The following is a 122450-nucleotide window of genomic DNA, read 5'->3' on the forward strand; positions in this document are numbered from 1 at the left end:
TAGTAATGAGCGAGGGCTGGAGGGGGAGAATGGAGATAAACATGCACAAGTTAGGTGGAAATAAAAAGAGGTAAATAGAAATGAAAAAGCTGCAAAGTGAAAGAATTAATGGACTTCACTCGATTGGTTTAAAGCAGCAATTTACCAGAGAGAGAGAGAGTTAGAGAGAGAGAGAGAGAGAGAGAGAGAGAGAGAGAGAGAGAGAGAAAGTGAGTGGTTGCACTCGTTTTGTGTTTTGAGTGCAGGTTTTATTCAGCAGAGCTCCAAACACGGCTATGAAGATTAATTAAGGAGAAGCAGCATCAAGCAGGCACTTAAGAGCACACTGATGTGCTCTCAGCTCTCAATGGCTGCCTGCGCTCTACAGGTGTGTGTGTGTGTGTGTGTGTGTGTGTGTGTGTGTGTGTAGGAAATACCATTAAGCGCTTCATAAGAGGCGTTTTTCCTTAATGACAAAAAGGTGAGGAAATGTTTAAAGAGGCAGGCTACTAGGATTTTATTTCACTTTATAAATACATTCATGAATACTGTGTACAATAGAAAACTACTCTAAAGATTAAAACCTCTATCTTTGTCCCTCAGACCTTCAATTAAGGTGGAATTACTTCTGGAAAATGTATTTTAGATGCATCAACAGCTAAATCACAGAGGACAGGTCTGGTGATTTGTTTTATTGTCAACATCCTGTTTACGCTTTTATAAACGTTTATTATTATAATTGTTATATACTCCTGTTTCAGTGAAAAACAGACGTTTTATTAAGATTCGTGTTTTATGTAGAGACTGAATAACACATTATCTTTGTTTCATACAGTTGGCTAAAATACCTGGACACACTTCTTCTTTTTTGTGCAATAACTTCATCCACCACTTAATAATTTAATTTAATTTAATTTAATTAAATTTAACTGATAATTGCCGCTAATGTCATTTATCCACTGTACAAAAACACAATGCCACATACAGTCCTATATATTTTATCTCTGTTTATTTATATCCATTCTCTATACAGTCCTCTAAACTTAACCTTATTTTTACTTTACTTGTATTCTTATCTCTACTTTATATATATATATATTCAGAGTTTATCATTTATTGTTTACTTTCTATATTTATTTAGATAAGTTTTGTAAGCTGCTGGAAATCCAATTTCCTTGCGGGAGTCATCCCAAAGGGATCAATAAGTCTAAGTCTTTCTCTAAGTCTAAAAATGCCGGCCTTCATACTTTAAATGTTGAAAGACTGTTGAAAATGTTAAAAGGGCCGTGTCATGGTGTGGCTTATTTCACATATTCTCTATTCTCCATGTATGGCCGTGTGCAGGTTTGATGAAGGTACGTATTCAGACTGGTTCATGTGCATCTAGAAGGAGTGTGTTGTGAACGGGACCCACCCTGCTCCTTGCTGAAGTCCGGCTCCGTCATGGTGCTGGGCATCAGCAGCTCGCCGACGGCCGCCTGGATGGACACGCTGAACCGGTCCTCCTTGGTGCTGAGGGAGCCAACGCATCTATTACAGGGTATTACTTATGAATGTGTTCGTCTTCTAATCAAAACCCTTCTCTGACTCGTTACTGTGTAAATGAAACACGATGAATGCCGTGTGTGTGAATGAGAATCATGAGGATTGGCCCCAGTACAACTCTATGAGACTACATATCTGACCCCATGTGACCTTTGCTGCTTTCAGAGATGCATGAAAAGTGTGAAGGGACTGATTACAATAAATGCACAAAGGCAAATCTATGACCAATGACTACATTCATTCATGCTAAACTTAATAAATAGATTTTTGGAAGTTATGAACCGATTTAGAATCTTAGAAAATAAGAATTCTTACATATTAATCATTTTTTTTGCTTATAATCCAAATTGCAGAGTGAACATCATTTTTGAAATGCAATTCATATCTGGTTTTGTATCCCAAAACTGCATCAAAGTAATGAAATACACCATCCGTTAATGAAAGCTTAGCCTTAGAAACCAGCAGAATCCTCTGATAAAGGAAATTCTAAATACGGGAAGTTCTCCTGAATCTCTGGTATGAATCCGTTCACGCCGTTCCTCCCTTCCGCTCTGTAATAACTCAACGTATCGTGTTTGTTCTGTGCACTTATTAAATGCTTCTCTTCAGATTGCCTTTGCTCTGTGAATGGCATTTTGGGGCGCCAGATTGATTCCCCCCCTTCCCCTCAATCCCAAACAGATTTTCTGATCAGGTGATCGATCAGCTGAGCGGCGGTTGCCGATGGCATTCAGCAGCAGGGCTGATTTGAGCCGGTGCTGATTACTGGAGGAATAATTGTTATCCCAGTGAACCTCCAGATCAATGGTGGCTGATGTCTCACCCGGAGCGCCGCCACAGAGAATTACCAAAGAGCAAATGGAGAGAGGAAGAGGAGGAGAGGATGCAAACGTTACAGAAGAAGAGACGTGTGTGTGTGTGTGTGTGTGGGGGGGGGATGTGGATGTGGCAGAAAAAGATGTACACCTGAACCCCTGATATGGATGGATGTCAGCTTGTCTTACCACAGCTGGAAGTTGGCTGCTTGCGTGGAGTCGCTGAAGTCGATCCCCATGGAAACCGTCGCCGAGGCCTCGGGCTCCAGCCGCTCTGACGACGGGAAACGAGGGAAAGATGCAAGGAGAAAAAAAAAGGAAGAGTGAGTGACAAGGGCAAGGTGTGCAAAGTGGGGAAGGATGGAGCAAAGGGAGGTGGAGGAGGAGGGAGGGAGGGAGGGCAGCAGCAGAGTGGAACAGACAGGCATCCACACCACTTGTGTTTTCTACTTCACAAAGCAAGGCCACCGTGTGTGAGAAATCTATCGTTCAATCTAACCCCCTCCACTACACCTCCAGCTACACACACACACACACACACACACACACACACACACACACACACACACACACACACACACACACACACACACACACACACACACACACACACACACACACACACACACACACACACACACACACACACACACACACACACACACACACACACACACACAGAGGATATTTCCAAAACAACAGGCTTGTCAAAGAGAGCATCGAGAGAGAGACGAGGTGAGGGAGGAAGACAGAGGGGGGCGAGATGCGAGCAAGACAAGGGGAGTTAAGTAAAGCCAAAAAAAAAATGCTGAAGAGGGAGTCTGGACAGCTGAATGGAAGGAGGAGGAGGAGGAGGAGGTGGGGGAGGAGGAGGAGGTTAAGGATGAGAGGAACACAGACAGACAGAAACATCCTCCATCCTCCCCAGTGTTCCTCTGTTCTACTGTATAACTCCATCCAGACGGAGGAGAGGCTCCGGAGGAAAGCCTCAGAAACAGAGCCATCACCTCCAGGCTTCACCGCCTCCCTCCTCCACGCTGGTACAACACACAAGACTAACCCTTCTACAAGAACATCTGGAGACAAATGTTAGAGAATTAACAAATTAATCCGAACCCGTGGAGTTGGAGACGTTGGAGGGGATAGAAGAGTATGGAAGGTCAAAGTTACAGCAGGAAGTCAGCCTGTCAAACTGTAAAACTACTGTACTACTGTTTACAAAATAAATATACAATCCATGTAGATAGAGATCATCTCCAAGTATAATGTGATTATTAGCGATCAGAATGGCAACACAACGAAATAAAAGCCGTGCTCTAAACACTAAACTGTCCTCATTAATCTACTTGGTGTTTTAATACATTTAAACTGCAGGTTTAAAGCGATGCACCTTTGATACCGTGCTATACATCTAAACACAACGTTGTGTAATATCTCGTACACAAAGCTGCGTGTGTTTCCAAACCAGCCTCCTCCAGCCAGCCGCCGGGCCCAATCGATCCAAATTACCCCACTGTTTGGCTGCTTGAGTTCCTTCGATGCCCAATCGATCGCCTGCAATCGACGGTTTTAACGTGCTCCGGCGCACACACCAGCCGTGTGTGTGTGTGTGTGTGAGAGAGAGAGAGAGAGAAAGGGAAAATCTTGGGGGACTCACTGTTCTCGGTGTTATATTATAATGTGAGCGTTGCAATCATACGACGGTGTGACAAGAAATATGGAGATGGCTGCGTGTTTGTTCACCTGATCGATACTAATGAACAGGGATTAGCTGAAGTCATATTGGCTGTTTTCTGTTGGGGGGGGGGTTATCTGCCGGGCTGAAAATGAACGTTTAATATCGGTCTGAGAAAACAATCATAGTGTAGGTGGAGCTGTGGAAAATTCCAGAAAGCTATCATGAATGGAGAGGCAACTAAATATTCCACATATATTATATTCCAATAAATGTGTTAAAAAAACAACAATTATGACATCATTATTGTACAAATACTGGAGTTACTGGTCCCCCAACAGACTGGCAGCATCGAAGGCCAGTAGCATTCTGACTAAATGGAAGCAACACATTAATACTGCATTAATAAACATACATGGTTTTTACAGAAACCATAGAAACCATTTTGACTTGAGGAACTTGAAGTGAGAGTTCAAGGGATCCCTGTGAAAATGGCTAAAATAGACTGTGTGGTCCTCACCGATGGTGTTGAAGCAGTGGATGTTGAGGCCGGCCGGGCTCCGGTCCCCGACGTGGATCTCCTCCAGGCCGTGGTCCGAGGTGTTGGTCAGCGTGAGCTGCACCGCCACCATGCTGGGCTGGTACAGACACGGCTGCCGGGGGAAATGGTACTTGGCCGACAAACCTTTCCCAGTCATGTGATGAAGGAGCTCGTAAGTTTTCACGGGGCCGAAAGACGGAGTGGTGACCTGGAGGAGACGGGAACCGTTTCATTACCACCAAATATTATCACATATATAAACAGGATTATTCAAACATGGGGAAACCCACTAACATAGAGGGTTGGACTTCTTTCTCTTTGCCAGAGAGATTTAAAACCATCAGCAAGGTAAAAACACTGTATAAAAGCTTTTTTCTTTTCACATCTAACTCAGAGAATTATGGTTTTATTATCGTTGGTGGTTCAGATTATTTAAAAAGGTTTTATTTTATTTTACTGGAGTGTATTTGGATGATCAGAGAGTTCAAATGTTGCCTTTGAGAAGAGCATATGATTTGTACATTTTGTATGTTAATCAATTCTTATTTTAGTCTGTTGTTGTCCAGCCTTGTTTTTAGGTTTGGTCTGTTTTTTTTTGTTTATTGTTTCAGTTCTACAACTGGTTTTATTGCAGTTATTGTTTTGTAAGATGACCTTGAATTTGCTGAAAGGCGCCTATACAAATAAAATGCATAATAATTAGTACATTATAATCACAGTTTATTTTATTTATGATCTATTTACTCGCTGGAGAATCAGAATCAGATTTATAAGTGTGGGATGATTGGTAAATAAAGACGGAAGAGCTGAACAGGAATGTGCAAAAAAGTAATTTATAAAAATAAAACATTGTTAAAAGTTATCCAAGTAAAATACCGATCACCGTCAGAGTTGGAGCAGATAAATACCAAAGACTCCTGCAGAGCCATTTCAATTAATTCTGCTCATCTTTTCCCACTGAGGACAAAAACGGTGGAAAAAGTGCTTTAGTGTGATTTTTGTACAGAAGTTTTGTGCAAACAAACATTTGTGGCAACAATGCCAAACGTCTCTATAATCAGAGAAATAAGCAGCGTTGTGTATTCATCTCTTTAGGCGAAACAAACAGCCCAAGAGGAGGAGGAGGAGGATAAACAGAACATTAGCCAGAAGCCTCCACATCAACAGAGTTTCCAAGGACGCCTCGTACATTACGGAGCTAACGCATCCACACAAGAGGATTAATACAAGGACCCCCACGTATTCATGCATATTCTCCTCGTCCAATCAGCAGGCAGCATGCAGCACTCTCCCAGCAACCCTTCCTTCATTAGCTCTGTGGGGTAAAGACGAGGCCCCATTTAAGGAACGTCCCCAATCAGCCCGGTTAGATGGAGACGGGGCTGGATGCTCGGCCCGACCACGCAAATAAAAACAGCCTCTAATGAATAGAAACACAAGTGCCTGCACATTTTAAAAAGGGAGGCTTTTACCTTTTCAGAGGCAGGAAATTGCATTACCGCTGACAGACGTGAGGAAGAAAGGAGCCTCCATTTGGATGGCGGTGGTGTTTTCCCCTCCTACTTAAAATTAACATCTCGTTACTCAGAGGAACATTTGTTCACACGTTGAGTTTCTTCCACTCGACGGCGGCGGCGGCTGTCAGCCTGCCGTCAGAGGAGGTCGGCCCACGCAGCTCACAACACACCTGTCATACAGGAATAACCTTCACCTCCACAACACGAGGAGGAAAGTCAAGACGACTTTGAGTGACGCTCATTAGTTCAAAACGAACAAAAGCCGCTTCACACCTCCGGAACACTTAGCACCTGAACGTATTCATACGCCGACACCGAGGCGACGCCGGGCGCAAACCAAGAGTTCAGGCGACTGGAAAACGGATATTTAATGCCTTAAAGTGATAAAAACAAATAAGAATCTGTGACGAAGAGGGCAAAAGTATGTAGTTCTATGGGGAGAGAGAGAATAAACAGTGGTACGAAAACAGATCCTGTAAATAACAGACTTTAACAATTAACCAAGGTGTGTGAACTAATGAGGCTAATTGAACATGACTAATGATATGATGTGATGATGTCATGTTTGGTGTGTATTTACACCATGAAAACACGAGTTAACTCATTCTTTGATTCAATATTTAAGGATTCATGAAATCAGAAACACTTTGTAAAGTTCCTGTATGGCTGAAGAATACATATATATATATATATATATATATATATATATATATATATATATATATATATATATATATATATATATATATATATATATATATATATATATATATATATATATATATATTTATATATATATTTATATATATATATATATATGAAAGTTAAATATGATATAATTACCTTCTCCTTTAATATTAATCTGGGGAAATGCAAAGAAAATATATTTTTTAAATAGATATCGCCTTTTAATAGAACTTAACAAATACACTATTTATGAGTGACCGGCTAAACCAGTGTGTATCGAGACTGGGACAAACCAGAACTTTGAGGTGGGGCCGAGACCTAGACAGAGACCAAGACAGAGACCTAGACAGAGACCAAGACAGAGACCTAGACAGAGACTGAGACAAGACAGAGACCCAGACCAAGACAGAGACGGAGACAAGTGCAGACCAAAGACTGTCGACATGGAAAGTAACAGCAGAGCATCTTAATGAAAGGAGAGATCATAAAATATTGCTTGCATTCAAAAAGTAGCCTCTAAACAGACATTGTGGTTTTATTATAACACAAGTAAACTGGTTTACTGAATTTTCTTATTTGAACAATCTTGCCCACACACTAAGTAAAACTCTAAAATCAGGAGCTCGTGGGTCATTTTCAAGTCAGTTTTCACCTGGTTATAGTCCGACATATTTGTTGAATTCAGACACTTGTTGTGTTGTGAGGAGAAGCTCAGCTCCGTCTGTTCTCTCCTGCATGAAGTCAGTAACCACACGATATCTTCTCTTGACTACTACAGTTGAAATAACACGTCTCCAGAATGTGTACGTAGATGTCCAGTCACCAGGTTACGCATGTAAACACCTGTGAAAGCAGGTACTTATAGTCAGGTGTACTACGTCATAAACTGGCGTATCAACCCCTTTTCAAAGGACAGCCTGCCCGAGTCACATTAGAAACCCTCCCATCTCTCTCTCTCGGGCCCCGCCCACCCAAGCGCCCGTAACAGAGGTCAAACAAACATTTGTTGCCGTGCCGTAACGCCCGCCAGCTCGCGCCCTCACAGGCGCCCGTCACGCCCCCCACCTCTAAATTTATCGGGCCACTTTTGGATGTGTCAGAGCAGTCGCCGTCGATAAAGCCGGCTATAATGTTTGCCGCCCCATCACAACAGAGATTTACCTCCCTGACAGACGCATCCCGCTTCAAGGTCCCGTCTGTCGCCCGGCGGCGGCGGCGCAGGAGCAGCGGCGACAGGACGGACGGGGACGGGGGGGCGGAGGCGTCAAACCGCTTATTATCACCAATTTGACACAGTGGACAGTTATAGCCTGACACGACACCTTCACTTCTCCCATCCAGCCGTCGCCCCCCCTCCCCGTCACACGGCCCCATCACACCTCAAGTGTAAATAAGAGAAGAAGAAGGATGTAACCTTGACTTCTCCGTCAGTCTCCTGGTTCTCCTCCTTCCTCCGCCTCGGACAGGAAGGGAGGGAGGTGACAATGAGGGAGGAAGTTGATTGAGAGGCTCTATTATGCATCAACTTAAAGGAAGCTCCCGTGATGGATGACACAAGACACCAGTCACCTTCAAGAGGGCCCGGACGCCACGCTCCCAGCATCCTCTCTGGCAAATGACCTGAAAATCCCGCTGACATATTCAAAAAAAAAAAAAAAAAAGGGCCGAACCAGAGCCGGGGAGCATAAGAGGGGCCAATTTAAAACAGAAAAGAGATGTATGGGCAGATATAGAAAATCCATTTTAGGTTGTTTCAGCCTTCCGACGCCAGCGACAGGATTTCATTACGCTCGACAAGAGTTGTGAGGATTAAGGTAAGGGACATGTGTTTGACTTTAGAGCCCCTAATTGTTCCCTCAGTCAGGAGATGACAATTAATTGAGGGGCGTCACAAAGACCTTGACCACAAATTGGATTAAATAAATGTTACTGCGGCCGTCTGAAACTACTTTAACGTAACAAGAAAGTCTCGATACAGAGGGTACTTCATTTACGCCAATTTGTCTGTAAATTAGGGGGTTTTATTAAATGATTAATTTTGAATTTTTTCCCCATTAAAGCAAAGATTAGCAATAATAGAGGATTGTTATTCAGAAACGGTATTTGTCCTTCGTTTAGCTTTTGCAAGTTATTGTTAACAAACTGCCAACTGTTTCTTTGTATTAGTGAGATGTTTAATCTAACTAAAGCTGCAGCTGTTGATTATTATTGTTTGGTCAATAAAATAGGGCCATCACAATATCACAACATACAAGATCTGAAAATATATGTATATACATGTTTGCCTCTAATTGTGAAATCTCATACCTCGATCACAACCAACATGCAGTATTATTCTTCTCTTAAGTTTATTATACATAAAATAACATGGAAGAAACCAGCATTTACTTGAGTATTTCCAATTTCTGCTACTTTACACTTCTAATCTCCTACATTTCACAAGAAAATCTACGAATATATTTATATCCCACTCCATGATTGAGTCATAAACGTTTAATTATTCTCTTAACGTTAGTGAAAATATATTTGACATAGTGGTTCTATTTTAATAGAAGTAAATGTTTTTTTTCTTGAATATGAGATTCAACATTATTGTCATTGTACAAAGAAATGCAGTTATATAGAGAGTTTGTTGTATTTTAACAATCTTACACACTCAGTAAAACTTTAAATGCAGGAGCTTGTGGGTACTTGTAATGGAGTATGTTTATACTTGTTATTTTTACTTTAGCTTGTGTAAAAATATGGAATTATATTGATAATTAGTGAGTAGAGAGAAGGACAAGGAGACCCTGTTGTTTCAGCAGACAATAAATAACGCCGGTAAGATAATAAAGATTGGTGAGGGCCGCCGTCATGACCTTGTAAAAGGTCAAACACGAGTCACACAGGGAAGAAGACACGACTAAATGCCTTTACACAAATACACGGAGTATTTAAACTCCCGGGGAAAAGAATGCAGCGTTAAAACACAAACAAGTATCACGGAGTGTCGGCCACTTCATGCTTTCTGTGTGGGCGTTTATTCCCATTTAAGAGGCAATCTCCGCCGTTTGAGTGGCAGCGGGGCTTCAGGGGGGGGGCTACATTCGTGGTCGCTCGGGGTCCTTCTGCTGATTCATAATTAGACGTGAACCCGGAGCGCACCACTACGGGGGAGGTCAGAGGGGTGAGGAGGGAGGCGGGGGAGGGAGCTGGCTCCCGCCTGATGGACACCAAATGAACAAATTATGATGGCCCCCTCTGGGCGTGATGGGGTCAAACGGCGTGCGCCCCGCCGCTGACAGTTCAATTTCCCCCCAACGCAGCCCCATTCGCCGACTGCTAATTATGAATGAAAAGTTATCAGCCCTCGCCCGCTCACCCCCCCGCGCCGCCACCACCACCGCACACACGGACAGCGGTCGGAAGAGGTTCGGGTGGAGGGGTGGCGGGGATTTAAGAGGCATTTGTGAGAGATCCTAATGTCAAAATGTTATTAGAGAGAGCGGTAGCATGCAGAAGCCGGGGGGAGAGGAGGAGGAGGAGATGAGGAGGAGACGAGGAGGAGGCGGGTCAGAGACAGTGACCAGGGTTAATCTAAATGCCTTTGATAACCATGCAGTAATTCTCTAAAAGGGCCCGAGCACTCAGCTGAGACTGACTCGCTGCCTCTGTGGGCAGATTGCTGAGAAATAGAAATGACACCGGGGCCAGCTAGGTGTGTGTGTGTGTGTGTGTGTGTGTGTGTGTGTGTGTGTGTGTGAGGGAGAGAGAGAGTGGGGAGGGGCGAGCGTGAATACAAAGGTGAGGTTATTTACCCTCGTCTATGAATCCCGATGGCCGTCGTGTATTTATGCATAGAATTGACTCTAAATCAGAATGTTGATGTGCAGAAAAGTTGCCCGTTTTCTAATCTGCATTTCTATTCGCTATTACTCCCTGGCCTTCACCTGAGGAGGAGGAGGAGGAGGAGGAGGAGGAGGGTGACTAACAAGAGCCTGCATTAAACGCTGGTCTGAGAGCAGCTGTCAATCACGCTGACTGACAGGCGGGCGGATTCTGAATGTTGAAGCGGAGAACGAGAGCGGAGCCGGGAAAGTGTCGAGGCCGCTCAGACAGCTGAGAAAAAACACATTTTGTTGTCTACACGCAGGAAAACAAATTGTTTGCCATGAAGTTAAAAGTTTAAACACTTTAGAGAAAAAGTCTGAGTGGTTTGTTTTTTAACACACAACAATGTTTAAGTGAGATAAGACTGTAAATGGATCTAAAATAAGCTTCATCAGACTCTCACGCTGTTTGACTTTAAAAAGGTGCTTATAGACGACGCTAATTGAGCTGCAGCTTCATATTCACTCAAACTTCTCCTCCAACTCTGATTGGCAACAAAGCTAACCAGCATATTTCCCCTAAATGTCAAACATGTCTCTATTGTACCTTCACTACTTCTGGAGATATGGTGCCGATTGTAAAGCCTACAGTTACGGACGACGACGTTATCAATGAAAGAAACCAAAGGATCAATATATGATTGTTTGCATAAAAGATCCAAACGACCGGCGTTGCAGGAAGTTTAACTCAGGCTTGAGTTGTATGAACTTAACGTATATGAATCTGAGAAGGAAGCCCATGTGTTAAAGTTCAGTCCTACAAAATAAAAGCACCCTGATTTACAGAAATAACTCTTATTAGGGGACAAAGTCAATCGGCTGAAAGTTAAAGGTTTTGTCACGTGGACAAATATGTAATGTCATTCTTTGAACATGCACCCTCATTTTATACCTGATTATTTTTAAAGCATGCAAGATTTAAAGAAACAGGATTAATGGCTGTTTGATCGCTGAACGACAACTAATTAAATTTGTTTTTAAACTTTTTATTTTCTTAATATCCATACTAAACTGTACAGACTGTAAATACTTTTTGTTCTTTTGGACATATGTTTATAGGCTCATACCTTTAGTTTGTAGTATATATTTTTATTCTTTACTTCATATTTTTTGGTATTTGACGTGAATTTTGTGTTAAAGTCCGTTATTTGTGGTTGAATGTGACTCCCTCGGGACAGAGATTCACCTGAATGGGACCTTGAAAAAAAATATATAAAATATATTTATATATATATCAATCCAAAGTTTAACTGACTATTGTAAATGTAATTTTTTGGACTTAGTTTGGCAAAAACAAGCGAATACAAAACCTTGCGCTAAACCTTTTAATCATTACGTGATGATTAATCGATATCCCCAGATATATCTTTCAGTTAAATATAATTATGAGTAATAATAATAATAATGATTCCCACCTGTGTGAATGCTGAACATAAAACAAACAGACACTGAATGTACCACAGACCTCCGGGACACAAAATAGACACAGCAGCAGCAGAAAGAATGATCCGGACATTTCCCTCCCCCGGGTGAGGGGGTGCGGGGGGTGAGGGAGGGGGGTACAAATATACAGATGTGTAGAGTCGGAGAGAAAGGAGCCGTCACACCAGGAAAGGTCAACCATCAGATATACACAACACGGAGACACACAAGGGACACAACACCTGACAGGGAGATGGAAGGTGACAAGGGAGGGAGGGGGGAGGGAGGGAGGCACACTCATAGATGAGACATAGAAATGGAGTTCAGGGGTGTGGAGGAGCAGAAGACAGCGAGGGGGAGAGAGAGACAGACGGTGAGAGAGACAGGAAGCCAGGAAGAGCAGTCGCTGCGTCCTCGCCGGCTATAAATATAAGGAAGGCGGGAAAAGGTCAACAGTCGGCGTCTGGGAGCCGGAATGTTCCACGAGGGAGGGAGAGCCTCGTTTCACCGGTCCGTCAGTGTCAGGAACAATGGAGTGGATGGAGGAGATGTCATCACACACACACACACACACACACACACACACACACACACACACACACACACACACACACACACACACACACACACACACACACACACACACACCTGCATGGTGGAGGAGATGTTGGAGAGAGAAAGGCCCTCGAGGTCGGACAGCAGGCTGGACGAGATGACCGGACACTTTGGTGCGTTCGAGGGTGCAGGAGAAACTGAAACACAAAAGGGGGGATTCATTATATAAATACAAATAAATAACTTTATTTATATAGCACCTATAAAAACAGCAAACAAACACATTAGGTAAAAATATAAATAGATACATAAAATAAAAATAAAGGCGACATCACAGAAAAGCAAGTGCATAAAAGTGTGTTTTATTTTTCTTTCCTATTTTTTCTTTGTAGAGAGTTGTTTTTTTTACGTAACCTGAAGGCCACTTAGCTCTCCGACACGCTTGGAACGGGAGGGGCAGGCGTACCTCACGGCTCCATGCCACTAAATCCTACACACTGGCCCTTTAATTCACAGCATCACAGACATGCTGTCTAACACACCGTCTTCATCGAATAGTCTAATTCTAGCTTTAACGCTATGAATCTAACGTGTAATCCTCTTAAAGCACAAACGTGACTGCATTACGTTCATCATGGGCCGTAAGTGATTTTATATAGACGTGGAAATACAGGTCCGTATGATGGTATGTTTCAGTAATATTTTCCATTTGAATGAATAAAAGTGATTTAAAAATCAGGATTTGATTTGAGGGCAGAGGATTTGTTGAGTATTTCCTGTAAAATGTTCAATTTTTGTGTGTAAACAAGATCCACACATGCAGATATACGTTGTTTGTGTTGTGCTGATAAACTCACAGTCATCTAGATCCAGTAAGGAGACTTCCATCTTGGACTTCACTTCCACCTGAATCCACAAACATGACAATGAGACACACAGAAAGACAGTAGGAGTGTATTATCACTATTTAGATGACCAGTCACGCCACCTGGCGGCGCCCGAGGCCGACCTGTCAGGCGTCGACATCGTGGGAATTACAACACACGACTCAGAGCTCCAATAAAAAACGCATTTAAAAACACACAAGCTTTTATCACCCTTTCTCCTCCAGCCTCCTAACCGACTCCCGTCACATAAAGAACCATAAAATCCCACTCCGGGTTCTCCAGACGGGGGAGGAAGGAGGAACGTTACAGTTAGAAGTTGGCTCTTCTCTTGATTGACGCGCGGCGGTCGTAATGGAGACGGATTCCTTGTTAGTACACGGATGTCTGAGAGAGCCAGAGTGTTATAAAGATGCATAATTCATAGGTTTAAATGACAAACTGTGTGAAATGAGGATGTGGTAGTGCAGGAGAGGAACGGGAGGGGAGAGATAATGTGAGGAGCATAACGGGGTACGAACACGACGCTGAGGGGCGAATGGAAGCTCATAACAGAAGCAAAATGATCCCGCGATACATAAATTGTGATTTTGACGCTCTAACAACACCTCCCCTTCAGGAGAACCAGGATGTTCATGCAAAACGAGAGTTTCTCCATTAATCCTGTTTGCAATAATAATCACATTCTACACAGGTTTAAGGATGTTGATGTTATCAGGGTTCCTCCACCTTCTCCAAAGTCACATTCAAGCACTTTCCAAGCATTTCAAGGTGCATTTCCATGCTTTTCCAGCACCTTCCAGCTGTGGTAAACTCCATATGTGTATCAATCCAATGGTCAGTATTCAGTCTACTTATTATGTCACTTGTTCATCACATTAAATGAGATGTTATTGTCCTCTAAACAACCAACATGATGTTTGGAGACAGCTTTTTACAGGAGGACCACAAATGAAAGGAAATCTTAGACAAACAAATTGTTTTTCATTACAGGACTGATCAATACAGTAAACAACATCCTAATAAAGCCAACATGCAGGGATTAAAGCATGGTGTACTAATAAAGGGACATGTTTATTTTTAGAGCTTTTTGTAGAAATCATTCTGCTGCTCAGTTAAACAATAGACCCAACGAAATCATAAAAATAAAACATTTTATTTGTATTGTGCTTAACACAGATGCTTGTGTCGTCACCTTGGGTCTGGACTTGACGTCACTCTTCTTCTTCTGTGGTGTCGGAGCGGGCGGGTCCGAGTCCGAGTCGTCCTTGGAGTCCGTCTCCGAGTCGGAGGAGCTTTCGGCCGACGAGGTGCTCGCTCGGGTCACAGCGGGTCCGTTTCCATTCTCATCCGAGTCACTGAAATCAACAAAATACATATATATAGTGTAAGTACTAGTTTTTAGTAAAACATACATTAATTAATTTTGTTTCCTTGCTGTTGATTACATTTAAAGCGTACGATGAAATTACTCCAATGCTCCTCTTTTGTGTTTTTCCTCCTTTAGACATGAATTCATAAATAAATACTTCAGTGTGTAATGTAAAGTAAATAAACGGATATCCCATCTACACACGTACACAGATAATTATATACATCTGATACCTACAATAGTATTTAATAATAGCAGTAAATAAATAATACTTACTGTACATCTAGGTGCACATACTGTACATACGTGTGGATTTTACTTTTTATGTCGATGATTTTGAAAATATCAGGCATAAATGTACAATATATTTAATAATACTTCCTCTGCTGAGGCTAGCCCCTCCCTCCCCCCGGACCAGAAAAACAACGATCAATCTGCTTTCCGTGAAGTTAATTCGGTGTTGCATTCACTCAAAAAAAAAAAAAGACTTCTTCCATCTTCCTCCTCTCTCATTTTCACTCGCTCCGTCCCTCTTCAATTTGTCCCGATAATGAGTGTTTACTCCGCCTGCCTGGGATTCTCAGCCGTTAAATTAATGAGGGGAATTGTGACGGTAACTGGCTTTTTAACTTGGGGCGATGATGAAAAGCCAGTATTAATTTGGCCTACAGATTTCATTTGCTTGCGAACAGGAAAAAAAGTGATATAAATCACTGTGGGCCTGATTAGGGGGCCTGCCTGGAATGACTGGGCCATAATGAGGGCATTATGCTGTGTTTGTTGTGGAAGCACTGGGGTGAGCTGCTCTAATTACTGTGTGTGTGTGTGTGTGTGTGTGTGTGTGTGTGTGTGTGTGTGTGTGTGTGTGAGCACAGGGGTGAGCTGCTCTAATTATACTCTCTAATGGAGAGAACAGGGTCAGCCGGCGGCCTGTCACACGGCAAAAATCAGGTGTGAGTTTGTGTCCGCGAGAAAAAAATTAAGTAAGAGTGCATAAGAAACTAAATTTGCCAAGGAAGGGGGGGGGGGGGTCAGGGAGCGTACGTGGGGCGCATTCGGTCGTAATGACTCGAATCTCATTCACTGGCACCCAACGACGGCGAGCTGCTAAATGACCAATCAGAAGTCATTATCCATTAGCCATGTAAATGTGGGTTACGCTACAGGAGGAAAATGCTCCTTGATTGGCTCGTTAATGGAAACCCACGCTAACGATATTCTAGCGGCGCTGCCAGCCTGATGCGTCTGTGTGGGATTCAGAGAGACGGTGGATAACATACAGGACATTCGGTGTGGATGACTCACGGACTGTACCATTCACCTTCCAGGAAGGTGGTGCGATGGTGGTCTCTCCCGTCTAAAAACTGGGGAAAATAATCTGTTGATTGCTCTTGGTTGTTTTTCAAATCTCCCAATGGACTCACAACACTGTTATACAATTATTACACAATTATACATATATGGAGTGAGTAGAGGATTCTCATTAGAGTTGTTTGGACGGCATCTAGTTTCAAATTCAAAAGATTAAAGTGCACGTTGTCATGTTGATTCCCAAATTTCCAATGCATTTGGAACAATTTGTATAGTTTTCACCTGAATAAATCTGTTCTGTACACTGTATTTAGATTATTATAGAATTTATTGCCATCACACGTGGGGAGCTGAAGCCGTTATTTATGCTCTCTTTAAAGACCAGAACATTTTAAAAAGAATGCAGAATTTGCTGGTATACAGCTGCCTAGTTAGTGTTATTGTTTAAATCCAAAGTAACACTTTAAAAAACTCCACAAATCTCAGTGCAGAGATCCTTAAATCCAAAGACAGGAGAAGCCCAGTCCTGCAGGACTTCCTGGCGAACACGATGGAGGAAGCTCAACAGAAGGTGTGTTGTCATATCGATTATAAAACCGTTCAACGTGTGAACAGATGGGGTTTTTGAGATGCAGCAGAAGAAGGTAACATCTGGACATTCACAGGGAACAGAAACGTGCTGAAGGGAAGGAGTCCAACTGTACCTGAAGGCAGCGGTGGGCTGGCTTTTCTTCGGCGGGGCCTTCCTGGTCTTTTTCTTCTTCTTCTGTTCCAGTTCAGACTCGCTGGAGCTCTTTTCAGACCCACTAGAACTCTTTCCAGAATCGCTGGAGGTCTTGTGAGACCCTTCGCTGCTTCCCTCCTCACTCTCGCTGCCCGACTCTGTGTAAAGGTTCAGTACGTCAAACACAAGCCCAGCCAATTAAAGTTAGAATCCTTAGATTTTGAATGAAATCCAATTCCAGTTTTGATCACTTTTATGGTCAGCACTTTCAATTTTACTGGCCACTCTACTAACATCCTATCAGAGATGTGTTACTTTCCTTATTTCCTTCTACCACTGTTTCACATTTAGAAGCATTTCTATGGCAAAACGTGGGAAATTACAGCAGCTGTACTCATAATTATGCACATTAATAAAGTGTGGTAATCTTTTTATCTGCAACTGGGCATGGAAATAAATTAGAATAAATAACAAAAAATAAAAATAAATAATGCAAAAAAACTATTAAAATAACTACTAGCAGCTACTAACTGTCCATTATTAACAGTGTTAACTCCTCTGCTATACCACCAATGACCACAGATGGCGCCAAACCTTCACTACTGCTGCTGCTGCTGCTGCTGCTGCCGCTGCTGCCTTCACCCTCACTGCTTTCAGACCGGTCCTCGTCTTCCTTCTCCTCTTCTTCATCTGAGTAGAACTTATCAGATTTGGGTTTCTTGATCTTCCCGAACAACGGTGCCGACTCTTGCACCTAATCAGATCAAACATTCACAATTACACTTTATTCAGAGACATTTTCAAGTCGTTTCTTACTGTAGGTTTTTAAAGTAGAGAGTAAGCACGTAGGCGCCAGCAGCCTGGATATAGTGGCTACGCACGTTTTTACTTTCAATAAATTACCATGGAGTTAGTCAATTAACCAGATTAACTCAATCAGTAGTCAGGTGCAAATATGACTTGACCCCGAAAAAATTCTAACAAAAGGTTTGTCAGTGGATTATAGTAGTATCAGATGTACTTATAAACATACTAAAAGTTTACCAATGTGTGATACTCAGAAAGGGACCATTTTCAAAATGCCACCGCCAGGTCCTTCAAATGACCATTACTCCTTTGTATTCTTCCTACACCAGGAATACTGCTATCTGATACATTTTTTAGCATTTTCATATTTGTGAAATAAATAAGTGATTACAAGTACAATTATATATTAAAGTGAATGTTTACAAGCATATTTATGTTCCCTGAAGTAATTGCATATTTCGCCTTTCTCGTATTGTTTTGTGTTGTATTGGTGGTTTCTGTGGTTCATAACCATTCTTTTGATTCCAACAAAAAACAAATTAATTAGAACTGTGGTACTGTAAAATTAGTCAAAACAGGGCTGCCACGTGAAGGTTCAGTACTGCTAACACCTTTCCATCCATCCATCCATCCATCCATCCATCCATCGTCTACCGCTTATCCTGTATTCAGGGTCACGGGGGGGCTGGAGCCGATCCCAGCTGTCATTGGGCGAAGGCAGGGTTCACCTGGACAGGTAACCAGTCTATCACAGGGCTGACATGTAGAGACAAACAACCATTCACTCTCACATTCACACCTACTGGCAATTTAGAGTCATCAGTGAACCTATCCCCATCCTGGCATGTCTTTGGACTGTGGGAGGAAGCCGGAGAACCCGGGGAGAACATGGAAACTCCACACACTTCTGGCTGTTGTCCCAGAAGCAAAGGCTTTAGAACCCGACCCCTAACACTTTGGGCACAATTTGGACATTTTCACTTAGGGGTGTATTCATTTTTGTTGCCAGTGGTTTAGATATTAATGGCTGTGTGTTGAGTTATTTTGAGGGGACAGCAAATTTACACTGTTATACAAGCTGTACACTCATGACTTTACATTGTAGCAAAGTGTAATTTCAGTGTCCCTTTTACCTAATGTGCAAATTTTTTTTTTGATTAAGTGGGAAAACCTGACGACCAGGAAAAAAACCCATGCAAACACAGTGAGCAACTCCATACAGAGGGACGGGTGGAGGCATCTCTGTGAGGCTGCAGCCCTAATCACTGAGGCACTGTGCTGCCCTGAATAAGGAGGAGGAGGGTGGAGCAGGAGTGGAAGGAAAGAGTGGTGAGGTAGATGAAGGGTGTTTTTTATATATATACATACATATTTATGTACTGTATATATTGTGGGAAAAACCTGAGCACCAGGAGAAAACCCTTTTACGTTGGAGGTGAGGAAGGACAGAGTGGAGGGAGATGGAGGTGAGGTAGATGGATGAAGGGTGTTTTTTTATATATATATATATATATATATATATATATATATATACACACATACATAATTATGTACTGTATATTTTATGGGCAAACCTGAGCACCAGGAGAAAACCCTTTTACGTTGGAGGTGAGAAGGACTGAGGTGAGGTAGATGGATGAAGGGCGTTTTTTTTTTATAATATATGTATATATTGTGGGAGAAAGCTGATCAATCAGAAGCCTCCTCCACCTTTTTGTCGCCGTCACGCCTGTTTGTTCGGTGCATGAAGAAACTCAAGAAACCCCTTTTCTTTGGCTTCTCCTCACGTTCTTTCTCCTCCTTCTCCTGCTTGGCTTCCTTCTTCTTCTGCTTCTCCTCACGTTCTTTCTCCTCCTTCTCCCTCATCTTCCCCTCACGTTCGTTCACCTCCTTCAACATCTTCTTCCACCTCTCATCACGTTCTTCCTCCTCCTTCTCCCGCTTGGCTTCCTTCTTCTTCTGCTTCTCCTCACGATCTTTCTCCTCCTTCTCCAGCTTAGCTTCCTTCTTCTTCTGCTTCTCCTCACGTTCTTTCACCTCCTTCTCCAGCTTAGCTTCCTTCTTCTTCTGCTTCTCCTCAACTTCTTTCGCCTCCTTCTCCCTCCGCTTCCCCTCACGTTCTTTCGCCTCCTTCCACTTGACTTCCATCTTCTTCCACCTCTCCTCTTGTTCTTCCTCCTCCTTCTCCCTCAGCTTCTCCTCACGTTCTTTCGCCTCCTTACACATGAGTTGAATCATATTCCACCCCTCCCCACGTTCTTTCTCCTCCTGCTCCTTCTCATGCATGTTGACCTTTATCTTTTGCAGCTCTGCCTGCTCATCCTGGATCTTTGAAGATGAAGCAGAAGAGGAGAGAAAACTTCTTCTCCATGACAGACTGACCTTCTCCAGGACCCTGTTGTCCTCAAGGACCCCTCTGACTCTTGTCTCACAGCTCTGTGCTTCGTTTGCCAGGGCCTTTGTGAACTTGTCCTCCAGGTCCTTTTTCTCTTCCTCCATCTGTTGGACTTTTGTCTCCAACAGGTGGATGCTCGTCTCCAAGCTCTGCTTGGACACAGTCACTGTCTTCTCCTCCTGGGTTTGAAGATGTTTCCTTAGCTGGGCGACGTTGGAGTCCTCCTTCTGCATGGTTTTGTAGTTGATCGTTTCTGTATGAGATCCTATCTCTAGATTGGACTTTCCTGCAACACCTTGAACAAAGGTTGTGTTTGTCCAGTACCTGCAATATATTTATAGTCTCCAAAGTGCTTGGATCAAAGCCACTGCTTTGATGTTACTGTGATGTCATCAGAATGGAATGGAATCACAGAAGGAAAAAAAAAACAGTGATGTCATCAGAATGAAATGGAATCAATGAAATGGAATGCTAGCCACCACTGTGAATTCTTTTTAAAAATGCCTGAAAACACATCTTTATAGAAAGGCCTTTTAGCTAAACTATTTCTATCTGTTTTAATTTGTTGGTTTTAATTATTTTTAATATGCTAGTATTAAATTATTTTACAATGTTTTTATCCTTTTTTGTGCACTGTAGCACTTTGAGGTCATTGAGTTGATGTAAAGTGCATAATAAATAAAATGTATTATTATGATCATTATTATTATTATCAATGAAGGGGGGAAAATAGAGAATAGGGAAAGAACATGTAATGGAACGATGTCACACAATGATATTTGTTTGTTTGTTTGTGTGACTCCACCCTCATTAATATAAATGTGTTTACTAACCTTATTATATATTAGAAAGATGATGTAGTGATTGTGCATAAAAATGAAATCACCCGTTAACAGTCGATGGTATTTCCTGTATTCTGGTGTATTTTCACATAGTTTGATACTTTTGTCTGACTGTATCATGAGAAAGCAATATGGGTTCATGTTGTAAAGTGGTCAGCTCCTGTCAGATCACATATTTGATAATAAATAAAAAGCGGAGTACAATACATAAATATCATAAATATCATGTAATCCAGAGAGACTGCTCCAGAGCTGGGGGGGGGGGGGGGGGGGGGGGGGCGATTAGGTCACAGCCCAACAGCATTGTGGGTACAGCTGGTATCTGCTGTTGAGGAAGTATCATATAATCTACTGCACAGAAGTAACGTTTGACAGTTATACTGTATTAAATGTGTATCTGGGTTTTTTATGTCTGCCTCTTAAAGAGCACCGTTGCTTGTTTTGATGAGGACTATATAGATATTGTCTTTGTTATGATTATTATTAATATTATCAACTACATGAGATATGTTTGTTAACAGACTGAACTTTTATTGCAAAACATGAGCCTAACAGCCCACAACAAAGCATTAAGTATTAACTTACATAGGATTGCAGTTTCTACTAAACATGCTGTTTGTTATCAAAACTAAGAGCCAATGGCTTTGGAGCCAGGTGTACCCCAGGTTATAGGCCCTAACCATGAGAACAAAAAGAAAAGAAAAAAAACAACTAAAAACTAAGGGTTAACTGTAGTTTTTTAAATAGGAGCCATTAAACAAAATCGGTCACTGTGGTTGGATAAATAAGACAGAAGAGGCAACATTTTTGTGTTCATATTGTTCATTATTTCAAATCTAATGATGGGAGTGTTGTTTCCATTTTGCAGACTTCCAGGTGACATTTGAGTGAAATAGGCCTTTTGTTCACGTGACATGCGCATGAGAGCCAGATGATAGACCTAACCAGCCAATCAGAATTAAGCTTTGCTGCGTGATCCAGAAAAAAGTACAGTAATTTCACAAAATCATAAGTCTGTGATCATGTCAGTGCAATTTATACAAGTCCAATTGATTCATAGACCCATAAAACATGGGGTTAGACACCAAGATTACTTCACAAGGTCAGATATTGAAGGAGCCAGGCTATTTTAAGGGTTCCCTACACATCTTGGACGCCATCTTGAAAATAACACCTTTATAGTGGTCAGAATTTGGTAAACTTTTAGTATGTTATTAAGGTAGCCTAAAACTACAAAAAAACAGTTGAAAAACACTTTGTTAGAATTATTTTAGGGTTAAGAGGGTTTTTTTTTTCATATATGCGCCCGCCTACAGTTCTTCAGGCATTAAATCCGGGACAACAAAAGATTTCCCACCAGATATCTTGTCTGTTAAATCAACCTGCAAAGTGTTGTTGAAATGGCACGCTTGTGTTCTGCTTTATTGTTGTTTATTATTTTTATTTAGAGCCCACATTAGCTGCCCACGAAGTAACGATGATAAAGCTGCTGCTCAGAGAGAAGAAACCCAGAATCCACAAACCCTTTCATTCTAGTTCTCAAACGTATGAGGAACAAACACATTTCTGCTTTCTTGGGGAATAAACACTCATTTTTCTGAGACAGACAACTCATAAATGATGGGAAATGATCGTGTTTATGATAAAAAAAGTACATCAGGTTCATCAACGTTCGGAAACATTTTTAAATTGTGAGGTTCTTTTCAATGCGAGATCACGACAAAGTATTTATTTTCAGTCAACATCATCCTTTCTGTTGCCAGAATATTTATTTTTAATTATTATTATTATTATCTATTTTTTAATTTATTTGTATTCATTTTTATCTTTTAGAAAATTATGTATAATGTACTCAAATTTCGATTTCACTTTATTTTTCTAGCGAATCTTCCTTTTCTGTCCGGTTCCTGATTTTCATGTCGTGGTGGACGTCCAACCAGGAACCAGACATGTGTGAAGTAAAAACTACGACGCAGAGATTAGGAAGGCCGATTTTCTTACTGGTTCAATGACCTCCACGTTCCTCACAGTCTGGTCAGGAGCAACGGCCGGCCAGTCTGAGAGCTCCTGGTAACCAGAAGCTTTGGTGTTGAGGCTGTGGGAGAGAGTTCCCAGCTGGAAACGGTCTCGATCTGATCGGAAATGAAAAAGGGTTGAAAACGCGGTTTGGGAGCAGCGTAAAGCAAAAGGAGGAGGGGAAATAAAAACAAAGGAAGCTTCAAGAGTGGTGACGAAATTGGCAGATGGAGGATGATTCAAAGTCACCTTGGACCTTGGTCACTAAATATCCCTGTATACATGGAGACATCTATTAATAAATCAGCTCTCTGTTTTTAATTCTCTCTCCTCAGTGACACCAGAAGATGATACACACTGTGCTTGGCAAACCCCCCCAAAAAGAGAAAAAACAGACTTCAGTTGTGGATATTAAGAATGACAGGGGTGGTTAACGCATTCCATAAACATCCAGAAGGTGTAAACTGCCTCTGAATCTTAATGTTGAGGAGACAGTTTCTGTCCCTTTAGTCAAGAGGGAGAGAGAGGGAGAGAGAGAGAGCTAAATGAGGGAGATTTTTTTTCTCCCTCCGAGTGTCTGAAAAAGGTTAGCATTAGCTCAATAATTTACCCATCTCATTAGTCCAAGGTAAAGGGGAGTCTGACCTAACTGCCCTTCAGAGAGAGACCGGCACACCGGAATAATAAAACCACCGCCTGAATTCACTTTGCATACTCCTGGAAATAGATGTGAAATCCACTTAATGTGGATTCAGACGTAGCAAAAGCCAGAGCAGAGGATCGGTATTTCATCTTAAACATTCAGCCCGTCTAAGAGGACGTCATGTGAGACTAAGAGGATACCTTTGAAGGTGGACTCGAGCAGCGGCGGCGGTTTGGGGGCCAGCAGGATGCGGCGGGCGTACTTGTTGAGGGCGCCGCTCTTCCCGTTGGGCACGATCAGCTGCCTGATGAAGCGGGTTCGGTCTCGGATGTCGTAGCTCTGGTCGTATTTGCCGAGGTTCAGGATGTACTGGGTCAGGAGCTTGGTCTGGGGGGGTCAGAGGGGTTAGAGGTCATGTAAGATCAAAGCCCAGCATGTGTGAGTACATAGTAAACATTTTATAATGACTTATAAAGGTAAAAAGTATTATTATAGTGTATTATAATTCCTGTAAGATGTAAGATATTATATATTTACACTGTATTATAATCCCTGTTACAATGTGTTATAATGTCAGTATAAGTGGTCTTTGTCTGCTTTAAGTAAAGTGAAAAAAAGAATACACAAAAAGTTGTAAAATTAATCGAATAGCATTATAAAATGTTTTATAATTTGTTAGTATTATCGTTATAAAGTACTATGGATGTTATATATGGATATTTATGAGTGCTTCTAATTATACAATGCTTTTAGACATGGCTGTCATAGAAAATGTAAAGTTTATTAAATAGCTTTTGAGGTGTTAGTTTGGATACAGGTGGGCTCCATCCAAACTTCAGTCTTTATGCTAAGGTAACTGTCTCCAGATCAATACTAATTGATTTTCCTTTCTAAATATTGGCAAGAAAGAGAATTTGGATATTTCCCAAAATGTTGAACTATTCCTTGCTATGCCCCAAAATGGATTATAGCCATAAACTTTATGTATTACCAGTTGTTTTCTAGGTAATACATACAGACAGCCCAGTGGCACTGACATATATACATTATATATACGTATACATTAGTGAAGCAGACATAAAACAGCAGTCTTATAAGCCGAATCCTTCCCTAAAGTGTATTCTGTCTCTTCCTCGTCTCTCCTCCCCGACACATTACGAGGAGGCGGGAGGCGTAATGAGGTGCTCGTTTGAGGGGGAAGCGGCGTCTGGGTTCATAAACCCGGCTCAGAGGCCAGAATCACGGCCCATCTCCCCGAACGGGCCTGCAGACAGCGAGCGGCGCCAGGAGACGCTCCATTACGTTAGAGCGCCTCGTCCACAGCTCTGCATTTAAACCCAGCACTTAGCTCCGTGCTGCAGAAGTGTTCACTTACAGCCATTAAACCAACCATAAATCCTGGGGTCTGTTTGTTTTCACCCTTTATTTAACATTTTTATTCTTGTCTTTAATTTATATTTCTTTATGTGTATATGTCTGTACATGTTGGTGTGTATGTGTGCGTGGTATATGTGTATTTTTATATAATTATTGTATTTTTTTTTATAATTGTTTCCTCATTTTTATTTTTATTTTATTTATTTATTTTTTAAGGAAAAAAAAAATGTATATATGTTGTGCTGTATAATGTGTAGTTTGAATGAAAATAAATAAATAAAAGAAGCACGTTTAAACGTCTTCCGTGTTTAAATACCTGCTTGGAGTTGGTCAGGTAGAGTTTGGCTGCTAGGTTCACCGTCTGCAGCTTCACGATGTCCTCCTCCGCCGTGAAGGTCTTGGCCATCTTGCGGAGGACGTCGGGGGCGATCTTTGGCACCCTCTCACAGTACTCTCCCATCAGCCACAGGATGCTGGCCCGGGCCATGGACACCTGCAGGGTCAGGGGACAAGAGGTCACCGAGAGTACGGGCGTTGGGACTCGTGTCGATGCGAGCGGATGAACCGTACGGTGATGTTGTCGAAGAGCTTCGCCATGTGCTTAATGATCTCGCTGTGTTCGGTGGGCTGAGTCTGAAGCAGCTTCTTGATCACGACCACGCTCTCGGCCACCACCGTCTCTGCAGGACAACACAGCAGGTTCTCACGTAAGACAGAGGGAAGGCACAGAGCCTTCAAAACAGTCTCCACCAGGTCTCTATAGGCCTCGGGGTACCCTCCACCTGGTCTCTTTAGGCCTCGGGGGTCCCTCCACCGGGTCTCTATAGGCCTCGGGGGACCCTCCACCAGGTCTCTATAGGCCTTGGGGGTCCTTGGCCTGAAAACGTTGAAGACCACTGGTCTAGTGGCTTTGAAGAGAGCATTGATAAATGTTTCAGTTCCCCCTTTGTTTCTCAAACTACGTATCTAAGTATCTCACCCCCCCCCCCCCCCCCCCCCCCCTCCAGAAACACCCAAAACTACCCCTTTAACGAAAACACTCAGACGTATTCTATCAATGGAGGCGTTTTTACCGTCTCTGTTGGAGAGCAGCAGCACCAGACCGTTGAGACACGTGTCCGTCACCTCGGAGATGTTGGTGGCACACCGGCCGATGGCCTGAATGGTGGCTGCTGCAAACGCCTTGTCCTGGCTCTTCACGTAGGTCTGACAAAAACACAAGTGAGGCCAAGAAACGGTTATAAAAGTCAGAGTCAATGTGACCCTCGGCTGTTGAAGAAGAAGGAGAAGACAAACCTGGAACTCCCTCAGGATGGTGGAGATGTTGGCTTCGTTGGCCAGGTTGGTCAGGATCTCCAACTGCAAGGATCAGAAGGGAGGGTTGGTCGAAGGATCGGGATCATTTCAAACTTGGGTTTGTGCAGAGGGAAACCAAAAACACCAAAAGTCGCACATGTAAAAAGAAAAGGAGGAGCCACCAGAAGTCACTTTAAGGCCTTTGGTCGTGCCGTACATATCGCCCCCGTGACAAATCTGTGGGAGGAAATCCAAGTTTGTCCAAGAGAACGTGAGAACACATTACAATTTCTCATTTGTGAAGCAGGAAGTCAGCACACTCTTGGCCTTTGTTTTCCAGTTAAGAGCAAGAATAAAATTGCTACTTTTACCTTTAATGAGTCATTTCTTTCATTTTCTACTTTGCATCTGCACTCAGATGGTCAGAAAAGTCTTTGTGAAACCTCACAGTTGAGATCTTTAATGCATTTTATTGCATCACAACCGATATTTAAAAACTTCCAATGATCTGCAGCCTCTTCCACAGGTTTCACATCATTCCACAAGCTCGTTGACCCTTATTGAGTGACAGTAATTGAGACCATATTGTGGTCCAGTGTGTTTACAAACTAAACTGGGATTTACCTTCAGGGTTTTGATGTGAGTAGCGTCTGTAGATCTCACGTAGAAGCTCTTCATGAAGGGCTCGAACATCCCCTGTGTGGAGAGAACTCATGGTGTCAGACGGTTATGCATCTATCAATCAATCGATCAATCAGGACACCATCATCGTCCACAATCACACTCACCTTCCTCTGAATGGACATGGTGGCGATATTCTGCAGCACGACGTACTGAACCTCCCTTTGCACAAGAGAGAGAGAGAGGAGATATCATGGACGGTGGACGGTACATCAGGGCTGACTCAGGAGGAGGTTGTAGGTTCGTTTGGATTACCTGTGGCTTCTCAGGAGTCGGACCAGTGACTTGGTGACGATGCCGACTTCGTGCTGCGGAGCCAAATGCCAGTAGAGCTGAGCGACCGCCATCACCACCTACAGGAGACGCCATTCAGACATTTTCACAGGCTGGCCTCCAGGCAAATCCTTTACTGAAGTAAAAGTACTACAACCACACTGGGAAAATACTCCACTTCAACTAAAAGTCCTGCATTTAAAGCCAAGTAAAAGTATGTATCAGCAAGTAAAAGTACTCATTGTGCAGTAAAGTGTGTAGCTGTTATATATATGATGTTTCTGGATTAATATCACTGCTGCATTATTGTGTATTTAACTTCTTTATGTACTGTTGTTGGTATAATCTACAGCATATTCTATAAGATCATCATAGTGCCTCCGTCCAATCAGAACCACGTACCTCTAAAAAGAAATACAGCCCTGTTTTAGCCAAAGACCATTTTAAAGTTCAGAAAGGAAACACTTCATCCTTCATAAACATTCAACACGAACACATCTGGAGATACGTGGTTTTCACTGGACAGGAAGGGGATTAAAAACTGTCGTCTGAAAAGTAAATTAAGCTGTCAAGACATTTAAGTAAAAATATGAAATAGCAGAAATACTCAAGTTCCTTGAATTTGCATTTAAGTACAGAAGTGGAATAGATGATTAGTTACACCACTGCTTCTCAGCTGTTTTTGGTTTTCCTTGTTGTAACTTGTAAGTGCCCTATTTATCGTAACGTATATTGCCGTCTTCAAAACGCCAAAATAAAATCCCCTCACGAGCGCTACAAGACTCTCTAAAAAGTCATTTTTCAGCTGCACTTTAAATAGCAGGCGGACGTGTGTCCATCATGGCAGACAGCGTGAGGGGGGGGGCCTCCATATGAAGATGGAGGATGTCGCCGTGTTGTCGCGTGTAGAAGACACGGGATGTCACATTTTAATCAACGCTCTCATTCGGGAGCATTTGTCCTCCCGCTGCTGCTCGGCGACAGAGACCTTGAGGCTGCTGGTGATGGAGATCTGCACTCACTCTGTTGTTGCTGTGGGGTTTTATCTTAAAGGTGGGGGGGCAGGTGTGTGTGTGTGTGTGTGTGTGTGTGTGTGCATCCTCGTGTCTTTATGTTTCATGTCCGTGTTGCATTTGTGTAAAGAAGAAAGGGGTTGGTGAATTTTAGTCAAGTAAAGTTAGTTATATAGCTTTTATCGCTAAGAGCGGAGGCCTTGATCAATGTTTATATCTCTAGTGTGTGTGTGTGTGTGTGTGTGTGTGTGTGTGTGTGTGTGTGTGTGTGTGTGTGTGTGTGTGTGTGTGTGACTCACGGCCGTGTTCCGGCTCTGCAGCAGAGGTTTGGTGTTCCTGAGCAGCAGTCTGTGATCCGGATCCATGACGTGAGGTTTGGCCTCCGTCTGGTCCTTTTTCTCCTCGGAGTCGGACTCATAGAACGCCTTCTCGTTGTTCTCGTCAAAGATGGTGCCCTGGAACAGAAAACAGCACGATTCACATCACTAAACCACAAACTATAAATACAAAGACCGTCTCTCTCTCTCATTCATACAGAAGCGCACTTTTAAATGTTGGTGTTATTCAGTTGTTGTTTTTCTATTGTCAACAAATATCATGAAAAAACACAAAAATGTCTCTAAAAACATTTAATCTTCCCCAGACTCAACCCCAGGCTCATGGTTTCCTGCTGAAGATTTAAAATCTTTAAAAAAAATGGGTCAAAAACTGGAAAACCAAAAAAAAAAAAGAGGAAAAGATTCTCAGAACGTTTTTAAAGCAAACATTACTCAAACAGAAGGAAACAGCGTTTAGTGAGGACTATTTTCTGCAGTAGATCATGAGTCAAAATAAGTGTGTGTGTGTGTGTGTGTGTGTCTCATTGATGTGTTTTTAATCATCTTTGGACAACAGCATTTTTCTTTAAAGATGTGTTATTGATTTTTGTTATTTGTCTTTATTTGCGTTTGTATGTTGACATTTATTGTGAAACCGCTGTGAATCTCTGGTAGAAAGACTTTGATAGCTGCTTCCTTTGTGAGGTGGAGGTGTGTTTCAAGTTTCTGGTATTTGTTATATCCATCGTTGGGTTCGGTCTTTTAATGCAGGTTTGTTAAATCCTAAAGTAAAACCAGGCTTGTTCCTTTAAGATTGATAAAGAAAGCATATTCCTCACTGATCTGGCGGTAAGTGTGACATATGAAAAAGCGAGTCTACGGATGTGTTTTTCTACTCCTCACCTCCTTGGAGGGGTTGGTGAACTGCGTCCTGGCGTAGCGCGTCAGCATGGAGATGATGACCACCTGACCCCACTCCTCCACATCCACCAGCAGGTTGCACAGCTTCCTGTAGTTCTTGTGGATCAGGTCGATGCGATCCGGACACACCTCCTCGAACGCCATCACCACGCTGCCGGCCACCAGCTGCAAAACACATAACCAAGGGATGAAGAAGGAGAATCTCACGAGGGAAACGGTTTATTTCTCTCCGGCATCAACGCCGAAGTTAATGGAAGTAGAAAAGGACGCGTAGCAGCTTTTGTTAGACAAATTGAACAAATGCTTTATCTCTTCAGAAAGCCGTAATATAAAGACTCCAGAGAAATAAAAGACTGGTTAACAGATATGACCTTGGTTAAAGAAAAACAACAAAAAAACACAATTATTGCACTTAAATATAACACCACGATGCCAATTTACCACTTTGATAGCAATATACACAGCTCAGCCTCTCAGTAGTTAGCTGTTAATTGGAAGGAAAAGGCTTTGTGCTTTCAAGTTTTAACTCTACACAACCCTTAGAAAGAAATCCATCAGTGAGAGTTTCTGGTGTTTCCTCCCGTACATTTCCCCTCTAAAGGTACAAAACTCATTTTGTTTTCGATCCACGAGAGGAGCGAGCCAGGGTTCCTACACCTTCTTCAAAGTCAGATTCAAGCACTTTCCAAGCATTTCCAGGTGCATTTCCATGCTTTTCCAGCACCTTCCAGCTGTGGTAAACTCCATATTTGTATCAATCCAATCCTCAGTATTCAGTCTACTTATTATGTCACTTGTTCATCACATTAAATGAGATGTTATTGTCCTCTAAACAACCAACATGTTTGGAGACAGCTTTTTACAGAAGGACCACAAATGAAAGGATTTCCAGCACCCGTATGAACCCTAGCCCCATGTTTTAACCCATTTTGCACCCTAGCCCCATGTTTTAACCCATTTTGCTGCCCCCCCTCCCTGCCTGTGAGACTGACATGCCGGGGTATTAATATGCAAACACCATTATCATTGGCAGGCGAGGGTGAAGAGGAAGAAGAGGAGGAGAAAGGGAGCAGAATCTGGTCTTCACAATTAAAGCCTTCTGGCCACCGCTGGCCCTGTGGGAACCCGGTGCATTTACCCATCAGCATTGTCATGAGCCTGCATTGATCGTGTGTGTGTGTGTGTGTGTGTGTGTGTGTGTGTGTGTGTGTGTGTGTGTGTGTGTGTGTGTGTGTGTGTGTGTGTGTGTGTGTGTGTGTGTGCCGTCTGTAGATTCCCGGAGAAATCTGGACCTCATCTCTGAGATAATCAGCTTTCCTGAGATCCGTACACTAATACCGACGCGCGGTTCACTGGAGGATCAGACATCTACATTTTTATGGAATCCCACCGATGTTACGTTTACCCGCCGAGCCGCAGACATTGAAATATCATTAGTTATCCCTTTGCTTTTTCCTGCAATGACAGAGGCAAAATGCTGAACAAAAAGGTTTATTGGTATTTTAAGGTGATTATAGTTGTATTTGCCCAGATTTTAAAAAGAAACTCATCTCATCAATAATTTTATTTGGATAATCAACAAAACATGATATGATAAAATAGGGGACAAATAGGAAGAAGTAGCTTCACAGCAAATTGAAGCAATATCGGCCAATATATCCTTCTGTAACCGCATGCAAAGCAGTCAATTATATTATATATCTATATATTTATATAATTATTTCTTCGGCATGCATCGGCGCTGTGTATTTCTACTCCCCTGGCGTTCTTCCAAGGCCTCTCCCGTCTCCGAGGCGATTACAGGCAGCACCGTTTCCCAGCGCCGGATCCTGCTGCAAGGCTTCGTGCATTCTCCACCAACTTCCCCCATTAGATGCAGCTCCAAGGTAAACTACATGCACCATCAACAAAACTGACACCCCAATCTATGGAGTTCAGCCCCCCCCTCCTCCTCGAACCGTATTATCTACCCTGCATGACAAGCCGGTAATGGAAAAATCACACTAAGCAAATGGTTCTTCTAATAACAATAAATTTCCTATAAAATTATGAAGGGGCCCAAAGCGTTTCCTTGCATCTGTTTTGCTATGAATTCTAATTAGGGTGGCGGGGAGGCAGAGAGTGCTGGGTCATCACGCCAGAGACAACGTACGCCTGTTTGATTGATGGCGCGGCGTGGGGTCGGCCTATCCTCCCGTCGCTCGCTCCTCTCCTCCTCCCTCCTCTTCTCCTCCTTTAAATTAATGGGCATCTCACCTAGCCCCTGATCATACTACACACCCCCTCCTCCTTTCTCTCCTCATTTCAATTTTGCAGAAGGTGCAGGGTGGAGGGGTGGTGGGGGGGGTGTGGCGGTGGGAGGGATCGATCATTTATCTTGTAATGGCTGGATAATAGATCCATCACGGTAAAACAGCTGCACAAACTCCTATGTTGTCTCTGTCATCTGGCCTTCCCCATTTTCTCTTTAAACCACCCTGCCTATAAGCACCCCCCCTCCCCCCCACCCCCCCACCCCCATGTGTCACAGCCATTTAACCAAACAGGCACATCTGTAAAAGGTAAACGTCAGGAGGCCCGGACGATGACACAAACTGGAACAATAACCAAATGTTTCCTTCTCCTACAGGCAGCACACTGACATCGGCTAAATAGCATTCACCTTAATGAATTCACCGACTCGGAGTTAAATTGATTTCATTAACATCCGAGACGGGAAAACTGGGCTCCGACGAGCTGAAAGGTTTCTGGAGAGCCGTCTTCAGCCTGGAAAGCTTGAAGTAAGGAGCCTTCACAGCAGGACAAGCACAGGTGGTGATTAATAACATAAGGAGCAGCTCTGATTGAAATGCATACTAACATGCTGGTCATACGAAGCATGGATGTCATGATGCAGAGTATGTATGTAAGAAACGACCAGATGTTTACCAGAATAGCAAGAATTAGACGTGAGCTGCAGACGGTTTAAATAATTAACTGTTGGGTGAAATAATAATTACGATAAAGGGGAAAAAAGCGGGAGCGCACATATATAATGTACTGCAGAAAACATTACCTTAAAATAATACTGGTAATGTTGATTTACATTCATAAACAATTTTCATTTGAGGGCAGCTCGGACCGGTCATGTGAGAGAGAGAGAGAGACACACACACACACACACACACACACACACACACACACACACACACACACACACACACACACACACACACACACACACACACACACACACACACACACACACACACACACACACACACACACACACACACACACACACACGCACACACAATACAAATAATCTTTAGTTTTGTGGAGGAAAGATGCAAGTTCACGGAATGATGCTTTAATGCAACTAAAAGCATCTTTTCCATCCCTGCCTTTCCAACTCATCCCTTCAACACCCTCATGACATCATCAGGAGGTCATCAGGAGACATTATGAAGCCATCTGAAGACACAGACTCACTCCCTGCATGTTCGGGGGAAATAAGGAAATAAAACGACAGGAACCCCGACGTCTAAATGCTACACGGCATCATAAAAATGCATCACTCGATAGCTATTAAGCATCCTTCTTCTGGCCATTCATCAGCAGCTGATAGTGCTCTCGCGTCCGTGTGATGATAGTGCCCTCTCTCTCTCCGCTTGTGTCCCCAGCCTCGCACCGTGGGCTCCAACAGGGAGAGAAGTCATCCGTCTTCGTTAGCGTCCGAGGCTAAATATGCTATGCATCTGGTAGCCCCCCTCCCTCCCCCTGTTGGCCTGAGCTGCTTTGTTTTGTTTGTATAACGATAGGTATACACTATGAATACATAAATATTCTGTAGCCAGCGTCTACAATATTTGAAATTGCCATTTAAAACTTAGTATTCAGGGTGACCTCGTCATATTAACGTGCTGCCGGCTGACTTCTAATGAGGCTGCATGCGTGGCGTTCTGTGGCCTAAACACAGACATTTGAGAATCCAACTCATTTACGGAGTCCATTGTGTGGAGAGAGAGAGCGAGAGAGATAGAGAGAGAATAAAAAAAAGAGAAGAAGTTGGCCTTTGAGAAAATTAAGCTGACACTAGCATCAGTGCGAAAATTCCTTCCAAATGGACACTTAACAAGGAGCATCTGAAGATGTGTGGGGTTTAAGTGGGTGTTAACAAACCATGGCATTGCCGAATGAGCTGTGGGATGGGGGGGGTGGGGGGGGGGGGGGGTACGAGGGAGAACAGCTTGACTGCGGCGCCCTCCAGTGGTCGGCCTTCTCCCAACATGGCAGAATGTACTATACAGTATAAGGTCGGTACTCACTGTGCTTTTGTCTTTCAGTAATTTCTCTATCACTTCGATCAGCTGCTCTTTCTGGTCCGGATCCAGACTGGAGACATCAGAGAGAGAGAGAGAGAGAGAGAGAGAGAGAGACATCAGAGAGAGAGGGACAAATCAGTCAACTCAGGAAATGGCAATTATTCACATAACAAGAAAACTTGATGAGACTTACAAATTAAATTATGTCCCTCTGTGTGCTCAGAATACAGAGGTGACTGTGTCACATCCAGTGTCGGCGAGAGGGTTTTTATTTCCTTTCCTCGACTTGGACTGACCCGTTCTGTTAGCTACATACAAATAAAAAGTCCTTCTCAACCTTTTCCCTTCTTTTTTTATCATTAAGTAAACCGGCAAACCCTTGACTGAGTGACTTATTTAATGGATGCTTTGCTTTTGAACAACTGATAAACTGTACAATTAAGACAAATAGTGAAGACAAAAACGATCATCAGAGAGGAGTTATTTTAAGGAACTCTTAATATGATTGTTTTGTCTGGATTATGTATTTTAATTATATATATTTTAAGCGCGTTCATACTGAATAAGCTTCTGTTTTGTTGTTTTAATGGCGTGCTTCTCTAATGCAGGTTTAGGATGAGAACTTGTGTTCCTCATGCCTGATCCCTGAAAGGTTTTACTTGATATCTTGATCCAAACTTTAAAAAAGAATGTTTTAGCTTTCTTCATAGAAATAAATAATAAATAGCTGCAACAAGTCGATTAATCGATCGGCAGAAAAATGTATCCGCAATTTTTGGGATGATCTTTTAATTGTTTTAGTCCTTTTTCAAACAAAATATCTTCTCAAATGTGAGTTGCTGCTCGTATTTATCATATCTGATTCTAAAGTGAATACTTGGAGGTTTTCTACTCTTGGTTGAATAAAACAAACAATTTTAACACATCAGCTGTTAGGCTTTGAAATGGATGCAGCCCCTACAATAGTCACGACTTCATTCATTCCACTGTGAGATATTTTAAGGGATTTAACAGTAGAAGGTCAAATTACAGACCTCGCCTTCTCGTCTCTATAAAATCAAATACTCAACCGATCCATTCAAGTTCAGCTTTACGACTTTGCTCAGTATTTCAAGCAGCGATTCATTCTTTGATCCAAGCCGGTCTTTGTCTGATAAGAGTGAGATAAGTGCAGGGCAAAGCCCCTTGGACCAACATTACACAACATTTACTGTGGCTCGGGGGCCGGGAGGTGGAGAACCAGCCAGGTGACGCTGCTCCATCAGAGGCGTTACCTGTAGAGCTTCTGGATGGCGTGAGCTGATGTCTTCCTGACGTACGGGGACAGGTCGCCCGCCGCCTCCTTGATGGCCAGCATCATGATGGGGACGATGATGGAGACCCGGATACTGGACAGAACCCGCAGAGCGCTGGCTCGGATTAACTGGTTCGGTTCCTGCCGTGGAGAGACATAATAATAATCAGAACTAATAATGATGACTGTATTCTAGCTGGATAAAGCCTCTGAAAGCTGTCTGTTAACAGAACAGTGAGGTCATCGTGTGTTCCCCGTAATGTTCCCCGTAACGTTCCCCGTAACGTTCCCCGTAACGTTCCCCGTAACGTTCCCCGGTGTAGAAGCTTACCTTGAGGGCCCGCTGGAAGGTGCTGATGGAAAGCAAAGCCAGGTCCTGCTGCTCTTCTGCGTACCTCACCAGGTACACGTACACCAGCTTCTTAAGCTGCAGAGGACAATTAAATCAAACGGCATGTAAATGGAAGCAGCTGTAAGGGGGGAAATTAAAAAGTTCAGCAGGTTCATGTTCTTACATCTAAGACGGTATAAGGAATAAAAGGAACAATAAGGAACAGGAAGAGCCTTTTTCTCTGCTTGGTGTTGCTTATTTTATTATTTCATGTAGGGAGGGGGGGTTCCTGCCTCCATATCACCAGCAGCAGAGTGTTGTTTCAGGCAGAGACACATTACATATTTGTCTTCCTTTTCAGAAATCGTCACTGCATTATTCTGTGTTTTTGGCTTCTTTTCTGGCAGGAAAGCCTGAGACAACATTTATCCTGCTTTCCGACGGGTTTAACTGTCGGTCAAAGGTTTCTCTCTGCTGGTCCACACATTCAGGAAGAGCAAAAAAAAAAAAAGCAGAACTAAGAGAGTCGATTGTTTTGCCCCCATGAGGCTGGAAATACAAGTGGTTATGAGAAATGATGATTTACTTCAGGAACAATTTATAATTTAATTAAAAAGTGCTTTAAGGTCGAGGTCAGGGGTGAGGTTACGTTTCAGGCACACGATCGCCAAGAGTTTAATTAGCAATCAGCACGGTGCTTTTTCTAATGGGGGGGGTATTGACCTGCAGCAGCACTCCACAGTTCTCAATCATCGTTCTGGTCATTACCGCTGGAATTAACCGCATTACTCACTATAAAAACGGGGAGACACAACACATCTGCCCTCCAGGATCTGGTTTGTTTGACCACAGAAGCACACGACTGATTTCAAAGGAGCGCTACGACTCGATTCATAATGTATCTGGTCTTTTGAGTGTTAAAATGATTATTTTAGAAATTAATAATGGTCAATGCTGCGAACGATCCTGTGCTGTTTTCTTTCTAATTAGCGCTCCGATGGCCGGCTGCCTGGCGGTGACGAGGGGAGAGAAGGGGAGGAGGGTGGGAACACGAGCAAGAGGCCATTTTTGAGTTGAGATACACTCGAGTGTGGAAGAGAAGCCGAGGGAGAGAACGGGCGCTACCTTTAGCAGCTGGTGTGTTTGAGGCGGCAGAGAGAGGAGACGTGACTGTGGGCTCGCTGCCGCCAATTACATCCTCCCACCTGCTCCCCTTCCCCGCCACGAGCTGCCTCGGCTGCACGCCTCGCACACGGCGCCGGTGCTTCAGCCCCCCCCCCCCCACCTGATTATTCTGCTGCCCGCTAATCAATATTCACAGGCTACGGGCATGGGAACCCCTCTCGAGCTGTTGCTTAGTGTGTTGGGTCATTCTCTGTAGCGGTCTGTGCACAAAGCTGCACGGAAACAACCTTTACAGTGTTTTTATCCTGCTACTGCACAAATAACACCTTTTCCAAAGCAAATTCAAGCACTTTTCAAGCATTTCAAGGTGCATTTTCATTGCTTTTCCAGCACCTTCCAGCTGTGGTAGACTACATATTTGTATTAGTGTCAAGCAAAGGGAGATTCTGCTTTAAACTATATGAAACGATGATGGTATTATGTGTTGGGGCTGATAATGTCCTGATATATTCACTCTACACTTTTCTAAACTTTTTATTTAAAAAGATGTTAGCTCGCAGTTCTGTTTTATAACCACATCAAATAATTACTGTTACTCTTATGTTCATTAATTATTGCTTTGTTTATGATGACCCTCTTTTTCCCTCCTTTTGTAATATATTAACTGTGATTGATTAATTCGGCCACTTTCATGAGTAAAACTCACGGGAAACTGCAAAGTACGCAAAAGTGTGGAAGTATGCATACTTTGTTCATATTACTGGTGCATATGATTGATTGTTCATTTGTATAAAAGAGACGTTGTTCTTACATTGTGCTATTTAAACAAAAATATATCTAAATATATTTATTTAATGTCATTACTCTTGTTTTAAGTGTGTCTGCTTGTGTACAAATGGAAATAAATGCAAACTAAATGGAGAAATAGCTTTCAAACGAAGCTGGAAGAGGAAGTTCCTCTGTGACGTCACGCAGAGCACCCACATGCCGTGGCACACGAGAATCACATGAATCATAACAGTCGTGGTGAAGATGACAAACAATAATGATGTTTTTTCCCCATGTGATGGATTTCTTCATGCTGTCATACCTCGATGTTCTTACTCGCCACGTTCTTCACGACGGCCGGAAACAGCTCCGAGGCATTTTTCCCTTTGGCGATCAGCTGAAAACAAAAACAAAAAAACTATTTCATCCACCCGTTTTTGTCGGCGATATTAAACTGAACGCATTTTAATTCCCATGATGCACCTCACCCCAACAACCCTCTTCATGGCCTCCAGTTTGAGCGACTCCTTGTTGCTCTCCAGCATCTCTTTAAGGTCTTCATTCCTGAGGACAGAAAACAGCAGAACTTATATAAATGTACCTTCACGGTCAGCAGACCGGCGGCGGTGTGAATAATACAACATCTGTGTCGGCTTCACAGATTACAGGACACACAAGCGACGGGGGTCACGTTGGCCCGTCACACCCAAACAGGTCAGAACATTGTGGGGTTGATGGGAAGCGAACAGAACCAATCAAATAGCAGGAATCCCTAACGATGCAACAACAACAACATGCGTGACACCACTTTCCAACGAAGATTCCTGCAGTCACGTGACCTGACCATGCTAGGCTAATGCTATTGTGCAAATACACAGCTTGTTTGTTCACAACACAGAGGATAAACAGAGCAGGTCATATCCAGGTGGAAGAGAACATGTGGGATGGATGAGCATCTGTAAACTTGTTTGAGACACTTTTCCCCCCCCAAACTAAAATAGCTTGAAAAACTAGTCTTGTATATGTTGCACACTTCGTCTGTCAAATTAGCAATTCATGATATTTTCTCATCATTTGACGTAAGAATAGTAAATTAAATAATGCTACACGCTTAATAGAAGGCTTGACATGATCCCATCATCGGAATCGGCCGATAGCATTTCTTTTAAGGTATTCGACCCTAAAAAATCCCGATCGGAGCACCTTCATCACGTTTTTTTTCTTTCTTATTTCATCAAATGATACGTTGTGACTTCATACAAATCCTATTCATCTTGCAGCACCATCTTTTTAAATAACTAAAATATTTTCCTGGATTTTGAAATTTCCAACTTTTTTTTAACTAAACAAAAAGTTCAGAAACTAATATTCAAGTTATTTTAAACACTGAAGAGCGATGTTTCTCTTGATTATTAAATAATGCGAGCTTAAATTATGGTGAAAGCAAATAGAAAAAAAAAAGCCAGTTTACAGTCCGTCCCGTCAGGGTGCTGTGGGTCTTACTACAGTACCCGGTTCTCTGGGTCTCCTTGGGGACCCCCTCGGTCTGAGTGAGGGCCTGCTCTTCCTGACTGGGCTCCGTCTTCAGCGTGAGCTGCAGGTTCTCGGCGGACACCAGCGCCGTCCTCATGGCTCCCACCGCCTCAGAGCGCAGTGAAGAGAAGCCGACCTCCATCGCCGGCCGGCGTTTCCTCCCCGGGGCTCCGAATAACTCAACAACGCGTGTTACACGTCTCCAAACTAGTAACTGGACGGATGATTACTTTCCTTCAGGCTGTGTGCCCTGTGTGTTTACAGCTGCCTTCGTCTCCACTCCTTGTTCATAACGTGTCACCGCCGGGGGGAAGAGTGGAAAAGCAGTGTGCCTTGTCCTTCCTCTTCTCTCGGGCCAAAAAGTCACAAGATGCCCCGCTAATGGCCAGTCATGCCGGAGGGTAGTGCCTTCTTCCTCGCCCGATGAGGACGCTCCTCCTGCTGTAGTTCCTCCTGAAACAACCCTTCTGCTCCAGCTCTCCTCAGGTTGGTTACTCCTATCTTCTCCTTCATGTAGGTTTATTCCTCCTCTGGGAAAGCGAGGCTTCAGGCTTACGTGTACGTGTCTCTCTGTGTGACTGTGGTCACTTTCCCTCTGGGGGAGAAAAAAAGAAAAAGAAAGGAGGGCCTTATCTCCACTGGTGGGTAAACACCAGGCTACTTTTCATCACCTCCACTGCACAGTAATCCGCATAGAGAACACAGAGCCGGCTGTGCCAACAGGACGAGGCCCACGTCGGTGATAACGGCCAGCTGAATGACAGGAAGTAGACCTTTAAGATCTGAACGCCACAGGAGGACTTCTGAAAGGGTGCAGGATTTGTTTCCATACGCTTTTCTTTTGGGAGTTGATGTACGAGTCCACTCATAACAACGCTAACGTGTTATATGTATAATATGTGTCGTCGGTAGTTTAAAGCTTAACTTCTTGGGTGAATGAATGAAAATGTATTTCAGACATGAAAAAAAAAAAAAAACAGACGTTAAATAAATTACTCCATGACGCAAAACAAAATTGAAAGCATACTACAAAACATATTCCCATAACAATTATTGAAATGTCTGAAAAGGAGTAGGAAGAAGTTTCAACTTGTTTCTTGAACAACTAATTAATGCATTTGTTTTGCAATTCACCAAATTTGTAATAAACCCTTAATGAACACATACAGTTTCATGTAAACAGTCTGAGACTATTTAATATTAAGGTTTAACCATGCACAAGCTGGATTTCCTTTTGTGTGGCCGCCGGCTGCAGAAACAAGCTAAACACAACCGGGACATTTTTGCATCCTAAGCCAACACTTAACAAAAAAATGTTATTATTATTCCTTTATTTCCCTGTATGGTATCCAGGTTTTTCATTTTCCTAAGTTCAACATACTGAATCAGAACCACTTAAGTGCAAAACAACAGCCGTAGTAAACATCCGTGCATCACTCTCACAAAAGCCAAACGTGATTATGAGATTTGTTTCCTTCGCTGCCGAGTTTATTATAACGCCGTTTACCCGTGGCAGTTCCCCTAATGAATATTAATCACAAGCCTGCCACGTGCGTATCCGTCTCATTCAACGCCACGGCGTTATGTATGTGAAGACAAAACCAACTTGATTTGACCATCGTTAGTTTAGCTCCTGTATTTGTTTTTTTCTTCACCAAATCATACAAAAGGACTGTATTTTTAGTTGGTGTCGGTGGAAATCATACACATGCTTTCATTAAAAGTCAAGGAGAGATCACAGATGATGGCTTTCACAGCTGGATTTTATAAAGAGGATTTAACCAGAACTGTAAAACAAGGTTTTGGTATTTTAATAAAATGCAGAATAAATAAATAAACATATTTTATTGAGAACATATTGGTATAATCATGTAGCTTTTTGTCAGTAGCCTGAAAATGTAAAAAACAAAAAAAACAAAACATAAAAATAAGCAACAGGAAGTCAATTTGCGGTGTTTAGATAAATGTTTGTGTACCTGTAGTCTGTGAACAAAAGTGCAAAACGTTCCCGTGTTTGACACACTGACCTCACTTCATCAATCAAAGCATTCAATGAACAAGTCAATAATACACCTCCTCGTTATTCAGATTCTTTGCAGTCCTTCTTGGTTGACCTTTCTACAAGGAGATGTAGGCCAAAATAAAAAAAACAAGCTAAAGACCCTGTTATGAGGACAAAATTCTTACTTTTGCAGCTCAAATACAACAAATCCATAGAACCCAAACCACTCAGCCACAGTGAAATATCCTTTTTATAACACAGATCATTAATCAGTCACATGCTCGTATGCCTCACTAAGGCCTGGAGGGTTCAGTCAGTCAGGGGAAAAAAATGCCTTTTAGACTACTACGGTGCAGGAATGTTGCTGTGTGCTTCACACGTGACAAACATTAGTTGATTCAACACGAGGAGGCCCTGCATCCTAAACTCAACTTTAATCAGCAAATATGCAACACACAAAAAATGCTGAGGAGGACAAAGATCGTGCTTATAGGTCTGCGCATTGTGAATTGTGTGCAAACAGAAGCATTATTCATGTCTTTTATTTTGCCTTCTGGTGTCTCAGTTTGGGCCTGGAAGCAAGAAAACATATGACCTAGCCTCGCCTAAATGGGCAGAATGTCATGTGAGACAGCCAAAGAGGTTCACTTCAGCATATTAAGCAACATTTTAACATGTCGGCAAAAAGAATACCGCAGAAAATATATTCATAATGGGCCAAAATCGTGCTGGAAAACCTAAATCACAAACGTTTTGTGCGGAATTCAGGACATTTAGCAAAACATTTTATTTTAACATATATGTTGTTTTCTAAGACTGAGCTGCTCAAAGCTACACCTGTGGAGCTCATGTGGTGTGCAGTTTTTCTCCCACTCAGAAGGTATTAAACCAGAGTGGCTAAGCTGCACAAACACTGTTTTTTTTGTTTTTTTACAGGAAATTACAAAATGCAGAGGATGCTTCCAGTGATGTGTGGCTGCCCTCTAGTGGCAGGTTTCTGAGTTTGACACTAGAAACATGCTGACAATCCAGTTTCACTTCTATACAAGTGATTAAACATGAAGTTAATGTAGAAAAAAGAGTAAATACAGAAGAAATGTCATCTCCTCTCAAAGATTTCATTTTTCTGTTTGGCCTGTAAAAACACTTGGACACCCACACGGCTAAATCAGAAACTGATTTGGTGTTTTGGGACCAAAGGGGTTTCATGTCTCTCCATGAATCTACATCCGGGTAAGATAATAACATGCTTAGACTCACTTGGCCAAACATATTTAAGGTGGTTTAAAAAATAATATCCGTCACCTGGCTGCGAATACACCTTCCACACACAAACCTGTGCATATTAACGTGACCGTATAAATAAACCACTGATCACAGTAGAAACCCGGCAGTAGCTCCACAACAGTCTGTGCATATCACTGCTAACAGTGTAATTTACGGTAATCAACACCGGATTAATTCACCCAGACCAGTCAAAGCGTGTTCGTGTCGTCCACCTGCAAGCTGAGATGCATTTTTCCTCATTTCCATAAAAAGTATGAACCCGTTGGCTCATTTTGATTTAATACGCATCATAATGACAAATTAATATATTTTAGGGGTACAAATTTAATTTGATTTACATAAATTTGACCTATGAAAAATGAAAAGAAAGAGTTTGGTATATTTATATATACAACTAAAGAAGCTTTTCTCCAAAGTAGGGTAACTTTCTGTCTGCTCATTAATACTGGAAACACGTGTGTGGAGTAAATCACTACTGTACATGCTTTATGAAGCTCTGTGCAATCATTAGACACTCACTGAGCTGCTTCAAGATTTGTTAATCAGTCCGTCATTGTTGTTTCGATTGACTTCTTCCTAGTCTCATTGCCGCAAATAACTATCTATGATTATTTTTTGATGGGCTTGCAAAGACACCAAATGGCCGTGTGCACCTTTTCAAATTTTTCCAACAAATTCCGAAAATACATGGGAAAAACTTTTACTATAAAGTACTGGATAATTCATAGTAAATATCGTGTAGTTATATATATAAACATGCACTTCTATGTTCTTACCTATAGCACTTTGATCGTAGCACTGTTGTACTTAAGGTATCCTTGCTGAACAGCTACTACTTTAACACTTGTTTCTATTTGTCCTCTCTTACTTCATCGGCAATATGTTGTAGTTTCTTTCTTTCCACAAATGTACTTATTGTAAGTCGCTTTGGACTTTGTGTTGTTGTTCTTTTTACTCTTTAAAAAATATAATTAATTCACAGGGTTACCTAAAGTATACAGTTTATAAGGTACGTCTTGATAAAATCAGTAGTATGACACTAGAAGTGGGCATTTAAAAGCATGCTACCGTTGAGAGCTAACGAGATTAGCATTTTAAAGAGGACTGATATCGAGAGCTAACAAGATTAGCATTTTAAAGCAGGCTAACGATGAGAGCTAACGGTGCCGACAGTAAGCCTAGCTTGTTGATGATGCTGCTGACGTCTTGTTAAGTCGAAGATAGCATCACAAAGTTAATCACAAGCGGGCTAACTTTAACGCAAAATGACCGATACCGACGGAACGTACGCGTTTTTTTTTTTTAAAGCTAGCTTACTTTTTGAAGTCGGCGCTGAAGAGTCCGAACGCGGAGCTGGACGAGGTCTGGGTGCTGTTGGAGTCCAGTCCGGCGGCGGCTTCCACGGCAGCCTCCGCTCCTCCTTGGTCGTTGTACAAGGCGGTCGTCGACATGTTTGAATTAAAACAACAACCGTCTTCCCCCCTCCCTCGCGATAAAGTGAAGCTGCGCTTTCAAACGCGGAACAGCTTCTAACGTGTAAAACGTATAGTTTCTTTGCTGCAAAGTCCAAAAAACTTCCTCCGAGATTTTCAACCCAACTTTTTTTTTTTTTTTTTTTTTACACACACACACACACACACACACACACACATACAGTACCGGAAGTGTGAGTTGGACAAGTTGTCACATGACATGACGAAACATAGATGTAAACTAACCTAGAAAATAACGCGTTTAGAATGTTTTGGATCTATGTCAAAAACGCCCCCTCCTCCAGGAGTCTTTGTGTTGCCAAGGCAACAACGGTTCTACTCAGAGAAGACAGGAAGTGAATCATTTGCGTACTCGTACAAACGTTTTTTACGTAAAATACCAACAAAAAAAGAGCTCTTCTTGCTCGTTTTTATGGTAATTTTTTTAATTCAAATGTTTATTGAAATCGAAATTGGAGTACATTATACAGCACAACATATATACATCATTTTTTTTCTTTAAAAAAAAGACAAGAATAAAAAATACAAAAATCTTGCTCGTTTTTAAGAAATTCAAAGTAACAACACAATGATATTACTTTTAAGAAAGTAACACTAACTTAACTTAACTATATATGAATATTTCCCCACTTGACAATCCTTTTGAATCGATGAAACCTGTAAACGTGTTGATTATGCCATGTTTGAATTGACCATTAAACAAATATTTATTAAAATAATAATAATCATACATTAATAAATCCTTTTCAATCTTCTTTCCAAAAAGTAATTTAAGTTGTCAAATAACCATAGTGGAGTAAAAACAAAAGAAGCACAATCTTTTCCCACCATTGGTGTATCTAGGGCGCAACGTTTCACAATAAAAATAATAAAAAATTTAAAGAAATAATGTAATGACATACAACATACAGTAACTAATTCTTTTTAAGATACTAAGTCAATATTTTTGAGAAACATTATATTCTAGATTTTCAATCTTCTTTTCTGAAAAGTGATTTAAGTTGTCAAATAACCGTAGTGGAGTAAAAAAAGCACAATATTTTTCCCACCACTGGTGTATCTAGGGCGTGACGTTTCGCAAAAAAAAATAAAAATAAAACAAATTCATAATTAAAAAAAAAAATTAAAAGGCCTAATATTTTTCCCATCATTGGTGTACCTACGGAGTGACGTTTCACAAAAAAAATAATAAAACAAATTCATAAATTAAAAAAAAAAAAAAAAGCATTATATTTTCCCATCATTGGTGTATCTCGGGTGTGACGTTTCACAAAAATAAACAAATAAATAATAAATAAATCAAAAATCAGCGTAGGATTCTTTACTTCCGCCTTGCCACGTGATCCGCTGCTGGTGACCAATCCCGATAGTATCTCTGGACACAGCCAACGCTTCACCGCCGGACACATCTCGCGTCTTCTACCTCAAAGCAACAGTCTTCTTCTTGGGGGGGGTGGGGGAGTAGCTCTCTTTAACTTCACCTATAATCTTTTTTTATTTATATATTTAGAGACACATCTCAACTGGAAACCTCCCCCAAAAAGGAGAGAGAATGTCAGACTTCGACAGCAACCCGTTCGCGGACCCGGAGACGAGCAGCCCGTTTCAGGTGACGTTCGCTTAGCTACGTTAGCCATGTTAGCATTTTAGCTTGTGCCGTTATTTCACATTAATAACAACGTTACTAGCCGGACACTTTATGGCTCCTTGCTAAGCAGCTACAAGGAGTGTACTTGGGCTTAAATATAGTAATAGTAGCAGTGACGTGTATTCACTTGTTGGTTAGGGTTTAGTTTCGGTCTGTCACTTCGTATCGGTACACTTTAGTGTGACATAACATGTCAGGTGAAGGTAGCCGCGTTAGCTAGCTAGCCAGCTAGGTGGCTAGCTAGCTGGGTGTCTACTAAGCCTTCCTTGTGATACAGCAGGGCGTTGTGCTGTTTTAACTCTTATCCTTAAAACACTTCATGCTATTTTGCACCTTTTTATTTTTTAACTTTCAACCTGTACATTCACATGTTTGTATTTGTTTAAGTAGATACATTAAACTGCTGTTATACATGTTCCTGTTTGATAATAATAATAATAATAATTTAAGAAGATACTCTAAACTGCTGTTATACATGTTCCTGTTTGATCATAATAATAATAATAATAATGATCATAATTTTTTAGTAGATACACTAAACTGCTGTTATAAATGTTAATGTTCCTGTTTGATAATAATAATAATAATAATATTAATATTATTATTAATCTATTTTTTAAGTAGATACTCTAAACTGCTGTTATACATGTTCCTGTTTGATTATAATAATGTTTTTTTCCAAGTAGATACACTAAACTACTGTTATAAATGTTGTTTGATTATAATAATAATAATCAGGACATAATGGGAGGTCCATAGTACAGTAAAACAAAGTACCACAAAAAAACACCCCAATTAATATATAGTACAATTCCTATAAATAAACATAACATGATCGCCATGTTGGACTTTCTATACCAAAACAACATCTAGATGATGATAATAATAATGCTGCCTTTTAAAATGGCTTTGTTTAATATAATTTCTTTTTTTCATACTTCAATGTTTCTTACTGTGCATATGATAATAAACGCTTTGAATTGAATAACTCCGGACTTAAGGGAGATGATACTTGCATGGATGCATTTAATTGATTTGTCTCTCCAAAGAGAGCAGAACATACATTCTCCACCCGCATGCCTTTGGCTTTATATATATAAATAGGTATTGATCTATAGACTGACTCCTGTTAACTGTGACCTGTCATGGTGGATCATGTGATCATGTGCTTTATGGTGTCCTCCTCCCTCAGTAAGTCTGTAGAGGTGTTTGCACTCGATGTCATCATCATCACATCAGGTGTAAACACCAGGGCAGCGGCTACTTTTCAATTTTCATCGCAGTCATTGATCAGTCAAGCAAATATTTTGACAATCAATTAAGTGTTTTAGCATAAATGCCAAAACGTCCCTGCATCCTGCAACTCAAATTATGAATAGTAGCTGATTTTCTGGATATTTAAATTAATATCTTTGGACCGTTTTCATTATGGATTAAACATACTATAAATCACATCTTTAAAATGACAAAAAATAATACTAGAGCATCTGCAACTATTTGTGAGATTACAAGTTATTTTAAGTAAACAGAACAAACATTTGAATGTACCATGTTCTCACTATGAGAATGTGCTTCTTTTCTTGGTCTTCTATGACAGTAAATGAAGTATTCTCGGGTTTGGTCAGATAAAACAGTAAATGAATGCCAGCACCCTTTGCCCTAGGATACAAAGGTTATGTCCTTCATACAATACGAAGAATAGCAAATCTAGCAGCACTTCTCGTACTCCTAATATAAAAATGAATCGTCAGGTGATCACCCAATTCATTTCCTGTATAGATTATGGCACAGACATTCCTGTGCATGACCACAATAAACGATCTCCTCCCATTTAAGAGGCTGTAATGTTTCACAGAAACTTAAAAAAGTCTTCCACCGGCAGGCGGATCCTGTCGGCTCGCTCTGCCCGATCAGACACATGGAAAGTGAATTATTCAGGCTGCCTCATTAACATACTGACATGACGAGTGAAACCCGGCTGCTCTGCCATTTTTCTGTCACTTCTTGGCTCACTCTTCCTCCTTTTTTTGTCGCCTGAAGAGAAATGGAGCTTTGTTCCCTTCTCTGAGCTATCTTCAATTCTTCATGAAATCATATGGTGCCGTCATGGTGACATGTGGTGCTCGCATCCCCGCCGGCGCCCTTTTTTCCTGCTAAAATGTCATCAATCCCAGTCAGTCATGCATTATATTGTCGTCGCCACCAGGTGATTATGTATTCAGTGGCGTGTGTGAGTGTGTCTGTCCGTCCACGGTGGTTAAGACATCTGCATGGATTAGAAACGGAAAGCTTATCTGTTGCATCTGTTGGCATTTTAGAAACTTGTGGGGGTTTTTTTAGTAGATGTCAGGCTGTACTTTTCTATTTCACACCAAACTCAAACCACTGTGGTGGTGATATGATGGCTGACTTGGCTTTGTGGTGTTGACATGTGATCTTCCCTTCACCCATGCACGACTACATGGTGTGTTGCGTATATATATATATATATATATATATATATATATACCACCACAAATAGAATCTGATTCTGTGGCAAACACTGCAGCTTGATCACAATGCCTCTTTTATTCCCACAAGTTTGCGCCTCATTAGGTGAAAGAAAATCCATAAGCGTGAAATTGGCTTCCTCCTCGCAGGTAGACAGACGTGCAACAGGTGGATGTTTTTTTTGTATTTTTGATTTTCTTCATTTTCTGTAACTGTAGATGTCGAGGGTGAAATACTTGGTGAATATGCATGTGTTTCTTTGGCTGCGCAATCGGGCGACATTAAACTTTAAAAGACAGCACACCCTGAAATATTTATCACCCTGGTCTGGTGACAAGTTGCAGTGTGTGTGTGTGTGTGTGTGTGTGTGTGTGTGTGTGTGTGTGTGTGTGTGTGTGTGTGTGTGTGTGTGTGAGAGGGTTGGAAGCAGTGGAAGAGATGCTCCCAGAAACGTAAAGAGTCAGAGAGACTAAGCGAGAGCACCAGTTATCAGGGCAGCGCTGCAGGAATACGCAGATTTGGATGTTGATCTGGAGCAGCGATTTGAATGAAAGTCGTGCGTGACTGACAGCAGCTGATGGTAAGATCAAAACGACGACGCCTGCAGGAGTGGAAGCTTTCATTATCACATCAGAAGATATGAAACGATTCCACTTCTTTAAGTCTGTTCGCTGATCTTTGATAGTTGAAAACGCCTCGTAAGTAAACATAGTTGAGCTTTTGCATCAGCCTTTATTCCACTTAGTGTGTGTTTACATAGCTCCTCGTTAAAAAACGGGCACTCCAGGTTGTTTGAGTTCGCTCGCCTTTGCAAATCAAGAATGTGCCTAAAAGGATCGGAGCACTTTTGCAGCTTTTGTGGCACTTTTCTACTAGAAAAACACATTTATTTCTGTCTCTAGCAGCCTTCCTCCCCCCCTCCTCTTCCTCTTCTGAGACTCATGGACTTTAGTTATTTATAGCCGTCTTCCTGTGAAAATTATTGGAATCATCGTGTCTTTGCCAGTATTGAATTATAGCCTGTTGCGTTTTGAATAAAGAGGGTTGTGTGGCCTCATCTGACAGAATAATGGAGGGTTTTTACCGATAAGACGTTTCCACGGCTGTCCTCAGTGAAAACACAAGGAGGCAGACACATGACTGCTCTCATATCCAAACAGCTATTCAGAACATTTCATTTTCTACCTTTTTTATTTATCAAGATGAATTGAAAGTGTTATTTGTTTTTCAGGATCCATCAGTGACACAAGTACGGCAGGCGGCTCCTCCGGGGTTGGAGGAGTACAATCCCTTCACGGACGCCAAACCGGTGAGTACTCCAACATCCAGAGGATCGCATAGCCATAATGGTGACTTTTAATTAAAACGTGTGTGGAATTGGGAAATAAGACGAGTTTAACAAATTGTGCGAATAATATATTTCGGAATTACAGTCAATAAATCGGCCAAAAAAAAGGCCTCAGTTTATTATTAAGTCATTATTTTTCATACTTTAAATTGTATTTTTTCACAAAAATGAGGAAAGAGGAACTAAATGAAAACCAGACCTGTTTTATGTTAAATATATATTAATATTGTAATCGCACAGATCGCAAGAAAGAAGAAATATGTTGTTCAACTATTCAAATTTAGATCTTTTCCCCCGATTTCTTTCGTCCATTTCTTTTTCTAGTAAAACATTGGATAGTTTAACCTTTTCAGGCCTCTTAAAGCCGTTCGGATAAATTGATCTGAGAAGTTAATTGCCAAAAAAAATCAGTCTCTCTGATTGAACTGCTTACAACTCATAAACAACGAGTTCACACTTGATCGTTAGGAAGCTAAATCTAAACAAGCTTTTAACAGGCAGTTAATGTGTTGAAAAAGACCAAGATATATGGTTGAGAGCTCTGAAAAAAGCTAGTAAGTGGACCTTTTTATATTACTGCTAATACTGTTGGGGTTTTTTTGCATAGTATTTATTCTTTTTTTGGCTATGAACAATTAAAACGTAATTAATTCAGTCATTTTTATCCTAACTTGAGGAAACAGTTGGTAGTTCTGATTGTATTATTGAGAAAAAAGACTGTTTCATGTGTAGATTCTTTGCATCGTGAACGCTGATGAAGAGGGTTCATCTATAAATGCGTACATGTGTTCCTCCGTAGATGCCTCCCGGTATGGCGCCCAAGAGCGCGGCGCCCACCATCAACACGCAACCCGCCATCATGAAACCCACAGAGGAGCCTCCCACCTACTCACAGGCTCTGGGACAGGTAACACACTCTTCTTATCGTGATGTTATCACGCGTCTGGCTAATGATTCTCTATTCAAGGCAGGAAATACAGCAACGTGACAGCTGGTTTCATGCTGAGTTTGTGGACAGGAACGAAGCTCAGCAGGAGGCTGTTGCTATCTGGGAAGGGGGGGGAGGAGAGAGGGAGAGAGAGGGGAGGGAGACATAGAGAGAGAGAGACAGGAAGAGAGAGAGAGAGGGAGACACGGAGAGACACAGACAGACACAGAGAGAGAGAGTAATCCAGATGTGGTGTGATGTCATCTGGTTTTCGTCGTCATGGCTCCAGGAAACACGTTGTTGTGACGTTTCTCCTGCTGGTGTAGAGGACTGGGTTGATTCTGATTTGTGTGTGTGTGTGTGTGTGTGTGTGTGTGTGTGTGTGTGTGTGTGTGTGCAGGAGCAGTCAGGAGCCGCCGCTGAGCTGCTGAGGCGACAGGAGGAGCTGGAGAGGAAGGCCGCCGAGCTGGACCGCCGGGAGAGAGAGATGCAGTCGCTCAGCGCTTCAGGAGGTCAGCACCGGGTCACGGGTCACGCCCCCAGACTCAAGAACCGATCTTCTCATTTAACTCAAGAAGGCAGTATTTAAAAAAAAAAAATACAACTATTACCGAAGAATAAGAGTATTTACAAAAAAATACAAGTATTTACAAAAATAAGAGTATTTCCATCCATCCATTGTCTACCGCTTATCCTGTATTCAGGGTCTTGGGGGGGCTGGGGCCGATCCCAGCTGTCATTGGGCGAAGGCAGGGTACACCCCGGACAGGACGCCAGTCTATCACAGGGCCGACATGTAGAGACAGATAACCATTAATAACAGTATTTCTAAAAAAAAAAGTAAAAATACCGACCCATCCCTATAAATTCCCACATCTTTGTCTGTTTGAAACCAGTCGGCACACACACACACACACACACACACAGGTCATCTTCATTGTATCTCACTGCCAAACGTCCCATTTAAAGGTGTTTGAATGTTCTTCTGCTGTTCCAGGCAGGAAGAACAACTGGCCCCCCCTCCCAGAGAAGTTCCCCGTGGGCCCGTGTTTCTACCACGACATCACCGTGGACATCCCTGTAGAGTTCCAGAAGACCGTCAAGATCATCTACTACCTCTGGATGTGTGAGTGGCTCACCTGATATTTACTGCACTGAGGCAGTTTACAGTAAGAACAAGGAGAAACCAGAGATCTCTGAACAGTCAGTCAGTTCATCAATCAAGAGAGATGATCACATAATATTTCCATTTTGATCATATCCAGGAATGGACGTCAAACTGGAACAGGATTATGGATTATTATATTTATAATTTATAATATATTTATATATATGGATTAAATGGGTGTTGTCCTGCTCGAGTTAATCATTTTAAACACAAACATGGTTCGTACATTTCTTCTTATGTGATGCTTAATGAGTTTTTCCAGTGAGTTTTTTTTATTCGACCCCCTGAATAAGAGTCTCTTCTGTCATAAGGGGAGTAAAACTGTGGAATTCTGGGAATGAATGAGAAGTGAGCGCGTGACGAGGGCACGTGGTGCAGTCATGTGGTCGGATGAAGCGCCTCGGTCACATGATTTCAGATGCAGACCTCTGAGAGCAGCAGCTACTCTCCCTCTCTTTCTCCGGTTTCAGAAAGCATGTAGAGCTGCGTCGCCATGTCAACAAGCAGGCGTGTGTGATATTTCACAGCGTGTGTCGAACCAGTCGGACTCATTCTGTTACTGTGCATTTAACCAGGCCGACCCCGTCAGGACCCCGAAACGGTAGACATGGGAGATTAAATTCACCTGGCAGAGGTGGTCTGGGTCCGCCCCCTTTCCTGTCTGTGGCAGAAACATATGACTTTATGAGTTATATTCATTATTATATATATTATATAAACAAACTGTGTGCAGTAGTGTCAGTTTTTTTGTTTTTTAATTGAGTATTACATCCATTCATGACAATAATAATAGTAAAAATACAAAAGGGAATAACAATGATGATCATTTAACCAAAAATAAATATTATATAATATAAATATAACATAATAATAATAATAGTAAAAATATAAAGGGTAATAATAATGATATTTAACCAAAAATAAATATTATATAATATAAATATAATATAATAATAATAGTAAAAATACAAAAGGGAATAATAATGATTATAATTTAACCAAAAATAAATATGATATAATATATATAATATAAATATAATATAATAATAATAATAGTAAAAATACAAAAGGGAATAACAATGATGATCATTTAACCAAAAATAAATATTATATAATATAATAATATAAATATAATATAATAATAATAGTAAAAATACAAAAGGGAATAATAATGATTATAATTTAACCAAAAATAAATATTATATAATATAATAATAATAATAATATTTATTATTATTATTATAGTAAAAATACAAAAGGGAATAATAATGATGATAATTTAACCAAAAATAAATATTATATAATATAATATAATAGAACTGGATTGTCAGTTTTACCTGCCGGTATCATGGTGCACCTGTAATCCAGGTGCTTCCTGTGCTTCTCCCTCCAGTCCACACGGGGACGCTGCTCGCCAACATGGTGGGCTGCCTCGCCTGGTTCTTCGTGGACGCGTCCCGCGGCGTGGACTTCGGCCTGTCCATCCTCTGGTTCATGCTCTTCACGCCGTGCTCCTACGTCTGCTGGTACAGACCGCTTTACGGGGCGTTCAGGTAACCACACAAACCCGGTGAAACCGCGCTGCACCTTCGAGGATTCAGTGTTTAAATCATCGGTGTTTGTTGTTTTCCAGGAGCGACAGCTCATTCAGGTTCTTCGCCTTCTTCTTCGTGTACATCTGTCAGTTCGGCATCTACGTCCTCCAGTGCATCGGCATCACTAGTTGGGGCGCCTGGTGAGAAACCATACAGACAGGAAGAAAGCCGTATATTTATAACTGTGATTTATGACATCGTCTTGAACTGTAAGAAATGTTATACACGATAAATCCAGAAAATATTCATCAGATGAAGAGATTATGAAAGTAATCGTTAGCTGCAGACAGGACTGTGGTTGAAGATACCATGACTTTTGATGTTTTCTAACTTCCTAAACCTGAAAACAGATCACAAATATGTATATTTTTATTCATAAACAGTCTTAAAACTCGGCCAATTAAGCGTTAATGGTGTATTCCACCATGTAACTTCTTAGTCGGGGTCGCCCCGCCGAGTCAGATTAAATTGCAGCAGATAAAAACCTGACCTCTTCATCCTCCCCGACCTCGTCCTCAGCGGATGGATCTCGGCTCTGACCGGTCTGAACCGCAGCATCCCGGTGGGCATCATCATGATCCTCATCGCCGCCCTCTTCACCTCGCAGGCCGTCATGTCGCTCATCATGTTCAAAAAGGTAGAAACACGCCAGCACACCTCGAGGAAAGATGGTGCCGTTAAAAGTCTGAGTCACGTGTTTTCCTCCTCAGGTCCACGGCATGTACCGGACCACCGGCGCCAGCTTCGCCAAGGCCCAGCAGGAGTTCGCCACGGGCGTCATGGCCAACAAGACGGTCCAGACGGCGGCGGCCAACGCCGCCACCAGGGCTGCACAGGGAGGCTTCAAGGAGCAGATCTGATTGGCTGAGAGAGCTGGCTCATCATCCCTCCGTCCAACCCCTCCTCTTCCCCATCAGCGGTTCATGTGAGGGGACCACCGTCCGCCATCCGGTCCCCCCATGATCCCGAATCTAAGTCTGAGTGGGAAAACCACCGCTGCAAACAGGATCCAATCAGACTCTGGGTCCCGCCCCCAAACCCCCCCCATCACCTACGCTGCACTCCTGCCACTCAACCAGCGTGCTCAACTTGATTTTCTCTGTGAGTTTAATGAATGAATGTTTGCTTCCCTCTCTTTAAATGTAAGTGAGCCGGTCCTCGTCCTCTCCTTACGGCCTTTTAAAATCACTACTTTCTATTTTACAATCCATTTATTATCATCGGGACGAGTGGAAGTCATGTTAGCTCTCTCTCTTTGCTGTTGTTTTTCCCCTGATAACGTAACACCGCTGCCCCCTGGTGGAGTGACCACGTATCGCTGAAGATGAATGCTGTGCATTCCAGTTCACTTTTGCCTTCTCTCGTTTGCTTTCCTCCAGAATTTTTTTTTTTTAGAAAGTATGTAGACTTTGCTTTGCTTTGAAGCGATGCTTCACCCAGAATCCTCTTTGTTAAGTATCAAAGCAGGAAGCAGATTTATATTCAAAAGGATCGCAGCGGATGAATCTTTGGTAATTGATCTAGTTTAGCGTGTTACTTACTCTACCACTTTAAAGTAGGATGTTGAACATGGGAAACATTATACATGCTTAGCGATAGCATGTTAGCATTGTCAATGTGAGCCACACTGGCGTTAGCATTTAGCTCAAAGCACCGGCAGCATGGCTGTAGAGTCATTTTTTTAAATGAATTGCCTGTCGATCTTCCAAAATATATTTTTGGATTTTTTTTTTTGGGTGAACTATCACTTTAAAAGTCTTTTTTCTGCTTGGAATCTGTTTTGCCTTTAAGGAATCCACATATCCATCGTGAAATTACGCCCGAGTCGCACTTTAAATCTCAAATAGCCGCTCGCCCTCCCGCTCTAATTCATCCATGCACCAGCTGAGTTCAGCTGATTTCCCTGAGAACTAAATAAAGGAATGAATCAATAAATGACGGTACGGTGAATAACCCCACGTACACAGATGCATGTTTCTACAGCTTTGTAACCACGAGGAACGTGTAACTCGTCTCCAGCTCCCCTGCGTTCCCGGAGACTTACCTCAGTTTTTACTCAGGATGTACTCTTCACTTGCATGACGAGGTTCAAAAACATTAATTCTCCACCGTTGTATGAAATTAGACATTAACTAGGCCCCTCCCCCCTCTGTTTTTACATATATGTGCTGTAAATCAATATATTACAATAAAAAGATGACTTAAAAAATACATAAAAGGGCCAGTTATGTCGATGCAACGCTCTGAGAAATCTCTCCCATATTCATAATTAACACAACTGTGGATTGACGATCACTGAACTCAATCTGAAGGTCATTCTTTGATTTCCAGTATTCAGGCGTTAGAAATGTAAAAACAGAACATTTACCGTTCCTGCTGAAACGTCTTTGAATGTCTACATTCTTAACGTGTCTCATGTTGAAGCCAGTTAAGCCTTTGTGTGTATTTGATGTGTAGGAGTGGAAATGGAGGCGGTTTATTAATCCAGATTAACTTCATCTGGTCACCGAGTCTGGCTGCAGGTCTGGGATCCTTCCTCACTTCTTCTTTTTTAAACGTTTCCTCACCATGCCTTGTTTTGCTCTCTGATCTCTATTTTAATTTTGTTTTTTTGTTTTATTTCACACTGGCTTAATCTGAACCAGTGCATGTGTAATCCTGAGTACATTTACGTGCAAAACAACATGAGATTATGTCTTTTAAAAGAATCAAACCGAGTGGCACTTACAGTATTTCTGCTGTTATTTTTGACTTTGCTTTTAAGAAAACCAACGACCATGTAAAGTGTGAGAAACGCTGTGTGATGTGCTGATGTGCTTCGGTTCGTGGTAGAAAAACACTGACGATTATTATTAAATGAAAAGCATCTCTTTAGTGATATAAAAGTCTGGGTTAAATTATTGGGAGAGAAACAGGAAAGTGGTGTTTGTATATATTGTATGATTGCAGATGTTTGCTCTGATTGGTGTGATTTTTAAAGATGCACTCTGGTTTGACCTTCAGCATGTTGAGTAGTTTTGAGTTTTGTATATTTATTGTATTAACACTAAATAAAATCCTTCCTCTGTTTGCCTTTCATGGTTTCTCCTCTGTGAAGTCAAACAGCCAATGTTTAAAGCTGCACCTGCAGCTGGAAACCAGCAGAGGGCAGTAGTGATCAATGAATATGATTTAGGTTACTTAGTTTAGTTAAATAGTTAGATATATCTTACATTTAGAATGAATTATTAAAAAGGAGAATGTCACTGCAGCACCGATCATGATGTTTATTATAACACACACAAACACACACACCTCAAGGGCCAAACTTCCTCTTCCTATTTCCTCCTTTCTTCCTCCCTCTTTCCTTCCTCCTCCCTCTCTCCCTTTCCTTCCTTCTTTCCTCCCTCCATCCCTTTTTCCTTCCCTCTTTCCCTCCCTCCTTTCTTCCCTCCCTCCTTCCTTCTTTCCTCCCTCCATCCCTTTTTCCTTCCCTCATTCCTTCCTTCTTTCCTCCCTCCCTTCCTCCTTCCTTCTTTCCCTCCCTCCCTTCCTCCTTCCTTCTTTCCCTTCCTTCTTTCCCTCCCTCCCTCCTTCCTTCTTTCCCTCCCTCCTTTCCTCCTTCCTTCTTTCCCTCCCTCCCTCCTTCCTTCTTTCCTCCCTCCCTTCCTCCTTCCTTCTTTCCTTCCTCCTTCCTTCTTTCCTTCCCTCCCTCCTTCCTTCTTTCCCTCCCTCCCTCCTTCCTTCTTTCCCTCCCTCCCTCCTTCCTTCTTTCCCTCCCTCCTCCCTCCCTCCCTCCCTCCCTCCCTCCCCCACACTGGATAACAAACTGAAACCGTAGTATTTTGTTTTCACCGTTCTCTTTATTGTTTTAGGCAGAAGGAACTCCATCCACGACTCGACAGCCTCCCTGAAACCAGGCGTTACCATGACAACAGCGATATTCACGTGCAACGCGGACCCTTTCTCTCGGGTACATGTGGGGTCCTTCAGACGGCGGTCCGTTGTGTTAGCTTGATGCGGAGCCGTCTATTCTGACGGAGTAGTGGTTCCCCTCGTTGGGTCAGCGCTCACAAACGGCCCTGCTGGTTAACAAAACTATCAAAATCAGTGTTTAAAAAGGCAAGGAGTGACATCATCAGCACAGCCTGGATCAGCTGACCGATCACAACTATGTACAAAATATATAATAATCACACGTATGTACAGAAACACGCGGCGGGTTTTTTTTTTTATGAAAACAGCACCTCTAGTGGCCGAAAGACAAAAACGCACGCTGAGAAAACCAAACTTGGCACTTGTAGGTTTTCTCCCACGTTGAACACAAACAGACAAACAGTCAGTTCTAGTGGTAAAGATGCAGCGGCCTCCTCCTAGTCCTCCTCCTGGTCCTCCTAGTCCGTCCCCCCATCAGGACTACAGTCTCTGGTCTCAGAGGAGGCAGATCAGGCTCTTGCCCTCCTCGATCTCCTCCTGGACTTTGTCGCTGGATGTGGCGATCTCCGCCTGCGCCGAGAAGACGGCGCACACGAAGGTGAGCACGGTGCCGCCCATGGCGGTGTAGAAGGCCCAGCCCATGGAGCAGAGCCCGGCCCGGTACGGGGCCGCGTCCTGGCCGCAGTACAGCTGCACCTTGTCCGAACCCCAGCCGGCGGGGTACAGCATCAGACCCAGGATCAGGAACAGACCTGCAGGGAGGGGGACACGTTAGCAGACTGGTAGACCCACTGAGACTACAGACCAGTTACAGACCAGTGGTGGGACCCACTAAGACTACAGACCTGTTACAGACCAGTGGTGGGACCCACTGAGACTACAGACCAGTGGTGGGACCCACTGAGACTACAGACCAGTTACAGACCAGCGGTGGGTTGAAGCCGACTGACCTCCACATAGATATAAAACAACACCTGATTGTTCATCACCATGGTAACCAACGAGATCAAAGGGGCTTCAGGTTCTGAGCGACTGCAACAAAGTAACCTTCCTCTGGTTCCAAAACATTTCCTGCCATCGAGACATTCAAAGCTTCCCGACTTCCTGATGACCCGAACACGAAACCGGGACCCAGACTTGGACCCGGACCTGGACCTGGACCGGCAGCAGAGGGGAGAACAACAGGAAGCGGTGGCCGAAGGGCTTTCCTCACTGGCCGCAGTCGCTGGCTGACCTCCGACCTCTGGTGTCTCCGTGGAAGGATGACTCACTTCCTGTTCGACTGTAACCCACTTCCACCACCGCCGTGACCCGGCCTCTTGGTCTTAATACATGGGAGTACTTGCTCCACAGTAAAAGTACAACATCTGAGTTCTTCCTCCACAGTAAAAGTACAGCATGTGAGTACTTGCTGCACAGTAAAAGTACAGCATGTGAGTACTTTCTCCACAGTAATAGTACAGCATGTGAGTACTTGCTGCACAGTAAAAGTACAGCATGTGAGTACTTCCTGCACAGTAAAAGTACAGCATGTGAGTACTTCCTGCACAGTAAAAGTACAGCATGTGAGTACTTCCTGCACAGTAAAAGTACAGCATGTGAGTACTTCCTCCACAGTAATAGTACAGCATGTGAGTACTTCCTGCACAGTAAAAGTACAGCATGTGAGTACTTCCTGCTCTTCTTAAAGAAGCAGCAGATCACATCAACTAAAAGAATGAACCTTCACTCAAAAGAAAGAAAACGGCGTGACGTTTCCTGCTCTGTACTTCCTGTGGCGGCGGATCAGACAGCTGGTCGGTATGATGACGTCCTGCGACCAATCAGAGCTCAGGAAGAAACATTTACACAAACACAATAACAGACAATAAATTAACCAGACGGGGATTTCTGTCTCGATTGTTCAAAACAAAATGTGGAGGTGAAACTGTCTCGCTCTCCTAATCCCCCCTCCCTCTCTCCTTCTCCCTTCTCCCTCCTCCCAAACCCCCCCCCCCCCCTCCCTCTCTCTCTCTCTCCCTCTTAAAGCGCCCAATATCATATTAAACAAGGAAATGAAAACTAGGTCATAAATTCTTTCCACATGTTGCTGCATCGCTCCGACGTCCAGACCGGCTCCAGTGATGGATAGAAGGTATGGTTTTAATTCACAACCCCACCCCTCCTAAGACCCCCCCTACACACACACACACACACACACACACACACACACACACACACACACACACACACACACACACACACACACACACACACACACACACACACACACACACACACTAACCTAATATCTTGGCTCCTCCCTCCAGCCCCACTATTCCCTCTGCACTGGCTCTCGTCTCCGTTAACTTCCAAACTGTCAATTCTCCAGCATCAAGCCGTGCCTCCCCCTCCCTCCCCCACCTCCCCCCCACCTCCTCCTCCCTAACCTCTGCTCCCACAGCCTCCACCCTGTAATACAGCGCAGCAGCAGGTCTGCACTCGGCTCCAAGAAGCCGTTTTCCTTTCCAGGAAACAAGAAAAAAAACACAGAGCAAAGGAGGGAAATACTGGCAACTGCTTTCTCTCTGAATCGATTCATCTTACGGGCTATAAAACAGTAAACGGGTTAAAAAATGTTTATTTGAATTAACTATTGTTAAGATAAAGGAAAAGCAGGAAAAGTTCACGTTTAAGAAGCTGGATTCATTATTATTGTGGCTCTAATGTCACTTTTCTGTATTTTTTTTATGTAAACCACTTGCTATTCTAAATACTGTGGTAAATAAATATATGTTGACATGTTAAATAAATATATACTTCTAGGTAACAGACATCCAGTTAGAGCCGTCAGATGCATCAGCTGTTTTCTTCCAGTAAAGCTGTTAAGTTCCTGTAAACCGTTAGTCTCTGAGTCACGGTCGACGGTTAAAACCTGCAACGCCGCCTGTGACATCACGGCCGGAGGGAACTTTATGGCAGCCAATAAAAACACAACAAAAACAGGAGACGGTTTCACGGCCAAGTTTGTGTTTTTTTTTTTTTGTCTGAAGCTGGACGACGGATGAGGACGGCGTTTCATTAAATGTAAGGGAAGTCCCTCAGGTCGTCTTTAGGGGGCGTGTCTCCCAAGTTCCCCGACTGACCCTCAACGTCTGTTTTCACCATCCGATGACGGAAAGCCAAGGGAATGGATTTACCGTCGGGTAACGACACGCGAGACTCTCTGGCGGAGAAAGTGTGTCACGGAGGACAAAGGAGTAAAAAGAGTGACATCAGCGAGTGTGGAGGTCAACGATGATGTCACCAGATCTCTGGCAACGCCGTCATCGCAATCTTCCCATCTGAGGTCGCTCTCATCCCCCAAAAACATCTGCAGCCCGGCTTCGGTTTCCTCGTTAGCCGAGGGTAGTGGAAACGGTGATTAAGCCCAGGGTTGCCATGGCGATATCAGAGAGAGTGATATCATCCGGCCACGTTGACAGACACACACACACACCAAATCTACATTTGGGTCATTTTTCCGATTACGACACCTGACCCTTCGAACTTCCGCGAGCCGACGTGGTGACTCACATTCGTACTTTGAGCTGTCTTTATCTTTTTATTGGTTATAGTAGACTCATTGTCTGCTCCTCCAGGTGTCCCAACAAGGATCAAACTTTAACTGACTAAACACTCCACATTACTAGATGGACCAAATGCATTTCATTGGCCGATTCCTCGGACCGATTCGCTAATATGAGATCGACCGGTGTATTGTTCAGAGCGCTCTCGGTTTCTCCGTGATGAGGAGCATATTTTACCATCCTTTATTTGCAAAAATAATCTAAAAATCCAATCTGGCCGTCCACTAGACCCGCCCACACTCACCTAACGCACCAGAGATGCAGTTAAACAAATGCTAACCGAGTCCTGAATGAAGGAAGACACGAAGAGATGCTTCCAGTCTTACAGCTCGGCATACCCGCCCACCTTTCTCTCCGTTTGGGCCGCCACATAAACAACTGTGGGGGAGGACGGCCATATAACCACCACCAGAGAGGCGATGATGTCACGGCCTCCTCCCTGTTTAATTCACCACACACACACACACACACACACACACACACACACACACACACACACACACACACACACACACACACACACACACACACACACACACACACACACACACACACACACACACACACACACACACACACACACACACACACACACACACACGAGAGTGCAGCTGTATCGGGTGGAGAGTAAATATTTGGGTGGCAGTTGCTCCGAGTGACGGCTCTGCGGGCGGAAACAAGCCACCATGTGTTTTAAACTCCCGACCACTAACCGAGGTGAAAGTTCACCGGACGCACCCCCAGAGACTCAAACACATCATTCTGGCTTCAGGGCGGTCGTGGCGCCCGTAATGAACACGTTCCGATGAAAGTACAAGTTCTGATTCACCTTGATGGACGCCGGACGCCACAGGAACCAAGAGGAACAATTAGATGAAGTCTGGTTTAAGGTTCCTGATGTTTTTAGATCACAGTCGGTCTTTGGGTGAGGATGTTAGATTAGGAAAGGTGGATTGGATAGGATAGGAAGGAGGAAGGTACGGTAGGTAGATATGTAGGTAGGTAGACAGGTAGGTAGGTAGGAAGGTAGGTAGGTAGGAAGGAAGGGAGGTAGATAGGTAGATAGGTAGACAGGTAGGTAGATAGGAAGGTAGGTAGGTAGGTAGGAAGGTAGATAGGTAGACAGGTAGGTAGACAGGTAGGTAGGTAGGTAGGTAGGTAGGTAGGAAGGTCGGTAGGAAGGTAGGTAGGTAGGTAGGTAGGTAGGTAGGTAGGTAGGTAGGTAGGTAGGTAGGTAGGTAGGTAGGTAGGTAGGTAGGTAGGAAGGAAGGGAGGTAGATAGGTAGGTAGGTAGGTAGGAAGGAAGGGAGGGAGGGAGGGAGGGAGGGAGGTAGATAGGTAGGTAGGTAGGTAGATAGGAAGGAAGGTCGGTAGGAAGGTCGGTAGGAAGGTAGGTAGGTAGGAAGGTCGGTAGGAAGGTAGGTAGGTAGGTAGGTAGGAAGGAAGGGAGGTAGATAGGTAGGTAGGAAGGAAGGGAGGGAGGGAGGAAGGTCGGTAGGAAGGTAGGTAGGTAGGTAGGTAGGAAGGATGGGAGGTAGGAAGGTCGGTAGGAAGGTAGGTAGGAAGGAAGGGAGGTAGATAGGTAGGTAGGTAGGTAGACAGGTAGGTAGGTAGGTAGGTAGGTAGGAAGGTAGGAAGGTCGGTAGGAAGGTAGGTAGGTAGGAAGGTAGGTAGGTAGGAAGGTAGGAAGGTCGGTAGGAAGGTAGGTAGGAAGGAAGGGAGGTAGGAAGGTTGGTAGGAAGGTAGGTAGGTAGGTATGAAGGGAGGTAGATAGGTAGGTAGGTAGGTAGGTAGGTAGGTAGGTAGGTAGGTAGGTAGGTAGGTAGGTAGGTAGACAGGTAGATAGGTAGGAAGGAAGGAAGGAAGGGAGGGAGGGATGGAGGTAGATAGGTAGGTAGGTAGGAAGGAAGGGAGGTAGGAAGGGAGGTAGGTAGGTAGGAAGGGAGGAAGGGAGGGAGGGATGGAGGTAGATAGGTAGGTAGGTAGGTATGTAGGTAGGAAGGAAGGTAGGTAGGTAGGTAGGTAGGTAGGTAGGTAGGTAGGTAGGTAGGTAGGTAGGTAGGTAGGTAGGTAGGAAGGTAGGAAGGTAGGAAGGTAGGAAGGAAGGTAGGTAGATAGGTAGGTAGGTAAGTAGGTAGGTAGGAAGGGAGGTAGATAGGTAGGTAGGTAGGTAGGTAGGTAGGTAGGTAGGTAGGTAGGTAGGTAGGTAGGAAGATAGTTTATTGATCCCGAGGGAAATTCAAGTGACCATCTGACGAGCAGTTTAATTAAGTATAAATATATATATAAAGTATAAATATACTGGTCTCACCTGCGATGCCTTGCAGCAGTCCACACACGTTGAAGATGCTCTTCTTCATGATGCTCTGGAAGCACATGGTGAAGACGGAGATGAATGCCACGGCACACAGCAGCAGGATGCCCGCCGCCAGGAAGATGGACGTGGCCTGCCAGAACCCGCTGGCGATCTCCCCAAAGTGTATGGCGTACGGGCCGCACAGGATGCCCCGCTTCAGGTGGGGCAGCTTGATGCAGCGGCCGTAGATGCCCAGCGTGGGCCGGTAGGCCTCGCCGGCCGCCGTGGCCCCATGGGGGCCGAAGACGGCGTCCGGCGTGCGCGGGAACCCCACCAGCCAGTCGGTGCTCATGAAGGCGATGAGCTCGCCGAACGCGGCCACGATGCTCAGCAGAGTCCACAGCATGGAGCGGCAGGTGACGATGACATGGCACATGCTGGCGGCGGCGGGAAGTCTCGCTCCGAAGGTGGCGATCCTTCTCCGGCGAAGGTTCACGTCAACGATTCACAGATTCTCTCCGTTCCCTTCTTATCTCCTGCCAGAGACGCTTCAGCGGCGGCTCTTCCTCCCTCCTCGCGGTCTCCCTCCTTCCTGTCGGTCTACACTCTGGTTCTGGTCTGGGATCTCGGTGTCTACATGGTATTGAAGCCGTGCTCCCCGAGCCAGCCCGCTGGCGTCACATCAGACACACCTAGGAGATACAACAGACACACAACAACTTTAATTGCACGTATAAAAGTGTTATTGCGTGTATAAAAGGAGGTTTTATTTGAGAGAGTGGAGCTCTCGTTTTCTCCTTCTGTCGGGTTTAGAAGGAGGGAAAGTGAGGAGGAGGAGGAGGAGGAAGGGAGGCTTCTGCTGTAGATCATCAGGAAAGAGGCTTTAATGAGTTGTGTTCATTTGAAGTGGGCCTCTTCTGTTTTCACTGTGTTTACGTTAGGGGGGGATCCTCGTGACTTTGTGACCACGAGGATGGAAACCAGATCAACGTGGTGGAGGTGAAGACGGCGGGAGGAGAGAACGGATGCAGGCGGAAACAGAAGACAAGTCTCCGGTGAGGTCGGCCCCCACACAGCTGACCCGGGGTCAGCCGACGGGTGATAACACGTCCGGCCCCGTCACGCGGCCGCTGATGACCTCGGTGACATCGACATCTGCCGAGTCAGCGGCACGACGCAGTACAATGAGGAAGCTGCAGACTCACTAGAGGTTGTAGTCAAAGTGTACTTTGCTCTTTCAGCAGGGATTACTGGTATCACCAGTTCACACTTATCGTTTTAAACCAGAACAAGATTCATTCAGCAGACGTTTGGACCTTCATGACAACAAGAGAGTGTTGCTTTAAGAGACATCTGCAGCAAGAAACGGGAGGAAAACCAGACAGAAATGCTGATTTAATGGGAGGCTTACTTTCAAAATGAATAAATATACAAGTCTCTATGAATACTATTATTAAGAGTAAGGTTTTTGAAAAATGCCCTGAGGTAACTTTTGATTGAGCGCTACATAAAAAATGTAATTAGATTACTTCTTTTCCATCGTGTCACCAGATCATCTAAAAATGTCCGGTCCTTGACGTAAGCCTCTCTGATTGAGTGTGAAGACTCGTTCAAAAGTGACGCCTTCCTTTCCCGATGACTCTAGACAACAATGAGGACCGTTTTCATCGGCCCTATCTAAAGACCCTCGGGACCCCGGCAAAGATCTGGAAACACTACTTCTATTTAAGTTTTTATCTATGGGAGACCTTTACAAACCAGAGCATGCGTTACAACATAGAATTAACAGTTTGTGTTATAAAAGCCCAAGCTCCCCCTGTTGCATCCTGGGAAGTCCGTTAGTCATCCTATGACTGGCGTTTGGCAGGACAGCAGAGGGATCCGTGGCCCTCAGGGCGAAGGGTCGTGGTGGTCCCTCGTGGGCTCACATCCCGGCGAGAGAGAGTGTGAGTGACTCAGAGCGTTACGTTAACGTTGACATCCTGTAGAGATATCAACAACACGGCCCTCACCCCACCCGTCTTCTTTTCCAGTGGAGAGGATGACCCAGATCTGTGGTTCCTTACAGTACAGCGTGCGTGTGTGTGTGTGTGTGTGTGTGTGTGTGTGTGTGTGTGTGTGTGTGTGTGTGTGTGTGTGTGTGTGTGTGTGTGTGTGTGTGTGTGTGTGTGTTTGGACTGTGTTAAACAGATGAGGTCATAAGACAGCCGCCTCTGTGGACTTAAACCAAAATTAATTTCGTGAATCACAGGCGTCTTCGTTGCCTCACCGGGGAGCGATGCAGGAACAGATGCAGACTCACATTCGCTGCCCCCCCCCCCCCACCCACCCCCACCACACACACACACATACACACACACACACACACACACACACACACACAGAAGGCCGTTGAGGTTCCGGTCCTGGAGGTCTCGTGTTTGACGTCTGGGCTTCAGACAGGCGGTCTTACGGTCAAACGTTTGCAGAGACTAATTCCTCTCCGACTGGAAACAATTGGAACCAGCTGGAGGGAGATCTGGACCTTCTGAAAGACCTGGACACTTAACCTTTGACCTCGCCTGTGCTGGCATCCCAGGCCCGCTGGTTTACACGGCGTTGTGCCTACTAGTGGGTCTCAATGAATGTGGGTCAGTAGATCTGCAACAAGTCTGGGCAAGTCCTATTGAAGGAGCTGGTATTTGTTCCCAGAGGAGGGCTTCCCAAGATAGAGCGTGGTCCTAGTCCACGTATGGGGGGGTCTGGAGGTGGATTTATGATGTCCCTGATACTCTGGGGGGGGAGACCCCGGATTATTTGAGGCTCGGTTTACATCCACAGAAGAGTTTACAAGCTTCAGACTGCACCCAGCACCCCCATGACCCCCCCAACACTAATCCCAACACACACACACACACACACACACACATACAAGACTCCCTGCCATCTGACACATGCACCCCCCCACAGGGTCGGACCCCCAGTTTCCCGGCTGCCTTCACTAATGGAGAGGCTCAAAATGCATTTCAGGACATTGATGTTCACAGAGGCGACACCTCAGAAACTCTGCAGCTGTGGCTTCTTAGCTTAATGCTAACTTCAGGATGCTAACATGCTAATGCTAAAACACTGAGGTTTAGCAGCTATAATGGTCACTGTCTCAGTTTGACGCTAATATTTACTAATAAGTAATAAGCAGAAAGTACATTTGTTTTGCCAAATATTAAAATGTGAAATGTGGGTCTGATGATGTTTTTCATTACAATTCATCCTCAGGGTGACATGAATGTCTGTTCCAAATATTGTGGAAATGCTGCATGATGACCTACTTTTAGGCAGCCAAACGGAAAAGTTAGTATCACCCTGGTTCCCTTCACAAGCCCTTAAGATTCAACCTCTGGGGAACACGAATATCTGCACAAAATGTCATTGTCAAGATATGTCACTACTAGCTACAATTGTCAGCTTCATTGTGACATGACAGAAACAGTCAGGGGATCACTAAAGTATTTAGGATTCAACTTCTGGGGAACACGAATATCTGCACTGCATTTAATCGTCAAGATGTCACTACTCGCTACAATTGTCAGCTTCATTGTGGCCCAGCTGAATGAGTCAGGGGTTCCCCAAAGTCTTTAGGGTTCAACCTCTGGGGAGCATGAATGTTTGTAGCACATTTTCATACCAGTCCATCAGATAGCTGGGGATATTTCAACACGGCCCCCTCCAGCCACGCTGCTTCTACAGCTCCCGTCCAAAGTGTCCACTCAGCGTTTCCTCTCATCACAGCAACTCAACGAGCAGGAAGCGGAAACCTTTTCCACGCCGCCACCGCCGCCGCTGACGGAAACAATCTCAACACGTCTACGGAGCACGTAGCCGCCGTGCGCCGAGTCGCCATGGACACTGTTTGTTTAGAGCTGGATGAGTTTGTGAAGCTTCTATAAACCCCGATACCATTAAAGCAATAAAGGAACATGCATGGATTCCCTCTCTCTCTCTGTCTCTCTCTCTCCTCGTGTGACCCACCAACAGCAAAGCAATTTTAAAACAAAGGTGGGGGGGGGGGGGGGGGGTATAATCTGTGGGGATCTGTTTGAATGAGAAGACCCTGCAGCTACTGAAGGGGAATGCGAGGGCCGATTGGTCACGGAGGATCTGGAATACTACCTCCTTGTCTCATAACGGCTCTCGTCTTTAAAAGATACACCACATGGGAGTTTCCTCCCGACCTCTCGTGCACACGCTAAACACACAACAAGTCCATTATCTAAGAAACAAACTAACAAAAAGGAACATCTGCTTTTAACAAACACAATATCTGACCTCCTCTCAGACAGAATGAATGCAGGGTTCCTCCTCCGCTGCTTTAATGATCATTAAATATAACGACAGAGTCCAACCTGTCTCCATCGGTCTGTGGATAGTCCAGCTCTCCTGGAGATGTGGCTCCTCCGCTAACTCACTTTCAATGCCTCTCTCCCTTTCTCAAGAACCCCCCCCTCCCCAAGTCCCTCCCCCTCCCCGGACCGCCACGTCTCCTCTGATTGGCTGGGGCCACACTTCTTGAGAGAGTCCACATGGTGGCCATATTTCAGTGCTGAATCTGGGTTAAAATAACAAGAGGTCTCTCAGAGGGTCTCTCTCCCTCTCTCTCACTCTCTCGCCCCTTTCTCTCTCTCTGCACACTTTCAATCAATCAATACTTTTGTAAGAAAACTGAAGTACAGGACCAGTGTGGTGTTACGTTGTGTTAAAAGCAGTAGTGGGAAGTAACTAAGTACATTCACTCAAGTACAATTATTTGTATTTTAACTGAGCGTTTCTATTTTTTTTTCACAATGTAGAGAGAAACGTTGTATTTTTACTCCACTATATTCATTGGTTACTTTTCAGGATTTTCAAGATAATAATAATACATCAAATATATCAAAAAATACTGTGATGTCTCATTATAGATAAGACTTTATTGATGCCTATTTTCCTGAATGCAGGAATATTTCTACACATAGCTACTTCTATGTAGTAAAGGAGTATTTTTTTTCCACGGCTGGTTTAAAGTACTGTATATGCACATGCAGATTCATATGCAGATATGAACATCTCGGCCGATGAGATCGTCGCCTCGGTAACGGGCCGACAGAGCGGATGGTTTCCTGACTAATGCATCACTTCTCTGGCTGATGGGTGTGTGATGCGTTCAGGCGCTCGTCTCACTGTTGTATTCGCTCACACAGCCGAGCAGACAAATGAGTTCCATATGAGGACGGAAAAAAAAGAAAAAAGGGGGGGGTGGAGTCCAACAGGAAGAGGAGCGCTTGAAGGCGGCCAGAGGAAGAGGCCTTCCTTAACTCGTTTCAATGGGAGTCAGAAATAAGTTTGCTTTTATATCTCGTCTACCTGAATCAAAGCTTTCACCTTTGACCCCTTTCCAATAAACCCTGGTGACTCATCCTCACTTGTGAGCTGGATGGGGAAGCAAAGTTAACGGAGCCCTTTAAAGGCCACAATAAAAGGTGTAGAATGTCAGGAAAAAAATGCCTTTTTCTCAGGAAAACAACAAGCGGCCGCTCGCTGAGCAGCGCTGCCCTTAGTTACCATTGCTATGCACAGAACATAAACACCTTTACAACCAGAAACTCACATTTCATTACGAAACATGGTTAGCCGGCTCAAACTTAAATATCCATGGTTATATACCTATAACAGGCCGATGCTAATGCTAACTTGCTAACAGAACAAGCCTACAAACTTATTTGTAAAGTAAAACAGTATGTTTTTGCTAATAATTTAATATTAAAAGATTAAAAACTCTTTCAGGATGAGGATGTGTTTGTCAGACGTAGCGCTAACATTAGCCTGTCCTGCTAACATTAGCTTAAACTCTGCTAGTAAAGCACCTTGTGATGTATTTTGTACTTTAAATGTGCTATATACATTTAATTAACCGTTATTATTATAATAGTAGCATCCAAAAGCAGTAGGCTTATTGTTTACTTAGACCGCAGCTCTTCAGCCTTTACAGCTGTAAATGCTAAGCTAGTTAGCTGCTTACATTATTATCATAGTCATTTGTTATACGGTTGCTCTTTAATAGTAAGTTGCTTCTCAGATATCTCGACTGCATTTCCTGTTTATTCTCCCAACGGAGGCAGAAGCCAACTAACCGTGAGAATATCATGTCGTTTGTTCGGAAATCCCGATACAGATCAGACAGAGACGGACAGCATATCGTCTTGTCGGCTAATGGAAAGAAGATGCTCGGGGAGATTCACTTCACGCAGCCTTCGAGGAACGCTGACGCAGCGCAGACCCTCACATCAAAGACCAGAAGGCCCAGATCCGCCCCCACATGTACCCACCACGGCAGGCAAGACCATCACTCAGACCCGACAAGAGCACTCGAGTCTGGCTGCTAATCCGTCTTCCCCTGTCAGACGGTGATCGATAGCATCTCCCAGATCTGAGGAACGTGGACGAGTGTGAAGCGAAGCGGGGAGGAAAACTGATAACAGGTCAGATAGCAGCTCTGGGACAGTTTAACTGAGATGTGGATGGAGTGGCCTTAACATGAAAAAAACCTTTGTTTGTTGGAAACTCCTCGTTTCAATAACTGCAATTAAAAGGTCCTGAAAACCTACTTTCTTAAAGGTGCTCTGATATTCAGAGCATTAATGTAAACAAGTAAAGATGTAGTGGAGCACAGGATGAAGGCTCTGTCCCTCTGTGTGCGTTGTTATCGGTGTTGTTGACATAGCCGGGCTGCTTTGTCTACAGCTGATAACGCCATCCAGACTCAGCAAAGCACCCGATCTCCGGTTTCCCCTCTGGTGAACACCGCTACCTCTGTTAGCACTGTTAGCTGCAAGCCGCCGGTTCAGCCGCCGTCATGTCAAGAGCCTTTGAGAGCCCAATCTCTTACATTCATCGAACTAGAAGCGATGGCGGTTGTTGTTTACTTCAGGTTAAAGCAGCAACTAAATCATTTTCATGATCGATTAAACGATTAATATAAAATAACAAAAAGTAGCAAAACACAGTCCAAAACCCAAAGACATCAAATTTACAATGAGAGAAACTGCAAAAATCCTCACATCTGAAGAGTTGGAAGCAACATATTGTTTGACATTTTTGCTTACGAACAGATGACATTAGTTGGGTTAGTTATACTCCATAAACCACAAACAAATATATATTAATACATATAGAAGTTGGAAAGACAGTCTTTTCTTGATCACGTAAAACAAAAGTCAGAATTCTGCCAACAACATCGGAAACAACAGCATATTTATATCATCTTGATACTCGGAGTCGACCAGGAAGTTGAATTTCACACAACCAGAAACCCAAATGTGTGATTTGAGCTTCCCAGAAGAGCCTCGCGTATCTGAATGAGATTTTTTTTTTTTTTTTTAGACCTCCACGTGTTTTCAATCTGAGCGTTACGTCAGTGAAGAGGCAGCGTTCACCGTGGAGAGGGATGGAAACGGGCGGACGGACGGAACATTTGGCATCGGAGGAGTTTCCAGTGGAGGGAAAATCATAACTCTCTCTGCTAAACAAGCGTCTAGACGAGGACAGCATCTACACTTCCATTCTAACTGGTCTCTAAAACTCTGAAAGCAGACACCCAGGCTTCGCTTCCATACGGCTGCAGTCAGAGACCAACCGAGCTCAGTTCAAATCCCGTAGGACAGAACAGCTTCCACCATCTGGCCACTTCAAGGCCGCGTGTGCGTCAGACGCCATCGACAGATGTTCCACATCGAGGCCTCGGCCCGGCATTCTCACTACCAACATATTACCGTTTAACAAACCTCACTCTGCCGCTCGCCAAGAGCCTTTCCCTGTTCTCCAACTGAAGAAGCCTCCATGAATAGATGATATATGTTTTTATTGTCCTTGTAAACCCCCAAGGCCTATAGAGACCTGGTGGAGGGACCCCCTATTACATATCATATAATGTTCCTTATTAAACAATAATAATGTGTAGTGCAGCCTATAGTTCCATGTATAACAGTACTTTGTAATGATGGATGTATGCTAAGACATTACAATAATAATTGTTGACAGATTCATCTTTTAATTCTATTTTGGCGTTTCTCAATTTCACAACATAACATCTGAGACGCAGATCCATTTATTTAATACGACAGCTGAGGTCAAGAGACAGATACGCCCCCCCCCCTCACGCTCTCGTCAACAGCGGTTTGTGGTGGAACGTACCATAATGTGGGAGAGATATCTCCGTAGGGGGGAGGGGGGGCACCGCTGGAGTGTAAACACACAGATGTGTTCAAGGTGAGGAAATCCCAATACTGGAGCTTGGGGGCGGGGGGCAGGAGCGTGGGAAAGTAAGGAGAAGGGAATAGCGGTGAAGAACAGTGAGCAGATCCTTGGTGGTCGGCGGTGGGATCACACCTGAGAGGTGTGGAGCTAAGGAACTATAACCCCCCCTCCTCTGACTGTGGGGCCATTCAATCCAAGTGACCCCCCCTCTGGAAACATCTGGTTATACACTCGGACCGACGGTGTGTCAGTCTGGGTGGAGTGGTGAGGTGGAGGAGGGGGAGCGGAGGTAGTCCGTCAGCTGGACCTCGACCCCTACGCCGTCTCACATCGACCAGCCCTCACAAAGGATGCAAAACAAAGACCATCTGATGAGTCACAGCGTTCTCCAAGTGGGGGGTCATCGGGGGCCGCCAACGGACCGGGGGAGTCATCTCGTGACTAAACGTTTTTGTGCCAGAAGAGAGGGTTTTGGCTCTCTGGTCTGTTTGGCATCTCTGTCCCTGAGGGCTCAAACACATCCGCCACAATCAACGGACTGTTGGGTATATTCATGATCCCCTCAGGATGAACCGCCATACGTTTGACTGTTTCAAAATCCATTCTTCCATACGGATGAATATCAGCTTCCTGATATGAAAAACTCACTGGAGGTTCACCAAGTTTTGCGTTCTTCCTTCACACATTTAATCAATGAGCTTAAAGGTAAAATAAACATCCCTTTAAGTGATGCGGGGCTGCATTCTTCACACCTATTTGCTGTGACAGCTGATGGGCTGAGGAGCCCTGAGGAGCTCCGCCACCGTTTCCTCACCGTTGTAGAGCAACACTGTCTCCATTATGCTTAACCATTTCCAGCCCCACCTGCCCCCCCCCCGATAAACACAAGGGGGGTCGCAGGAGAAAAGTCCTTCCACGTCAAATCCTGAGCTTTTGTTTTCCAGGTCAGAGATCCAGGCTCCTCCTCTGCTGAGCTGGACTCTGGTGGGTTCGGCCCTCCTCTCCCCCAGGGGGTGGGGGGGGGTCCATTGTTCTCTCTGGGGGTTTGTGCTCTTGATGAGTGCAGTTTAATCCCAACTTCCCTGCGGCTCCGACACAAACTCTCCTGCAAACTGAGACCTTTATCCAAATGCCCCTGAGGGGGGGCAGAGCTGTTATGGGCTCTCCAGGCTTAACCTGATACCCCCCCCCCCCAAAACTCGAAATCAAGAGTAAGCGCCGGCGAGGAACGCTGGACTCTCTGGAGTTTGGGATGATGAAAGTATGGAGTGATATCGGCTCCTGGAGAATCTACGAGGACGGCGAGGAGGAAACGAAGAAGTGTGTTGCTGTCAGACTGGTTTCAGGGAGTAAAGTGAGACGAGCGACCGCTTTCACTTGCAAGACAAAGAGACGAATGTTTTCTTACAAAAATAAAAAAGAAAGCTGTCAAGATTAAATGGAAACACCGGACAGCAGCGAGGAGGACACAAAAGCAGAATGACAGGATGTATAAAAGCATCAGGTCTCATAGTCACAGAATAAATGAGCTGAGAGCCGGTAGTGAGTCATCAAACTGCCTGATAAGAAACAAGAGAGTGTGGAAGTGAATACAAACACACATCATGTCCACTATGGAGGAAGGCAAAGGAAGTCCAGTCAAAAACAAGGTAGATAACAGGAAGTGGGCCGCTGACACCAAGCCTCACTATTTTAGGAGCAAATTTGACAAATGATCATTGTATTTATTATCTTAACGAGGGGGGGGGGGTTTCCACTTTGAAATGACCTTCACAGGTGGTCCCGGCTCATTATCTCTCACTCCGTTGTTTTCCTCCATAATCGGAAAAACATCCCCCGATCCCGACCCCCACGCAACACCCCCGACTTCCTCCTCCGTCCAGATAAATACACAGAGACAATGAAAACACAGCACGACCTTGAAGTGTCACCTTCAAGTTAACTGAAGGTCACAGCGGCAGAACAGAGTTGTAAAGTGGAAAATTACAAAACTTCTTATTTTTATCTTTATATTTGTGGGATTTACTTGCACGTCCTAATAAAACTGGCATTTGAGTGGATATTCTAAATAGATTTGCTCTAAAATGTGCTTTTTGTGAACTACTAGATGATTTTAGACTTTAAATCCTAATAAATTCATCTGAAAAGGCAAACTGACTCTTATTTGCTATATACATGGTCATTTATTGACGGTAGTTTGATTCCTCCTCAGCCTCTGATTGGCTAACCTTTCATCATTTGTAACTTTAATCCTGAACAAAACGACCACCAAGTCCATCTGATGGACGGGTAGAGGGAAAAATTAAATGGGCAGACGTACACAGAGTCAGAGACGATGTATATGTACGTATATATTTATGTATTTATAGGTGCACATAGCAGATAATGTTTATGTTTTACCGTTGTTGTCCTTGTTTTTAGCTGCATGTCTGTTTCTGTGTGAAAGCTCATCCTCAAGTATTCAAAAAATAGAAAAACGACTTCATGTGTTGCCACTGAGCAAAGTGAGAAGAGAAAAATCACATGGTGAAATAACTTTTCTCAGATGACTTCATGTCGGAAACAATTGTTCAATCTGTTAGATAACAGCTGCACAACAATACACGGGCCCAGCTGGTGTTTCCACCAATAACAAGACACGTGGCCGATGATGTCACAACAGGAAAAGCAGGAAACCCGTTTGGCTTTGTCCAAAAGGGAGTTAGGTGTGCAGAGGAGAAGATCACATGTCAGCCGACTGAAGAGTTGGGATGCAATAAAACACAAACACCAACCTCTCGTTGGGTTCGTCAGTCAGATCAGGTGACGTCAGCGTCGGCGGCGGCGGCGTCCTCCCTCCTCTTCCAACCTGCAGACGAAGCAACCAGGAGTCCAAATCACAAAAACACACACCGTGTCCCCAGAGCAACTTCCCTCACAGTTGGCCCAACAGCTTAAACCAGCATCTCCTCCTCCTCCTCCTCCTCCTCCTCCTCCTGCTCACTGGTATTTTCCAGACTGCACCTGGAGAACACTTTTAAACTGTCTCACATGCTCATAAAGAAGAGAGACAGACGCTGATGTCTGCATCCTTCATTTGAGGTGATGCTAGTCCCCGAGGGAAGGTTGCATAATGTTTAGCACAACAAAACACACTGTGTGTGTGTGTTTTATATAATCCAGCCGAGTCACTCAGAGGGATAAAGTGGTAATCCCTGTGTGAAAGGTGTTTTTGAAACCAACAACTAACTTTAACTTCGATGCCTCGTGTACGAACTTAAACTCGCAGGAAGTCCTCACAGGAAGTTAGCTTTAGGTTGAGGTAAACGAGTCCAATGACAAACGCGTCACGTGACCTTCGACACCAATGCGATCCACGTTTACGAACAAATGACTTTCACCTGGATCCCCTGGGTGAAAGTCTTGCGTCTGTCGTCGTGGTAACGTACACAGCTTCGGGTTGCCTAGTAACAGCAGGCGTGACAGAAGCCAAACCTCCCGAGCAGATAAAGAGGTGCTGGCCTCAGTGTCGGTGGAGACCAAAAACAGAGCAACAAGAGACTTAAATCCATCAGCGAGATTCCAAATACTGACTCTGTTGCTCCGTATCGGCTGGGCAACTATTTGTTTACCACAACCTCTCCGTCAGATGATAAAATGAATAATTTCTTTAAACGTTAGTGGAGGTAAATCCTGTTTCTCAACACTTCAATAATATGAGCGAGAGTAAGTTGGACTACAAATACTATTACTTCAGTATCAATAAATCCATGACGCAAGAAAGCAATCCGTCTGTAGACGATGGAAAACTCAGGACAACCAATACTAATGGTACACATACGTCAGGCTGTAGATCATTAACTTAGAGAGAGAGACAGAGAGACAGAGAGAGAGACAGAGAGAGAGAGAGAGAGAGAGAGAGAGAGAGAGAGAGGCACTCAGCTCTGGTTAAGTCGGGTCAATAGTCTGACTTCAATAGTAACAACATTCATGGGATTGCCAATCTTTCCGCTGACGTTGCATAAAAATTCACTTTGGTTTCAAGTTGGTAAAATACCCAGATTTGTAAACTCTGTGGTAAAGGAATCACTCCCAAAGCTTTCCTTAAGGGGAGATAAGACCTCAACGTTTGGATCCACGTCACCAAAGTCAATGAAAGTGCAAAAATCCCTCCAGGAAGAAGAGAAGTCCAGCATTTCCAGAGTCTCTCATCATCTGAGTCGTAGTTAGGGATGGATGGATATCATGACGCAGCATATTTGGATCTTTCAGGAATAGACATTTTGGGGATTTTGATATAAAGATACAAAGAATGTATTTTTTTTGTCATTGTTTTCAGCATTTATTATTAACTACGTGCACAGTATGACTTTAAATATCCATCTACCGTCCATCCCAGTCTACTGCCGGTGTTGCACCACATTCTGTGACCCGTTGGATCCTGTGACCTGTAACAACTATTTTATCCTTCACCCAACATTAACAGGAAAATCTATTTATTTGGTTGCTGAATGATAACATAGAAATAACATTATTTTCCACCGTGTTGAAAGAATATTTGAAGCACAAAACACTGATTTCCTTCACGGCCAAAGAAAAATAAGTCCCACAATATGATCTATGATACATATTTTATTCCTCGTTCCTCCACCAAACCATCTAAAACAATCAGATTCAATAAAATGCCATCAATCCTCACGATCCAAACACTGACTTCCCTAACCTGAAAAAAAAACACACAATCTCCGATAAGGAAATATAACACAATCAAATAAGGTATAATCAACACTGGCATGGAGTTTATGAACAGCGGAGAAACAAGCAGCAGGTTTTGCCTCAAAAACTGTGGAATAAGCCTGAAATAATACACAGATATTCCCACAGAAGCTTCTCGGGGATCGCTGCACTAATAAACGGCATACCAGCCGCACAGCCGGCCTCTAACGCGCCGGATCACACGTTTATATCTCGTCCAGAGATGGGAGGTACGGGAACACAGGAAGCTCACATTTACGGATATGTTCCCATGAAATTCGTAGTTACGGAGATAAGAAGGCAGGAACAATGTGGCCGGTATATATTAATAATTGGACAATAATCGTATGTTTGGTCCTCAAATTACAGCAGCAGCTTCACAAATTGAAGTTTCCCCCCCAGAAGTGTTGCAATCCAGCTGCTGGTCTGGATGTTTGAAGTGATGCACTAAACTGGGGATTAGGTCTTAGTCGAGGCACTGGGAGCCACACAGCTGGGGGCCAGACCATTATGTTGGACTGGGGGGGGGGGGGGTTTGCAGGTATGTTGGCTGCAGCCAGGACCACCACAAAAGGGTCTTTCTTGTAGTCTTTAAGGGTCCTGGGAATCAGGGGGCGCCGGATGGAAAGGAAGTGTGTCGGTTGTCAACATTAAAAGGAACATTTGCTAAATACGCACATTCGCTTTCTTGTTAGCCGAGTGGATTGGTCCGATCATTAGAGCGGGGGGGGCATTTTACTACAGCAGGGACAGTCTGCCACAGTAAGTCCTGGTTCTGGTTCTCCTGTGCTTTCATTTCTTGGGGATTTTGGCGGCCCCTGTGGACAAAAGCGATAGTGTTTACGAGCCCCTTTAGAAAAAGTGACAAGGGTCTAAAAGTCCTGGTTCTGGTTCTCCTGTGCCACCCTTCCCTCTAAACAGGCCCAGCACCAGCAGTACGGAGCCGGTTCTTAGCAGGAACCAGATCCGGGTGGGGCCGATGACACGCGTTAAGAATAACTGACATGCTTATATTCTCCTTTAAATGGATTATTAAATTAATAACCAGTTCCTCACAGTAACTTTTAGGTTGTTTGTTGATTATCCACACGCACACGCACACGCACACACACACACACACACACACACACACACACACACACACACACACACACACACACACACGTTAGGAAGCCTCCAGCACACCTTCACACTAATCACTGTAATGCACTGCAAGCAGGTTTCTATGAAGAAGCTAATATTTAAAGAAGGGTTTCATCACTATCTCTCACTCACACACACACACACACACACACACACACACAATCAGGCTGTAAAACAGATGTTTGTGCACGTCAGCTGGCCCACGTCCAATGCGGGATTATTATAAGTGTGTGAGAATGGCAGAAGAATGCTGTTTTTTTATGAATTACACATGTGGTGCCTTTTTTCTGAACATCTTGTAAGTGTGAACTGGGTTATAAACCTCTTATCTGACGTTATTATTACAGCTGCTGCCGATACTCTACAATCCCAAACAGACCAACAATGATGAAGTCATCGTGTGTGTGTGTGTGTGTGTCACTGGAACATTCTTTTTTTTTTTTTAAACAGGACCAGTAACTGTTGCTGCATCAGCACCACAGAAACCGCTCTGCGTCCCAGCGGAGGATTGGGTATCGAACACGTGGGACGATATTTTTCAGTAAAAACAAGAGAAAAACAGTCGATAACGTGGCTTTGACTTTGAAATTTAAAAGGAATATGGAATGTACGACGAAATGTCATGTAAAAACAACAAAAGCAATTATTGTTCTTGAGAATAATAAGCATTGTCTGTGGCAGCTGTATGACATTTATTTTAGGAGGCGGCTTTGAAGGCTTTGCCAGGAGCTCTTCAAAGGGGAGGGGAGGGGGGGGTGCTGCTTCCTCTTTGGGTTTGGGTGTGAAACTGGGCAAAAAAATGCCTCATAAAGAAAGTTTACGTCCATTAGAACTTTCTGTTTAAGTGATATTTTATAATTGTTTCTGAAAAATCCTGTTTTTTTTTGGTCATTTCCTTTTGGAACAGCAGATAGGGTCTAAATACTACAATACCCATGAGTCTTCACTGCCATGAAGAGGAGGGCTGGTTTTGAAGACCTTTCTCTTTGCCGCTGCCTTTTATTAAACTCACACTGTAACTTTCACTCTTGTATATTTTATACCTTATATTATTCTGTTCCTGCTAGTTTTCCTCTTCTTTTTTCCACTCATTTCATTTAAAGTGTTTAAATGTCCTTTTATACTTTGTTTCATTTGCACTTAAATCTTAAATAATCATAAATCATAAGGTCTTCCTGTATAATGGCCACGTTTTGAGTCTGTTTTTTTAATCACATGATACTTCCTGTATTCTTTTTTTTTAAATCAGCCTCTGTTCTTCACGTCACCATGACTGTGAACTACACAGCTTTCCAAAGTCACTGGAAATCCACCATGATCACTTTATTGTGTGTTTTTTCCCGATCTGCGATAAAATCTTATATCCGAACCCCCAAGTGAGCCAGGATTTAAAAGTGATGGACTGAAGATGCAGACTCGGTTCTCTTCAGCCTCGAGGTCTATCAGCGGTGAACGTAACTCAATTTGAAGCTCAGCGACGTTTCTGGCTGAAATGCACTCTTGTCTTCAAAACGATCATCTGCACTTAAAAATATTTAATAAATACAAAATATCTCTTTTAGATGACATCATCACACGAGCAAAGTCCAGCTCCGTCTCTGCTGTCGGCCTTTTTAACTCCCTTTGACACAAGTGTGTGTGTGTGTGTGTGAGTGAACCACAGACCGCACACAGATGACATCACCTCTCAGTGATTAGTCCGTTAGCTCAGTGCTCATATTTGACTTTTATCCAGTTTTCTTTGTCTGGATGTGATGATGTCACTGTTGAGGTCTTTCTATATGATAGGAGACGAGCATGTTAAGTGCTTCGCCCAATTGCGTTATCCTCGTTATGAGAGGCCTCATCTTTCCCGTCTCTCCTCTGAACCCAGAAGTGATAATGTTTCCCTCTCCTCTGTGTCGCAGGCTCGTTGGCCCCCAGGAATCTAATAATGTAATGGCCCCGGCAGTAACGAGGGCCATAACGGCCGCTTGCATGCGCTCAACCATCCTGAAAGGAGGATAAGTGTTTACAGCATCCAGGAAGTGCATCGCCGGCCATTAAACTGCCTGAAGTGAGCTGCGTCAACACTTAAAAACGCTGTTTAGATGTCAGAACGCTGCACTTTCAGATGTTCCTTTAAAGGGTCAGTTCACACAAAACACACAAAGGTCAACCAAATAAAACGACTAGGAAAGAATACGAAAAGATAATAGAGTCAATAAAGTGACATTTAAAACTGGAAACCAGTGTCAACAGTTTTGATAGGGACTATTTCTGTGGTGGAGAGAGGTGTGTGGATGGATTCCACAGGAAGTAACTGAAAAAACATATTTTTTTATGAGTCAACAGGGTGAACCGCACCTTTAGAAACACAGTCCATAAAATAACAACTCCAACACATTCTCTTCTTTTCGGCCAACAATAAAACGGTTCACCAATCAGATCCGCCGGATCGCTCCAATAAGGACTTAATTAAGAGGATCGGAAAACGTGCACAGCAGCTGGATTTATCGCAATATCACGAGATCAGATGAGAATCACAGGATCACATGACTAAAAACCGTGGATCTGACCAATCAGATGTGAGGATCTACTGGCAGCTATGGGGCCGTGGTTTAGGAGTGTGGTTCATCCGATCACCCGCCACACATTTTAGCTGTGAGGAAAACAGCTGATCTGGGTTATATAGACATGGTATAAAGACACATGACACACATGAAGCAGATGTTTGTTAAAGATTCATAGCAAATCTATGATGCAATCATTTTACTACCTACCCAACACAACAGGTGTTTTAAACTTGGATATAAACCTCTCCGATGGAAATTCTGGACAGAATAATGTTTATCCGTCAGAGGCAGCTGTTAAAAATGTGGTTCCCCTCAGAGGGAATGATCTCCGGGCCTGTCAGAGGGCAGTCAGGGCCCTGGTGGAGGGTGGAGATGGAGGGGGAGGAGGAGGGGGACTAAGCTCCAGACGCCGGCCCCTGGGACCAGGATCAGTCTGACCCAAGTTAATCACCAAACAAATGCTTAACCTTATCTCTCTCTGGTCTTTTATTTGCTCTCCTTTCTGTTTTTTCTCCGTTGTTTTCCTTCTACGCCTGCTCTCCGTCTCCTCACACTATCATTACCGTCCTCTGTGATTCACTTTCCTCCTGTTTACTCGCCCTTCTCCGCCGCGGCGAGTGGAAACGCCGTAAATCCCTTCAGATCCGCAAATACCACTTAGCCGTGGAGAAGCTGCCCCGAATGACAACGGCAAACAAAGAAATGCCTCATTGGCTGCAAGAATGCATGTTTAGGACCGGCCGAAAGCTAAAAGGTCAAGCAAATAAGAGACAGCTGGAACAAAGGAGTACGAAACGTCACAAACTGCAGGGAAGTATCGCTGCAAAGAGGCTCATCTGGAAAAAATACATTTAATTGAGTTTGGTTGAGTTTATGTAACTGTGGCCACCGCTGATCATTCCTGAGTGTGAATCAAACAGGATGCACTTGAAAGCACCCTGGAAAATACTGTACATTCAGTTACATCCATTAGCATCGAGGATCTTTGGGCTGTTTAGTTTGATTTAAAAGGATCAATCCTGCAGTGGACCCCGATAACTTGGTGCAAAACTAAGCTAACCACCTGCTGGTTTTAGCTTCAAAATTAACATGAGAGTAGTAATATCACCAATTAGATGATGAAAATAAAACTAATACTAATAATACGGTGCAGTGCTTGTGTGAACGGGTGATACGTTCTGTCATCTTTGTTTTCTCTGAGATAAACTGGAAACCAAGACACAAAAACATCGTACAATCTGGAATAATCTGCTCCGTACACCTTAAAACCCACGACCTAAGCACACACTGAACATATGATACCGCCTTATCACACGTTACACACACACACACACACACAAACAGCCTATTATGGCGGGTCGTGAACTTTTCCCAGTGATTAGCATACAGCTGTTGAGGCTGTCAAGCTTCCAGCTCAATCAATATCCAGACGTCGTGTCTAATACGACATTATCCGGTTAAACAAGAAAAAAAAAAACAGGAGACGACGTAAACCTGAAGTGAACTGAACTCAGACCAGCTTAATGGTCCTGGTGAAGCCTGGAGGCCGTGCAGCTGCAGAGCCCACCGTCCGTCTGCCGTTCCCCGGAGACTGACCCCCAGCTCGCCACAAAGGAGGAACAAAAAACCTGCAGATTCTTTCTCCTCATTTCACCCGACAGGAGGGTCCTGCCCCCCCCCCCCCCCCCCCAAGTCATTCTTTCTGTCTGCAGGGGAGGGCATGGTCTTCAATAGATGGAGGGGACAAGTGCAGGGGCTGAGGCTTTGTTATTATGAGGACCCCACCCTGCTGGTTTCCCATCAGTAAACAGACTGTGGAGCCGCTGGAGGTAGATGTAACCCCACCCCCCAGGAGAGGCTCATCTCTGGGAGCCACCGGGAGGCCCCCACGAGGACGAGGAGGGAGTCGGAAAACGGGGAAGAAGAGGAGAAAGAAGGGGGGAGTAGCTCCGGGGCACAGCCTAATCTAATCAGTGTGCATGACCGGCCCACAGAGCAGCGTGGACGGGGGGAGAGCGGACACGTCGATGGTTGAGTTCCCTATCAGTCGGTTCAGAAAGAAGGAGGCCGACACGTGAAAGGTCATGAAGTAAAAAAACGCTGCTGGAAAGTGTCACATTTTACATGGACGTGACGTACTTTGAGCTCTTGTTTCGCCCTCAGACAGCTCGTAAAAACAGCAGCGACTCAGAATAACGGACGGGGAGGCGAGGACGGCGATCCGCTGGAAAGTTACCAAAACGTTGACAATACTCAGACTGACCTGATTTCAGTGTGTGTTCCAAAAAAACCCTTCCTTTTTTGTGGTCTGCTGTCCAGAAAGTACACGATTAAGTACACACGTACTTCACAACAGATTTTATTCAAATCTAATTATACTACGACAACAGGAAATAAAAAGTGTGTTATGAATCATCATATAACCATCAAACGTCACTTTTTATTAAACAAAAAAAGTTGAAAAAAAAATGTACGTTTGATCCCTAATGATAAAATAATAAGCGTAACCTTAACGTTAGCATAACCTTAACATTAGCGCAACCTCAACGTTAGCGTAACTGTAACGGTAGGGCAACCGTGACGTTAGCGCAACCGTAACGTGAGCATAACCTTAACATTAGCATAACCTTAATGCGAGTGTAACCTTAACATTAGCATAAATTTAACGTTAGCATAACCTTAACGTTGGCCTAACTTTAACGTTAGCATAACCTTAATGTTAGCATAACCTTAACATTAGTGTAACCTTTACTTTAGCATAACGTTAGCTTAACACTGGGGCAGCAGAGGCACATCAAATATATGAAACGGCATCAATTCTACAATTTGTTACGTTAATGACTGGATTCATGTTTGAATTAGTTCAAACTTTATTATTTTTTAAGTGACAAACAACAAAGCCTCTCGGCTACGTTCTTTTTCTAGAAGCGGTCAAACGGAGAATCCCTGAAGTAGCTTCATAAAAGTAAAAAGAAACGCACGGCTGCTTTTAATTCACTCTGAAATACTTCCTCCAGAAGCTTGGAACGGAAAAACCCGTATAACGTAATGTGACCCAGTTAAGATTTGTCTGAATCTTAAAGACGCTCTTCCTCACATTACATCAATTTTTATGGCCAAATAAAAACAACGAGACGCGTATTTAAAACCTCTGTGATTGTGTATCGGAAAACACTTCCTGGATCCTCCCGTTGAAATTAACCGCTCGTTGAGAAACAAAAGAAAACTGTGGGCTGAAATAACGAAGTGCAGATTGTCAAAAAAAAAGCAGCTGGGAAAGTGAATATCGTAACTCTGTGTACAAGTGTAACAGAAGTCGAGAGGAAATACGATGCAAATAAAACTTGTTATCAGCGGTCCCATCTCTACTGGAGGACATCCAGGAGAACAGACTCGTTTTCCAGATGTTAGACCCTGCCCGGGCTGGAGTCATCCAAGGTTTAACCTCTGACACTAAAGAGCAGCCGTTCAATTAGTGAGTTTCACGCCCACGGTCACGCCGACGTCGTGGTCCTGGTTTCAGACCCACATTGATAGAGCTCAGGTCTGATTTCTGTCAGGATCTTACACTCGCAGACACCAATAAAAAGTGTTTATTTAGGATGCATCATCAAAAAACCCTCCGCTGAAAATAGTCGTCATACCAGGAGACGCACACTGACCCGATCCTATAAACTGCAGCCAGCATCCTGGATTAATGACAAAACAGCACTGTCATCAAAGCCGGGGGAAAAGCACGAAAGGCAGATGATGTGGTCTGGATGAATGGCATAGCAGTTAAACTTTTTTTTCCTCTCTCCAACGTGCAGTAAAAGTATCAACAACTACATCATTTGCACCAGGCAACAAAAAAAAGAGCCTGGTAACAGTTTATTTCCATGCTTTGAAAGTTTACCATTCTGTTTAAGAAAAAGGAGGGCAAAAAAAAAAAAAAAAACACAAGCATCTGCACTGCCACGCTGCCAAGAGAGAAACTTTTTTTCCTTCTTGTGGCCTAAATGTAAGGTCGTAATAAATGAAGCCGAGTGGTCCAAACACGGAGCCCTGAGGGACCACGTGCACTGGCACATAATCACAAACCGCTAAGACGATCCCTGGACAGTGGACTCCCAACAAAACCGCCCCCCTCTTTGAATGCGAGTCACTCATTGGGTGATGACGTAAGCATCATTAAACATCTAAAAGCTCAGTTTGCGTGCCTTTAAAATAAAAACATAAATAAAAAAAGATTTACAAAAGGCTCAAGCTAATTACAGAATATACAAAGTCTAACCGAGCCCACACAGGCGACCGCCGCCGCCTCTGCAACGTTTTGCAGCTGATAAAACCGTGACAACAATATATTGAACTACAACAATTCAACAAAAAACTACAAAAGCTATGGTGTTAATCTGGTAGTGGAGAGAGAGTTGCATGTGGAAAAAGACTTTTCCGACCACGATGAATCAGCGACCGAGGTTTGGAGCCAAAACACGACATCGCTTGTGAAAAAAACGCTGCAATGAGGAGCTGGGTTCCTGATCTGGATTACATTCTGGTCCAAAGACCAGGAGGACCCTTTCTGGTTCACGCACAAACACCGGGTTCCAGGTGGGACCTGGTTCTCGGGTTTAGCAAGACAAGAATGTGCGTCTCGCTTAGTCGAGACCACAATAGCAGGTCAGACCTTAGACCCTGGAGGTGGATCAGGATCAGGTGTTTGGGGTTAATGAAGCTTTATACTAAATGTCTTTGTCTTATTTGACAGAAAACTAAATGTATGTGTTGTTGTTTTTTACTTTTGGAAGTATAATGTACGATAATGTAATTTATCACAATTTATACACTAGACAAGAGTTTTAAACACTTAAAATGTGTTTTTTTTTTCATCTTTAATTAAACTTTCACTCTGTAACAATAGGCGTGGTTTGACCGATTTTTGCATACAGTCAACTTCATGATTAATTACACCAGAGCCGATTAGTCGACTAATCGATAAGAGATTTAAAACAGCAACTATTCTGATAACTGACATTTACAAATACAACTAGTTTGAACTTTTTGTGGATTTCTTTGTTCTTAATGTCATGTGTGCACATTTTTAAATACGTCATTTCTGCAGTTAAATGGCAGAAACGGACTCTTATATGAGGGGTCCTTCTGCGCTGCTGGTTACCCGGTAAAAGCATCACTCTGCTCGGCTTCGCTGCCACGACCTCCCCGCTGTTTTTACAGCAGCTTCTGGGAGAAAGTAACCCGAAAATAAAAGGTGGAACCACGGAAACAGTTCGTGTGGTCGGGCTTGACTTCGGCGGAGACTTGTTTCATAGACTGTTGTTGTCGAAAACAGTTTAAAAAAAGAAAGAGAGTTTTTTCTACTTACGTGTAACCGTTAACTTCTGGAGGTTTCCGTTTTCGTGAAGCGTCGCCTCTGAAATCCCGCAGATCTTCGTGTTGTGTCTTCTTTGAGGAGTTTAAGTGGTCGGGTTTGATCCGGACTACCGTTTTTTGTGTGTCCCCCCTTCTTTCCCTCAGTGTCGCCTCTTCATCCTCCACGTTTTCTCCGGGAACCACAGAAGAATGAATGGTTCCGTCCTCCCGGCGGCGGGGTGGGCGGGGCCGGGACTTAGCCCCTCCTCCCTTCTCCCCCATCCGCCAATCAGCGCCGCTTCTGCTGAACTCATGACTCAGCAGCGTGGAGATGTGATATGAAAGTAATTCATATCATCCTGATTGTTATCAAAAAAATATATGCCAGAGATAATTTCTCAAAATGATTACATACTAAACTAACTCATTATTTTTTAAATAATAATATTGAAAATAAGTCAATATTTTGAGTTAATATATAGAACAATTTTTGAGATAATAAGTCAATATTTTGAGATAATAAGTCATTATTTTGAGAAAGTGTCTCTTTTTTCTGACAGTGGCAGAAATGGGCTTCCATAGAAATCCCTTTACCTTATTTAATAAAATAAATAAAATATTGCATCACAGAGAGAATATCCTTTTTTTCTTAACAATCTTAAATTAGGTCATCATAAATATCTCCCTGCATATATAAACAACCAATAGAGGTTTTTTTTTGTTTTTATTGCATAATAACAATATTTCCTGTATTTGTCAAATTTAAAAAAAAGTTTAAAAAAAGGCAAAAGCAGTTTGTGGTAATAGGATTGTCATAGTAGCCATTTAAAAAGAACTTGATATAGTGAAGTAAATAGGGGACATGTTGAAAGGTCATTCATGCATGTGAGAATATATTTATAGATGCAAAAGACATAGTCAAATTCCCTGTATGTGCATGCATATATTATTAAACGATGAGGAACATAATTGCTGCTTGCAAACACTGGCTATGAATTTGCGATGCAAACTGGTTTATTGACTCCGGTGGACGATAATGAACATTTTGTCATCCGTGTGAAGCAGACGAGCCCTTCACACAGCATTACATCTGTCTGCATGTCACATTCTCTCCAAATCTGAGTCTTAACCTTCAGCGGGAGGCTAACAGCTGAGCTAAAGACTTTAGATCGCTCACACTCTGGGAGCTAAACATCTATTTGGGTCGACGCTCCAGACTTAGCATGGTTTTCCAGACAGTATTGCCGGTCTCCTTTATTCAGTGTGAAGGGAAAACAAAAACACACACTTCTGTATATCTGTGCTGCAGCCAGCGAGGCCGGTGTGAATGGACTATTTTGAGAGTGTTGAGACTAGGAGGGGAAGGATGGAGCCGGACTTGAATGCAGTGAAAACACACGGGAAGTCTTGTGACTCTGGTCTGGGTGTTTCTGGTTAAACAACATGTTACCGTCAATAATAACAGCCCCGATGTTATCCATGCTGGTTCCTGACCGCCGCTAACCCCGAGTGACCTTCTGGTCCGAGACTCAGACAATTAAAGAGTCTTAAACATGTTTAAAAACACACAAGGAAATAGTTCGGTTTAAAACATCAGGACTTGGATTAAAATAGCTGTGAAATCTAACAAAAACAGCAGAAGAAGCTGTGTTTTTGGACCAATCAGGATCCACCTCCACCTCCTCCTTATGCCCACTGCAGATTTACTCATTTGTGATTTCCTTCCTTCCTTTCTTTCTTTCTTCCTTCCTTCCTTCCTTCCTTCCTTCCTTCCTTCCTTCCTTCCTTCCTTCCTTCCTTCCTTCCTTCCTTCCTTTCTTTGTCCCTTCCTTTCATTCTTCCTTCCTTCCTTCCTTTCTTCGTCCCTTCCTTTCATTCTTCCTTCCTTCCTTCCTTCCTTCCTTGTTTAACGTATAAGACATTTACATTTAGGGCATTAAGGACTCAATGGTTCCAGTCTAATAATGCCTCCTTGAATGTGGTCTTCTATCTGTGGTGGTCTGCCGACACTCTGGAGGAGCTCTTTTCTTTCTTTCTGTCTTTCTTTCTTTCTTAGGTGTGATGAGCTGTGGGATTCCCCCCTCCGAGGCTCAAGGTTCAACACATTCCTGGCTGCACCGGTCAGTTTTTTCATTTGAATCTGTTTTCACAGGCAGACAGACAGAGAGACAGACAGACAGACAGAGAGACAGACAGACAGACAGACAAACAGACACAATCTTGTTTGGAATTCCAGTCACTTCAGTCTGAGACCTTCGGTGTCTCCTTGTGGAAAATACCAGAGGGGAATCAAGGGTGACAGCCGGCTGTGTGTGTGTGTGTGTGTGCTCACCATCAAAACATCTGCGCCTCAAGCCTGGCTATCATATCTTTTTTACGCTGTCATATCTTTAAAGGGGGCATCACCCTGGTGGCACACACACACACACACACACAGCTTCATCCCACCTGAAACAACAGAGAGTAGGGGGGGGGGGGTTGTCGGGGGCGACGTCAGTGTCTCAGTGTTGATGTTGACTTCACAGGGGCCGAGGCAGAGAGCGGGATTAAGTGTGAAAGGGAGACGGGTCTTCATGACGGGACGGGAGGACCTGTAGGGAGGAGGTTCACCACAGACAGGTGGGGGGGGGGAGACGGGCAAAGACTGGGCAGCAGCGTCTAATTAAAAAGCAGCCATCCCATCATCTCTGAAAAGCAGCAGTTTGGATTGTAGAGTAAACGAACATGAAGAAGCGAGTGGCAAATTTGTAGCCTGGGTTGTGTAAGGAGTGCTTTCTGAGAAACATCAAATCATCATGTGGTTTATTCTGGGAGCCGTCTATTACCCACAATCCCCAGCTTCAATTCCATTTAACAGCCACTCTGGGAGAAAATAGTGTCTTGTGTTTATTTTTAAAGCAAATACACACTTCTGAGTTCATACGTACAAAAATTAGAAATTGGCTTATTCTTCAAAAAAACAAGATAATTAAAAAAGAAAATTTAGATTCAGGTTTTTAAAATTTAAGTCACACAATCGCCTGGGGGGGGCATATGGAGGGGGGTGGGGGTGTTTTTGAGTAAATAATTCAGAGAAATACGACTCATTAATTAAGCATGAAACTCAGTCTGGGCCTCGTTAGACACATAAATTAATAAATATAAATCCCAAGTCAAGGTTTTAGGTCTCCAAGACAACTGATTGATGAAGACCATGTGATACAGCTGAAAGCTCTGGAAAATGATAGGAAGTGGACTTTGGGTTCAGATTACATTCACTCATTGACGCTTTTTTGAGATTAAGAGAAGAAGACGTCTGCCTATGCTAATTAGCTTAGCATAAAGAGTGGAAACGGCTAGCCTGGCACCGTAAGATCTACCGGCATGTTTTAGAAGTGTTTAAATGAAAAGTTCTGGTTTTGCAGGGTGTGTGTTTGTGTCAGGTTAGCCGTTTGTGGTTTGAATGCTAAGCTAAGCTAACGTCTCCTGAAATAAAACATTTCTAAAAAGGAGACGGGTGGCGTTGACCTGTGACTCTCACAGCTCTCCTGTTCTCCAGCATTGTTGTCGACTGCCAATCAATTCACGTGACGGGGGTCAACGGTCACAGCCCACATTAGGACTGGGCCGCCTCCCCTCTGCAGGGAGCATTTCCTGTGGTAGTGTGCATGCTGCTGCGGGTGGGAGGTCAATCACCGGGAGGTCAGAGGTCAAACAGCGTGGCTGTATTAAGGAAATTAGCTTCTCCCGCTGAGATTCCAAAGATCCCCGTGGAAGGATCCCAGTTTTCATTCTCTAGAGTGTTTGTTTTCTACGTCAGACACCGCTCACGTGTTCAGCAGCTACTCGTCGCCACGGCGATGTCATTTTGTAGTCCCATATAGCTCCTTGTTAGCAACCACCTTTTTTAGGACACACAAAAGCTAAAAAAGAGAAGAAAAAAAATCCCCAGACGGGTATTTACTGACATATTTTTATATCGAAGAACAAAACATTAAAATCTCTTGAGCTTCAGATTTATTTCTAACCAACAACACAAAAACTTTGAGTGCAACATTTTCAGTCTGTTTTACAAACCGTTTCACCACATTCTCGCCTATATATTGTGCTTTTTTTTGTGTTAAAAACATTCGTTCATTTAAGCATTATTTGACGATTTAGTATCAAGGTAAGATAAAGTCAGCAAACAGTTGCTTATTTACTCATCCAGTAGATTCAGAGCAACATTATCACTCATTTAGACCAACATGGTGAATTTAAGTCCAAGACTCACTCCGTGATTCGTCACATATAGTTCCCAACGCAAAAGAAACCTCATCCAGCAGCCGGTTTCATATTTAAAAAAGGTATTTTCATGATCATATAGATGTACAAATCTATTTCTTATTCCTTTCCAGAGAAGAATAGCAGACCTGAGTTAAACAGCCGGTAGAAAAATGTACAAATTAAACACTCATTTAACGTTTCATTTCAATAACACAAATATAAAAATGAAGGAAAATATCTTTGGAGGTACCAAACCGCCGCTCCGAGTCTCTGGAGGGAAACATCTGGCTCTAAACGCTCCTCAGTGCTCAGCAGCTATGCACTAATACTGTTCAGCTGGTGTTTGGTGCTGGGGGTTGAGAACAGAGGGGTTTATGGGAGTTTCAGGATCCTGCTGCTAATGGAAAAACCCAGATGAGAGCTGAGAGACTGAACCGACCAGCTCTGTATCAACCGTCAGACAGATAATCATCATCCTCCGGTGGTTGCATATTAATAAATCTTTCATTTGATATTCATTCTAATCACCATATATTTAAATAAAGAGTCTCTTCTTTTCCACAGTAAACTAGAAACCTTCGCCGCTGGCCCTCTAAGCCCAGGGTCCCCAGGCCCCCGTGGGTCCCGGGTCACATCGGGGGTCTTCGTCGGGGAAGACTATGGGCAGAGCTCTCTTCTGATACTGCTGGAGCCGGCGGAGGAGATACTCCACCACGGCAGGGAAGCTAGCCGACACCTCGTTCCTCTCCTCGGGGTCTTTCTCCACGTCGAACAGCATCACGGGCTTCAGCCGATCCGCTCCGGGGGACCTGGACCCGGAGCCGTTCTGTTCCGGCCGTGGGAACCAAACGTCACAACCTGGAAGACATAAGGAAGGATTATTACCAAGTACATTTACTGTACAAATACAGACATTTTGTCCTTTAAACTTCTCACGTGGTTTCAGTTGAATACGTGTTTGAGGCCCAAAGAGGTTAAAGAGGTTAAATGGTCCGTTAGCATTAATCATCTCACGACCCGTTAGATTTATCTGGGGATTCTTCCCCGAGGTCGGGCACCACCCAACTAAACTAACTGTATATGAACTGTTTAAAACGAGCTCTACCTCCGCCAGCTACTATCTATTATCCTCGTTTTTACTTCTATTTCTGTTCAGTACATTATGGGAGATGCAAAAACTGGAGTCAACTTTACTTTACTTCTGTGCATACGTGCCCAAATAAAGTGGATTCTGATTTTGAGTCACTACAAGTAACTTTCATTTCTTGGTGATTTTGGCGGCCCCTGTGGACAAAAGCAGTACTGTTTACGAGCCCCTTTAGAAAAAAGGGACCAGGGTCTAAAAGCCTGCTTTGCTGAGTCCTGGTTCTGGTTCTCCTGTGCCTCCCTTATATAATTTATATATATATATATAAATATATAAAGCTAATCTTGCTGCTGGTCATATGTCGGTCATAACGAGGCATCCGTGTTAAATGGAGACCGTTTCATAACGAGATAAAAGTTCCTCAAAGTAACTTTAAGTACTTTTTGTGTTGGTGTTACGTTGCGTTGCCCTTAAACACCCAAAATAAAATCATTGCAGTGTTTAAATATGATTTAGAATGCTTTAAATGAACTGTAAAACTTTTCTACCTTCAGTATGATTTAGAATTTAACTTGTTTTTTACTCAAGCAGAGATCCGGATTCTTCCTCCTTAACAAGGCAATGTGCTTTCAGACTCAAGCCGTCGTCAGGGGCGACGGAGGACACTGACCCGGGTATCCCGTCAGCAGCTTCCAGTTGGAGGATCGGATGGCGGCATGGATGGAGACGTTGAAGCCTCCGCCGAACCCCGGAGCCAAAGGTAACCGCCGGCCGGTGCCAGGACCTGCGGAGAGAGGACGGAGCACGGAGGTCATCCACCTTTAAATAACGGAGGGAAAACTGCTGATTAAGACGATATGAACACAAAAACGCCCTCTGTGGTACGTTGGCTCCGAATATCAGCGCATACCTGAGGAATCGAAGGTGGAGGTGTCAAAATAAATACGCCAATACTCTTTTTCTTGTGGTACAGCAGGAATCAAACAATCCTTCCCTTTAAGAGCAGAAATTACTGGACGGATGAATTTCCCCACAAACGCGTGGAGCTTTTAGGGAGCTGGAGGAATTTAGACAAATGTGGTGGTAAATGTGGTCAACTCAGCAGCACCGGGGCTTTTTTTTCTGCCCCATTTCTGCCAAGCACAATGAATAATTCACCGTTTGTGCAGTTGGGCAGATTTTTGAAAAGCGAGGAACAAACCAGGGAAAAAAGGGCAAAGTCAATAATTGATCTTTGTTTGAGGGCGTCCAGACATTTCTGCAGCCACGAGATGAAAACCTTTAAGAAGAAGAAGAAGAAGAAGAAGAAGAAGAAGAAGAAGAAGAAGAAGTGGCCTTGAGAGTGTTTCCAGGTTCTGGGTTTGACCCCGACAATGTGGTCCTGATTACACGAGATTTGCAAGTAATTTTGGCGTTCCTAACGCTGTCAAAAGCAAGTATTTCATTTACGTTCCCTGGGGAACTCCTTTTTTAACGTGTCCGATCTCGCCCCCCGTGACAAAGACTTTGACATTGATTTCTCTGGTGAAAGGCCACGTGGGGGATCTTCATCGTTGTCACGTGCAACGAGCTGGGGTTGCACAACGCGGGGCGATCCAAGAACCAAACCCAGATTTGTGTAAACCAGGATCAGTATTGACATCGTGGCCACATTCAGGTTCTGTTACATAAAGCAAGTGGGTCAGGCTCTAGATCTGCAAAGAGCCTCAATTGTCCATTTCTGACAGGCATTCGTTGCTTGAGCGCCTCAAAAAACAGGGTCCTGCTCATCTGGATCTCAAAACAGGGTCCTGCTCATCTGGATCTCAAAACAGGGTCTTGCTCATCTGGATCTCAAAACAGGCTCTTGCTCATCTGGATCCACAGCAGGAGGATCAACAAAAGAACTCAAGAAAAAAAAAGAGGGAGGCGAAGGGGAGGAAGAGACCCTGAGAGAGCAGAGGATCATGGAGGAGGAGGAGGAAGAGGAGGAGGGGATATTTGTGTGTGATTTAAGGCTTGGTCCAAGTCCAGGGTTCCTCCGCGAGGAGGTTCAGGGACCCCTTTGTGACCCAGTTAGTCGGGATCCCTCTTCTAACACCGAGAGCAAAGAAGGGGGGATTTTAAAAAGCAACTTGAAAGGAGAAAATATGCAACAACAAAAAGTGGGAAAGAAGAATCATGGAGGAGGAAAAAGGGGAGTAACGTGGACCAGCAGGGTTCCTCAAAGAGAGGGTCTCCAGGAATCCGAGCCTGGACCGCATCAGGAGGAGCTGGTTGTCACTCAAACATAAAACACGGATGCTTGGAAAGCAGCAGAGTTGTTGGTGATTTAGATGAAATCAGCAACAGTGGGCTGAGCTCGGCTGTGTAAACAGATAAATCAGCACTGGAACATAAAAACCCATTTAAACGGGTGATTTGGGTGTTTCTCCAGCAGTTCTTCATTAACTTTTACAATATTAGAGATGAGAGGTCAAAGGTGTTTACGGCCCTAAACTTTGTTTTGGTCTCAACGTTCCCGTCAACATTGTTTCCCGTTGCAGGCAACAAAATAAAGATCTGAACAGTCCGACTGGATGCTACCGACCAGCAGCAGGTAAAAAAAATCAAATCCAGATCCAGATCTTTCTCTCAGGTGTGGGTGGAGACCAAAACGGAGGTAAAAAAGGAGTGAAATATTGGAAACTGGATGTGTAAATAGGCAAATGTTGGCTCTTATAAAGACTTACCTACTTATTGATTTCTGATTTTAACTATGAATTTTCATTCGCAGACTATATCGGACATTATGAACTGATATACAAACTGTCACACTCATTCTGAGCACGATGTTTCCAGGTGATAGACACCGACCGGACCCCCTTGATGCTTGTTTAGAGCTTTAAAAAAAAATCCTTTTTGCGTCACATTTCCAAATTTGACTGCGATGCCACATACGGTGTTGATCAGCAGTAATCAGTCCTCCTGCACCACCACCTCCTCCTCCTCCACCACCTCCTCCTGCATGCCAGAGGAGAAGAACTGTACTTTTTTCAGAGATGAATGAAACAGTATGCATCTATTCTCACGACGAACCATTACGTGCCCATTAGGCCACATCTGTGAAACATTTCAGCACAGTAAACGTCCTCCTCCTCCTCCTCCTCCTCCTCCTCCTTCACCTCCTCCTCCACCTCCACTCTTTCTGAGAGTGTAACCAAAGGTGCAGCATTCTCTCCACAGAGTCAGAAATAGCGGCCTCAGACCAGGACCACCTAATATTAAGTGGTTTAGACAAGAATGAGACCACTCCACTGTGTCTGACAGCTAAAAAAAAAAAAAGGTTCAGTCACATGAGCCGTTTCCTGGAAACCTCCCCACAATCACAGAGTTTAAACTGTGAGCCGAGAACGTCAACTATCTCACATTTCAACACGGTCGGCTGGTTAAAGTTCCAACCTCGTGTTTATCGGAGAAAACAGAGGAACCAACTACCGTTTTATGAAGGACAACAATCACAAATACCTCACTGGAATGTGACTAAAACAAGGCAAATTAATAAAAAAACAAACATTTTAATTGAAAATATTAACAAAACGTTGCTTATGATGATCTCAATCTAAATATTACCGTCACTGGAAATAAGATTTCATAAACCTCCCAGATTAAGGGACATCCACTGATAATAATCCAGACACCATGTGAGACCAGATTCCTCATAAACTCTTAATCCAGTCAAACAAATTTCAAACACTCACAACAAACACACGGCGGACTGGACTGAGTCTCAGCAGAGTTATGCAACGCCTGCTATTCTTAGGGCCCCCGGTCTGCTCCGACTCCACTTAATTGGATCCACGGTGTCTGGTGGACTCGTGAATACCGGTCTAACAATGAGCCTCTTGATGCTCGTTGGCAACGATGGGAAGAGAGAGTTACAGCGTTAGAAACAAAACATCGTGGAGACAAGAGGAGGAGGAGGAGGAGGAGGAGGAGGAGGAGGAGGAGAGGTCACACAAGGTTTTCATCACCTTAACCAGTCACCAGGCAGGTGATCAATGCTTGGTAGGCATGAGGGCCCCGAGTCCTCCAGTGGGTCCTGGGTTCCTCCTGGTGCAGTGGGTCCTCCTGGTGCAGTGGGTCCTGGGTTCCTCCTGGTGCAATGGGTCCTCCTGGTGGTTTGGGTCCTGGGTTCCTCCTGGTGTAGTGGGTCCTCCTGGTGCAGTGGGCCCTGGGTTCCTCCTGGTGCGGTGGGTCCTGACTCCTGGGTTCCTCCTGGTGCAGAGGGTCCTGGGTTCCTCCTGGTGCAGAGGGTCCTGGGTTCCTCTTGGTGCAGTGGGTCATGGGATCCTGCTGGTGCAGTGGGTCCTCCTGGTGCAGTGGGCCCTGGGTTCCTCCTGGTGCAGTGGGTCCTGGGTTCCTCCTGGTGCAGTGGGTCCTCCTGGTGCAGTGGGTCCTCCTGGTGCAGTGGGTCCTGGGGTCCTCCTGGTGGAGTGGGTCCTGGGTTCCTACTGGTGCAGTGGGTCCTGGGGTCCTCCTGGTGCAGTGGTCCCTGGGTTCCTACTGGTGCAGTGGGTCCGGGGTTCCTCCTGGTGCGGTGGGTCCTGGGTTCCTCCTGGTGCAGTGGGTCCTGGGTTCCTCCTGGTGCAGTGGGTCCTCCTAGTGCAGTGGGTCCGGGGTTCCTCCTGGTGCGGTGGGTCCTGGGTTCCTCCTGGTGCAGTGGGTCCTGGGTTCCTACTGGTGCAGTGGGTCCTGGGTTCCTCCTGGTGCAGTGGGTCCTCCTAGTGCAGTGGGTCCGGGGTTCCTCCTGGTGCGGTGGGTCCTGGGTTCCTCCTGGTGCAGTGGGTCCTGGGTTCCTCCTGGTGCAGTGGGTCCGGGGTTCCTCCTGGTGCAGTGGGTCCTGGGTTCCTCCTGGTGCAGTGGGTCCTGGGTTCCTCCTGGTGCAGTGGGTCCTGGGTTCCTCCTGGTGCGGTGGGTCCTGGGTTCCTCCTGGTGCAGTGGGTCCGGGGTTCCTCCTGGTGCAGTGGGTCCTGGGTTCCTCCTGGTGCAGTGGGTCCGGGGTTCCTCCTGGTGCAGTGGGTCCTGGGTTCCTCCTGGTGCGGTGGGTCCTGGGTTCCTCCTGGTGCAGTGGGTCTGGGGTTCCTCCTGGTGCAGTGGGTCCTGGGTTCCTCCTGGTGCAGTGGGTCCGGGGTTCCTCCTGGTGCAGTGGGTCCGGGGTTCCTCCTGGTGCAGTGGGTCCTGGGTTCCTCCTGGTGCAGTGGGTCCTCCTGGTGCAGTGGTCCTGGGTTCCTCCTAGTGCAGTGGGTCCTGGGATCCTGCTGGTGCAGTGGGTCCTCCTGGTGCAGTGGGTCCTGGGTTCCTACTAGTGCAGTGGGTCCTGGGATCCTGCTGGTGCAGTGGGTCCTCCTGGTGCAGTGGGTCCTGGGTTCCTGCTGGTGCAGTGGGTCCTGGGATCCTGCTGGTGCAGTGGGTCCTCCTGGTGCAGTGGGTCCTGGGTTCCTACTAGTGCAGTGGGTCCTGGGATCCTGCTGGTGCAGTGGGTCCTCCTGGTGCAGTGGGTCCTGGGTTCCTCCTGGTGCAGTGGGTCCTCCTGGTGCAGTGGGTCCTGGGTTCCTGCTGGTGCAGTGGGTCCTCCTGGTGCAGTGGGTCCTGGGTTCCTCCTGGTCCAGGACTAGCCTGTCCAGAGTGTGTAGACAGTTCCTGGATGACGATGAAGGCATTGATTCCATTGATTGGCCCTCATGTCCCCCCTCACCTAGATCCAGCTGAGCCCCTCTGGGATGTTATCTATCGATGCATCCTGATCCTGGTCCGGGGAGTAGACCTCCCCCAGGACCCGATCCTTAGACTCACCAGGAGCCCAGACGTCGTCGGGAGTTCATAAAGGATGATTGGTGATTTTGAATCCCGTCGTTACGTCATTATGTTCACAACAACGTGAATAATGAACTCATCCGGACGTGTGATTTAAAAGCAGACTTACAGGGAGCGATGTCGTTGTACAGCGGGTCGATGTTGTGCAGCAGCTCCAGTCTCGGTGAAGCGAAGCCTTTGCTGCAAGATAGAAAAAAAAAAAGTCTTAAATATATGGATACACAACCAACACACACACACACACAGTCTGACTCATGCACTGTAAAGTCCACTGGGATGTGTAAATGTAAACCAGCTGGCCCCGTTGTTCACCAGGCAGCCGTATGCTGCGACCGCACTCCACCACAGAGAGTACAGCTCCGGCCGACCACAGTGTCTGATAACACAACTAAAATAACTCTCTGCTCCGCCGGCCTTCTGTTCTGGCCCCGCCCCTTCCTGTGACAGACGAGCCAATTAAAAAAAAACAACACAAAACCGTAAAACCGTAAAAACAAAAAGCATTGTCGTGCAACTTGCACTGCAGCAGCCGGCGCGGTCAGCTGACGTGCGTCAGCCAATCGAGTCAAGTGGAGGCTGCAGAGTAGTAGTTTGTGGTTCCAGAGGCTAAGCTTTGATTTTTTTGTTTCCTGCCTCAACCTCCTTTCCACTTTTAGTTTACAAATATATCAAGTGTCAGACGTGTGACGGCCTGCGTGATGCCCTGAACACGGAGGGGAAAGTGGAACTCTGGTCACGAACAGCAGTTCTCCACAACATAATTAAATATATTAAATAAATTAAATATATTAAATATAATAAATACATTAGGGAGGAAAGAACATCTGAGGTTTCCACTTAAAAAGGATTTGCAGATAAACTTGTTAGCTCATCAAGTAGCAGCATTTTAGGACATTCGGGGTTCCTCCACCTTCTCCAAAGTCAAATTCAAGCACTTTCCAAGCATTTCCAGGTGCATTTCCATGCTTTTCCAGCACCTTCCAGCTGTGGTAAACTACATATTTGTACCAATCCAATGGTCAGTATTCAGTCTACTTATTATGTCACTTGTTCATCACATTAAATGAGATGTTATTGTCCTCTAAACAACCAACATGATGTTTGGAGACAGCTTTTTACAGAAGGACCACAAATGAAAGGAAAACTAATTCCACTAACAGATCCACAGAAATATAATCACCAACTATTTTCATCATCTGTTCATCATCAAAAGTCATTTTTCATGCAGAAATGTCAGAAAATGCTGTTTTCAGTCCCTCAGATATGGAGATCTTCTTTTCTCTGTTCTATCATAGATGTCATCACATAGAACACACATTTCAAGCACTTTATTCTAAATCCAAGCACTTTTCAAACCTTGAAAACACCACACTAAAATTCAAGTGTTTTCAAGGATTTCCAGCACCGAACCAACAGAAGGTGGATGGAAGGACGATAGATTTGTGAGAATGACTGATGGAATTTCCTTCCTCTTTGAGCTCCATCGCCACGGTAACAAAGGGCTTATTGAAGGAGGCTCCAACGACACAGAGAGAGAGAGACGGCGGGGTCAGGCAGACAGGGGGTCAGACAGACAGGCAGAGGCACCGGGAGAGGGCAGCCTGTCAGAGTGGAGAGCTGCTCACACTGTAAACTCTGAACCTCAGCCCCCGGGAGTTCGAGTCCCAGACGAGTGCAGAACGAACCGCTCACCTGATGGCGTCCCACACGTCGAACCCGTCCAGCGGCTTCTTGGCGTCGGCGCTGCCTCCCGCCAGCGAGACGAGCGTCGGCAGCCAGTCGGAGACGTGGACGAGCTCGTGGCTGACGGTGCCGGGTCGCTTCAGCAGCGGGCCGGCCACGAAGCCGACTCCTCGGACCCCCCCCTCCCACAGAGACCACTTCCTCCCTCTCAGAGGCCAGTTGCTGCCGCCGCTCAGCGTCTGACCTCCGTTATCTGGAAACACACAAGGAGGGGGACAGAGATGAATATATAAATAATATATATAAATATGAAGATGAAGAGGCATGAAGTGACTTTTGAATGCAAGGATGCAGATTTCACACTTAGAGAGGACAGCAGAGTGTTGGTTTAATCCCATTATTATCTATAAGATTCATCCTGGGAACCATGAATGTCTACAAAACTGAACACACACACACACACACACACACACACACACACACACACACAAACACACACACACAAACACACACACACAAACACACACACACACACACACACACACACACACACACACACACACACACACACACACACACACACACAGTAAGCCTTTCCAGTATAAACCCACCTGACCAATCACAACCAGACAGGCCTCCGTGTGTCATGTGAGTCCAGGAAGTAGCCTGTGCCGGTTCCTCCTTAATGCCTTTACAAGCTGCTCTGCCCCCCCCTCTCGACTCCATTAAAACAGCTCAAACATGACAAACATACATGTGGATGTGACTAATAAAAGCCACGGGTTGACCCGATACTCGTTTACCTGCCGGTCAGGTGTTGCATCATCACACGGACACAGTTTATGTGGTTTACCTGAACCCTTCCAGTCACAGCCAATCAGAGGCGTGGAAGAGGAACAATGAGAACAGGCCACCTACCGCAGGCTCTTCACTTTACAGAGCATGTTCCTGTCTTTTAATCACCCTGTAAAAGAGCTAAAAATAACCCTCAAAGGAGTTACCTACTTCAGATGCAATTCATTAGACGTTCCAGAGAGCGGGGGCCATGTTTGGATCTCATCCTCAGCCGTGCTACCGGCATTGTTTGAAATAAAAATCATCCTTAATGATCAGCTGGTTTCAGGGTTCAACATCCCGAGAGGTCCAGGGGTTTGTATGAAGAGATGAGCCAATCAAAAGACACAGAAAACCCTGTTAGACTCAACACAACACTGCTCCCTAGTGGACATCCCGAGTATTACAAACACATTGCTCCTCTTGTCCCCCTCTTGACCGTGTTGTGCAATAAAACGTGTAATCTGATGCTTTTAACTCGATTTAGGTCAATTTAAAAAAAAAAAAAAACAGCTTTGAGGGCAAATGTGGTTTTGAGTCTGGATGTAAAATGTAATTGCTCTTTACTTAGCACACACTGATTTGGTTTCCATTCTGGCACGCCATAAAAGAGTCACATGGAGACAGAAAATAAAAAGCAGTGGAAAATATATTAGCACCCACCGAGGCGTTTCTCACTCGATTATCCTGTTTACGTGTAAATAAAACGAGGTTTCCGTTAAAACACACCTGTGGAGAACACCAGCACCGTGTTGTCCCAGAGTCCGGCCCGCCGCAGAGCCAGAGTGAGGTTTCCCACGGCCTCGTCCATGGCCGACACCATGCCGGCGTACAGCCTGCGGTGGGGGTCTTTGATGAAAGCGTAGGGGGCCACGTAGCGGTCGGGGACCTGCAGGGGCGCGTGGACGGCCTGCAGCGCCACGTACAGGAAGAGCGGCTGGAGGGTGAAGAGGCAAAGACTCAATAAGTACAGGATCAAATCATTTTAATAATAACAATCATTACAGTTACTCTGCAGGGGGGAGAGTTTCTGAACGTCTGACTGTGTCTGTTTATTGTTGCCGAGCAGGTCGTCGAGCACAAAGAGGGTTTTATTTTTATTTATTTATTTTACAGCTGCTTTGCTGAAGCAGCTTCCTGCTGTGGGCTGAAACATCACAGCAGTGAAGCAGAACAGCAAAACATACGAGCTGAAACTCACCGTACCGATATCAGACATCAGTACCATTACTATATATATATATATATATATATATATATATATATATATACACATCATATATTGTGTATATATATATATATATATATATATATATATATATACACAATATATGATGAAAGTCGCTTTCTCTCTGTTGTATCTGTGTGTGTGTATGTGTGCGTGTGTGTGTGACCTTGCTGGCGTTGTGTGTTGCGATGATGCTGGCGGCCCTGTGGCTGAACAGCTCGGTGGAGTAGACTCCTCCGTATCCCGCGGCGACCTCCTCTCCGTCCCGCAGGTCCAACGCACAGCGGCTGAGGTTCAGAGCGGCGACGCGGCTACAGCGGACGTGGGTGAAGTAGTCCTCGCTGCCCGTCAGGTAGCCTTTAGATCACACACACACACACACACACACACACACACACACACACACACACACACATCAGACTGATAATCATTACTCCTAATGACCTACATGTATGATATATACCGAGGTAGGTGTCGAAGCCGCGGCGCGTGGGCAGGCAGTCCTTCCTGTACATGCCCAGGTGCCACTTGCCCACCATGTGCGTGGCGTAGCCCGCCTCCTTCATCAGCTGGGGCAGCAGCTTCTCGTCCAGGGGGACGCAGTAGGGCTGGCAGGGCCAGATGATCTGGTGCTGCATCCCCGTGTGGATCTGAGGAGGGGCCAGACACACACAGATCAGGATCTGGACCTGGTCCTCCCTGGACCCCCTCCACCTTTGGGACCCCAGTGAGGACAGGATGTGGGATCTCCCTGGACCCCCTCCACCTTCGGGACCCCAGTGAGGACAGGATGTGGGATCTCCCTGGACCCCCTCATCTTTGGGACCCCAGTGAGGACAGGATGTGGGATCTCCCTGGACCCCCTCCCCCTTTGGGACCCCAGTAAAGACAGGATGTTGGGTCTGTACCTGGTCCCCTCTGGACCCCCTCCCCCTTTGGGACCCCAGTGAGGACAGGATGTGGGATCTCCCTGGACCCCCTCCCCCTTTGGGATCCCAGTGAGGACAGGATGTGGGATCTGTACCTGGTCCTCTCTGAACCCCCTCCCCCTTCGGGACCCCAGTGAGGACAGGATGTGGGATCTGTACCTGGTCCTCCCTGGACCCCCTCCCCCTGTGGGACCCCAGTGAGGACAGGATGTGGGATCTGTGCCTGGTCCTCCCTGGACCCCCTCCACCTTTGGGACCCCAGTGAGGACAGGATGTGGGATCTCCCTGGACCCCCTCCACCTTTGGGACCCCAGTGAGGACAGGATGTGGGATCTGTACCTGGTCCTCCCTGGACCCCCTCCAACTTTGGGACCCCAGTGAGGACAGGATGTGGGATCTCCCTGGACCCCCTCCACCTTTGGGACCCCAGTGAGGACAGGATGTGGGATCTGTACCTGGTCCTCCCTGGACCCCCTCCAACTTTGGGACCCCAGTGAGGACAGGATGTGGGATCTCCCTGGACCCCCTCCACCTTTGGGACCCCAGTGAGGACAGGATGTGGGATCTCCCTGAACCCCCTCCCCCTTTGGGACCCCAGTAAAGACAGGATGTTGGGTCTGTACCTGGTCCTCTCTGGACCCCCTCCCCCCTTCGGGACCCCAGTGAGGACAGGATGTGGGATCCGTACCTGGTATCGCCCGGTCATGAGCTGGTTCCTGGACGGGGTGCACAGAGGCTGGACGTAGTAGTTCTCCAGGCGGACTCCCGCCGCAGACAGCTGGTCCAGGTTCGGGGTCCGGATCTCCGAGCCGTGGTACCCGACGTCGTACCAGCCGAAGTCGTCGGCCAGGATGAAGACGACGTGGGGCCGCCGGGCGGCTGAAGCCAGCGGGCAGCCAAGGAGGACGGCGGCTATGACGACGTAATAATCCATCTTCTGTTTTTCACTTATCAAACTCAGTTAAAATAGTTCGTCAGACAGTTAAAGAGGAAGTCTGTCAGTTTCATGTTTAAGCGGGAAAAGAAAAACAAACATGGCGACGGTTGTCCTAACTTCTTCGTAAACCTTATTTTTAAATAAACTGAATTATAAAAAGTTACAACCGCGTCTAGCTGTCACTTCCGTGTTCCGCGGGTTGAAAACATGCCTCGATTGTGACAGCCAATCAGATCGCTGAGAAAAACAGCCAATCAGAAGACTGGAGGAGGAAACAGCCAATCAGATAGATGACTGGGAGAAACAGTCACGTGAACCTACGGAAGCCTAGAGTAAATGCGCTTCGCGTCAAGCCGAACAACAAGGCTTGTTATGAGTATATATTATAATATATATTTTATATGAATTTATATTATATAAATTATAATTATACATATATATATTATAATATATATTTATTATATAATTATATAGAATATTATATAATATATTGTATCATATATTATTATTATATAATTGGGGGAAATAAACTTGAAAAAGGGCATTATTAAATATAAACTTTAAAAAATTTAAATAAAAAAGTCTTATAAAACTCTAAAAAATGAACAAATAAAGACTAGAAGATGGAAAGGAGTAAAGCCACACAAACACCTAATACAAGCCAGTGTGTTCACTGATTTAATTAGGAAGATATTAATGTAAACCAATTAAATTTTATATTAGTAAAAAAATTATATTTATAAAACAATCTTTGTACAAGTTTCAAGCCTTCTGTTTCGTTTGGTTATTGGTGTTTATATTCTTTGTCATATTTATCACAGTCCCAAAGTGCTAATATGACTATGAAAAACACAGCTGCATATTTTATACCTCAATAAACATAAAAAGGCATTTTTCATTTTACTCCTTCAGTTGAAATTTCCAGAATCAATCGTCCTTCACATGTTTGACCTGTAAAACATTTATATCCATTTGAGGAATTATAAAAAGTCAATCACTCTTCCAACACTGTAAGACATTGTGGTGCAGGAACATTAAATGATTCATTTTTTCCCCTGATGCTCAAAAACACATTAAAACAAGATGCACTAAGAACTGTCACAGTCTGCTTTCAACAAAAACAGGAAGTTGTGAAGTGAGGTGACTCTTTTTCTCCTAAACTGGCCACAACAGTTCGGTACATATACTTTTTTCCGTTTGTCATTAGCCGCCGAGGAGCCGATCGAGGACAGCTGGTGCTTATGCTTTTCCCTTTGCTTTCTTCTGCAGTCGGGTCCTCGTGGGCTCAGTGAGGACCAGCGGCTCCTGGATGACCATGGCGGGGTACTTCCTCCCCAGCAGCTCCACCTCCACCTTCTGGCCCACCGAGCACAGCTCCGTGGGCAGGTAGGCGAACGCCAGGCTCTGCTGGCTGCTGTAGCTGTAGGCGCCGGACGTGGTGTTGCCGACCACCTGACGACGGGAGGAAGACGCCGACTCACGTGAGAATTAAAACCACGAAACACACTCATTCAAAATGGATTCGCCGGACAACTTTGCTGACCTTGCCGTTGAGCCAGACGGTCTCGTTGCCTTCGGGGTCGATATCGTCCGTCTCCACGGTGATGTAGGAGAGCTTCCTCTTCAGGCCCTTGGCTTTGAGCTCCAGAAGGGCGGCTTTGCCAATAAAGTCAGCAGGCTGGACAAACACGGAAACAAACGGCGTTTATTCACGACTTATTTCTGTTCAAAGGCGAAATAAACACATATTCATAATATGTGAAACATTATGAATGAGTCAGATGGTTACCTTGTTTAATTTGATGAAATAATCCAATCCGGCCTCCAGAGGATTTGTGTCACAGTTCATCTGTAAAGATTAATTATAGACACAAATCTATTATAATTAATTCATTCTCAGCCGCAGCGTCTCTTCCTCTCACTCTCACCATGCATGCAAGAGTCACACCGAGTTGCTACGGTTACGTGCATGCTCGCTCAGAAACTTTCTTCCAGTATACCAGTCTTGATGCATACTTGGTTGTCATAGCAACCGTAATCTAACTCATCCACACTAGTGTTTGAAATCACAATATTTTTTCATATTTTTCATATTTAATGTGTGTGTGTGTGTGTGTGTGTGTGTGTGTGTGTGTGTGTGTGTACCTCAGCTCCCCAGCCTCTGAAGCCCTTCTCCAGTCTGAGGGAGGACATGGCGTAGGTCCCGAAATTGTCAATGCCCTCGTCTTTTCCCGCCGCCATCATGGCCTCGTACACGGTCGCCATGTTCTTCTGCTCGATGTACAGCTCCCACCCGAGCTCACCTTCACACAGACACACACACAGATATTTAGTGTCACCAAACAGCATATTAAATAGACACAGAGAGACAAGCAGGGTGTCCTGTCACCGGTGTAGGAGATCCTGATGGCCCGGACGGGAACGCCGGCCAGCTCGATGTTCTTGCAGTGGAGGAATTTGAACGCGGCGTCGCTCAGATCCTCCGCCGTCAGCTTCTGAAGCACTTTGCGAGAGTTTGGCCCCGCGATGCCCAGCACGCCGACGTCATCCGTCACGTTGCTGATGCTCACGTCGTAGCCGCCGTCCGCCGCTTCTGCCTCGATCCACCTGAAGAGTTCAAATCCCAGCACAGAGGAGACTTTAAAATGGCATCACGAAGCGACAAGTACATGATGAGGGGTTCAGGATTCCCTGTGGGATTATAAGTGGAGGTCTGGAGCTGTTTTGTGGGTCTCAGGTTAGGTGGGAATAGTTCGCCAAAATATACAGCAATGTGCCAACAAAGGCAAATAAAACAGGAATGAAACTTTTAAAAATATGCTTTGTTTTATGGAGGAAACAAGTCCTGGACCCCTTTTTGTTCCACACAAAAACCAAACATAACTTAATTACATAATGTCTTGACCACACTAAGTATATGTCACATATCGCCACGTGTGAAGAAGAAGAGTCTCGTCGGGTGAAGGGACCTCGTTGAACTCCTCGCCTGCCATGTGGTCATCTCACCACTAGAGGCCGCTACGCAGCATGAAACTGACCCAACGTTTAAACACACTGCCTCCTGATTGGAGCAGACGGAGGGGAGTAGTGTGGACAGCTGCTGGAAGGTTTTAGGTTTCTATAAAACAGACTGTCAGACTTTTATTCAGCACAACTTTAGACTTGAATCTGACATCATGTACTGAGTGTTCGCTGCTTGTGTGTGCAGGTCTGTTAAAGCCTCCCTGGGGGTCAATCTGCTAAGATGCATGAAAATACTGGTGTAAAGAGTGGAACTGGAACACTTCTCGTCTTGTTACATCATAATGTGTCTACCAAAACTGCACAAAGAAACGTTTTCACTGAACTTGTCTGTTTTGAAAACATTATTGAAGGAGTTATCATATCCAGGGTTCCTCCACTTTTCCCAAAGTGAAATTCAAGCACTTTCCAAGCATTTCAAGGTGCATTTCCATGCTTTTCCAGCCCCTTCCAGCTGTGGTAAACTCCATATTTGTATCAATCCAATGGTCAGTATTCAGTCTACTTATTATGTCACTTGTTCATCACATTAAATGAGATGTTATTGTCCTATAAACAACCAACATGATGTTTGGAGACAGCATTTTACAGAAGGACCACAAATGAAAGGAAAACTAATTCCACTAACAGATCCACAGAAATATAATCACCAACTATTTTCATCATCTGTTCATCATCAAAAGTCATTTTTCATGCAGAAATGTCAGAAAATGCTGTTTTCAGTCCCTCAGATATGGAGATCTTCTTTTCTCTGTTCTATCATACATGTCATCACATAGAACACACATTTCAAGACCTTTAGTCTAAATCCAAGCACCTTTCAGACCTTGAAAACACCACACTAACATTCAAGTGTCCAGGATTTCCAGCACCCGTACCAACCCTGCATGTAGGATGATGACACGTACCTGAGGTCGTGCCCCTCTGACCCCGAGCCTGTGATGAGCAGGAACTCTCCCGGCGCCAGCTGGGTGATGGTGACCTCGGCGAAGACTCTCCCACTGGGCGTCAACATGTGGCTGATGTTGGTCAGACCCACCTGAAGTCACACAGGATTAATGAGAGAGAGGGGGGGGGGGGGGGGGGTGCACTTCTACATTAGGTACATTAGGAGGTGCTCTACCTTGGGCATGGTGTTGGCGAACAGGCGGTCCAGCAGCTTGTGCGAGTCCTTCCCCTTCACGGTGAACTTGGCGAACGGCGTCAGGTCGATCACTCCCACCTTCTCCATCACCAGCTGGCACTCTCTGCCGACCGGCCCGAACCAGTTGGTGCGTCGGAAGCTGGGCCTGAGCACAAAAACCACCATGCTTCATATCGGATACAGGACGCCAACTCCTCCTCTTGAATGAAACACTGACATCGGCACTCACACCGAGACGCGTCGCTATAGAAACCAACGTTTTCCTATGGAACGGCGTGCAGATGAATGGATGAACTAGGAACTCTCACAGTTTGAAGAGGTTTGAAGAGACAACACAGGAAGTTGTGAAGTGAGGCGACTCTTTTTCTCCAAAACGGTTCGGTTCATATACTTTTTTCAGTTCTTTTCTCTTTCATTTCTAATAAGCACGAAACTAAAAGTGGAAAAAATAATTTATGGGAAATGAAATGTCATTTATCCACTAAATGTAACCGATCAGTGGAAAAGACATTTATTGCAGGGATATTTCCCGCCTTACTTGTATCCGACGTCGTCTCCAGGCTTGTAGAACCAGTGAGGTTGCTCCCAGCCGGCGTGGAAGCCCATGGAAGCTTTGTCCTTCAGCAGCTTGTAAACGCCGCTCTGCCGGCTGGTCGGTCGGCCGGCGAATCGCTCCTCCTTCGGGTACCCGACTGGAGAGGCGATGAGGAGGGAAGGAGGCTTAGTGACGGTATAGAAGGGGAAGCTTTTGTCTGAAGAACGTGATATGGTCGTGTTCTATCTTTCTTACCCACGTTGTTGAAGCCATAGGACTCCCGAGCTTTGGCACACAGGTGAGGCACATCTGCCCATTTGCCGTAGCGGTTGGGGTCGCATTCGATGAGGTCGTACGGAGGCTCCCCGTTCCGGATCCAGTCGCTCAGGAACTTCCCGATGCCGCCGGCGTGGATGACTCCGTACCTGAAACCAGTCCAAAGCGTTGAGCCTCATGAATCTCTTGAAACCTGACTAACCTCGGGCCCGGACTCGTACCCGAAGCCGATGGCCGTCCAGTAGTTGCGAACGCCCTGGTGTGGCCCGACCATGGGCAGCAGGTCAGGCGTGTACGTGATTGGTCCAGACACGACGTTGATGATGTCAGCTTCCTTCAGCACGGGGACCATCTCCATGGCCATCTCAATGTGCTCCATTATCCTGTCCAGGTCCGACTCAAACAGCTCTTTACCGAATCCTGCAGCGGAGAGACGCCGACGGTTAGTTCAAAGACGAGGCTTTTTCAGACAAATCTGTTCCCATGGCGACGGACCTGGAGGCACGCCGTCCCTGACCCAGGAGTCCTGCAGCACCATCTTCTCCATCTTCTCGTAGGGGCCGAACAGCAGGCCGTCCCTCTCCTGACGCAGGTAGTACGAGCCCTCCAGGTCCCGGATGACGGGCAGCTCCTTCTTCAGAGCCTTCACCTTGGGCACCGTCGCCGTCACCACGTACTGGTGGTGCACCGGGATGGTGGCGTGTTCGAACCCCACCAGCTTGCCCACCTCGCGGGCCCAGAAACCTGAACAAAACAACAACAGGGCGGGGAAGTCAATCCGCTATGTGGGTTGCATTTGAATTATTCCAAACAAATGATGTATTAGTTCACAGTTTAATCTGTAGGAAAGAACATTGTTTTGCTTTTGGACGGATCCACGCTCGCTGTTTCCCTCTGCTTCCAGTCTGTCATCAAAGCTAAGCTAACCGGCTAGTTCTCATCTAACGCTTGACAAGAAATCCAACAAACACTTTTTGTCTCCTGTAGGGTTGCAAAATTCCGGGAATTTTCAAAAGTGGAAACTTTCCATGGGAATTTATGGGAATTAATGGGAATAAACGGGAATAAACTGGTCATTTTTACTGGTAAATTTTAAATTGATGGTCGGCTCTTCAGAGTTATTTTGTAGCATAATCTTGACTGAAACAAATACACTTGAATATCCATGCCATTCCTCAACCACATGCACAGAGCACTGCTTAGTGCATGGCTATTGAGACCACACCCCCTACTGGCACTGTGCATGCCTCCATCACATGTACAGAAGATCACTAGAAGACTGGACCACACTTTTGAGCCTGAAGCACAAAGACTATTGAAGGCACACATTTGAGCTTCTGGACTAAACAAAGTGAAGTAAGTTTTGATGCTATTATGGGGAAATATATTTATTTTATTAAAGCTCTAGTCTACGATTTGACACACACCCCTCAGACACACACCCCTCCCCTCTGTGCTCCTCCGAGCTCGTATCGTTCTCCCCTCGCAGCCTCCCACCTCCCTCTTATTTTACGAAAAAGTTTCAACGAAATGTGTTTCTGAAAACATGTTAGGCGAGAAATAAGCTATGTAGTTGCTGAATCTGTCTTTATTTTAGATCGACAACGGTCAGTTTAAAAGATTTTCGAGAGCTTGCGGGCAGCGGCGCTCCGTCTCTCAAAATGTGCCGCTCCGCGACGCCATTGCACGGCTTCTTACATAGACAATGAATGGGAACATTCCATTCCCTTTTTGAATGAGTGGGGTTGGGAGTATTGAACCTAACGTTCCTGTTTTTGACTTCACCCATGAAGCAACTAATTAAAACATGTTCTGTTCTACTTTCAAATAAATCTGTTGAAAACATTTTGTATGGATGTTTTCTTATGACTTCTGTTCATATTTATGCTTGGATATAATATATTCCCAGTTAGTTCCCCTAAATTCCCATTAATTCCCATGGAAAGTTTCCAAATATGGAATATTTCCAAAATTCCCAAACTTAAGTTCCCGTGGAAATTTACCGAAAATTTACCAGGAATTTTCCGCCCCTTTGCAACCCTAGTCTCCTGGTGCACGATGAATGAGTCCATTACGTGAGAGGTTACGGTCCGAGATCAGACCTTCCAACAGGTTTATAAGGTTATATATAATAAGGTTTCAGGGTCGACTTCTAACAGACGGACCAAACAGCAGGAAGTCCTTTGTAGCAACTTGTTTGTGATTTGTGATCCCATGAACAGCATGTGATTTATTAGTTGGTGCCCAAACGATGAAAATATACATTCTGTCATTCATAAAATACAACAAAGAAGCACAGGAGCCTATGAAGTGGGTCGAACGTACATTGTTTGTCTTCTCCCCTCCGCCTCAAACACCAGTAATTCACATGTCTGAAAGACGCCAAACCGGTCTGTGAACACAGATGTCGTTCTCTCAGAGCAGCAGCTAGCCTCGCGGGGTTAAAGTCATGTGAAGGAACAGCTTTTATCGTCGTTTAAAAGACACACATTAAACTGGAATAAATCCCCTTGATTTCGGGGTTAGGGTTGTAAGTCTGCAGCCTAGTGACATCACATTCAGTCTCTACATTCTGCATGTGCAGCACATGTGGACCGCGTGGTGGGACGTCCAGATAAGGTCCAGATATCGGACGCCTTGCATCACAGGGTCGATCCCACAGGGTTAACACAGGAGGAGCACTGAACGGAGGGGGCAAGCTCTCAGGAATAAAACAAGCTTAGAAACAAGTCCTGCTGTTTATGTATCATAATCAGCTGAGAAGGTCACAGGCTAAATACTCGAGGATACGAGGAGAAATCGTGAATGATTCATTTGATAAACTAGGAATTAAAATAATATATCCACATATCAAGTCAGCTGTAACTCCAGGGCACCATGTTTTACATTTGAAAAAGTAATGTATTAATGGTTTAAATAGTTGGCTCAAAGCCACGGGTAGATATTTGAAACATGAAGCCGCCATTCCAAGTCGGAATACGAAGGCTGAAGCAGATCCTATGGGCTCACATTTTAGAGGACATTTGACCTTTGACCTTTGACAGCCTGTACCATAGTTTGAGCAAACAGAATATGGGAAAATATGATGCTGGTGGTGACGGTTCTACTAAAGTTCAGAAGAAAGAGCATGCGAACTCAGCAAAACAGGAGCTTTGTGGGTAACGGGGTTTTTACCGATAACATGAGCACAATGTCTTTTTTTTTTAAGAAAAAAAGAGAGATTCCTGCAGTTTCTTGGGAGTCGTTTTGTTATGTGGGATTAGTTATGGGTTGTTTTTTGTTCTGCAGCCTTTTCGGCATCTGTCAATCTTTAATAAACCCCACAAACAAAACCCATTCAATATCAGCAGTTAAAAGTTGTACGATTCATGCAAACAAACACATCGTATATAGAAGTTTGACATTTGAGTGTCTGGATACAAAAAGCAGGAAAATACCAAAAAATAAAGGAAAAATAAAGGGTCTGTTGGGAGGTGTGCAAGTGCTGCTGCTTCCCGATTGGATGAAATGTGAACCGTTGGCCTGTTTGGATTGGCTGTCGGACACAGATGGCAGAAGGCCAGCGGGACCATCGACACAACAGCCTTCAACAAGAGCACAGTATGTGCAAACGCCACGGCAGAAATATGGAGCCGGGGATGAGGATGAGCTGCAGAACATTTGTGTGTCGCTGACATGAAGTCAGCATTTTGGACTCATGACGTTCAGCATTAAAGGTTGAACTGCGGATTTATTTGTGAGTTAATTTGAAGGTGACTAAAAACCTATATATAACCTATATATTGCTGTGTTACACAATCTACCGCACAGAGGAGCACAGACAAGCAAATTCCACACCGTTGCCAGATAAACAAGCAACAGCAACTGGGATGAAAGGAGTCTTTGCCAACAAAAACCCCCCAGAACTGGTATGACCCGGTTCAAACCAAAGTCCACCTTCCCTGAACTCTGCAAGCTGCGGTCTGTGTGTGCAAAGGTCTGCTGCTGTAGAGCGTCCACGATAACGTGTGTCTGGATGTGTCTTAATCAGCCGATATTCACAGGAACATGCATCTTATTTACATTTTAGCACGGCACTTTTTTAATGTGTTACAAGGAAACACGACTAAAAATACCATCCAAAAAAAAAATGGAATTATTGTCACATGGAAGCGTATCGTCGTGAAACACCTTGGAGCCTAAAACAGGTCTAATGACTGTCGTGTGTTCAAGCCTCTGGTTGAAAATAAACTGGAACTAAAGAAGACTTTGATGTGCTTTAAAGCCTGAAATCACATCAAAGATCAAATGGAGAAATCAGCGTCATCTTCCACGTTTCTGGAAGAACTCATGACATCCCGGTTCTGGTTGGCAGAGTGAATGTGCACTTGTGTGCGTGAGGACAAACCTGTGGCGTTGACGATGCGGTTGGCTCGGAGGGTCCCGTGAGGAGTCTGGACGTCCCACTTGCCGTCGGCGGTCGGGGTGAGGCCGGTGACGGGGGCGGGGTTGTAGATCTGGGCGCCGTACATGCGAGCGCCAGCGGCCAGCGCCATCGTCAGAGAGTACGGATCGATGTGGCCGTCGCCCGGGGTGTAAAGACCTGCCAGCACCTGGACATATACAGAAACTCTCCTTAACAACCGGGCCAAAGGTGCATTCTCTCTGCTGGCCATCAGGGGGCGACTCCTCTGGTTGCAAGAAGAAGTCCCGATTGCAGTGAAGTCGATGAGAAACATCGGTAAACATTGTTAAGAGTTGGTGAGATGAGATGATTCTCACGGTACAGGAGTGAAGGGGTCTAATTATCAATTATTTTTTATTCTTTCTTAATTTCCTGTTTTCAGCGATCGGGATAATTAACTTATTATTTGATATTTTTTTGTTAGTTATTTATTTTAAATTCTGAATAATTTATAGTTTGAATACTAAAAAATGTCAATATGTTTTATTAAATTAAATTCATATGCAAGAAACTATAATAATATCTGACAGGAATACATGAGACAAAATTGTATTTTGTAAGATAATTGTTAAGAAAGTTAAAAAAAGAGAAATCTAATGATAAGAATGAACGAAAAACATAAAATATATGTAAGACAGAGGATATGAATTATGGAGAAGGGGTAGGATTAATTAGTGTATACTTCTTCTCGGAGGTGTTTCCGTGCATCGTACGGACCTTGTCTATGTTGAGCAGAGGGAAGAGCTCGTGGACTTTCTCCGGTCCGATGAAGTACTGCTCCGTCACTTGCCAGTGCGTGCGAGTCATCTGGTACCTCATCTCGTCCACGCGAGCCGCCGTCGACGCGATGCGGACGCTGCCGGGGTTGTGAAAGCCCACCGCCTGCAGAAAACCCACCGCCGTCAGCAAAAAACCCTCATCGACACGTCAAACTCAAGCCCAGGTGAGCCTCACCTGTCCAGTCTCCGCCTCCAGCTTCTCGTACAACTTAATGCTGTCATAGTGGACTTTCTTCAGGTTGATGCCCGGATGGTAATACGTCGTCAAACCGGCCTGAAACACAAAACAAACCACGATCAGCAAATACAAATCAAAAACTTCCAGCAAGACGCCTAGCAACACAATCATTCATGTGGATTTTCACTCCATTTTGTCTCCGTTTTTGGTCTCCACCACCTCCGCAGACAAACATCTGGCTCTTTGGCAGCTGAACGCTTAACTCTCATCAAACAGCTGTTCAATATAAGGTTGTCTGTCTGCTGTTTGAAGAAAAACAGTCAGTTTTAAGAGGTGACAACCCTAATAAGGAAGTGGGAGTGACCCGAAACCAAGAGCAATGATGCTAAAACGCTAGCTGCAGAGTCAGCTGTTAATTCATCGTCACTATAAGACACCTTTCACATCATCATGTATGAATATTGACTAAAGCAGCTTTAATAACCTGCCCAACACAAAACACTCAACAAAAGAGATCATTTCCCTGCCTCGCATCGAAACGCATGCGAGGATAGGCTCCTCCCACCTTGACCCCTGATGAAGAGAGTAACATAATCAGAGCCCCCCTGTCTGACATGTCAAGATGTGTATAAATAGCATTACAGTGAAGCGACGGTGGGTGCAGGAGGGTAAGTGGGGCAAGACCTGGGAAGCCTTGAAAGCCTGGAACAGCTGCCACAAACAGGAATGTCTGCAAACATCGGCATGAAATGAGGCGGCCGGGGGAGAACGATCTATACATTTACTAATAAATAGATGTCCTAACTCTGCATTTGGAAAAAGTGCACATTTAGAGGGAAATAAGGGCTGAATTTACTGATACATGAAGTCATCGGGAGGATTTTGCTGCAACAATCAGTATTTCCATGATTAAATGATCTGATTCCAGCTTTTCAAATGTGAGGATTTGCAGCTTGTACTTTGTCATAAATGACACTAAATTAAATATATTTGGGTTTTGGACTCTTGATCGGTTAATAGAAGTACTTAAAGAGAGATTGGGACTCATGATTAATTTTACTTTGTTATACATTACAATTAATAGTCAACTATGTGAATTGTGAAACCTAACGTAAATGTGTGTGACAGTGTGCTGGTGCTATACACGTGTGTTTGGATCAAAGTGGACTGTAGCGGACGTACGGCGTGCCAGGTGGACCCGGCCGTCAGCTCCGACTTCTCCAGCAGCACCACATCCTTCACGCCGCCTTTGGCCAGGTGATACGCCACGCTGACCCCCACGCAGCCCCCGCCGATCACCACCGTGTCCGCGGTGTCCTTCCACCTCTTTCTCAACGCCGAGGATGCATCGCTGAGGAGCGCGCGCACACACACACACACACACACACACACACACACACACACACACACACACACACACACACACACACACACACACACACACACAAAACAGATTACAGGTGAGTCACTACAGATGTGTACAACCATGATGCGTAAAATGTCAACTTTACGCGCGCTTGCACGTCACTTAATTCTAACTAACTTTATAACACACTGTTATAACACTGTCTGGATGAAATGTCCTGACACGAAGCGAACCTCTCACCTCTCTTCTGCGTGTTTTCTCGACGTGCACGAGACGCTCCTCACGGGAAGACACGCGCTCCCTCCACGCGCGGCCAAATCTCTCCGCAAGTGATTGTTTATGACGCTCAGTATCCGCGACATGGCTGAGGTGATGTGTTTTTTGCAAATATACGTGCAACTTAAATCATAACCAACCCCCCCCGTCTCTCTCGACCTGGACGGACCCCTGCACTGCCGTGTGCGGCTACAAATATCCCACTTTTGCACCCTGACAGCCGTTGGCCCCGCCCACAGTTCCGAGTCAGGACGAAAACTTTACCCAGAATACCCGCATGTTAACGCTTTCAGTGCCAAACACAACATATAGGTTACAGAAGCCCTGATGCATGTGTAATACAGTCAAGTATTAGCAGCAAAATACACTTGACGTACTCAGGGTTCCTATTCCTTTTCCAAAAGTCAAATTCAAGCACTTTCCAAGCATTTCCAGGTGCATTCCCATGCTTTTCCAGCACCTTCCAGCTGTGGTAAACTCCATATTTGTATCAATCCAATGGTCAGTATTCAGTCTACTTATTATGTCACTTGTTCATCACATTAAATGAGATGTTATTGTCCTCTAAACAACCAACATGATGTTTGGAGACAGCTTTTTACAGAAGGACCACAAATGAAAGGAAAACTAATTCCACTAACAGATCCACAGAAATATAATCACCAACTATTTTCATCATCTGTTCATCATCAAAAGTCATTTTTCAGGCAGAAATGTCAGAAAATGATGTTTTCAGTCCCTAAAATATGGAGATCTTCTTTTCTCTGTTCTATCATAGATGTCATCACATAGAACACACATTTCAAGACCTTTATTCTAAATCCAAGCACTTTTCAAACCACCACACTAAACAGTCAAGTGTTTTCAAGGATTTCCAGCACCCATGGGGCTAGTGTTGGGGTTAGTTGTGACAGTCTGCCTCCCTCCAGCCCGACATCCAACAACAGTTGCCTGGACTCTGTGGTGTTTTATCTTGGCTGCATTTACCAGAGTGTCATTGCCATGGTAACCTGACTGGGAGTGTGTGTGTGTGTGTGTGTCTCTGCTCTAAGTTCTTGTCCGTGTTTTATGCACATTTCTAGTAGCTAAAGTTGTTTGTTGTTGTATATCTGTAGTAAAGTAGTTTTCTTCTTTCTTCCAGTTGCAGAGGAGAATGAGTTGCTTCATAAACACACCAAAAGTATATTCATAAAACGCCTTAAACAGGCGATTTTCATTTTAATAATGCTATTTGGTAGTATAAGTATAAGAACTATGCATCATCTTTTGACATGATGTAGAAAACTGATGTCCACACTAAGTATTACAACCCAAAATGTGGTCTTTAAACCGGATTTGATTGCATACAACTCTCAACACTCCTAATCATCCTGTCCCCCTAAAAAATAAAAACACACACATTGACTTATGTATTACTAATCAACAGAGCACAGAGTTGTGCATATCTGCAGAAACAATAGGTTCTCTTGTGTAAACTTGCCAAACGAGGAGGAGGAGGGGGGAGGGTCCCTCCAGTGTGACATCATCATACATCATTATAAATGCGGACTGGATCCCTGCACGGAGCTCTCTCTGAACTCAGAGGGACTCTGAAGCTGAGGGAAGTGGGCCGGTCTCTGCTGCAATAACCATGGCACAAGGAGCGAAGAAGGCGAGTAGACAGCATCAGAAACCGCAATCAATGTGCTTTTTTTATCGATTAAACCTCAGGTTTCTGTTGTGCAAACAAAGGGGAAGTGTCTTCTGCACGCTGACAGTGAAAGTGAACATCTCTCCCCACGCAGGGCGTCTTGGAGCGTCTGGACGCGGGGGAGGTGGTCGTCGGGGACGGTGGCTTCGTCTTCGCCCTGGAGAAGAGAGGATACGTGAAGGCGGGGCCGTGGACCCCCGAGGCCGCGGCCGAGCACCCTGACGCGGGTACAAATCATATATATATATATATATATATATATATATATATATATATATATATACTTTTTCTGTGTTATATGTTTCGTTTGTTTTTGACTCAAATAAGTCGCACGCGACCCCCGATGACGCATCTGTTTCCAAACCTGCGCATCCGGTTTGTGGAGTGATTGTGTTGACGTGCGGTGCGTCGGTTTGCGGTTTCAGTGCGGCAGCTGCACCGGGAGTTCCTGCGGGCCGGATCCAACGTCATGCAGACGTTCACCTTCTACGCCAGCGACGACAAGCTGGAGAACCGAGGCCACACTCAGCGCTTCACCGTGAGTATGTGGAGGAGGGAGAGGAGGAAGGGAGAGGAGCAGAAGGAATGGAGGAGGAGGAGGGAGAGGAGGAATGGAGGAGGAGAGGGAGGAGGAGGAGGGAGGTGAGGAAAGGAGAGGAGCAGGAGGAATGGAGGAGGAGGGAGAGGAGGAAGGGAGAGGAGCAGGAGGAATGGAGGAGGGAGAGGAGGAGAAGGGGGAGGAGGAGGAATGGAGGAGTATAGGGTGAGGTGGAGGAGGAATGCAGGGTGAGGTGGAGGAGGAATGGAGGAGGAGGAGGGAGAGGGGGAGGAGGAGGAACGGAGTTGGAGGAATGGAGGAGTAGGGTGAGGTGGAGGAGGAATGGAGGAGGGGGAGGAGGAGGAATGGAGGAGTAGGGTGAGGTGGAGGAGGAGGTGGAGGAGGAGGAGGGAGCGCTGGCAGGACGCCAACCCCCTGCAACAAAAAACTCTTAAAGTAAATTTTTTTTATTCAGATTTTTATTGAAAATTAAATTGGAGTACATTACATTTACAATTTTCTTTAAAAAAAAAAGGAAAAAAATGAAGAAAATAAAATGAAATGTATACATACATATACATATATCTCTAACACGCTCTTCAGGGCCAGCAGATCAACGAGGCGGCCTGTGACCTGGCCCGGGAGGTGGCCAGCGAGGGCGATGCTCTGGTGGCCGGAGGGGTCTCTCAGACCCCCGCTTACCTCAGCTGCAAGAGCGAGGGTGACGTCAAGGCCATCTTCCAGAAGCAGCTCGACGTCTTCGTCAAGAAAGACGTGGACTTCCTGATCGCGGAGGTACGGAGACACCGTCGGGTTGGGGGAGAACAAAATGTTTATGTTGATTTTCACTTCTCTGTCATGTTGGTGAGCTCGACAGGTTTGTCATATCACTGGTGAAGAAATATTCCTGATTACGTGTGTGTTTGCAGTACTTTGAGCACGTGGAGGAGGCCGAGTGGGCCGTCCAGATCCTGAAGGCCACCGGGAAGCCCGTGGCTGCGACTCTGTGCATCGGACCTGAAGGAGACCTGAACGGGGTCAGCCCCGGGGACTGTGCCGTCAGACTCGTCAGAGCCGGTAGGACCAGATCCCCGTCAATCTACTGCATGTTCGTTTAATGCAACTTCAATAGCATCTGGTTTATTTCCTGGTTTATTTCCCAGACAAAATAACTGTCGGCCAAGTTAAATTACTGCAAATATATATAAAAGAGATATTTACAGTAAAGATGGAGCTGAGACTGTTTTCACCTGCGTTGTAATAGCGTCTCCTCTTGGTAGGCGCCGACATCGTCGGCATCAACTGCCACTTTGACCCGGAGACCTGCGTGAAGACGGTGAAGATGATGAAGGCGGGAGTGGAGGAAGCCAAACTGAAGGCTCACTACATGAGCCAGCCGCTGGCTTACCACACGCCCGACTGCAACTGCCAGGGCTTCATCGACCTGCCCGAGTTCCCCTTCAGTACGTATCCACCACGTTTCATGTCCTCCATCTTGACTTAGTGGAAGACGGTGACGTGCCACCACCTTGTCCCCCCCCCACCCCGACAGGTCTGGAGCCGAGGGTCCTGACCAGGTGGGACATGCAGACGTACGCCCGCGAAGCCTACAACGCTGGCATCCGTTACATCGGAGGCTGCTGCGGCTTCGAGCCGTACCACATCCGGGCCGTGTCCGAGGAGCTGGCGCCCGAGAGGGGTTTCCTGCCCGCCGGCTCTGAGAAGCACGGCGACTGGGGGAGCGGTCTGGAGATGCACACGAAGCCCTGGGTCAGAGCGAGGTACCGTAGACGTCCGTCTCCTTGTTTTCCCTCCCAAAATACCTCCAGTTTGGTTCAAATTAATAAAAACAAGGGATTCCTCTCCGTAGGGCCCGTCGTGACTACTGGGAGACCCTGAAGCCTGCATCCGGCCGTCCCTTCTGCCCCTCGATGTCCAAACCTGATAGCTGGGGTGTCACCAAAGGCCACGCTGACCTGATGCAGCAGAAGGAGGCCACCACCCAGGAGCAGCTGAAGGTTCTCTTTGAAAAGGCCAACAAAAAGCAATGAGCGCCCCCCTCCCAAGAAGCCAAGAGGAAGCATCATCAAACAGATTGACATCCTGAAGTTCTGTCTCTGTAGGACCATGTTTACTGTGTGTCGTAGGCCGACTCTTCTAGAAACGCTTTCCAGCCTTAACTAACAATAAGCACCTTTTTATGAACTTCACATCTGTGAATTTACTGTTTCGCTGCAGAAAGCAGCAAATGTGAATGTGCCGAAATGCCTTAACGCTCCCAAAAGTGCCTGCAATAAACTTCTATTTGAACAAAGGATCAGCATGTGTGAGCTGCGTTTGTTTGTTTTAAACGTGTCGTTGTGGAGGTCAGACTGGTTTTTATACATTGGCTCATTCAGTAAGTGTTCAGTGTAGGTCTTTATCATGTTTACAGATCTGCTAACAGGAGAAATGTATCAGGGTTTGAAGTGTAAATACAGCATCAAAATGAATAAAACACGTTTGTGGCTTTGATGTTATACCAGATAGGCCCACTAGGTGGTGCCATGCCTCCTCTCGTAATGTATTGAGAAGTGCTGCAGCTGACTTTCTTTTCTGAAGTATGTAAACTACTTAAAGGAGTCATCACCTGGTTTTATACGTATCCAGCCCCCCTTGGATCGCTTTGGATCAATTCGTAAAACTTATTAGAAAAAAAAAAAAAAAAATTTAATCAAACATTGAGCTTGTTCTGACCCTTTTTCGTACCGCGATTTTATCACGCGAGATTACGCGCGAGGTTTTGACTGGTCCGGATGTGCATTGTATAATATGTAATGAGGCGCGCGTTGATTCGCCGCAGGAAGGACAGAGCCGGGGGGGCTTGCCTGCATGCAGACTCCAAAACATAATGGCGGCGCTTCGGCGATTTCAGGTAGCGGACGGGGCGGGGTTGGGTGGTGAAAGAGGGGTGGGCTTATGCAAGTAGCCGCCACGGTGACGTCACCGAAGGCGCAGAATCAAAATCTCGTGCTTTAGGAATGCACACCCTTGTGTGCTATTCCTGTTCGGAAAAAGAGCAGAAGCGAAAAAACGGCGCCACTTTCAAACTCCAGCCTTTCAGGCAAGTTTCAACTGAGGTCAAACACAGATATGCATGTTTTAACAAGAGAAATTGCGATTTCCGGGTGATGACTCCTTTAAACTTACACTTTTATAATACACTTTTTAAATGTATTTTTGTATTGTTTTTTAAGCGATGATAGTATAAATATATAAGGGGGTGTTCGGTAAATACAGCATCAATTAATTGAATAAAACACATTCGACATTTTGTCACATTGAGTTCTGTGCCTTCGCTGTAATAACCAGATGGCGCCACTAGGTGGTGCCGTCGTGCCTCCTCTCGTTGTAATGTAGTGAGAGCTGCGGCGCAGTGGACAAGCGTTTACCGAGTCGGTGCAGGTTGTTCGAGTCCTTCCTCTCATGTGTGAGACCGGTAGAGACCGGGACCCGGTTTACATGGTCGATGTTGAGAATAATAAGTGACGTAGTAGTGGAATCTCCATCCCGGCCTATGTCAACTATCTGAGCTAATCGGCTATCCGTTAGCACCTGCTAACTAGCTAACTGTACCGTCACCAACCACGTGACAACGTGTATATAGATACGTATTTAATACCTTTAGGGATCCATGCTGAATAATTACAAATCAAAAACTATACTGTTAGCTTTAAAACAGACGTCTCTCGATTTGTTTATACTCGTCTTTAGTCCCAGTTCGCTTGCCGTACGGCGTCCTGCCGTCGTCACGTTCTCTGCGTGCTGGCGTCATAGATTTGCCCCACGTGCAGATGTTTATGCTCCTCGTGCACGTCTGCCGCGGTCAGCGACGGATGGAAAGAGGATTTATAGAAAGAAAAAGTGACAACTGTTTCAGTTAAAAACATTAAATCGTAGAATAAGAAAACTGAATATTGTGGATTCGTGTTAAACGCCTGTCGTTTGGTTTTATTAACTCTTCTGGTAACGGGACCACCGTGCTGCCTTTCAGGCACATGGGAAAAAAGTCTATCGTCTTCAAACCTTTTCTTACTAGCCTGAAACACGTATGTTGTTTTAATCACTGCATTTATTATTTGAACATTTAAGTTATTTTTTTGCAGATCCCGATAAATAATATGAAATCTAGTCAAGAAATAATTGATGACATATTATACATTTTAGTTTATAACATAAACCAAACAAAATCACAGAAATATTATAGGTATAAAGAATTATACTGTATTTTTACATCCATTTCTTTAAAAATATGATGTCAAATAGGAGCAGAATTTTTATAAGCATTTTGCTTCTGTCTTATCCTTCTCAGTGTGTTCAATTTCTGAATTAATCTGATTTATGTTTGTATTTATTTCTTATGATTATTATTATGATTATTATTATGATTATGATTATTATGATTATTATTATTATTATTATCAGGATGTTGGGTGCTTGAGATAAGACTAAAAAACATAAATAAGTCTGAAATGTGTGAAAAGGAGGAAAACTAGATCCCCCTGCTCCTCCATTTCTCAACGAACTTCATGTCTCACATTAACTCTTGTATTTCCCATTGTCATCATGGACCATGAACGCAGCATCATGGAGGAGGAGGGGGAGGGTGTGTGTGCACCAGTTAAATCCCTCCCCGGATTTGACAACACGCACGCACCTTGACTTGCTTGTAAACAGAAGCTCACACGTGACACACCGAGAGCCAGAGAGCCAGCTCGCGCGACCGCATTGTCTTGCTCGCGGACAAAGAGCGACAGAGCGCGAGCGCGTTCTCTCTTTTTAGTGAGCGCGAGCCTCGGACGGGCGCAGGTGTCACGATGACAACAAACTGACAATTCCTCCGCCGTGTTTTTTTGTTGTTTTTACCCGGAGTGATTCATGTCAGGATCCCGAATCCGACCGTGTGGAGGGGTCGCGACGTTCGCTGCGTTTTCTCCCGACTCGCACGCAGCTGGCGGCGGGTAAACAAAAGCTTTTGGACCGCCTTTGTTTCACCTCTTCGTCGAGACGTTCCGTTTTACGCAATCTTACTTTCTTTTAAAGCTAACGTTAGCTACGCTAGCATTAGCCGTTAGCCTTCGACGTCAGATTATTGTTTTTTTTTTAAAACGTTAATCGTCTTTTTTTCCCTTCTTCTTACTGGCCGAATGAGATGTCATTCACGATGGAGGAGAACTTGGAGTCCGGGTGGGTGTCCGTCCGACCGCGGGTCTTCGACGACAAAGAACGGCACAAATTCGTCTTCATCGTGGCCTGGAACGTCATCGAGGGAAAGTTCGCCATAACCTGCCACGACAGAACCGTCCAGAGACGGACTACGTTTCACCTGGACCCGCTCATCCTCGACTCCAAGCCCGGCGCCTCCGCGGCAGAAAAACACGCGAAAAGTAGGAAAGATGACGTCTGCCAAGCGTCGGACAAAGTTGGACCGACTTCTCCCACTAAAGGAAAGCCCGCGACGAAGACTGTCGTCGCGGACAAACGCGCGTTAAAACCCGGCGAGTGTGTCGGCCCCGCATCGGGGTCCTGGGATGTTGTGACGCCGAAAGTAACAGACATGGAGATCCTAGACCCCGTGGATGCCCCGCTCTCCCCGGATGACGTGGACCCGGAGGACGGTGACATCGGCGGCCGCGAGGACTTCAGCTGGGCCGGGTTGTTCTCCTTCTCGGACCTGAGGGCAGCGCACCTCCAGCTGTGCGCCGTCAACTCCGACCTGGAGCCGTGTTTGCCCCCCTTCCCCGAGGAGCAGCAGTCCGGCGTGTGGTCGGTGGTCTTCGGCGCCGCGGCGGGGTCGGGGGGGGTCTCGCAGCGGGACTCGGACGCCCTGTGCTACCAGCTGCAGGTGTACCTGGGTCACGCGCTGGACACCTGCGGCTGGAAGATCCTGTCCGAGGTGCTGTTCTCCGGGAGCGAGGACGCGGAGGAGTACTACGAGAGCCTGGGCGAGCTGCGGCAGAAGGGCTACGAGGATGCTCTGGGGAGGGCCAAAGCACGCATGCAAGAGGTGAATACACGCGGTTTAATGTCGTTTTTAAGCTTTGGATGACATGCAGGTGTGACGTGACCTTCAACGTGTCCACATGAAATATAACCATACAGTCCCTTAATTTAAAGAACCCTTTAAATGCCATTTTTTGTGATGATACCACTCATACTCATAAAAAGGCTATGGGCAAAAAAGTTGGATTATCACAGTATGGGATAGATGATTAGCACCAACATTGTTATTGGATTTTTACTTTTTGTTCAATGTCATATTAAGACAAAAGTACACAAAGACCCCTAGTGGACAAAAGTGAAATATTCCCATAAAATCTCTGTATATTGATATTTATTTCCCACTTTTCTTTTGCTAAATCTTTTAACCAATGTAAGTCCTGATTATAACTACCAAATATTCATTAATTTATAGAATGTTAACCCCTTAAAGTCAGCTGTAAATTACACCATTTTTTGCCCGGACAACTTAACATAGTTTTCTGAGCATAATAATGCCTCATGGTCTGCTGACTCTCCTCCTCTTTTCCTTTGTCCTCCCCCCTGTGATCGACCATCTGTTGCAGCATGTTCACAGGCCCTGTAACATGATCTGGCCTGGCCAGACATCACACTCTAGTTGGCTGAACAGGGAGTCTCATCGTGGGGGGGGGGTAGGAGGAGGACAATTAGAGGTGGAGTTACAGAAACGATGTGTCACCACAGCTGGTGAGACGAAGTGTTT

At 44.5% G+C, this 122450-nt stretch overlaps 7 protein-coding genes across 11 annotated transcripts in view; 3 read left to right on the top strand and 4 right to left on the bottom strand.

Annotated features, from left to right (window-relative positions):
* ap3b1a (adaptor related protein complex 3 subunit beta 1a) overlaps window positions 1–43745 on the bottom strand; it is a 52140-nt gene extending 8395 nt beyond the window's left edge. Inside the window, exons 1-25 of one of the 3 annotated variants that reach the window (XM_084034852.1) lie at window positions 38814–39355; window positions 37791–37866; window positions 37625–37699; window positions 35410–35505; window positions 35059–35219; window positions 33788–33854; window positions 29463–29645; window positions 28542–28697; window positions 27212–27309; window positions 27064–27118; window positions 26900–26971; window positions 26276–26338; window positions 26053–26185; window positions 25550–25659; window positions 25296–25472; window positions 23803–23989; window positions 22945–23075; window positions 17503–17653; window positions 16880–17057; window positions 14688–14850; window positions 13466–13514; window positions 12702–12805; window positions 4535–4763; window positions 2529–2613; window positions 1394–1491 (exon numbers count right to left, since the gene is read on the bottom strand). In XM_084034852.1, coding sequence (XP_083890978.1) covers window positions 1394–1491; window positions 2529–2613; window positions 4535–4763; window positions 12702–12805; window positions 13466–13514; window positions 14688–14850; window positions 16880–17057; window positions 17503–17653; window positions 22945–23075; window positions 23803–23989; window positions 25296–25472; window positions 25550–25659; window positions 26053–26185; window positions 26276–26338; window positions 26900–26971; window positions 27064–27118; window positions 27212–27309; window positions 28542–28697; window positions 29463–29645; window positions 33788–33854; window positions 35059–35219; window positions 35410–35505; window positions 37625–37699; window positions 37791–37866; window positions 38814–38977 — 3061 coding nt within the window. In that variant the 5' untranslated portion in view covers window positions 38978–39355. Of the gene's footprint in view, window positions 1–1393; window positions 1492–2528; window positions 2614–4534; window positions 4764–12701; window positions 12806–13465; window positions 13515–14687; window positions 14851–16879; window positions 17058–17493; window positions 17654–22944; window positions 23076–23802; window positions 23990–25295; window positions 25473–25549; window positions 25660–26052; window positions 26186–26275; window positions 26339–26899; window positions 26972–27063; window positions 27119–27211; window positions 27310–28541; window positions 28698–29462; window positions 29646–33787; window positions 33855–35058; window positions 35220–35409; window positions 35506–37624; window positions 37700–37790; window positions 37867–38813; window positions 39356–43441 lie in introns of those variants that run through there. The other 2 variants (XM_084034851.1, XM_084034853.1) reach the window with 2 other exon arrangements.
* A 1239-nt stretch (window positions 43746–44984) lies between these two features.
* On the top strand, window positions 44985–55870 carry LOC311029708 (secretory carrier-associated membrane protein 1-like). The gene is made up of 9 exons (XM_084034980.1): window positions 44985–45226; window positions 48987–49064; window positions 49903–50010; window positions 50432–50543; window positions 51029–51157; window positions 52593–52752; window positions 52833–52934; window positions 53314–53431; window positions 53505–55870. Exons 1-9 carry the CDS (start codon window positions 45170–45172, stop codon window positions 53652–53654), a joined length of 1014 nt encoding a protein of 337 aa, XP_083891106.1. The 5' UTR covers window positions 44985–45169; the 3' UTR covers window positions 53655–55870.
* Window positions 55871–56629: 759 nt separating this feature from the next.
* On the bottom strand, window positions 56630–84854 carry lhfpl2a (LHFPL tetraspan subfamily member 2a). 3 transcript variants are annotated; one of them, XM_084034887.1, is made up of 4 exons: window positions 84676–84854; window positions 73656–73729; window positions 62629–63305; window positions 56630–57461 (listed from the first exon to the last, which is right to left on the bottom strand). In XM_084034887.1, the coding sequence occupies exons 3-4, from the start codon at window positions 63047–63049 to the stop codon at window positions 57205–57207; spliced, it is 678 nt and encodes a 225-aa protein (XP_083891013.1). In that variant the 5' UTR covers window positions 63050–63305; window positions 73656–73729; window positions 84676–84854; the 3' UTR covers window positions 56630–57204. The 3 variants fall into 3 exon arrangements, with proteins under 3 accessions (XP_083891013.1, XP_083891014.1, XP_083891015.1); XM_084034888.1 differs by lacking the exons at window positions 73656–73729; window positions 84676–84854 and adding an exon at window positions 66996–67082; XM_084034889.1 differs by lacking the exons at window positions 73656–73729; window positions 84676–84854 and adding an exon at window positions 66919–67034.
* A 3772-nt stretch (window positions 84855–88626) lies between these two features.
* Window positions 88627–101641, bottom strand: arsb (arylsulfatase B). The gene is made up of 8 exons (XM_084034869.1): window positions 101192–101641; window positions 100038–100224; window positions 99741–99931; window positions 99076–99283; window positions 97522–97765; window positions 95939–96009; window positions 90665–90778; window positions 88627–89765 (listed from the first exon to the last, which is right to left on the bottom strand). Exons 1-8 carry the CDS (start codon window positions 101435–101437, stop codon window positions 89500–89502), a joined length of 1527 nt encoding a protein of 508 aa, XP_083890995.1. The 5' UTR covers window positions 101438–101641; the 3' UTR covers window positions 88627–89499.
* Window positions 101642–102128: 487 nt separating this feature from the next.
* dmgdh (dimethylglycine dehydrogenase) lies at window positions 102129–113635 on the bottom strand. The gene is made up of 16 exons (XM_084034861.1): window positions 113424–113635; window positions 113000–113168; window positions 111815–111913; window positions 111578–111742; window positions 110804–111008; window positions 106912–107160; window positions 106638–106836; window positions 106396–106565; window positions 106144–106297; window positions 105585–105750; window positions 105370–105500; window positions 103830–104047; window positions 103586–103743; window positions 103230–103289; window positions 102984–103118; window positions 102129–102892 (listed from the first exon to the last, which is right to left on the bottom strand). The coding sequence occupies exons 1-16, from the start codon at window positions 113543–113545 to the stop codon at window positions 102680–102682; spliced, it is 2613 nt and encodes an 870-aa protein (XP_083890987.1). The 5' UTR covers window positions 113546–113635; the 3' UTR covers window positions 102129–102679.
* Window positions 113636–114982: 1347 nt separating this feature from the next.
* On the top strand, window positions 114983–118004 carry bhmt (betaine-homocysteine methyltransferase). Its single transcript, XM_084035404.1, has 8 exons — window positions 114983–115110; window positions 115244–115376; window positions 115575–115687; window positions 116291–116482; window positions 116617–116764; window positions 116968–117150; window positions 117240–117468; window positions 117558–118004. The coding sequence occupies exons 1-8, from the start codon at window positions 115090–115092 to the stop codon at window positions 117736–117738; spliced, it is 1200 nt and encodes a 399-aa protein (XP_083891530.1). The 5' UTR covers window positions 114983–115089; the 3' UTR covers window positions 117739–118004.
* Window positions 118005–120408: 2404 nt separating this feature from the next.
* Window positions 120409–122450, top strand: part of jmy (junction mediating and regulatory protein, p53 cofactor) — a 23256-nt gene continuing 21214 nt past the window's right edge. The window contains exon 1 of the mRNA XM_084035125.1: window positions 120409–121733. Coding sequence (XP_083891251.1) covers window positions 120879–121733 — 855 coding nt within the window. The 5' untranslated portion in view covers window positions 120409–120878. The remainder of the gene's footprint in view (window positions 121734–122450) is intronic.

Source organism: Eutrigla gurnardus, assembly GCF_963514095.1.
Source record: "Eutrigla gurnardus genome assembly, chromosome: 19".
Taxonomy (NCBI): domain Eukaryota; kingdom Metazoa; phylum Chordata; class Actinopteri; order Perciformes; family Triglidae; genus Eutrigla; species Eutrigla gurnardus.

Coding starts and splice junctions, on each gene's coding strand:
- LOC311029708 (XM_084034980.1), top strand. CDS start 45,170: ATGTCAGACTTCGACAGCAACCCGTTCGCGGACCCGGAGACGAGCAGC. Junction 50,011..50,431: donor ACTCACAGGCTCTGGGACAG/GTAACACACTCT, acceptor GTGTGTGTGCAG/GAGCAGTCAGGAGCCGCCGC. Junction 51,158..52,592: donor CATCTACTACCTCTGGATGT/GTGAGTGGCTCA, acceptor TTCTCCCTCCAG/TCCACACGGGGACGCTGCTC.
- lhfpl2a (XM_084034887.1), bottom strand. CDS start 63,049: ATGTGCCATGTCATCGTCACCTGCCGCTCCATGCTGTGGACTCTGCTG. Junction 57,462..62,628: donor ACTGCTGCAAGGCATCGCAG/GTGAGACCAGTA, acceptor CCCTCCCTGCAG/GTCTGTTCCTGATCCTGGGT.
- arsb (XM_084034869.1), bottom strand. CDS start 101,437: ATGGATTATTACGTCGTCATAGCCGCCGTCCTCCTTGGCTGCCCGCTG. Junction 100,225..101,191: donor TCATGACCGGGCGATACCAG/GTACGGATCCCA, acceptor GCCCCTCCTCAG/ATCCACACGGGGATGCAGCA. Junction 96,010..97,521: donor GACGTGTGGGACGCCATCAG/GTGAGCGGTTCG, acceptor TCTATCTTGCAG/CAAAGGCTTCGCTTCACCGA.
- dmgdh (XM_084034861.1), bottom strand. CDS start 113,545: ATGTCGCGGATACTGAGCGTCATAAACAATCACTTGCGGAGAGATTTG. Junction 106,837..106,911: donor CAGGGACGGCGTGCCTCCAG/GTCCGTCGCCAT, acceptor TCTCCGCTGCAG/GATTCGGTAAAGAGCTGTTT. Junction 103,119..103,229: donor ATTTCATCAAATTAAACAAG/GTAACCATCTGA, acceptor GTGTTTGTCCAG/CCTGCTGACTTTATTGGCAA.
- bhmt (XM_084035404.1), top strand. CDS start 115,090: ATGGCACAAGGAGCGAAGAAG. Junction 115,111..115,243: donor TGGCACAAGGAGCGAAGAAG/GCGAGTAGACAG, acceptor CTCCCCACGCAG/GGCGTCTTGGAGCGTCTGGA. Junction 116,765..116,967: donor CGTCAGACTCGTCAGAGCCG/GTAGGACCAGAT, acceptor TCCTCTTGGTAG/GCGCCGACATCGTCGGCATC.